This window comes from Carcharhinus amblyrhynchos, chromosome 13, assembly GCF_965287045.1.
Source record: "Carcharhinus amblyrhynchos chromosome 13, sCarAmb.v2.hapA, whole genome shotgun sequence".
In the NCBI taxonomy this organism is placed as follows: domain Eukaryota; kingdom Metazoa; phylum Chordata; class Chondrichthyes; order Carcharhiniformes; family Carcharhinidae; genus Carcharhinus; species Carcharhinus amblyrhynchos.
Genome location: NC_137336.1, coordinates 21,818,984 through 21,961,513, shown reverse-complemented (window position 1 = coordinate 21,961,513; position 142,530 = coordinate 21,818,984). Strand labels below are relative to the sequence as shown.

General features: G+C 43.1%; 5 protein-coding genes across 8 annotated transcripts; 4 read left to right on the top strand and 1 right to left on the bottom strand.

The window, feature by feature from the left end:
• The first annotated feature begins 14,240 nt into the window (after nt 1–14,240).
• Nucleotides 14,241–16,513, top strand: sowahaa (sosondowah ankyrin repeat domain family member Aa). The gene has a single exon (XM_080201376.1). The coding sequence runs from the start codon at nt 14,406–14,408 to the stop codon at nt 16,164–16,166; it is 1,761 nt and encodes a 586-aa protein (XP_080057502.1). The 5' UTR covers nt 14,241–14,405; the 3' UTR covers nt 16,167–16,513.
• An 11,118-nt stretch (nt 16,514–27,631) lies between these two features.
• shroom1 (shroom family member 1) lies at nt 27,632–75,939 on the bottom strand. 2 transcript variants are annotated; one of them, XM_080201372.1, is made up of 8 exons: nt 75,838–75,939; nt 49,797–52,457; nt 48,001–48,068; nt 44,870–45,610; nt 42,935–43,438; nt 38,756–38,888; nt 35,593–35,865; nt 27,632–30,892 (listed from the first exon to the last, which is right to left on the bottom strand). In XM_080201372.1, the coding sequence occupies exons 2-8, from the start codon at nt 52,368–52,370 to the stop codon at nt 30,644–30,646; spliced, it is 4,542 nt and encodes a 1,513-aa protein (XP_080057498.1). In that variant the 5' UTR covers nt 52,371–52,457; nt 75,838–75,939; the 3' UTR covers nt 27,632–30,643. The 2 variants fall into 2 exon arrangements, with proteins under 2 accessions (XP_080057498.1, XP_080057497.1); XM_080201371.1 differs by lacking the exon at nt 75,838–75,939 and adding an exon at nt 75,718–75,827.
• Nucleotides 75,940–76,215: 276 nt separating this feature from the next.
• On the top strand, nt 76,216–118,877 carry gdf9 (growth differentiation factor 9). 3 transcript variants are annotated; one of them, XM_080201373.1, is made up of 3 exons: nt 76,223–76,304; nt 114,083–114,268; nt 117,285–118,877. In XM_080201373.1, the coding sequence occupies exons 2-3, from the start codon at nt 114,088–114,090 to the stop codon at nt 118,124–118,126; spliced, it is 1,023 nt and encodes a 340-aa protein (XP_080057499.1). In that variant the 5' UTR covers nt 76,223–76,304; nt 114,083–114,087; the 3' UTR covers nt 118,127–118,877. The 3 variants fall into 3 exon arrangements, with proteins under 3 accessions (XP_080057501.1, XP_080057499.1, XP_080057500.1); XM_080201375.1 differs by lacking the exon at nt 114,083–114,268 and having other exon boundaries at nt 76,216–76,304; XM_080201374.1 differs by lacking the exon at nt 76,223–76,304 and having other exon boundaries at nt 114,041–114,268.
• A 4,154-nt stretch (nt 118,878–123,031) lies between these two features.
• uqcrq (ubiquinol-cytochrome c reductase, complex III subunit VII) lies at nt 123,032–128,516 on the top strand. The gene is made up of 3 exons (XM_080201065.1): nt 123,032–123,119; nt 127,169–127,346; nt 128,302–128,516. The coding sequence occupies exons 2-3, from the start codon at nt 127,193–127,195 to the stop codon at nt 128,394–128,396; spliced, it is 249 nt and encodes an 82-aa protein (XP_080057191.1). The 5' UTR covers nt 123,032–123,119; nt 127,169–127,192; the 3' UTR covers nt 128,397–128,516.
• Nucleotides 128,517–137,656: 9,140 nt separating this feature from the next.
• LOC145351471 (liver-expressed antimicrobial peptide 2-like) lies at nt 137,657–139,886 on the top strand. The gene is made up of 3 exons (XM_080201064.1): nt 137,657–137,752; nt 138,853–138,992; nt 139,584–139,886. Exons 1-3 carry the CDS (start codon nt 137,687–137,689, stop codon nt 139,618–139,620), a joined length of 243 nt encoding a protein of 80 aa, XP_080057190.1. The 5' UTR covers nt 137,657–137,686; the 3' UTR covers nt 139,621–139,886.
• Nucleotides 139,887–142,530: the final 2,644 nt, after the last annotated feature.

The window sequence follows — 142,530 nt, the reverse complement described above, 5'->3', positions numbered from 1 at the left end:
CAGGTCCCTCTGCAGAGCAGCATGCTGCAATTTTTTACCATTTAAATAATAGTCTATTTTGCTGTTATTCCTACCAAAATGGATGACCTCACATTTACCAACATTGTACTCCATCTTCTAGACCCTCGCTCACTCACTTAGATTATCTATATCCCTTTGCAGACTTTCAGCGTCCTCTGCACACTTTGCCCTTCCACCCATCTGAGTGACATCTGCAAATTTTGACATTCTACACTTGGTCCCCAATTCCAAATCATCTATGTAAATCGTAAATTGCTGTCCCAACACTGATCCCTGAGGCACACCAAAGTGTTTCACTCCAGGTATGATTCAAGACACCTACTAGGAAGGTTTTATCAAAACAAACTTTATTTAAGAATACAGTTAAAATATATCAAAAAGAATTAACTCAACCTTTTGGCTAAGATCAAGTGTGGTTTTGCAGTGCTGCACTTGGTTGAAGTTGTGAGGTTATACTGAGGTTTCATTTGCAGCAATTTTTTAAAGCAGCATCTTTTGGCTAAGATGCAAATAGATCATGTAGATAAAGTCCAAGGCAGGACGTGGTGAGCCTGTCTTGTCAGCTTGGATCTGGAATCTCACTCGCTGAGACTTTGAATTGGACTTTGATTGGATTGAATTGGATACAGACAAAACAAAAAGAATTAGCATAACTTTTACCAATGAAAGTACTTAAACATGACAAATTATAATTTTTAACATCTTGTTACCCCTATTGTTCCAATTTAGTATTATCCCAACATAGACATAAATCCCTTCTTTAGAACCAATTAGCACAGAAACCAAAGCTGCTTTTGTGGGTACTAGATTTTTGGCCTTTTAACCCCTCTGGAGAGCGACCCAGGCAGATACTTGCCTTCTAATTCTCATGCAACAACATCCAGATATGGTACGATTCCATGAGAATGACATTAATTACCCCTTCATGCCAGAGGATTAGCAGCATAAATATGTGGGGTTACAGGGATAGGGCCTGGGTGGGATTTGTGGTCAGGGCAGACACGATGGGCCGAATGGCCTCCTCCTGTACTGTAGGGATTCTATGATTCTGTGACTGTCAGACAGCTCTCCCAACTTTGGCACAAGCCCCTAAACATTAGCAAAGAGAACCTGGCAGTTCGATAGGGCTGAGTTTACTGTTGTTGTTTCCAGTGGCTGCATCCCTGTGATCCATCCAGTTTCAATCCTTATTAATTTTTCTGTAGCAATTTTGTATAATCGAGTGGCTTGCTCAGCCATTTCAGAGGGAGTTTAAGATTCAATCACGTTGTTGTGGGTCTGGAGTCTCATGTAGACCAGACCAGGTAAGAACAGTACATTTCTTCAGTGAACCAAATGGGTTTTTACAACAATCGACAATGGTTTCATAGTCACCATTACTGAGAATAACTTAATTCCAGATGTATTAATTGATTGAATTTAAAATTCACCAGATGCCATAGTGGGGTTTAAATCTATGCCCCCAGAGCATTCATCTGGGCCTCTGGATTACCACTATGAAACCGCCCCGCCTTACTGAGTTTAGGTCCTGAATAGACACCTTTAGTGGACACTTTTTGCACCTTACTCAGCCTTCCTCATCATCATTTACATTTCCTTTGTCCAAATACTGCTCCCCCCAACCACTCTCATAGTATTAATCTTGTCTGATTTTCGTTGCTCTTAGCTCTGATGAAGGGTCATCCAAACTCGAAACTTTGGCTCTATTTGCTCTCCACAGATACTGTCAGACCTGTTGACATTTTCCAGCAAAATTTTCTGTTTTTGTTTCAGATTCCACCATCCGCAGTATTTTTGCCTTTATCTGCTCTTAGGTCCTGTTTGGCATTGTGATGCAGATATACCACACAGAAAAAGTCAATTTTCACTGGAGGGGGATGGAGTTTGATGGAGAGCAGGCCCACCTTGAGGGCAAGCAGGTCAAGGGTGTCTGGGGGCAAGTGTGGGCAAGCCAAGGGTTACTATGGGCAGTTCAAGGATGAGGGTGGGAGATTCCAGAATGATACCAAGCAGATCGAGTGTGAAGGGGAACAGTCAAGACTATGTGATGGAAGGTTGATGATAGGTGATAGTGACTGTTTAGGGGATGATTGAGGGAAGATGTAGCTGGAAATTTCAAGGGTGATGGGTGGATGTTTGAGGGTTACAGATGGAGGGCGGAGATGGATGGCTGGCAGTTACAGGGCCACATTAGAAGCACTGAGGGCGGCAAAGGCACAGAATGTTGTGTCCATAGAAATCATTGCTAACATCCATTGAGTTGGCAGGAAACCAGGTTCTTGTGGGAGGAGGCTGATGTGGGTTGGGAGGAGTCTTGGGCTGAATGGTGGTGCAGATCTGAAGGGCCGAATGGACTACTCCTGCACGCATTGTCTATGTTTCTATATTTCTATTTTCAGAACTTGCACCAGCTATCTTCAAATGCCAAAAAGGCAATGCAGAGATGGGTGACACTATCATGGGAGATTGACCAATGTGCGTTCTTTCAGCAAGACCTGCAGCCCATCAATGTGGAGAGAACCCCATGGTACTTACACTCAAAGTGGCTGAGGCACAGGATGTGAACAGCCAACTGTATTGACATCCTTAATGTTCAACTAGTCTATGACCACCAAAAATGTATTCAGCAGTAAGTGCTCATTTCCCAAGGAACCCCCCCATGGCCTTACATCACTCCTAGCTCCTATTTGAGGCCCCAGTCCAAAGGCTAAGTTAGATCTTGGCTGACAAGGACTGTCCCCTCAGAACATGGCTCATAGCACCAGTGTGTTATCCTTCCTGGAAGATATGGCAATACGCACAGCTGACACATACATAAGGAATTTGGATGTTGGCTGGGAAAGGTTGCAGACATTTGGAGTGAATGATGGCTTGAGCCTCATCTGTGCTAGTAAACATCTAAAATTAGATCATTTTCTATTGATAATATTAGTTTTAGCGGAAAATATGTAATTGGATACTACATCACACGGTTGCTAGCTGGCCACTTAGTTCTCATGGATTCATCAGGCCATTAGAAATAAATGCACAGTCGCCTGTTACATTACAAAAACAGATCTGCTGTGGTGTACATTCCCTTTATTAAAGAATGCACTGCATTAAAGCTCAGGAGCATGTAGCACACAGTGTACTTATTGTTCTGTTAAATTGCAGCTGCATGTAACTAAACTACAAGGTGTAATTGTGCCTCCCGAGTGAATTAACATTTAGAGATTAATTATTAATTCATCCTTCAGATGAGAATGAAACCAGGGTCCTGAACTGGTGTTCTGGTAGCTCAGATTAGTTCCCGGGATGTGGGCAATGCTAACAGAGTAGTAATTATAATCAATCTCTCATTACTCTAAGGGCATTAAGAGCTAATTACATGGTTTGAGACTGGAGTCACATGTAGGCTAAACCGGACAGCAGCAACAGGTTCCCTTGCCTATAGGACATTATTAGATCAGGTGGGTCTTTATTACAAAGTTAAAACTCTCATGGTCATTTATTGCACATCCACAAGTTATCAGGTACACTGACTATTATTTTAACAGTACCATTTCATAAGCTGAGTCATCTACACCTTTCACTGAATAGAAGTGCTGGAAATGGTGTATGAATGGACAGGCTAGGCTTGTGTCTACTGGAGATTTGAAGAGTAATAGGTGACTCAATTGAAACATATAAGACCCGAGAGTTCTTGACAGGGTGAATGTGGAGAGAATATTTCTTCTTCTGAGAGAATCTAGAGCTAGGGGGCACTGTTTAGAAAAAAGGGATCCCTTACTTAAGATGGAGATGGGGTGAACTTTTTTCTTTCAGAGGGTCGTGAGTCTTTGGAATTCTCTTCCTGTAAAGGTGGTGAAGCAGAGTCTTTGGACTTAAGGCAGATGTGGATAGATTCTTGGTAAGTGAGGGGGTGATAATGTTATCAGGGATGGCAGGATGCAGATTTGTGGTTACTATCATATCACATGATCTTATTAAATGGCGGAGAAGGCTGGAGGGGTCAACTGGCCTACACGTCCCCTTTTTTGGATGTTTGCATGAATACGCGCTAAGTTTAACTTAGATATAGTCGCATTTTAGTATACATCACACTATTTGTGTAGACGAGTAATCAGAATTATCAGAATAAAAGCAAATTTTCTAGCTAGCTACCATAAATTGCACGGAAATGCATTAGGGGTAATCTTTGAAGAGAAACACAAACTCAGAAGAGTTTGTAAATAGTTTAATGATCCTGAGGTATTCGCCCACCCCCCAAAGGGCAGTCACAATTGCATACAATTGTTTAACTGAAGGACAGTTTGCACCCAAGTCTCTGGCATAACCCTGGTTTGAACCAGATGGTAGCAGATGGGTGCATCTGCCCAAATTGTTGATTTCATTCCCCTTAATCTGTGGAAAAGCTGTCTACTGCTCCTTGCTGTCTACAGCCTTTCCCTTGATGTTATGAGCTTATTGTTATCAAACAGTGGCAATGAACTTGTATTCTGCCTTTCCATTTATACAGCGGAAAGTGAGAAGAATTTTTTTTATGCAGAGAGTGGGAGTAATCCAGAACTTGCTGCCTAAAAAGATGGTGGAAACGCGGATGTTCAATGATTTCAAAGGGAAATTAGACTGGCACCGAGGGAAATAAACTGGCAAGGTTACAGGGACAAACTAGGGTAAAAGCTCTGACCAAACTGCTCCTCAGAGAGCTGACATAGACTCAATGAGCTGGATGGCCTTCTTAGAACATAGAACACAGAACATAGAAAGACTACAGCACAAACAGGCCCTTTGGCCCACAAGTTGCGCCAATTGCATTGCTACCCACTAGGCTTACCTATAACCCTCAATTCTATTAAGTCCCACCTACTCATCCAGAAGTCTCTTAAAAGACCCTATCGAATTTGCCTCCACCACCACCGATGGCAGCTGATTCCACTCACCCACTACCCTCTGAGTGAAAAACTTACCACTGACATCTCCTAGTGCCAGAATGACACCATTCCCCTATATAGTCTAATTCAGAATTTGTAACCTCCAGATTAGGAACTCAGGCCCACAAATAATAGTCCACTGTATCCAGATTACATAAAATATTATATAGCACTAGTTGTAGAAGATCAAGCAGTTCTACTCTTGGACATCTTCTTCTCATCCTGGACATTATTCCTTCTTCAGCTACCACTACCAACAGAAGCCGATTGTCTGGCCATTCAATTCATTTGTTATTTTGGACCATTACCATTTATCAATTGGCTGTTACATTTGCTTACATAACCATGTCAAAAGTGATTCATTGAATCTGAAGCACATAGCTGAAGAAGAAGGAGTAATGTTCAGGATGAGAAGAAGATGACCAAGAGTGGAACTCCCTGATGTTCTAATATCAATTAGACGTCATATGCTTTTGTTCTCTTTCTTCAAGTATCTACTTTATTGAATTCAAATTTCACCACCTGCTGTGGTGCATTCGAATCCCAGGTCTCCGAGAGCATTATACTGGGTCCCTGGATCTACTAATCCAGCGACAATACCACTACACCATTGCTTCTGCTGGAGGCTGCCAGCAGAGTATTGGAACACCTGAGTCTGAAGGTGACAATGGCAACAGATGCAAATTTCAACAGCAGATAAGCTAAGGCAGCAAGTTAAAAGGGAACTTTTACTTCCTCTCTTTTCATGCAGGCATTGGCCCTTTAATTCCTTTCACTATGCCATTGTGCACTATGACCTCCAAATCTTGTAGTTTCAATACAGCTAATTATAATGAGCTGCTAAAGTATAACAAGCTGCTTATTATTACTGACCTTGGATATACTATATCTCCAGGAATTAATCTCATTCTAAATGTATTTCCAGCCACTCAGAGCCAATAGCAAAGTAACAAAAGTATCACACTGTAAAACTACAAATACTCTATGTAGCAAATGGAACATTACTGGTGACATCACTTTCATTAGTTTATAAGCACGGTCAACAGATAATATTCCAAATATTATTGAGTTTAATGGTTGATTGCACAAAGAAAGAGCAATGTCACATCTTACAAAACTTTTTTTATATTAGCTGGCTTAAAACAGGAGCAGCTAAATCAATTACAATCAGTGTAAACCAACACTGTAGCAAATGGGTTGTTGTGGCTGATGAAATTATAAAGTTATAGGGAGACTGTGGTAGCTTGGCCCCTTTTAGGGGGCGTTCCCTGAGGGCCACATGGTCGGGCTGGATCTTATGGGGTGTCATAGCAGGAAGCTGAGCCAATGGAATGTGAGGGTGTGTATCCTGGGTCGGGATGAAATGACAGTGCAAGCCAGGGAGAAGTTGTGTGCAATCGCATAGTTATTCTGTCTCACCTCATTTTTATATATTGTCATTTGTTGCTTTAGCAATAAAGCCTTCGTGTTCTGAAGCCTCATCAAGTCACCCTCGATTTATTACAGAGACATCAGATAAAGCTTAGGAGTGGGTTAAAGATATGGCCCAATAGCCACAGGAAAACAAATGAAGACTAATCTTGCGTTAAACATGCTGCGTTTGAGCGTCCCAGGCAACAAATCTGCCAGTGTGTGAAATCTATCTGCTGGTATTCAATACGAAGAAAAATATAATTTGCATTTACAGCAGCTTTAAATAGAAAAATGTCCCAAACCATTTCACTGAGATTCAATAACACAAAAATTAACACGAGTGGGAGAATAAAATGATATGAAGAGTGGTAATAAAAAGTTTGGTCCAAAGAAATTTAAAGTTTATTTATTTAGTATTACAAGTAGGCTTACATTAACACTGTAATGACGTTACTGTGAAAATCCCCTAGTAGCCACACTCCAGCACCTGTTCTTTTACACTGCAGGAGAATTTAGCATGGTCAATGCAGCTAACCAGCACATCTTTCAGACTGTGGGAGGAAATGAGAGCATCCGGAGGAAACCCATGCAGAGATGGGGAGAATGTGCAGATTCCACACAGACAGTGACTCAAGCTGGGAATCGAACTCGGGTCCCTGGTGCTGTGAGGCAATAGGGCTAATCACTGTGCCCCCGTGAGAAATAGTCAGCGAGATAAGAGTTCGTGGTAGGGGTTGAGAGTCTGCAAGAGATTACAGTGACAGGAGGGCCAGAACCAGGAATGCAAACTGTGAACCAAGGTAGGTTAGCAAGGATTGGAGTGGCACATGAATAGGATGATGTAAGACAAGAAATAGGGTTCAGAGCTTTGGATGAGTTGAAACTTACAGAGGTTGGAAAATGAGAGCCAGTGAGCAGATCATTGCAATGATTGAGTCTGGAGGTGACAAAGGTATTTATGGAGGTTTCAGCAAAGGATAGATTCAAGTTAAGGCAAAGGTTACAAAGATGGAAGTAAGTGGTTTTAGTTAATGGATTCAGAAGTTCAATTCAGGGTCAAATAGGCTGAGATTCCAACAGTCTGGTCCATAATGAGATGGTAGTTGTGGGAAAGGTGGGAGGGTGGATACGATTGATGAAGAGGCTGTGGAATTTATGGGGAAGGCCAAGGACAATTTTCTGTGGTCTTCCTAGTGTTCAATGGGAGGAAATTGCAGCTCTGCCACAAGTCAGACAAGCATTTTGAAAACACAGGGCAGTGAATGTGTTGAGGGAGTTTTGCGATGGAATGGTCAAACTGAGTGAGAGTGCTTTGGCTTCTATTGGAGTGAAGCCAAGTGAGGGAGAAGATAAGTTCAGGTCGATTAGCATTATTTCCCAGCAATTGCAAGGACAGAAACCAGATTCAAAATGCATTTGTAAACAAGATGAATACGAATTTAGGAGACGACAATACACTTGAGAACTTGGAAAGGAAAAGGGAGTTTGGTTATAGAGTCATGGAGGTTTACAGCACGAAAACAGGCCCTTCAGCCCAACTTGTCCATGCCGCCCAGTTTTTACCACTAAGCTAGTCCCAATTGCCCACATTTGGCCTATATCTCTTTATACCTATCTTACTTGTCTAAATGCTTTTTAAAAGACAGAATTGTACCCTCCTCTACTACTACCTCTGGCAGCTTGATCCAGACACTCACCAACCACTGAGTGAATATACTGCCCCTCTGGACCCTATTGTATCTCTCCCCTCTCACCTTAAACATATACCTTAGAGTTTTAGACTCCCCTACCTTTGGGAAAAGATGTTGACCATCTACCTCTCATTATTTTATGGACCTCTATAAAATCACCCCTCAGTCTCCTACACTCTAGGGGTAAAAAGTCCCAGTCAATCCAGCCTCTCCTTAAAATGCAAAATCCCGGTAGCATCCTAGGAAATTTAGTAAAATTAAAAGGGTAGTAGTTTGTAAGGATCAAGAATTTTTAATGTTTCTTTCGAGGAGGTGAATCCTGATGCAAGTTTTGAAAGAAGGACCATTGACCATCAATGAGCACGGGGGCGAGGAAAGGAATTTTGCTGGTCAACTATTCCCTGGGAATTCAGTTAGGAGAATGGAAGATGGATCACATGGAGAAAATGAACTGTGAGGTAGTATGGGGGAAGTTCCCCGAATAATGGAGGAAGATATGGGGGAGTAGGGGCTGGATTTTTCAGGATCCATTCAAAGTTTTTTAAAGAAGTTTATTAGTCACAAATAAAGCTTACATTAACACAACAATAAAGTTACTGTGAAATTCCCCTAGTCACCATATTCCAGAGCCCATTCGTGTCAATGCATCTGACCAGCATGTCTTTTCAGAATGTGGGAGTGTGTGAGAAGTAGGAGGTACCCAACCCGAGGCCAGTCAGTTTGTATGGATTACACCCGAGCAACTGACTCAATCCTTGGGGGGTAACTCGATCGGCTTAGTTGTCACCGTTAGGTTTCAACCGTCGAGCCCATCCAAAGAGACACCTCTGGGGACACCGATCCCACTTCCCTTTCCCCCCCTTGCTTTTGAAATCAAAGACACGGCGGAGTCATTCTACGTCAGTTTATTCAATCTTGCAAGAAAGGGTGCAGTCCCGCAGGTACACACACACTCACAATACATGATTATGCCTTATATGCCTATGCAGTTTATCATACATCTCTCTTCCCTTGTTAATTGGTTCCCGCGCTTCCTTATCGTGAACTGATTCCTCCCCTGCCCTTGAACTGCTCAGTTCGTTCCACTCGCCTACATCTTCAGCGCCTATTTCTCCTTTTATGGTTTGTAGTAGCCGTTTCTTTATCATACCCGACCCATGACTACTGGTACTGTGATCGCAAGCAACTGATTTCATACTTGTTTTTTTAAGCACCTGCCCCTGCAAAGCGTTTATACAGTATATTTTACTTCTCGATTTTCCCGCTCTGTCAGCCTGTTTTCTCAAAAATTGCATCGGCTTCCCCTTACAGGAGGAAACTGGAGCACCTTGAGGAAATCCACACAAACAAAGGGAGAATGTGCAAACTCCACACAGACAGTGATCCATGCCAGGAATCGAACCTGCGTCCCTGGCGCTGTGAGGCGCAATGCTAACCACTGTGCTACCATGCCACCCCTTCTACCCTGCTTCACCTGCGCCACAAATCCCATTATGGCCACAAACGCTCACAAGAGGGCTATAATGGACAAACACTCACGAGAAGGCCTATCAGGGGATTTGTGTGGGGGAGATCTCAGAATCAGATCTTCCCCACCCCACCGCTGGTGACATAATCAGTAAACCTGATTACTATTAATTTAAATAGATTTAAATATTCTTAAATAGCTTAACGCTGTTACTTCTGGGTCCATCAGATGTTCCTGCCCGTCAGTGCAGTGCCACTCCAGCAGGAATCAACACTACTCCCTAACAATCAAGGTGACCATGCCAAGTGTGCAAAGGCCAATGTTGCCCTGGGGTGATCAGGGACATGACACTTCGAGGGCGGCATTGCCAGGTGACACCGTAAAAGGTGAGGCAAGGGGACAAGGTCTCTCGGAACCCAAGTGGGGCTTTCCATTATGTTGGGGAGCAGCAATAGTGGGAGGTGGAAGGGGTTGTGCCTACATTGCAGTAAAGGGGTGAGGGAAGGTATTGCACTGGTGGTGGGGGGAGGAGGGGGCGATGGTCGGGCTCTGATGCCCAAATGCTACCAATGATAATGGTGTGGGTTGCCTGGTCACTCTGATGCCTAATTTAAGCCTAATGTGGTGTAAGGCATTACAAAGGTTGAGGGGGTGAGGGAGTTAAGGCCATGGGCAAAATTATAAAGGCGCATGATGATTTTGAATCTGTTGTTCTGGGTTTCAGAAGGCAATGAAGATTGATAGGGATTTGGGTGAGAGGTAAGCAGGTTTTAGTGCAGGACAGAATCCAGGCAGCAGGGCTTTGGATGGGAAGGGCATTATACAGGGCGAAACTCAGTTGATTGGTGAAGCTGGTGTTGAGGTTGAATGGAAAGGTAATAAAAATGTGAATAAGGGTTGCAACAATGTTGGGCATGGCATTATGGTGTAAATGAGTAATGCTCTTTTGGATATGACTAGGATCATAAATAGATTATAACATTCATCTCAACAATTCACCCTCCTAGTTTATAAATGGTAGAGTGATTTGGAAACCACATTCCCATGGTGACAACAACCCACCACAGATTCAAGTATTGCTGGTTTGAACATTGAACTGAATCACACAGTTAAAATATTTTAGATTTCAGTTACTTTTAAAATGAAAATTGAGCACTATTTTGCTTCTTGTGGACACTATCTGATTATACTGTTACAATTTCCATAATGAGTACACAGCTTGCACATTTAACAACATTTTATTGAATTATATAAAAATCACAGCACAGAAACAGGCCATTCAGCCCATCAAGTCTCTGCTGACATTTATTCTCCACACAAATCTCCTCCTACCCTATGTAACAAACTGCATCAACATGTCTCTTCATTCCTTTTTTCCTCATTCAGTGGCACAGTGGTTAGCACTGCTGCCTCACAGCTCCAGGGATATGGGTCCGATTCCCGGTTTGGGTCACTGTCTGTATGGAGTCTGTACATTCTTCCCTTGTCTGCGTGGGTTTTCTCCGGGTGCTCCAATTTCCTCCCACACTCCAAAGATGTCCAGGTTAGATAGATTGGCCATGCTAAATTGCCCTTAGTGTCAGGGGGACTAGTTAGGGTAAATACATGGTGTTATGGGGATAGGGCCTGGGTGGGTTTGTGGTTGGTGCAGACTCGATGGGCCAAATGGCCTCCTTCTGCACTGTAGGGATTCTATGATTATATGCACTTATCCAGTTTCCTAATAAATGCTTTTTTGTGATTGACTTCAATGACTCTAATGTGGCAGCATGTTACACATTCTAACCATTCCATGTACAAGTTTCTCCTCAATTCTTTATTGAATTTATTAGCGATTATCTTATGTTCATAACCACTCGCTCTGACCTCCTGTATCATTGGAAACTTTTCCAGTGTCCCCCATCAAACAACTTCATCATTGAGAGGTGACCTCCCAAATGTCTCTGTCCTGGAGAAAAAAAGCCTCTGATTCTCCTTCAGTCATGTCAGCGTGGCAAACTATTATCACTTGGGTGGTGCTCGCCAAACTAGGCAGGAGCTGCTAAGATGGTATACCTGATGATGAGAACTTTCAAATGGAAACAATCTAAAAATGGGTCTTAGAGATTTCATGTGATGGGGCTGCAACTATTTCTTTGGACAATCCGTTCCACTGTGGTATTGCCCTTGAAAGGAAAGATTGTTAATACACTATCTAGGAAATAAATGGCAGGGGGATTTCCATGGCCAGTTTGCCGCAGGTGCAGATCCCATTATGGCTGCAAACTCTTGCGAGAGAGACATAATGGAATTTGCGCTGGGAGGATCTCAAAATCAGATTATTGCTCCCACCTCCGCCGACCCCCCAAACCCCAGCAGCAACATCATCAGATTCACAGCCAGAGAGGGCATGAACTTGATTTCCAATTTAAATAGATTTAAATATTCTTAAACGGCTGAACGGCATTACTTCTGGAGGGGTCAGATGTTTCCCCACTGTCCCGTCTGATGTCATTCCAATGGGAATCATTACTGCTCTCCGGTAGTCAATGAGCACACTGGGGGTGCGGAGGCCAGTGTTACCCTTGGGTGGTCAGAGATGTGGCTGAGCAGTGCCCTGGCACTGCCCCGAGACCTTGGCAGTGTTAACTTGGGTTTGGGGAGAGGACAGGGAACCTTATTGTGGGGAGGGGGCAAGGAGAATTTCCTAATATGGGGGGGTGGTGGGTAACAATGCCAGTAAGGATAGATGGGGAGGTGGGGGAGGAATTATGCCAGTGAGGATGGATGAGGGAGTCCCAATGTCTATGGAGGATGGAGAGGATCAGGAGAAGAGGAGCCTGTGTCTTTATTTTGAGATGGGGTGCTCTCTGTGGAGACAGCTTTGCTGGTTGTATCAGGCCCTGCTCCATAAGAATTATGCCGCAAAATACACTTCCATGTGTGACAAAGCATCAGAAGATTTGGAGTGGGATTTTCCAGCTATGCTTGCCCTAAAACTGGAAAATTCATCTGAGGTCAGTAGTCCTTTGTATTGTCCCTCCCCACCCCCCTCCACCACCTGCTATGGTTCCATTTAGGGCAGGATGGGAAAACTCCCCCCTTGGAATGAAAATCTGACTGTGATTCTGGGGAGAAACATGTCAGTTTTTAGGTCGAACCTGATATTTCTTTTGGAAATTCTGCCCATGGTCTTTGCAGTTTGAGTGAATGACTACCTCGTATTTTGTTATTGTTGGAGGACACCAGATTCTCGTTTCTGCCCAGTCTCACCAGTTCATGTCAATATTTTGTAAGACATGGTCAGTCTATTTTTCACCTTCCTTTGCTGTAATGATTCCCATCCCAAAACTTCAATCAAGGATTGTGCTCTGGTCTATTTCCGATACTCTTTGATGCAGAATCATGCAGCACATCTTTGGATCACTTCAGTCTTATTTACATCTCTCCAACAGAGAACCTGCATACTCGCACTTCGGATGAACAAATATTTGGTAACTCTGATATTTTTGTTGCAATACCTAAGATCCCTCCTCAGAAATCCAACAGCCCTGTTTGATTTGGATGATAACTGCTGAATGTGGAATCCACATACGACCACAAGATATAGGAGCAAAATTAGGCCATTCAGCCTATTGAGTTTGCTCCACCATTCAATCATGGCTGATATTTTTCTCATCCCCATTCTCCTGCCTTTTCCCCATAATCCCTGATCCCCTTATTAGTCAAGAACAATCTATCTCTGTCTTAAAGACACACAATGACCTCATTTCCACAGACTTCTGTGGCAAAGCATTCTACAGATTCACCACTCTCTGGCTGAAGAAATTCTTCCTCATCTCTGTTTTAAAAGATCGTCCCTTTAGCCTGAGGTTGTGCCCTCTGGTTCCAGTTTTTCCTACTAGTGGAAACATCCTCTCCACATCCACTCTAGCCTTGCAATATCCTGTAAGTTTCAATAAGATCCGTCTCACCCTTCTAATCTCCAACAGGTACAGACCCAGAGTCCTCAACCATTCCTCATACGACAAGTACTTCTTTCCAAGTACGGTTATATCGAGAGATATAGAGATATAAGGCACGGAAACAGGGCCTTCGACCCAATTTGTCCATGCTGACCAGCTTTCCTAAGCTGAACTAGTCCCATTTGCCTGCGTTTGAACCATATTCCTCTAAACCTTTCCTATCCGTATACCTGTCCAAATGCCTTGTAATATTGTAATTGTACCTACCTCTACCACCTCCTCCAGCTTCCGCCTATATTTATCTACCCATTGACAAATTCACTTGCAAAACTCTTGGTGACGCAGTAGGTGGCATTTTCTGGCTGTGCTCGCCTGGTCCTTTGCATGGTCCTGTTCTGCCTGCTACAATTCCCATGGCGGGCAGGACAGGAGAATTCTGCCCCACATTTTTTGCCATTGAAAACCATTTTCCATCGTGGTGTTGCCAATTTTGCAATTCCAAGAATCTTGCAGCGAGCTGACCTGACCTGGAGTTTTCCTTGATGGGGTAAACTGCACAGTCATCTGCAAATGGCCCAACCCTTCTGGTGAAATTCCTTGCCACAACCTGTTCAGTTTTCTTTCCCCCTGACAACCATGAATAAAAGTGGGGTGCAATGGTCACACGCGTTTAATTAAACTTTGCAGGACTACAAATCCCAAGAGCCCTGCTCCAAAGCAGTCTCCTCCCTTTGGTTTTCACTCGCACGTAATATGTGATAATCTCCCTCTAGTCCTGTTCCGGAAATAACAGGTATTGCAGGAAAGACAAGGGGAGGGAAGAAGGGGAGAGTGGTTGGGCTTAGTCTCATGACAGCTTTGCTCGGCGGGGCAGGGCAATTCCTTTACCTTAGAGAGAAGTGGGGAGCACTCGAGTGAGTGGAGTTTAATTTTATTTCCCCTTAGCCCAGGTGAAATGGAGCCAGCTCTGAGCCAAGAGGGGGTCATTAAGTTCCTAGTGGAAGCTGGGGGCAAAGTCAAGAACTCGGAACTGCTGCACAATTTCAGGAACGAGTTGGCATCCGACGATGCCCAGCGAAAGCGAGAAGCCCGGGAGCTCTTCAAAAGGTTCATTAATAACGTGGCGGTGGTGCGCGAAGAGGAAGGAGTCAAGTTTGTGGTCTTGAAGAAAAAAATGCAGCACCTGGTGAGCGCTCGGCAGACTTTCTCCCCGGCCGCAGGGAGGCAGAGAGAGCGGGGCAAGGTGCTGGACAAGGGGGAGAGTTTGGGGAACTTGCTGGAGGCTGCTGAAGCCAAGGGGGGCTTCCATCAACCGGGGGTTCGGAGAAATTCCGCCCCTTCTGCGCTGTCACCCACTCAGGTTAGAGCCCTGGGCGGCTTGGCAGCTCCCCTGGAGGGACACAGAAACGCCGAGGCTGCCACCAAGCTTCAGGATCTGGGGGCTCAGGGGTGGGAGGTCCACAGTCTGCACCTTACCAAGAGCCATAGCCTTGAAGAGGTGATGGACAATCCCCCCTGGCAGTCACAAGCTCCTGTTGAGGGTGGATTTGGGGAGGGTGCTTCAATCTCTGCACCTTCTGACTCATCTGAACAAGTTGCAGGCGGGGTTAAAGCTGCGCTTGCCACTGACATTGTCTCTGAACCTGAGCACTCGGACCCCCCTTCCCCCACCGATTGCAGCAATTTAAGTTTCGAGCAAAAGCTGGGAAACTATGAAGCTAATTCCAATGAGGGGGAAGCTCCAAAAGTTCCAAAGGCTATATCGACCCAAAAACCCAAGCCGCATATGCACCCCCTCCGCCTGCCTCCAGACTCCAGTAGGTATACCGATTGTCAGAGCCGCTATCAACACACAGAGGAGAAGGGTTTGGAAGATCCAATTAAGAATGAGCACACAGCAGTTCCGGACGACCAAGATGCCCCAGGGGCATCCAACATGAAAAGGAGCCAACTGAAAGAGATGGGTTCAAGCTCGCCTCAGCTGAAGAGATTGTCTAGGTTGGCCGAAGATGCCCGTTTCTCTGATCAGATTCCGCTGGATCCCATCGAGCATGAATGGATTGTGAAAACCGCCTTGGGCCACTGGACCCAAGTGTCGGGGCTGCTGCTGAGAGACAGCTATTTGGCCGAGAAGAAGAACTTCATGTCTGGCTTCACCGCTATCCACTGGGCAGCCAAATCTGGCAACAGTGAGATCATGTGCTGGATCGTTGACACAGCTGAGGACAATGGCATTGCAATGGACATCAACGCCAAAGCATATGGTGGTTACACTCCCTTGCACATCGCTGCTATACATGGCAAAGAGAATATTATTGTTGAGCTGGTAGTAAAATATGGAGCAAAAACAACTCTAAGGGACTATAGTGGCAAGAGGCCATACCATTACCTAACCAAGGATAATTCCTTCAAAGTGAGGCAGTTGTTGGGGGACCCGGAGGCTTGGACCACTGAATCTGTCCCTCATAGAAAGGGTTCAAAGGGGGCATCTTCCATCCTGAGCAGCACAAACACTCTGCTGGGCGCATTCGTTGATGACATGACCTTCCAGGAGTTTTCCAAATCGTTGAAGAAGTCAAGCAAGTTCTTTACTGCTCCGAGTGGGCACAAGAAAAGGCCTAAAATGCGCATGAACTTTGCTTCACTGAACGAGGAGGAAGAAGAGCAAGAAGAGATTGTTCTGAAACGTCGACCTGTGACTGACGTGTTCTTCTGAACACTTTAGTCATTTTTAAAGTGAACGGAATGGATTAGTGAAGCTGCTGCTTCTGGTGTTGTGTTAATAGGTGATTTTTGGGTGATTGGGTCAAAATGTAATCTTATACACTAATCAAAAGTTTATAAATGTTTACGGCGCTGTGGTTTACGTACAGCACCGTCTTGTAATAAACACGTTTTGTTTCTAGAATTTTCTTATGGTCAGTTGATTGTTAAGTGAAAATATTAAAGCAGAGGTTACCGCATGTGTGGGACATGGGTCAGAATTCTGGTGTTACCGCAGAGAGATTACATTATAGCCCCACACACTGCAGCAGACTACCAGTGTGGCCATGGTTTGGGCGGGCAGGAGGGAGGGGGAGGGGGGGAGCTTCATATCTGGCATGCCTCCCAGATTGCCCATTAGCCCAGGAAGAACGTTTTAATGAGCTTTGTCGTGGGCTCTCTGAAGTTCATAAATTTTGTCAGGACTTAGTGATTTAACTGCTGACCTGTCATTCCTTGTGGGGATTTGTGTTTTGTTCACATTCATATGTTTAGTTGAATAATGACCTGGACTTCCTGCCTCAAAATCATTTGCAGCAGCACTGATGTGATGTGTCCAAGGTGCTTTGGTCAGAATCTTTTAAATGATTACGTCCCTGCAGTTTTTGGTTAGGAGGCCACGATGGTGACTCCTGTGCCCTCACTCTTCTCCCCTCACCCCAGCCCACTGCGTCTTCTCCACTCTGAGGCGTACTTAAGAATCTTCAGCTCAGGTTACAGAGAAATCCCACAGCAGATTCTTGTTTATTTGATTATGAACTGCATGCTCTTTATCGTGAGGGACTCAGCATATTTACACAAGTCCAGGAAGCTTTTGTGCATGTTGGTAATAGCTCAAGCTTATGATCCTAAGCACGTAGCTGTTGGTGTTTAACCCCTTTGCAACTGCACAAAGCAATTGTGGGCTTGTCGAGTGAGGACCAACCAACCCATTCGGTCATTGTTTTCGTGGTGATTCTGAGATGAGAGGGAATAAATCTGGCCCCTTTAATGAGTTACTGCCCTCAATCTGACTTGTGTTGAATCACTGAGTTCTCCAGTGGAGCATTGATTTAATTCAATTTTTTTATTGTAAGCTGTCATTTTGGAGACAACTTAATGCCCAAGTTGGATATCTATTAGGCAATTAGCGGTGGAAATTAAATATGGAGATCTAGCCCTTTTTAGTATGTTCTGCTGTTGTGTCATACCACATACAATTTTGAATAATTCCCACTGTTTGCAAGTTGAACAGTTCAACCCAGCTTACTGTGGTCATGTTATTTCTCATGCCTTCAAAGTTTGCATTGGTTTGTGATCCTGGTTTGTGACCATTGCTTCTCACTCTCAAACCTAGTGTCAAATTTGACATATTACCATCACTATTTGAAAGAGTATCCGTTACTTGTCAAATTATTCATGGATGTTAGTTCATCATTTTCTGCTGAAGCCAATATGTTCCCTTGTCATTTATAAAACTTTCAGAAATTGAAGAAAAACTAGAGGACTAATTTCAGAAGCTTTGTTCAAATAAAGTTGACCTGTAATTTTTTAAACTTATTTCCTGTCATGTGAGGAAGAGAGCTATGGTGAGAAATCTTCACACATCTTAAAGCTGTGACAGCTTTATTTGAATCCACTGATAAAAGTGAAATTGTGCTTTCATTTATTAATGTTATTTCAGTACAAACAAGCCAATACATTTGAATAAGTTTTAAACTTAAAATTACAACTACATTTTTAAATGAAACTTTTTTTAACTTCAGAAAATGTGTGAAGCTGAGAAACATAGTGAGCACCTACAGTAACATAAGGCAAAGCATAGACTTAATCATATTGTAAAGTGTATGGAGGATCAATAAATCAATATTTTTAATGTACAGAATTTAAGGGGAAATGCCTTTTATATGTGAGCAAATGGGGTGACACAGTGGCACAGTTGTTAGTACTGCTACCTCACAGCACCGGGGACCCAGGTTCGAATCCCGGCTTTGGTCACTGTCTATGCGGAGTCTGCATGTTCTCCCCGTGTCTGCGTGGGTTTCCTCTGAGTGCTCCAGTTTCCTCCTACAGTCCACAGATGTGCTAGTTAGATGCATGGGCCATGCTAAATTCTCCCTCAGTGTACCCGAACAGGCACCGGAGTGTGGCAACTTGGGGATTTTCACAGTACCTACATTGCAGTGTTAATATAAGCTTACTTGTGACACTAATAAATAAACTTTAAAACTAATAAAGTAAGAAATCTCAAATTTGTGTAATTAATGGTAAGAATCCAATACCGTGAGGAATCCAGCCTGAGCTCTCTATGCCACTGAACCATAATGTTGAACTAGTCAATCTCCCTTGGCATTATAGACGAGAGTTAAGATCAAGTATGGTGAAGAAGGATAACTGTATCAGCATGAGCAAATATAATTGATTCCCATTAAAAGTCATGAATTTCTTAATTAAACAAAAGGTACAGAGCAGCAAGTGTCAGAAACTAAAGTAATGACATTCCATCACTTCAGTTGACTGGCATGGATGCATCAAGAAAATTAAGCTCAACAAAATATGTAGGCGACATAACAACGATCAACTCACCAAGTTACAGCTCTAGACAAAATATAATAATCAAATCCAGGCTTTCAAGAAAAAAACCTAATAAAGCAACTCAAATACATGAAAGAAAATTTAATGGCTGAATTTAATCAGTTTATATAAATCTTTGTGTGTAATTTACTGAACTTTTGGGTTAAACTTTCACATTAAAAATTATGTTTCTAATTACTTCAGCAACTTATGGGGAATCAGTGGTCCGATTGTGCAAATGCAATGATATACTCATGATAAAGTAAGGGACGTTACATGGCACGTGATGTGACACTTTTGACATTGAAAAGACCCTTTGTGCAAATAGGTTTTTGATTATATTCCAGTGAAACAGTGTGGGATTTTGTTTTCTGCATTAAAGGTGCTATTTAAGAGGCAGTAGTTGTAAAAGGCACTGCAGGTTATTGATATTTTCAGCGAAATGCCAGCCTTTCTATCTATAGTGTAATAAATGGCCGAATATTGGTTTAACTTGTCACATATTTCAGAATCAAGGATCCCTTTGTTAAACACATTAATGAAACTGATCTTAACATGAAGGAAAGGAATGTCACAGAACTTGCTTTTGGTTTCATATTGCTGGGTGTTTTCACATCGCTGCCTGTACAAACAAGCAGCAAAATGCATGACTGTAACCTGGAGACCCTTTATTTATCCTCTTTAGATCTTTGTACTTAGAATCCTTACAGTGCAGAAGGAGACCCTTCAGTCCATCAAGTCTGCACCAACCCTCCAACAGAGCATTTTACCCAGGCCCCATCCCTATATTCCCATGCATTTACCCTGCTAATTCCCACAATTTACGCATCCTTAGACAGTAATTTTGCATGGCCGATCTACCTAACCCAAACACCTTTGGACTGTGAGAGGAAACCGGAGCATCCGGACTAAAAGAAATTCACCTGATTGGCTTAGCTAGTTTCCTAAAATTGCACTTCTTGCATCAAAGATTCTGACCCTGACCAATGGAGCACTCTCGATTTTGACAAATGCTGAATGTGCCATGACCTTTTATTAATTAACCAATGCGTAGTTCAGTGATATCAGAAAACAGAGAAGGTCGCAGTCGGTCATCAGGCTCAGAGAAACTCAGAGCTGTGATGCCAACAGAAGAAATAGTGACTTGATGTCGTTTTCTTTTCTGGTCTCTCTTCATAATAGCTCCACTTAAGCATCCCCTCCTCAAAGTGGCTACTCAGGCTGGGGCACCATTCCATTAACTGCCCTTAGGCCAATATTTCTGTTTGAGACTTCGTGGTACTTGAGCCTACTCTTCTCTGGAGGGCAGGAGAACACAGTTAGAGCTGAGGAATGAAAAGCAAGACCAATTTAACCCTCCCAGACACTGATGCCTGGGTGCAGATTAGCTAATGCTGTCTGTGTGGCGTTTGCACATTCTCCCTGTGTCTGCATGGGTTTCCTCCGGGTGCTCCAGTTTCGTCCCTCAGTCCAAATATATGCAGGTCAGGTGGATTGGCCATGCTAAATTGCACCTCAGTGTCAGGGCTGAATGGCCTCCTTCTGCACTGTAGGGATTCTATGCATACAGTTTGGCTAGGGTATAAAATGAGTCTTCAACAGTGTAGCTCAGTGTCATATGATGCAATGCCTTTGCCTACTGAGAAATTGGAAACCTGACCACAATTTGGGTGAGGGTTTTGTTGAATACGACCACAAACGCTTCCAGCAAATGATGATAACATCAAGCAAGAATTTTTGGATAAAGTGAAAGCTGGTAGAGGTAGCTTGATTCTAAATTAAGTTGTGATCTGACTGGTCACTATGCTCATTGACTTCTGTTCAGGTGAAATAGCAGCCCAGTTCCCATATTATATTTCCTTATAACTGGTGCATCACTCATGGACAGAATTATTGGATCAATTAGGCTATGATCAACAAAGTATTGGGGCTGGATTCTGAACTATGGCCTTATCCCAACTCTCATAAGGAAATTTCCTTTCCCAATTTTGCATGCTTCAGTGCCATCACTCTCTTGTGGGGATGGCTTTAATTTGCAAAGCTTGATGATGAGACAGAGTACAGGAAAGAGATAGCGAATCTGGTGGAATGGTACGATGAAAATATTCTCTCCCTTAATGTCAAAATGAAGGAGATAGTCATCAACTTCAGGAAGTGTGGTGGAGGATATGCACCTACCTACATCAATGGGGACAAAGTGGAAATGGCCGAGAGCTTCAAGTTTTTAGGTGTCCAGATCACCAACAACCTGCGCTGGCTCCTCCATGCTGACGTTATGGTTAAGAAAGCCCAACAACGCCTTTACTTTCTCAGGGGCTAAGGAAATTTGCCATGTCCACTATGACTCTCACCAACTTTTACAGATGCACAATATAAATCATTCTTTCTGGCTGTACCACAGCTTGGTATGGCTCCTGCTCTGTCCAAGACCACAAAAAAACTGCAAAGCATCATGAACAAAGTCCAGTCCATCATGCAAATTAGCCTCCCATCCATTGATTCTGTCCACATTTCCTGCTGCCTCAGAAAAGCAGCCAGCATAATCAAGACCTCACACACTCTCTTCCACCTGCTTCCATCAGGTAAAAGATACAAAAGCCTGATGACACCAACTGACTCAAGAACAGCTTTTTCCCTGCTGCCATAGACTTTTGAATGGACCTACCTTGCATTAAGCTGATCTTTCTCTACACCCTAGGTATGACTGTAACACTACATTCTGTACTCTCTCCTTCTCTACAAACAGTATGCTTTGTCTGTTTAGCGCACAAGAAGCAATACCTTTCACTGTATACTAATGCATGTGACAATAATAAATCAAAACCTTGTAAAGGCTAAAAATAATCTTCAGTTGTAGAAATAAAGTCTTAAAATACTTAAAACATTATTATAACATACACAAGATTCACCTATTTAAAGAACTTTTAGACATAGTGATCTGTATAGAAAGTAAGGAGTTAAGATATTCACCAGTCAGCACAACAATATTCATATTGTTAAAACCTAAACATGCAGCTGCACTACAATAATGTGCTGGCCTTCAAGTGATATCTTTGGATGTTGTTTTCCAAATGTGTGTTTATACCAAGTCTCACGTAAAGTTGTTTGGGTCACACTGTAAAAGGGATGCTTCGACCCGGGTACATTGGACTTCACCTCAGACTGGTATCGCGAATGGTGCTAGGACCTCGCGAACTCCAGACCAGCCAGCGTTACCGGGGTCCATGGCTGGCAGAAGGGCATGACTCTCATTGCTTGTATTTCCTTCATATTGCTTACTCTGTCATAATAAATTATTATAATAGTTTAAAGATTATAATTCTAGCCTGTCTCTTATTTAACATTCTCCAGAGTCATTAAAACAATAAAGCAGAACATGATCGAAGCCTGTTCACATCTGTGCACTAATCACATCCCCAGGTTTGCAGGGAATTATAAGTAAGACTATGAGGTGAATTAACACATGAATTGTTCTCTTGCACAGGCATATCTGCGATCCATTATGTTCAAAGCAAACCTCCTAGTATACAGCCATTTTAAAATGACAGCACATTTCTGAAAAATCGCACATACACCATATATTTATCTCATTATTGTATATTTCCTATCAAATTAAATAAAAAGTTTATAACATTTGCTTATAAATAGATAAAAGTTTTACATTAGAATTTATTTGTTCCTTTCACTGGTAAGGTGAACCTAGATTTTTGTTTTCAGTCAGCTTTATTTGATCTTTTTTTTCAGTTTCTTTGCTTTTTTAAAAAACTGTTTTAAATTGTGATTTGGCTACCTAATGTCCATACAGGAAGCAAAGGATTGTTTTGGAACCAGAAATAGCTCTTTATTAGCCTCACAACACCTCACCTGATGAAGTAGCAGCGGTCCGAAAGCTTGTGACTCCAAATAAACCTGTTGGACTTCAACCTGGTGTTGTGAGACTCCTTACTGCGTCCACCCCAGTCCAACACCAGCATCTCCACATCACCTTTATTAGCAGCAACTACCTCAGGCTGTACAGTTTTTACTGGCCCTCCAAAGGAAGGGTTGGATGCAATTGTTCCAAAGCATAGTCGAGAGAAACAACTCAACATTTTAGCAAAAGGGTTGGGGTTTGGGAAGAGGCATCGGTGTGAGGGAGAAAGGGACAAAATGTGGAGAAAGGATAGACAGAACAAAAACAAAATTTTGTAAACAAAATTTAAAATTAGATTAGCAGGAAAAACAACAGAAAAGACAAACATGTTCTTAAATGTTAATGCAGTGCTGACAGCTGGAGTATTGGTTCAGCTTTTTACAGGGATGCCAGTGGAAACATATTCACTCACAGTTAATTGCTGTAAAGTTAGGGAAGCTGAGGCTCCACAATGGAAGTGAAATGGAGACTTTCTTGCTAACCTCCTTGTTCTAGCTTAGCCTTCAATAAATAATTTGACCTGCTTATTTTTAGCTGTTTTGAATGAATAAAATATAAACGATGGTGTGGCTTTAGCTTCTAAAGCTTACTCACTAGGGCAAGGCTTTTCCCCAAATAGCTTTGACAGGGTGACCATTCTTTCCATTGTAAGGTCACCTCTTCCAGGTAATTACCAATAAATTAGTTGTTCCCGTATGCATGTGGCTTACTATAGTAGCTATATTATCATAATTGCTGAGGCGATGAAATGTAACTCAACTCAACTGACACAGTGCACTCCCAGCTCAACTCCTTAAGAATTGAAAAAGTCAGTAAAATCTTTGAGTTAAATTATTTTTGAGCGTCTGCTTCCTTTTTCTCCCTCTTCACATTCTCCCGATAAAGCACAGCAGCTGTTGAACAGAAAAGTGATCCCCAAGAGCCTAACAATGCTGCTTCAAATGCCACATAGGATGACGGTCTCTCTTTAATTTACTGTCTCCAAGGATTCGTCATAAGTACTGAATGTGCTTGCACAGGTGTGTTTGTGCAAATGTGCTTCATGTTGTTCTGGCTTGTTCACAGCATGTACCCATCTGTGGAGACAGAGGGTGGGAAGGCTTGGGGATGAGTCCATACCATCATTCTGTAACAAAGGCCTTGAGGACAAACTTTTTAATTATCAACATCATCTCCAAAACAAGTGGAAACATGATCACATTCCACAGGCTTTCCCGACATGATTTTCATTTGCATTTAAACATCAACACTTCTTGATCCCATAGCCTTAGGGGCCATTGAATAAAATAGCAATCATTTTGTCACATCAGTTCTATGGCCTTCATTTTATGTTAAAACAGAAATATACTTATACTAAATAACACATCATCGGTCAGCGGGGGAAAATAGCCTAGTAAATTCCCTTTCTATCAGTCTAGCGATTACATTGATGTACTTCAAATATAGATTGTTTTTTAACACAGAAAAATACCAACTCATATACTATCTATCCCAAAGTTTTATTTTCCTCTGCACAATTTAAAATAAAATTCTCCTTTCTCTGCCTCCTCTGAAGGCTGTCATTGCTAGATAATAGTTCTAGAATAGTTCCAAGGTCAGCACAGAGGCCCAGTGGTTAGCACTGCTGCCTCACAGCACTAGGGACCCAGGTTCAATTCTGGCCTTGGGTTACTATCTGTGCAGAGTTTGAATTTTCTCCCTGTGTCAGTGTGGGTGCTCCGGTTTCCGGCCACAGTCCAATTTGTGTGGGTTAGGTTGATTGGCTATGCTAAATTGACCCTATTGGCAAGGGGATTATCAGGGTAAATGTGTGGGGGTTATGGGAATAGGGGCTGGGTGGGATTGTGGTTGGTACAGACTTGATGGGCTGAATGGCCTCCTTCTATACGTAGGGATTCTATGATCCTATGGGAGGTGGTGGGACGACATTGCTGCCGAACGTGACCTTGTCCTCACTTGACATCTCCACACACAAGTGAGGGCTATTTTGACTTTGTGCGATAGTGTGCAACAGGTGATGACAAACACCAGCCAATTTGCTACCACCCGTTTTACATAATCGCACAAAGTCAGAATTATCTGCAAGCATTTTCAGCAGGGCTTGCTGGACAGCAGATAGGAGTGGAAACTCTTACTCATTTTACTTCCTGTAATTTTTATTTTATTCATTCATGGGACAAGGGTGTCACTGGCTGGCCAGCATTTACTACTCATCCTTTGTTGCCTGAGGGCAGTTGAGAGTCAACCACATTGGCTGTGATTCTGAGTCACATATAGGCTAGACCAGGTAAAGAAAGCAGATTTCCTTCCCTTAAGGACATTACTGAACCAGATGGGTTTTTTTCCACAATCAACAATGGTTTCAGGGTCATCGTAGGTTCTTAATTCCAGATTTTTAAATTGAATTCAAATTCCACCATCCGCCGTGGTGGGATTTGAACCCAGCACCTCAGAACATTAGCTGAGTTTCTGGGTCAATAGCCTACACAAGGCCATCACCTTTCCAAATTGTGGATTTAAGGCTTTCATTATTACCACAGCTGGAAGTATGTAACTTGGGGATTGAACATTAAGCAGAATTTTCCATAATTTACCACCAGAATGGTCTTCTGCACCCTCGCCACCCCAAATAATTCCCTGGCAGTGGGTTGAGCAAGCCACGAAAAGTGCCACACGTATTGGCAGAACCGGAAGATCCCACCGGCGGCTAATGGTGAATCACTTCAGCTGTTAGAAAAACAGCTGCAGTGGGTGGGGGTTGGAAGGAGGATGAGTGGAAAATCCCACCTATTATCTCTGTGGATCAACTGCTCAGTGAATAAACTCAGTGAGACACTAGGGGAAATCCTCAGCATTCATTTCAAGCTTAGTAGCGCCCAATTGTACAATTTCCGGTTGGGAGTTTTGTGCGGGAATGGTATCATGCAGCCAAGGAAGATTGCAGGCCTGATCGCCAGCCGCTGTTTATTTCTCTCAGTTACAGTAACTGACTTTGGCACACGTGAGTGAGGGAACAGAAAAAGCTCACTCTCAATTTTCACCCCGGGTGTCCTGGGACAAACATTGTTGCCTTGCTGCAGAATAAAGCCAACCCCAGTGAGGGAAATATAAAGCAGTTTTCATCACTTGTCCGTGAGAATCCACAGGCAACGCGGAGCCAGAAATACTAAACTTTAATGTGTATATATTTTTTTTAAAAACTGCTTACAATGACTATTTTGTACAGCTTAATTGCAGTTTCTTCACATTTGTAGGGAGTGCCCATTCAGTTGAGGTGCTAGAGCATGACCAGTGCTTGTGAAACTAAACCCCAGTGCCTTCAGGACAGAGTAGAACAACAGGTGGAGGGAAGCAAGAATGAAAATAATACAATGTTATTGTAAGGAGATTTTGGCTGGGATCCTCCCATATGCTGCGTTGCTTGTGCTCGGCTGATTTTGAGTCTCCCAGGCTATGTTTTTAGACATAATCAGCCCCACACTGAAAAATGGTGCGCGGCTGATTACCATACAGAGATTGACATTTCACCAGATCCACTAGTGTCTCCCTCCACCGGGACAGGTTCCCACCAGCGGGGTCTACAACTGGGGCCCATCAACAAGGACAAGGCATGCTTACCTCAGTGGTAGGGGCAGAAGCCATTGAGGGCTCCCCAGGAGGTCAGGGACAGGGGGGTGAAGACTAGCACCCTCACACCAGGCACCGGGCACTGGCAGAGCCAGATGGGGTAGGGCCTACTGCAGTAGGGCCTACTGTGGGCCAATCAGTGGTGGTGGAGGGAGGAGGCGATTGGGGCTGCACATTGCCGGGTGGGAGGAAATCGGGGCTGGTTATGGGGGCGGAAGGCTGAGACCGGGCTGGGTCCAGCGATTGGGGCGGGGGGGGGGGATCAGGTCGGCCAGCAATGGTGGGGGGAGGGGGCGGAAGGAGTTGGCAAACAATTGGTAGGCCAGTTGCTTTAGAATCAGTTAGCTGTTATCGCACCAACCCACCCCTCCCCCCCTACCGCCCCACCTACCACGCATCGCCCTTCCATGTCAGATGGGACTTTGGCAGCCCCTGTCCTGACCATTGCAGCTGATGGTGTGGCAGGGGCAAAGGAGCTGCCAGCCAATTAGATCCTAGGTTGAGGGGCAGAAATCCAGCCTGCAGCCAATTACCCGCTTGTTGGAGTATAAAATTGCTATGAGGCAGACAGTGTTGGCGGGGATGTGCTCACTGCCAACTCTTCAGACAGAAGCAACGAGAAACTGTGCCACACTGAAAACCTTGCCCAGAGTCTGTTTGAACTCAGCATGAATTTCAATCAGCCCTGCTGTCTTCAGGTTTCCCACCTGTGTGAGTCACACATCCCCTTCCCCCCGATAGCAAAAAGGGAAACTGTCAGAAGTGGAGATGGGACTCGAGCAGTCAGGTCCAACCTGCCATTTTGGAAGGTCTCCAGAGTTGGCTTGACTTCCCAAGGACTGGTCCATTGCCTTTGAAATAAACCTTCCACTATCTGACAAACAGAGCCATGTTTATTAAATGGGCACAGCCTTCTTCAAATAATAAGTGCCTTTTCTTTTAGTTGCTTGCACAGGAAAGAATAATTGGCTTTATGTCAGGAACAAAGAACAAACAAAGAACAAAGAACATCACAGCACAGGAACAGGCCCTGCAGTCCTACAAGCCCGCGCCGCCCATTTTATCACTCAGTGACTGCCTTATTCAAGTCCTTCTTCTACCTACGACTTTTGTGTACATCTAGTGGACTCCACAATAAAGGTGTGCAAATTTAGGGAATTATATGTGCGCCAGATTAAGGGAGATCTAATTTAAGGACAATTTCTTGACACCAACAGCCAAAAAGCACTTTTTACATAATAAGGAAGTATTACAGCTTGAAAAATATCACTCTCACTTGCTGCAAATGGTGAATGTTTTTTCATTCATGTTGCTGACCATGAGTGAAAAGAAAACTTTTAAGAAGACATCACTTAAAGCTGAAACATATGGATGCAAAATGCACTTTTACATAGATACTGCAGTGTACAAAATTTTATTTATGACAGTATGATCATTCAGTATTAGGAGACAATGCAAGAAAAATAATTACTATGTACAACTTTTTTTTACATCGATGGAAAGAATAATAGATATTCAGAAGTAATTACAAGTCAATAAACTGACTGATGAGAGCAAAACCAAAACAGTTTATAACCTTTGAAATGATATTACAGTTTTAAAATCTCTGAAATGATATTACGGTTTTAAAATCAAGTTTTTAAGTTTTAAAATCAAGTTTTTTTTTGTACTCGGAACTTTGTGAAGATGTTTGATATGTCCTTTAAATTAAAACATTTGGATTTAAGTGTACACAGCACACTTACAAAATTTGTTTCTGGTATGAAACTTGGAGTGTAATAAAGACTGAGGAAGATAGCAATTAACTTCAAGAGAAGCTGCTGGAACAAGCGGACACACAGAACTGAAAGGCAGCACAGGACAGCTGATGTGATACGCTTTGTTAGAAAGAATGAGGATACCAGAAATGATGGATTGAAATTATCCAGACACACCAGAAGCTAGGGATATTGACCGGAATTTTACGGTCCTGGCTGCCACAGGAATCGGAGCGGGCGAAGGGCAGATTATGGAAAGGTCTGTTGACTACGGGTAGGATTTTACGGCTTTGGGATGAGTGAGGCCGTAAAATCTCACCCATTGTCCTGAGAACAGGCAAGGTTAAGAAGAGATATGGTATAGGTGTTCAAATAATAAAATATTTAAGTAGATTTGGCAAATGAATCAGTGGTGTCATGAGAGTCTTGTGTAGGTAGTAATTAGTTGGGATTTGGAATTCAATGTCTGGTAATGTGGTGGAGATTGATTAAATAGCATCTCTCAAAGGGATAAATAATTGAAGGAGAAAAACATTTGCGATATGGAAAAAGTGGGGTAAAATGGGATTAACAGAATTGCTGTTTAATAGGGTTGACAGAGGCTTGATTGGCAAAATATACTCCATCTGTGCCGTACTATTCTGTGGAGTAAATTTTCCGGTCCCAGCCATCTCAAGGTCTGTTGACTTCGGGTGGGAATAATGTTCACACGAGGTTCCACTGCCACAGCAACAAATAATATAGAGATGTTGAGGAGTGTAAGGCTTTGAAAGTTCAGATACACAAATGAGAAAATGCTTATAATGCTGAAAAATCCTATGAGATATGCGTTATTAATAGGCACATACAAGTAGAAACTGTCATCATAATTTTCAAATCATAAATAGTAGCAAAAAAGGATGACTTTTGGAGAGTAACATCATTGATCTGATTGGTGGTGCTGTATTGGTAAATGGAAGTTTGTAGGCATTCTGTACAACCACCAAAAACAGACATTCGACAACTTACTTGCACAAGTCACTGAAATGAGGCCAGCAGGTAAATTTTGGGCCAGTTTGGGGCAGCCTAGATGGCAGATGTGCTGCCAATGCAGCCCCGTTTCTGGTCTCGAAAAGAGAGCCAGCCAAATTTTTACTGCATAGAATACAAAAGCAAAGAGATTAATGCTCTATTGTGACCCATTTTGGAGGCCTTACTTTTGTAAAGATGTCAAGGCTGGCTATGAAGAGTGTGTCAAAGAGATTCACTGAGACGATAATGGGGATGAAAGACTTCAGTTCTAAGGGCAGATGAGAGATACAGCAGCTCTTTTCATTAAAAGAAAGGTTAAAGGGAGGTGCTGGCAAAATCATAAAGGGTTTTGATACGATACGTTGTGACAAAATGTGGAATTCATTTTCCAGCAGAACCAGTCTCAGGCACAGTGTGCGTGTGTGAATTGCAAACCAGCATTTCAAGTCTGTGTAATTTCAATTCTCAAGTCTCATTTAAAATGATCACTCCACTTCCAAAGAGGGTGCAGAACAATTGCCAGAAGGGGAAGTGATGGGTAGGGAAGGTCTTGGAAAGGGTCCTTCAGGCAGCAAAGGGTGAGTTCAGGGAAGGGAGGTCAAGGTTTTCCTTGCGACAATGTACCCATTCTGCCTTGAGACTCAAAAAGAAACTAAGCTAATTTAGATATTACAGCACAATGAACTGTGGGATTCAATTGGTTCAAAGGTGAAAAGGGAGTAAGTGAAGGGATGGGGCAGAATGGTAGTTGAACATGTGCCCACTCCTGATATTAGTTAGACCAGTCGAGATGTACAGGAGCAAAGATGGTAATGGTCCGATGGATGGAACAATGGCAAAAGAGAAACAGTAGAAGGTTAATCACCAGTGTAGCACTTTCAGACTGGTTGTAAAACAGACTGGGTTGAGTGAATGCTAAAGGTGGAATCATTCAACTTTTTTACTATATTGTATAAAAAGACAAATAAGAAAGTAAGCATCAGTTGGTGAAAAATTCAGAGAAATTCTAGGTTTGGAAACATTTTATAGACTGACAATAAAGCCTATTAACATTTAATGGAAGAAATTGTTTATTAAAAGGGGAACTGCTGCCACTTTGAGCAGCAACTCAACTAAAAGAGTCAGGCACCAAGATCAAGTCATGCATGAGCATTGCAGAAGTATCTTGTAATGTACTTTATGTCTTTTTTGCAATGGAAACAGTATCATCCAATTATGAGTGATATTGACCCAGATTCTGCAGTGCCAATGGTGGTCATTGTCATTACTCCTCTGAAATGGACAGCAACATCTGGAGTTTGCACAGTTAAATAGAGATGCCAGTAAGTTAACCAGGAGCAGCAGTGTGCCATTAGTTGATTCTATTGCTATAGCATAGCCCCAATTCATTTTATTTAATTATCTAGTTATTACATGTAAAAACAAATGTGCAGCTAAAATTTGCTAGTTTTGGAATGATTGTTTTAACCTACTTTGTGAACTGGATTACTCAACCTATTTTTGACTTTAGTGGGTTTTTGTGAGGGGGGGAACAATGATCAGTTTAGTTTTGAGAAAGTGAAATCATATCTAAGGAGTGCTTTCGAGAAATTCAAGTCGCTCCTCAATTAGTCGGAGATTCTCTTCAAGCTCTTTTTGCTTGATTAACAAAGCCTTTTTCATCTGGATAAAGTGCTGACAGTGCTGAAGCTGCTTCTCAGTGAGGTAGTTTGTTAAGATACTGAAGATCACCCGTTCTCGGTGGTCTTGATGTTCCTTCAGTCCTCTGGCATCTTCATGCTGGCGGGAGAGCATCTGGTGTCTTTCTTTCAATGACTTCTAAACAAAAAACAACCTGTATTAGAACTAGCAAATCTTTCTCACTGGCTGCAGTAAGTCTGAGAATGTACTATTTTATAAGGGCAAGAACATTATACTACATTTAACAACAAATATTTTTCTAGCTTTATAGAAGAGTTGTCTTAAAGTTTCATGTCTCACCTAAGAGAAGGCACTGCTGACAATGCAGCACTCCTGCAGTGCTGCAGTGATTCTGATAATTCACCATATTGTTGTCAGATGTTTGATAATGGTTAACTGGCATTTCTGAAAATTATGGGGACTCCATGGATTTATTTGTTAAATAAAGTTAATTGATTAGTCACCAGTGAGGCTTACATTAACACTACAATGAAGTTATTGTGAAATTCCCCGAGTCGCCACACTCCGGCGCCCGTTCGGGTCAATGCACCTAAATGGCACATTTTTCAGACTGTGGGAGGAAACTGGAGCACAAAGAGGAAACCCATGCAGACGCGGGGAGAACATGCAAGCTCCACACAGACAGTGACCAAAGCCGGGAATCGAACCCAGCTCCCTGGCATTGTGAGGCAGCAATACTAACTACTGTGCCACTGTGCCGCCCTTCGTAACACTGTGGAGGGGAATCTAAGGCTTGACAATGTGGAGTTCAGTTTATGATCGAGTTTTCTGTGTCTGGAAGCATCTGGTCAAATACTGGATGTGATAACGCTAGGTCAGATATGAGTGTATAACGACAGCAGGTAATGAATCATTGGACTTTTCCATTGTGCAATGATTACTTAGGCTGTAGCAAACTTTTTTATTTGTTTATGGGATATAGGCTGGGCCAGCATTTATTGTCCATCCCTGAGGTCATTTGAGAATCAACCATATTGTTGTGGATCCAAAGTCACAAATAGGCCAAACCAGGTAAGGGCAGTAGATACTTTTTTCCCTCAAGGACAGAACCATATGGGTTTTTAATAGTTTTATGGCCATCATTAGGCTTTCGATTGCAGGTGTTAATTGAATTCAAATTCCACCTTCTGGTGAGATTTGAACCAGGGTTCCCAGAGCATTTCCCTGAGTCTCTGGATTACTAGTCCAGCAACAATACCATTGTGCCACTGCCTCCCCATTGAGAAGGGGCATCCCAGATTCTTAGACATCTAGACAAGGCCAAGCAGTGGGGAGGAGTTCTCAAGGTTTGGCATCACAGAGACTTCCATTCTCTTTAAAAACTAAATGCAATGGCATCACTTATATCCACCTGAACAGGTAGACGTTCTAATGGCTTATTCAAAAGAAAATGTTATCTCTGACTTGAATATTTTGAATATATACCAATATCAATAATGCTGTAATTTTAACACCAAGGTCAGTCAAGGATATTCTGAGATCTTCAAGTCTCCAATATAGTTTCTTCCTTACACATTATCATTAAACAATTCCAGATTCCTTCAACTAAATCCTTCGTCACATTTCTGGTGAATCTGAGACAGGCCAGAAGGACAGTGATTGAATTTGAATTCGCTTTGCTGTGCTGCTCATTTAACCTTGTCATTAGATTTTACAACAACCTGCAAAATAAATTTATCATGAAAAGGTTGAATAAAGGACTCATATCTTCCTCAAGCAGCATTTCCAAATGAGGAATGAGGCTCTGATATGCATGAATCAAATCAGCTGATGTGCTCTGAGTATCTCAAGAATGTGCTACTTTAAAGTGACCTTTTTTCGTACATTATTGTGCTGGAATGTTAATCCCTTCTTGAAGCAGTTGCTGCAACTTGTTTGAGCTTTTTTCTCCACTAAGATTGAATGTGCGAGCTTACATGCAGTAGCAAGACTAATTACTTAATACTTTAACAACTGAGGGTGGCACGGTGGCACAGTGGTTAGCACTGCTGCCTCAAAGTGCCAGAGAACTGGGTTTGAATCCTGGCTTGAGTCACTGTGTGGGGTCTGCATGTTCTCCCCATGTCTGCGTGGGTTTTCTCCTGGTCTCCAGTTTCCTCCCACAGTCTGAAAGGCATGTTGGCTAGATAAATAAAAGCAAATTACTGCGGATCTTGGAATCTGAAACCAAAAGAGAAAATGCTGGAAAATCTGGCAGCATCTGTAAGGAGAGAAAAGAGCTGATGTTTTGAGTCCAGTTGACCCTTTATCATGCTGGTTAAATGCAATGGTCATCTAAATTCTTCCTCAGTGTAGCAGAACAGGTGCCGGAATAGGATGACTAGGGGATTTTCACAGTAATTTCATTGCAGTGTTGATGTAAGCCTACTAATAAATAAACTGAGATTCTTCATCTTTGTGCCTGATTGCAACCACAATTGATTTATCTAGGTTTTGTGCCACATGATATTTAATTTATTAACTGCTTTTACACCCTTATCGAAACATTTTATGGTAATAATTGAAATTATATCACACTACTGAAATAATTCTTATCAAAATTACAAATGACATCCTGTGTGACTGTGACAAAGGAAAATAATCCCTTGTTGTCCTTCTTGACGCTGTCTGCAGCTTTTGACATAGTTAATCACGCCACCCTTCTCCCTCCATGGCCTCACCCCTCCTGATCTCTATAATCTTCTCCAATCCAAGACATCTGCACTTGTCTAATTCTGGCTCCTTGAGCAGCGCTGATTGTATTCACTTCACCGATGGTTATGCCTTCAGCTGCCTATGGGTTAAGCTCTGAAATTCCTTCATTACACTGCCCCACCTTTCTACCTGGCTTTTCTTCTTTTTGCTACACTTTAAACCCATCATTTTGACTAAGCTTTTAGTCGCCTGACCTCATCTCTCCCTTCGAGGCTTGGCGGCATTTTGTTAAATAACGCTCATGTGCTGTGCTTTGGGACATTTTATTATGTTTAAAGCAATACATGGAACTAAGCTCTTGTTGATCTATCTGCAATTTCTTTTAACAGGCTAAGTGCTGTTATCAATTGTGATTTGCATGCATGAAACAATGGAAGCCCTACACTTCCCATATCTGCCACATGCTCATCTGCATCATTCTACTGTTTGCTCACATTATTTGAGAGTCTAGAACATTGAGTCTGAAATTATCCCTAATTTAGATACAGCAACAGTCAATAAGCAACAAAAATCCCCTTGAAAACTCCCTTTGGGGCAGCACGATGGCACAGTGGTCAGCACTGCTGCTTCACAGCACCAGGGACCCAGGTTCAATTCCGGCCTCGGGTCCCTGTCTGTGTGGAGTTAGTACATTCTCCCCCTGTCTGCTCCGGTTTCCCCAAAAATGTGCGGGTTAGGTTGATTGACCATGCTAAATTGCTCCTTGTGTCGGGGGGCGGGGGGGTGGGGGGGCGGGGGGGGGTGGCGGCGTGGAAGCAGGGTAAATATGAGGGAATAGGGGAATGGAACCTGGGTGGGATTGTTGTTGGTGCAAACTCAATGGGCTGAATTGCCTTCATCTGCACTGTAGGGATTCTATGATAATTCTTTGAAAAATTTGAAAAGTTCTTTGTCCTCCGCAATAATCATTTCTGTTTTCCTTTATTCTCGAACTATCAGTGAAAACATACATTTCAGTTATTTGCTATGTGGTCACAAAGCCAAGGGAAGATTGTTGCAAAACTAGTTAACAGAGTGTGGATCCAATGTCTGCTGTAAATGATTAGTCAAATTCACTTCAGGCAAAGGCAAACGAAGATGAAAGTTCAGAGTTATAATAAACACAGATTCCTGTAAATCCTCTGCATCCATGCCACCCATCAAATCTTGCAGTTAATACACAGCCAATATAATGTGTAGGTGATTGTCATGAAACCAGCACTTTTTGTATTATGTCCCCTCCCCACAACAGATAAGGTAAAGTGCTTTTCACAGAAATACAAGATAATTACAGATGAGGAAAACCATTTGGGTCACTTTAATTCATCCACCAGGAAATCTTCCCATTGAAACATCTAATTGTTTCTTAAATACCTAGTTTCCACAAGTCCATCTGGAAATCTATTCCATTTATTCATCACTCTTTTGTGTGAAGAGAATTGTGATACCAATTCTAAATATATCTTTTGTTAGTTTGTCCTGTTCGCACTCCAGAATTTGTATTTTTCTGATGGTTCTGGATATTTGGCCCCTGGGTGGCAGGAATGGAAGGGAGGGCAGGGGAGAGGGCAACAGTAACATTGCACAGAGGAGGGTTGGGACAGCTGCCTGATGCAGTTCCAGTGAAGGCCTGGGTGCAGAGAGTCTGTCTGCTCGTTGGATTATTAATGCCCCTAACCTCTCAATATTAGCCTCAGTTGTGTGTTCAAGTAAATCACTGAGAGGTGATCTTACTGGCTGTTCACACCACACTCCCACTGCAGTGAAGTCAGGAATTTGGCTCCCAGCAAAATTTCTCTACACTGCAGTGAGATGGGAAAATCCTACCGGCGGTAACATTCCAGCCATTCTTGGTAACATGCCATTTTATACCGTATTTCTAGGAAGAAGGAATGTTTCCACATCTAAATGTTTTTTTTTTAAGTGCACAATCATTAGAATGTTCTTTCCTTAAAATGTGATGCAAGTGATTTTGCTTTGTGCTTAGATTAGCACTAGAAGGGAACCCCAAATTCCACAAGAATCAATAGCTAAAATCACTGGGAATATCCAGGTAGCAACAAATAGAATATTTTTCTGGTTCTTTTGGTAATGTCTGCTCTGGTAAAATGCCAAACCAAATGCAACTGGATTATCGTACAAACCTTCTCTCCCAAGTCAGTGGTCTCATTCACTTTACTCAGGGCACTTTCTACTCGCACCAGGCGACTCGATAGACACAGCAGCAAGTTCATCACTTTGTCCAAGTCCTCAATGAAGGTCTTGTACTTCTGGATTTCATTCGGTGTGCAGACATCGTTGACCCAGGCCTCAATATCCCCACCTAGCGTGCTATTCATTTTGACATCTTCATTTAAGCTCGCTTTAGCTTCCTGAAGCTTTTGAAGTTTACATTTAATTGCGTTAATTAACTCCTTCTGGAAATCAAAGCAGAACAATTTTTAGCATGCACATTCTCTTTAAACACATTAACAACTTTACATCCACTCAAGAGACAGCAGGCCTGGTTTCAAACTGGGGCATAACAGCAACAAGTAGGGGCTAACATGATTGATAACAATATTTGATTCCAGCAATGTGAAGTCTGGGAGATTTTAATAGTAGCTTCTGCCTGACCCTGGTGGTTAAAATGACTGCAATAAATAGCGTAGCCCTTAAATCGGGGGTGAGGTGTGGGGAAGGGGGTATGTCCGAAAGCCAGATGATCAGTGAGTGATCACATGAAAGCCACAAATAAATAAAACTTTACCCTGTTCCATCTCATTTCTCTCTTTGAAAAATGGAAAAAGAAATGATAAACCAAGCATCCTATTTCTTTCTGGGATTGACTTACTTTGTTTTTCTTTCTAGATAAATATCAACTCCCAAACCCAACTTCCTAAATTGTTGGTTTTGTAGCTCAAGGCCTAGAATATGCTGGGAGTCTGATGTTCAAACCCAAACTACTTCCAGCTGTAGGTTTCCTTTCAATGTCTGTTAATTCTGACCCCCAAGAGCAGAAGGTTGTCGTCTTTGGCATTTTCTTCATCCAGGGATTCATGGAATCATAGGATCCCTACAGGAGAAGAGATTCGGCCTATCACAACCACAATCCTACCCAGTCTCTATCCCTTTACCCCAATGTATTTAGCGTGCTAGTCCCCCTGATGATTGGCAATTCAGTATGGCCAATCAACCACACTCGCACATCTTTGGACTGTGGGAGGAAACCCAGGCAGACATGGGGAGAAGGTGCAAACTCCGCAATGTCCCAAGCTGGGAATCGAATCCAGGCCCGTGACGCTGTGAGGCAGCAGTGCTAACCATTATGCCACCATGCCTCCTCATGCTGATTCATCGCCCAGAGGTATATGCTCCACAGTCACATCAAGCCTGAGCCAAGAAACGGAATTGTTGCCCACAAAGGTGGGAATACTTGTTAACCATCCGGGATGAGATGACTAATTATTCCCAGTCATCTCAGTTAATGGGATCTGGGAGAAGACATTAAATAAATCTTGTATGAAATTGAAATACATTCTAAGTTGTGACTGTTCCCATATTGGGTCATCTGGTTTTAATGCATATAGTCAATGCCCACACCTGTGGCATTCCTTCTTATAGTGTATGGTTGAAAATACAACACTAAAAGCACAGTTTGGGCAGCATGGTGGCACAGTGGTTAGTACTGCTATTTTATAGCTGCAGGAACTCGGTTCAACTCCAGCTTTGGGTGACTGCCTGGGGAGTTTGCACATTCTCCCTGAGTCTGCGTGGGTTTCCTCCGGGTGCTCTGGTTTCCTCCCACGGTCCAAAGGTGTGAAGGTTAGGTGGATTGGCCATGCTAAATTGCCCCTTAGTGTCCAAAGACTTGTAGATTAGATGGATTAGCCATGTTAAATGGGTGGAGTTACAGGAATAGGGTGGGGGAGAGGGCTTGAATAAAATAATCTATCAGAGAGTTGGTGCAGGGCCGATGGGCCAAATGGTCTCTTCTGCACTACAGGGATTCTATGATTGATCCCAAAACCTTCCGCAAGAGAAAGAAAATCAAAAACTACTAAATGTGAAAATATCACATCCCTGCAAATTAGTAACAATATGAGGATATCCTCGTTGCAACAAAATTATTTATAAAGAATACATTAATGATGGCGACCAAAACTGTGTGCAGTTTTGGTCGCCGCACTTAAGCAAGGATATTTTGGCCTTGGAGGGGGTGCAGAGGAGGTTCACTAGGCTGATACCGGAGTTGAGGGGGTTGAGCTATGAGGAGAGGCTGAATAAACTAGGCTTGTACTCGTTAGAGTTTAGAAGGATGAGGGGAGATCTCATTGAGACGTACAAGATGATGAATGGGATGGATAGGGTAGAGGTGGAGAGGCTCTTCCCGCTCAGAAAGGACAGTAGGACTAGAGGGCACTGCCTCAAGATAAGGGGGGGAGCAGTTTAGAACGGAGTTGAGGAGGAACTTCTTCACTCAAAGGGTGGTGAATCTCTGGAATTCTCTGCCCGTTGAAGTGGTGGAGGCTGCCTCGCTAAATATATTTAAGACGTGGGTAGATAGGTTTTTGATAGGCAAGGGGATTAAGGGTTATGGGGAGAAGGTAGGAAAGTGGAACTGAGCCACTTCAGGTCAGCCATGATCTTATTGAATGGCGGGGCAGGCTTGAAGGGCTAGATGGCCTACTCCTGCTCCTATTTCTTATGTTCTTATGTTGTTGCAGAAAAGAAATCTCTTGTTATACATTGTTGCAAGAGGCAATAATGCTGTTGCCTGGAAGAGGGCAGCAATATTGTATACATTAGAATGTAGCAGGGTACCTTCCACTATTAGATCACTAGCCATGAATCAGGCTATTGCAGATTATCACCTGTGAAAGGGCATTGGGAAGCGGTGAAAATTCTTCTTAAGCAAAGAGGTGATTAACACAAAAGATAGCACGTCATGAATCATAGAACCCTACAGTGCAGAAAGAGGCCCTTTTGCCCATCGAGCCTGCACTGACCACAATCCCACCCAGGCCCCACCCCCATATTTTACCCGCAAATCCCTCTAACCTACGCATCTCAGCACACAAAGGGGCAATTTTAGCATGGCCAATCAACCTAACCTGCACATCTTTGGACTGTGGGAGGAAACTGGAGCACCCGGAGGAAACCCATGTTGTGTTGCTATTGTGAAAAAGTGCATTGTATTGAGAGTATAAGCTACAGGAATGCAGCGCAGAAAATGGGTTAGCTGGTGCATGTAGAAGCTTAGTATTATCCTCAAAATTGGCTTCAGAGGAACAAAGGTGTACTGGGATCTCATCATGAAACACTCACCTTCTTCTCTGTAGTACCAGTTGGGCACTCCATTTCACACGTAGCCCTCTCTTTTTCCTGATTAACGTTGATTGGTATTTCAGATTCAGAATCTTCTTTTATAGAAAATGGGAATTGATTATCTTTCTCATCTCTAATAAAAAGAATTGGATAACAGTGTGGGGGTTATGGTCTGCATTAACACTACAGAGTATCAAGCATCAACATGACCAGCATGATTCCACTTACCCTTACTGTAGCTTTACCTATAACAAACTATCATTGTGAGACATATTCAGAAAGTAAGAGATTGGAGTGATGCAGTGAACTAATATAGTTTCAATTCTTCGATGTGGGTTCAAATCCTTCTCAAACTTATCTCTTAGTCGGGGAGGGGGCACAAGAGTCTTAGTTTAAATAAGCTTGAGTGAGATCCAAGTGAGTGTTTAACAAGTGTGTAAGAACCCAGAGCATAAAACTGTTGGTGAGAATTCTCAATTGAAAAATTCTCTGCCTCCCTCCAATAGAGAATAGCAATAGATTAGGTGTACAGTCTTGGTCTCCTTAATTGAGGGGTGTAATTGCATTGGAGGTAATTCGGAGGATGTTCACTGGATCGATTCCCGAGATGAGGGATTTGTCTTGCAAAGAGAGATTGGGCAGTGTAGGTCTTTACTTCCTGAAGTTTAGAAGAATGACAGGAGATCTCATTGAAGAGTTCAAGATGATAAAGGGGATTGACAAAGTAGATGTGGAGAGGATGTTTCCTCTTATGGTGCAATCTAGAACAAGAGGTCATAGTTTTAGGATAAGGGGTAGCAGATTTAAAACAGAGATGAGAAGAAATTACTTCTCTCTAAAGGTCATGAGTCTGTGAAATTCACAACCCCAGAACGTGGTGGATGTCGGAACTTTGAGTGAATTTAAAGAAGAGGTGGGCCGATTTTTATTTAGTCAGGGATTGAAAGACTATGGTAATCGGGCAGGAATGTGGAGTTGAGGCTGGGATGAGATCACCCATGATCATATTAAGTAGTGGAGCAGGCTCGAGGGATTCCTACTCCTGCCCAAAACTTGTAGCTGGCAAGATTAGAGTGGGAAAGGATTGGTTCAATCTGATGTTAATTGGCTCCAACCAACCCTACCATGGATTCACCTCTATGATCCCACTTAAGATTGTGCAGGATTATGGTGTAAAAAGGGACAAAAATCGGATAAGCACGCCTGCATCCTGAACTCCATTTTCTTGCAAGCTGTCCTGATGAGTGCAAAATGAAAAACTTTAATAGCATGTACCTTTTCTCAGCAATGCTTCCATATTAATTCATGCTATAAGTGTAGGGTTGTACGCTATTGATAGATGGAAATTTCTGTTAACCAGCATTTTTGATTGACTGGCACCACCTATTGCCAGATTGTAATAACCTCAATGAGGCCCATGAAGTTGGCCTCTTGGAGTATGAGCTCCCTGATTGAGGCAATGATTGCCTGTCCAATCAGGGAGTCTCACCTGTATGTATTAACGCTCCAGATTCCGACTTTGTACCTGAAGCGCACTTAGGTTTGGAATCGAGTATGTAAATAAAGGGAATCTGGTAAAGGGACACCAGCCTTAGAGATCTTATTTCACAGATAATAAAGATTTTACTGCATTTAAATGGTAAACAGGATGAAAAAGATAGATCCAGACCATCAACTATTGAGCAGTAATAGGGCAAAGGGTTCAAGAGCAAGTTAGGAAAAGGCAAAGTTAGGTCTAATAATGGGGAGGCGATGGCCTAGTAGTATTATTATTATCCTAATAATCCAGAAACTCAGCTAATGTTCTGGGGACCTGGGTTCGAATCCCGCCACTGCAGATGGTGGAACTTGAATATAATTTTTAAAAATCCAGAATTAAGAATTTACTGATGACCATGAAACCACTGTTGATTGTCAGAAAAAAAACTATCTGATTCACTAATGTCCTTTAGGGAAGGAAATCTGCCATCCTTACCTGGTCTGGCCTGCATATGACTCCAGAGCCATAATAATGTGGTTGGCCCTGAACTGCCCTCTGAACAAGGGCAGCTAGGGATGGGCAATAAATGCAGGCCAGGCAGCGATGCCCATGTCTCACAAATGAATGAAAAGAAAGGAACCTCTTGTTCAGGTGAGGCTCAATCAATGAACAAAGATGATACTTCCACATGGAACAATACTTCCAGAATCATTTATCAAACAAATGTCACAATGGGGACAAGAGGCATGTTATTTCCGTATGGATGATATTAGAGCATTAAATGCCCTTCCTCATGTCAGTATCCACCCTGTGCATAGCATAAAACACCCCAACAATGATTTATTTAGGGTAAATTTACCCAACAGTGGTGTTGAGCAGAGTGCAGCTGTATGGCTTTGCACATTTGTTGTAATCCTTTCCTAGGCTGTGTGAGAGACCGTGTGATACAGTTAAACATGTCAATGTCACATCAGTCACTCCATTTACAATGGAGAAAATCATAGGAACACAGGGAATTACTGATGGATCCAAAAATCAATGATATCTGACAGTTTTATATTAAACTCTAAATGCTAAATAAATTGGAATGCTAGTTATTGCTCTTTGCTGTGCACCATTGTGTGAATAGTTTTTGTTATATCTTTCCACAACAGGATGCCATATGATCAGTAACACATTATGTCGCTGCTGGACCCTCATCTCCGCTCACCTCCAGCACTGGCTCAGCCTGTTGCAGCAGATGGCACTGAGTTTGGGCACATCTTGTGCAATTGTTCTCAGTACATATTTCAGTGGCACTGCCATGTACTCGGGAAGGGTGAGAGTGAGTGAGGTTTTCTGTATGGCTTGGGTTGCGGATGACCCTGGAGCTAATCAACAATCATTTTACATTTGAACCATTTCAATAGCATTTATAACACTGGAGAAAGAGAATATTGTCAGTGTCACAGCAGAATACTTTTGCCCAGTATTTACCCATTTCCATAACACACAAAGAGCTAAAGTGTTGCTATTAAATTTAGTTGACTTCCCGACTAGTGTTTCTCAACCACTCTTGCTCTGAACCCATTTTCTGGTGCATTAATTTATATCCCACTATGCCACTAAACTCCATGTATAATTCCCCTCTGACCCTGCTGCCAATCTTGAGAAGGGAGACAGTGCCGCAATGGTATTGTCACTGGATGAGTAATCCAGAGACCTAAGTTAATATTCTAGGGACCGGTGTTCAAATCCCACCACAGTAGATAATAAAATTTGAATTTAATGAAAATCTGGAATTAAAAAAATCCAATGATGATCATGAATTGATTGCTGTAAAAACTCATCTGGTTCCCAAATCTCCTTTAGGGAAGGAAGTCTGTCATTCTTACTCGGTCTGGCATACAAGTGACTTCAGATCCACAGCAATGTGTTTGATGCTTAAATGCTGACTAAAATGGCCTAGCACTCAATTCAAGAGCAATTAGGAATGGGCAATCAATGCTGGCTCACCCAGCAATGCTCACATCCCCCAAATGAATAAATAAAAAAGTGAAAATGTACTGGTGACACCTGACAAATAATCTGCTGGGAGGAAGTGAAGCAATTGGAAAGAGAAGCATTCTAGTTCATTCTTGCACAATGCAATACAACATAAGCGGAGGTCAAAGAATAGAATTAATAGCTAAAATCACTTTTCAGATTACATTAAGCATGATGGCAGCTGTTGCAAAATCATTATTGACAGATTTTAAGACATTAAAGATATCACTTTGCTCACTCAGTTTCCCGTAACCCTTTCACACTATAATTTATTGGCAGAGTATGCACAAAATATACATCACTGGGGAGGTGATGGACTAATGGTATTATCACTAGACTGTTAATCCAGAAACTCAGCTAATGTTCTGGCGACCTGGGTTCGAATCCCACCACGGCAGGTGGTTGAATTTGAATTCAATAAAAAATATTTGGAATTAAGCAGTTACTGATGACCATTGTCAATTGTTGGAAAAACCCATCTGCTTCTCCATTATCCTTTAGGAAGGGAAACCTGTCATCCTTACCTGGTCTGGCTACATGTGACTCCAGAGCCAGAGCAATGCGGTTGGACTCTCAACTGCCCTCCAAGGGCAACTAGGTATGGACAATAAATGCTGACCAGCTTGTGACACCCATATCCCACAATGAATAAAAAAAATGCTTAAACTACTTACTTATTCTTGGTATCTTTCTCCATTGTCTGATTATACATTTGCTTCCTCTGACAAGCCTCAAGCACTAAGATATCCTTTTGAAACAACTCTTCCACAAGGTCCATTATCGTTTTCCTTCTGGGATTGGGATCAAGGACATCTGCTAGTGAACGGTCCTCATCTATAATTTCCTTCATAAGCTCCTCTATTCTCAAGTCTTCGGGGGACTTTGTCTTCACCCTCAGATGGACAGAGGTGGTACCTGAACCTGTTGAAAGTTGTTGAGTTGGTTCTTCCCCATTTTCTTGATCGTTTTCTACCGGCAACAAGCTACTGTCTTCACTTTCACCCTCAACAGATGTTGCAACTTGTGTCACTGAGGTTGGCATGACCCTTTCGAAACTGGTGCTTGGATAGTTTGGCAAAGATCCCAATTCCGATGGCATGTACCTGTAACGCTGTTCCTTGCCACTTCTTCCGGGATTTATTTGAACAGATTCCTTGGTTGGCAGTGAATTCTTTCTACTGGGAGAGAAAACACGGAGTCAGGTCAAAAAGCTAGGGTTAAGATGACATTTGACAAGCATCTCAGATTCACAATAAATAATTTTTTAGTTTGTTTAAGGAGGTTCCTCCTCATTACCAACCGCACCCACTACAACTGTCTGTATTGCATTTAAGGCCAATAACCATTTTATCAGAGAAAGAAAAGAAAGTGAAAATGTGCTGGGAAAGGTATTTTCCAACACAGTTCTTGTATTTCCCTGCTGAGACAATAAAGGTTGTGATGAGAATTATTAATAGAGCCCTGAGCTAATAGACTTTTAGTTAATAGACTCCAAGCAGGATAGTTTGACAGAAAATAACATCAGAACATTTAATATATCTTTAGCCTCATACAAAAAGGTTTATTTTATTTTAAAATTATTTTCTTGCATCAGCTCAAACAGCACAAACTTTCCTCATGATTGCAGCTCAGATGAGAAGCAGCTCCCACTATGATCACAGTTGAGATTAATTCCTGGTTTATATAAAGGAAGATACTTGTTCACTTACTGGTTGAACCACATTCAGGGTTCCTGAGGCTATGGGCAATGACATTGAAGGTCAGGCCTCCACAGAGCAATAACCCTCCACATCTCCCCCCTACTCTACGACTAATTAATATTTTCAGCAGCGACAGGTTTGATATTCAACAAATTGGCAACTTGAGGTGTAGTAATTTTGATGCCAAGCTCACCCTTATGCTGTCTTTGTTATCTGGCACTTTCAAAGGTGAAGCATGAAACATGGGCAGCGAGGGAGACACTGACTACACTCAATGGGGTGGCCTTGTCTGTAATACTGAGTTTTATATTCACAGCACTCTGGGCATACCTATACCTCAGCGGCTGCTACAGTTCAAGGAAGCAGCTCACCACCACCTTCTCAAGGGCAACTCGGGGTGAGCAATGAATACTGGTCTCACCAATGACCATCCATAAAAGAAATTTTTAAAAAAGGCTGAAGCTTTGGAATACATTAGACCATAAGACATAGGATAGAATTCGGCCACTCGGCCCATCAAGTCTGCTCTGCCATTCAATCATGGCTGATATTTTTCTCAGCCCCATTCCCCTGCCTTTTCCCCATAACCATTGATCCCCCTATTAATCAATAACCTATCTATCCCTGTCTTAAAGACATTCAATGACTTGGCCTCCACAGCTTTCTGCAGCAAAGAACTCCACCAGTTCATCACTCTCTGGCTGAAGAAATTCATCCTCATCTCTGTTTTAAGGGATCGTCCCTTTGGCTTGAGGTTGTGCCCTCTGATTCTACTTTTAGCACAATAACTCTGCTACTCTTGAGTCCAAGCTCATCGAGACTCTTAACCTTTTACTACTGGTTAAATAAATGTCGGAGTATTTAAAAATTGCCATGGAGGAAAAATAAAAGCCCTCACTGTCGCCTTACCTGGTCAATTGTGTCATGATTTTGGTTTCTTTACTTGTTGATATTTCCGTGGGAGTAATTGCGAATGGTTTTGAGAGTTGCTGTTGTGTGAGGTTCGGTTGAACAGAAATGTTTTCAGAAGCCAAGCGAGGATCTGTCGCATCATTCTCTGACATGGTAGAGGAATCCTCAGCAAACACTTCATCCTCCCAGCATGACGGGGAGGAAGGAGAGTTCGGCTGATCTCCCGCGTTCCTGATTGGTGACGGCAGGCTGTGTTGTGGAGATGGGGTTCCAGGGGAAGCAGGTTCGACACCGAGAGAAGCTGTGTGAACCTTGGCCACGCTGGGACCTCTCTCCAAAGCAGTGGTGACTGCAACCTGGTTGGTTCCTAACTTCATGTCTTCCCTCTGCGATTTAGTCCAGTTTTGTTTGGAAAAGGGCAGTCTCGATGGGGGCGTGGGCGCCCTTTTCAATGTCTGTGCTACGTTATTCCATTTAGCTTGAGCTCCGCTCTTTCTTCCAAGAGATCCCAAATTTCCCGTTTTGAATCCTGGCTCACTGTCAGTCGCCAAGCAGTGGAGCTGGTCAGAGCTTTGACTCAGGAACTGGGGAGTACTGGCTCCTGACGATGCCAACTCATCCAGGGACTTTCCTCTTGTTCTTAGCAGAATGCTGGGTGCCATCCTTTCGCGCTCGCCTTCGTTACATTTTGAATAGGAAATCGCTTCCCTTCCAGAATTGATTTTCACTGTAACGGGCCTGAGAGGGAACATTACAAATCGACAAGATTTGGACTGTGAGTTTAGAACATGGAGCGCAAACGTCTCAAAATTAACAAGTTTCATGCAAAGCTGACATTAGAATATTTTCTCACCCTGACTCCCACATATAGAATAAAGCTCCAGCTAAAATGGGTGGCACGGTGGCACAGTGGTTAGCACTGCTGCCTTACAGTGCCAGGGACCTGGGTTCGATTCCCGGCTTCCTTCTGTGTGGAGTTTGCACGTTCTCCCCGTGTCTACATAGGTTTCCTTTGGGTGCTCTCCGGTTTCCTCCCACAGTCCAAAGATGTGTGGGTTGGCCATGCTAAATTGTCCCTTAGTGTCAGGGGGACTAACTAGGGTAAATGCATGGGGTTATGGGGGATAAGGCCTGGGTGGGATTGTGGTTAGTGCCGACTCGATGGGCCGAATGGCCTCCGCCTGCACTGTAAAAATCTATGATTCTATTTCCAAAAGGCGCTGGAAAAATAATCTGCTGAGGGCAGAATCGTGATAGATTAAAATAATCACAGGTAAATAGAGTCCAGAAAGATGATGATCCAAAATGACGTCATGCATTCTTTTCCTAACAGGGCTGTGTTAGGCAGAGTTGACTGCACCCTCTGCTGGTGAATGAGTGAAATTCTCTAGATGCTGCAATTATTGACTGACTGGCATCGTACAAAACAGTTACAGCACAGAAAGGGGCCATTCGGCCTGTCGTTTTCATGCCGGCTCTCTGCAAGAGCAATTCAGCCAATCCCACACCCCTGTCTTTTCCCCAAAGCTGTACATTTTTTGTTTTTTTTTCCCTCTCTTTCTATGTTTTTCAATCAGGTTCACTCCCATGAGCTGATTTCCATTCATTTCAATAAAGTTGAATCAGACTAAAGATCCCCCCTCGCCAGATCTTCACCCTCCTCACGAGGTCTTCAAACCACGCCACCACCATCTGAGTGGAACCCGTTCCCAGCTCTGAGACACCCTACCTCGCCAGAGCGACAATGCAAACCACAACCATTCTTTTTGTTTGGGAGGGAGAGGGGCAAGAAACGGAGAGAAAAGCTGGCCAGTGAAGCTGGAGATTTCCATGTCAGTTTTCTCACGGGAACTGGTGCTCTGACAGATTCTTGTAAGATTCTGCCCCACGCCACTGAGTGGAACCCATTCCCACCTCTGAGAGACCTCACCTCGCCAGGGTGATGATGCAAACCACAACCATTCTTTTTATTTTGCTTCTTTTCCGATCCTTTGTCGCAGGGAAGGAAGACAAATTAGATTTTCCAAGCGGAAAGATTGTGGGCGCAATTCTCTCAGCCCGCTGGGCCGGGAGGTAGACCGTTTAGCGGGTTCACCACTGGGCGTAACGGCTTCCGTGCGTCTCGGGCGCCAGATTTCCGGCGTCGTCAGTTCCATCCCCGAAATCAGCACAGAGCTGATTTAAATTTTAAAATCTTCATGACCATCCCATTCGCGGGCCCAGGACTGAAATCTGCAGGCCTGTCAGCCTCTCCCCCTTCTGCCAGGAGGGTTTCACTCCAGCAGGGTTTACAATCGCCCCCATTAAGGGGGAACTGGCGGCCTGACCCTGCTGGAGTGAAGGGGTCCCATGGGCATTGGCACCCTGGCAGCGCCAGTCCGACCCCCCTGGAACTGGCCAAGGGGCAAAGTGGCGATGCTCCTTAGCACTGCCTACAGGGCTGCTACCCTATCTAAGCATTTACCATTCAACTCCTGTGTCTCCCCAGCACTGGGATAGGATTTCCCCCCGAGATTTTATCATTGGATCTCGAACAGACAGAGACAGAAAGCAACTTGAGGATGAGCTTCATAATCTGACTGCCCACCTTCTGCCTTCTGTGGTTTGGTTGCAACAGTAAAAGTTGGGGTTGTTCATGAGACATGCAGATGTGGCAAACACGGGTCCTACATTAATTCTTGACATTTGCGTTGCAATGATGGATAAGGGAGACACATTCTTAGAAGTCGCCAAAGGAAGGAATGGGACAGGACTGCATGAAGGGCTTATGTAAGTAATTTCAGAGTGTTGCCATATACGGGTGCCAGGAGAACCTTTTTCAATTTAAAAAGATTAAAATAGCACTTTCATCAGGAGATGTCTTTAAACTATCTTTCCTTGCTGTTGTGGCAGGGTCTGTGAGCAGGAGACATGCCTGTCCATGGCTCCATCCCAAAATGGACACAACTCTCTGACTGAGGCCACAGATCTGTGTTCCAAGTGGAATGATCTCCCCACTGGAAAACAGGGTCAGGAACGTATCATCAGGACAGGGAGAAGAGCTCCTTCACCTCAATTCTGCCTGTGCAGCATTTCAGCTTAAAGCACAGGACATGCCCTTTTCAAAAGTTAGATATCTTGTCACCCACCTGGAACAGTTGTTGCTGCTACCAATTTGCCTCAAGGTTTCAGAGTATTGACCAGGAACAGGATCCTTCTGCACCAGGGAAAAAAAAGACTTAATAAAAACATCTGTCATTCACTTTATTTGATTTAAATTCAATACATTTTAAAAGACACATGTTAAACTTGCATGGGATCCTCGTTAGGCAACATTAGTCAGCCAATACATTGGAAATTTCTGGTATTCATACAATAAAAAGAACATTGAAACAGTGGAGTAAATGCAGAAAGGGTTTACTAGGAAGGTACCAAAACAGAGCTACTAAATTACAGGAAAAATTGAAGAGACTGAGATTTTAGAACTCAGACATAGGACAGAATTAGGCCATTCGGCCCATCGCGTCTGCCCCGCCAATCGATCATGGCTATGTTTCTCAACCCCATTCTCCTGCCTTTTCTCTATAACCTTTGATCCCCTGACCAATCAAGAACCTATCTTTTGAATTTTGAATAGATTGGACCTGATAAATATGGAGAAAATGTTTCCACTTACGGAAACTCAAGCCATCAACGTATCTTAGTCACCAATAAAATTAACAGGGAAATAAGGAGAACTTTCTTAACTTGGAGAGTGGCGTTAGAAAGTGGAACTTGCGACCACAGAAAATGGTCAAGTAGCAAGTAGCTCAGGTGCTTTCAAAAGGAAATTAAGTGAGTACTTGAGAGACTAGCACGGACTAGTTGGGCTGTTTCTGTGCTCTGCTTTCTATGTAATTCTACATCATGTTGTAGAACACGGTAAAAGTGTCACCATGTTTGTATGCAAAAGGATTGTAACAACATTTCCAACTTTTGACAAACCATCCAACTAACTCATATGCTATTAATTCTTTTCAAACTCAGATTTCATTGTGGTTAAATGTGAAAATGCAAAACAAATTTTGCAAGAGGAACAGCATTAGCCAGAGTTCCCCTGGGGTTAATCTGGCGATTTGTAACCGGAACTTTTGAACTAAAAGATTAGAATCATAGAACCCTACAGTGCAGACGGAGGCCATTCAGCCCACTGACCACAATCCCACCCAGGCCCTAACCCCATAACCCCATGCATTTACCCTAGCTTGTCCTCCTGACACTACGGGGCACGACCAATCCACCTAACCCGCACATCTTTGGAGTGTGGGAGGAAGCCGAAGCAGCCGGAAGAAACCCACACAGACATGAGGAGAATGTGCAAACTGCACACAGACAGTGACCCAAGCCGGGAATTGAACCCGGCTCCTTGGCGCTGTGAGGTAGCAGTGCTAACCACTGTGCCACCATGCCGCCCACACCTGATTGTTTTAGTTCCAGAAATTTCCAAAATCTCAAATTCTACATTCAAATTATTTTGCAACTTTTATAAAAAGCCCTCACAATTCCCATTCTCTGTTTCTTGTCTCCAGTCACCTCTCATAGGACCATAATGCAGTTAAAAACTATCAGGTCTGGACCCAGCACTCAGAGGGCCCAGTCCATGCTTCCTCTGTCAACAGCACTGCAGGTCAGTCACCTTTCACATCAGCCATCACTTTTTGGGTTTGGTAGGTAGGTTTACCCAGATCCCCTTCCTGCCACTAACATTCCCCATTTATCCATACTGGGGACCTAGCATTGCTGGATTCTGCTGTGGCTGACAAGACCTTGAGTGGGACTCGAACCCAGGCTTTTCCAGCTCAGAAGCAGGAGCTCTGCCCATTGCGCCTCTCAGGGGGCCAGTCCCCAGCCAGGCAAAAATGCAGAATGACTCAACCACATTTGGACACTGAATTTGGATACCGACCTGTGAAGACAATGGAGATGACTTTGATCTTGGCCGCTGGACGGGTTTTGGTTGGTCCAGCAAATTCTCCTCTGAGACGCACATTCCGGAAGTAGCGACGCCAAATTGTTGCTTTTGGAAGTGTTGGCTGTCGCAGAAGGGAGATGCGTCACTGCAGACAGTAGGGGTCGCTGACGTGGTATCCCGTGGTTCGCATAGCATCTCTACAGACTTGTGTCGAGGCATGTTCTGTCCTTTTGCAGGGCTGAAGTTGGAACAGGGATTGTGACTCCACTCTGAGAACCTCCGATGCTGCAACTTTACCGTTTGCCTTTGGTCACCAATGGATTCTGTGCTACTCGGTCTCTGACTTCTCTTGCGATCCACATACTCAGCTAGAGCCTTGTGCTGGATCTGCCTTAACCCTACAGCCGATGCGCTAGATGCCGAGGAAGTCGTTTCAAACAGTTGCCGCCTTGAGGCAACGAAACTCCTTTCCCCGTGCCTGTGTGGGGAGTTGACGGTCTTTTCCTGTTCCCATGTAGGGGTGCCTTTTCTTGAAATGCTCGGCACACCCAACTGATTTATTTTTTCGGGTTCCGAATGATACATTTTCTTCTCTTGCAAGGTTAGTCTTTTCCTGCCCCCTATACGGGCAGTCTGGTGCTGGGACGACAGAGCTCTGGCTCCCAGATCCTCCTGTAATAATTGTGATAACTGGGTGATGGTTTTCGAATCATCGGGGACGTCGCACGGGTCTGTCAAAGAACCTGAACGCAAATGTGCAATGCTGGGCCTCTCGGTGGGCTTCTGCTTAACTCGGTTTGGCCAACTGAGCTGGAGATCTCTGCGTTTGAAAGAGGTCTCCCTCAGTACCTTAGTCTGTGCATGCTTTACTTGGTTTCTATAAGTAATTTTAGAAGAATCAGTTAGTGAGCCTGAGGCATCTGAAGATCCTTCATTCAGTTCGTTGAGTTCAGTAGATTCATCTAAGAGTTGGGAAGAACTCTTGCACTTTCGAAGCTGTGCTATTTTCTTCTGGATCCCCCTGGGTGGGTCTTGGTTTCCTTCCCTCTGTTTGTATTCCTCCTTTGGCCCCTCAGTGAGTGGCCTTTGCAGTTTTGCATTCAGCGCTGCATTTTTAGCCGTATTCCTGCTTTCGAAGGTAAGTCGGTGCAACATTGGTGTATTTTCAGCAGTGATCACTCCATCAGTACATAACTCTCCTATCGGTCTCGCTGAGCGGTTCTCTGGAACACTGAAGCTACTTCTAACATCTGAATGTGGAATCATTCGTTGTCCTGCACTGTCAAAGTTATGTCTCATTTGCCTTTGGCTTGTATACTTGCTCTGCATTGCTGACTCAGGCACCGTAGGATGTGGCTTAGGGGTGTGAGGGTTTTCCCTGGGTCCGCAGTAGAAGATCTGGCTGCTGCTGGTGTTATGTCCCCTGAGCCCAAATTCCTCACATGTAGGTTGCAAGTCCAGACCAGGTGACTGAAGTACTAAATGTCTGGCATTCCCCTCATTCAAAGACTCCAGTCTCTCTTTCCGACCTCTCGCCACATGAAACTTAGAATCAACCTCAGGTTTTTGGGGTTCCGTCATCTTCTCTGGACCCGTAACCACGATAGGGCCTGAAAAGCCTTCTGTTTGCCTGGGCTCCCGAGCAGATGCATGGGTGTATGTGCTAGCCATGTAGCAATATGGTGCCACTTTCTGATTGCTTTCACTGGCTCTACTAGGAGTTTCTACAGTTGGTAGTTCAAGGTGCTGCTGGCTAATGGGAAGTGGCTTAATTCCATGTGCCAATGGTACGCAGTAGATTTGTTGCTGTGATTCTGTACAGTCAGGTGAGACGCCAGAGCTGGGATGGATAAAAGAAGGAGGTGAGCCAGTTGGGTTGCTCTGAGATTTCTTCTCAGCCTGTTTGGAAGCAAAATTGTCTGCGCCTTCAAGTGAATGGTGGCTTTTTCCCACAAAACCAGTCATGTTTGAAGTAGGTCTGCACCATGGAGCCTGGGAATAGCCTTGTCCATGATCAGAAGGAAGTCTATCAAGGGGTAGGTTCATTGTCTCCCGAGATTGCTGACTATTTTCAATAGTCACCTCCAGTGCCTGGCTCTCAATTGGTGATCTCTTTGTCACATCTTGTGGGCGTGGCCCATCATAACTGTAATAACTACCAAGACCATCGTGCTGCCTGGCAACTAGGAAACTTTCACGCCGCGTGGGTGGAGGAGGTGGGTTTGACCAACTATATTTCCTATCATGGCCATTATAATTGGAGTTTGCCATTGATAGGAACACAGGTCTCTCTTCAGTGCCAGCATCACAGTTGACTGATGTCAGTCTTGTGTCAGTTTGTTGCAGCGCCAGTGAATCAGGAGCCTGTTGGAATACATTCCCTGACTGCCCGGGACTCTCCCTGCAATGAGCTAGAGACAGGTACTCTGGAGCATTGAAAGATGCTGAGAAGGAACTATAACCAGAGTCCCCTTTGCCACAATGATGGTTGACCTGGTCTATGTGACCAGTGAGCCTGTCCGGAGAGAAGTGACTGTTGTTGGCTGCTTTTTGGTCCAACCTGTCCATACTTCAGCTGTTGTTCTTTAATTCGATCTTCATCATTGCTAAGGGAGGCCGCAAAGATTCATTTATCCTCCTTTGGTGAGATGGCTTCTGAAAGGAGATTAAGTTCAGTTAAAGACTTGCTACGGAGTAAAGAAAGAACATTCTTAAACTTATCATAATTTTAGGGCATCCCAAAGTGCTTCTAATCATGTAGAAAAATGGAACAGCCAATTTCACATACAGCAACATGCAACAGACAGAAAATGAGACTAATCAGCATTTTGTGGGTATTACTGGTTCAGGGAGGAATGTTGACCTGGAAAATGTCTTGTGCTTTGAATAGGATCATTTATCTTTCATGTCAACCTCAACAGATAGATGGCTCCATTTTAACATGTAATTTGAAGTAAGTCACACCTCGCAATCAAACGATACCTTAGTCTTGCACAATAATATACTCAAGTCATTAAGTGGACTTGAATGCATAATTTTGTAATCAGAGGCAAGAATGCTGCCAACTTGTAGTGTCAATAACTGTAATGTATTTAAAGGCATGTTGTACGTTTAGAAACTTAACTCACTGCACACATTGCCAGGGCCTTAGCTGAGGTTCCCAACACATGAGGTTTCAGAAATCAGCTGATCCACTGAGGGGTGGTATTCAGCAAAGTCCAGGTATTTCCCAACAGCGAGGGAGGAAAAGAGGAGGAAGGAGTGATAATGGGGTGTGTGACACGTGCTGCAGGGAGTTCAGACTCTCAAGTCTGTAATATAGGCCAATAACTTGGGTCTCCTCTGGGCGGTCAGGTTTCCTCACACAAGTCCAAAAGACGTGCTGATTAGGTGCATTGGCTATGCTAAATTCTCTCTCAGTGTACCCAAATAGGCGCCGCAATGTGGCAACTGGGCGATTTTCACCGTAACTTCATTACGGTATTAATGTAAGCCTACTTGTGACACTAATAAATAAACTTTAAAACTTCAAACTTTAATAATTCCTTAGCTGAAGGAGCAGGTGAGCTGCCGGCTTAGTGTCACTCAGAAGCCATGTGGAATAAATGAAGGAAAATATAAAATGAACTGAGACTTCTTCAAAATTCATCCATGGGATATGTTGCATTTACTGCCCACTCCTAATTGCCCTCGAGAAGGTTATGGTGAGTTGCCTTCTGGAACCACTGCAGTCCATGTGATTTGGCAAAAGTGGACTGAAGGCAAATCACAATAGGAGCAGTGAGGGGCTGTCAAGGATGGGCCAAAGAAGGTTCAGATCAAATATGATCTCGCGAAGCAGAAGTGTGGGACTCACAAATCCCTGGATGTCAAAGAGCAGGAAGAGTAAGAAGAGGCAAAAAAAGAAAGTGCAATACTTCAGAAATCTTAAACAAGTTTAGAAAGGTATGCCTGCTACTGTCCACAGCCAAGACAATGATATGAATGTACTTAATGACTCAAAATAACTATGGACACCTAATCAAAGTCTGATGTCAATTCTGACTGAAACTCTCTGAAGTGTTAATGGGGAAACCAGGGAACTGGAGGAACAACTACATTTATGCACCTTCCCTTCCCTCAAAATGAAGAAAATTTGGACAATCTAAAACTTAGGTGGGATTTTAAATCAGGAAAACACTGGCAATGGATGGTGATTGGGATTTGTATCTCAGTTACCATGGGAGATTGACTCCCACGTTGCTGTAAATACATTACATTGTTAGTTGGAATCTTAGATTTGTTTAAGGAAGGCCAGCTTTACAATGTGACACTAGCGAAATGCCTACTTTTATCTTCTTGTAAAACGTGATCAGAGCAGTGGTTACACCTGGAAATGGGATATATGATCTATATATGATTTATGTGCATTATAGGAATAGACTTGCAATGGAGGATAAAACATACACTGTGTGCTGCATGTGACAACATTGTAAACTTGTTTGTGAAGAACATGATTTCACTATGCTATACATAAAGCACAAAGCTAAATCTTCTCCCTCATTGGTCCTCTCAGTGACTAGTCAATAGGGGAAAGAAGCTATTTGGTGAAGTAACAGTGTATGACTCAATTAGTGTGAGAACATTGGTGAGACTCATTTATTTCCTATTTTCTATTATTGTTAATATTGTAGGTCCTGGTGTGTTTTTTTTAAGCATAACTGTCCATTCCACAATCTAACAGTGAAGGTTAAGATGAATTTCCCAAAGACTTTCGGTATTATCTAGTAATTTGATAGGATGAATAAGGAAAGGCGTTTTTCCTCAGTTTGGGGAATCAATAACGAAGGGTCATCAACTTTACATGATCACTGAGAGAGAGAGGATAAAGGGGGAGAGAAATTCATTTCTGCAGAAGATTGACAGAGTATGGAATGTTTTTCCACAAGGGTCAACTGAGCCACAGAACCTCATACCTTTTAAAGAAATTATGGAAAAGTATCTGAAATGGAGGAAGATACAGGATCATAGGGAAAGCACGGGGCATTGGGATTCATTATTTATTGTTTCAACAACCCTCACAGACACAGGGGACGATTCTCCCAAAAAAAATTCTATGTGTTGAATTTGTGTAAAAACTGGAGTAATTCACACTGTTTTTTTCTAATGGGAGTTTCAAAATGAAAAACAGCACTGCTGAGTGAATCAGTCTAAAAATCAGAGTGTGGGGCCTAATTCCGCTGGAGAGGCTCGCAGTCATTGCCGAGATCGTCACATGCACAGTAGCTCCTGTCTGCCGACCTCTCAATCACTGGCCAACCCTGTGACCCCTGCAAAGTCGGCTGCCTAACCTCCCACGGCCCGACCGCTGGCCCCTGAACATGCCTGAGCCAGCACCGATCAACCCCCGCATCCCCGCAGCGCCGACCCCCCTGTCCAGCTCCAAATCCCCAGCAGGCTGCCCCACCCCCCACCATCCTCACAGTTAGCCCCAATCACTGGCCTCACTCTTTGTCACTCAGCCCAAAATGCAGAGTGGCAGCAGGGCACTCCACCCACACCGACTGTGCCCCAACAGATCCTACCAGCCCCCATTAAGTCCACTCCCATGGCACTGTCCTTTGCTCTGTTCTTTGCTGGGCAGCTCCAGAGGAACAGGCTGGTACTGCCAAAGTGGCAATGCCCAGGGGATGCTCCACCCGGCAACCAACCCTCTAGGGCACCTCCATTGTCGTCTCCTTCACCCCAGCGGCTTTAGGCTGCCAGCTCCCCGCATGTGGTAAGCGATACTAAAGCCTGCTGGAGTGAATCAGTCCTGCCAGTGGGGGAAGATGCTAGGGGGCCCAGAGACTTCACGGTGGCACAGTGGTCAGCATTGCTGCCTCACAGCGCCAGGGACCCTGGTTTGATTCCCGGCTTGGGTCACTGTCTGTGTGGAGTTTGCATGTCCTCCCCATGTCTGTGTGGGTTTCCTCCGGGTGCTCCAGTTTCCTCTCACAGTCTGAATGACATGTGCTGCTTAGGTGCACCGACCCAAACAGGCGCCAGAGTGTGGCGACTAGGGGAATTTCACAGCAACTTCACTGCAGTATTAATATAAACCTTACTCGCGACTAATAAATAAACTTTACTTTTACTTTAATGATATTCAAATGCATTAAATCCTTATTTGAATAATTTATTCAGCTGCATGCCGATTTCCAGCATGGAGCTAATGCTGGCAGAAACACGGCTGCTGTAAATACGCAGAGGTCATGGCGCCCAGCAAGGAACTTGCAAAAAAGGTCTCCTCTAGAGTCTCCCTGCCTGCTGTGCTACAGAAGCAACACAGCGGGCTGGGAGAAATATGGAGTTGAGGAGGAACTTCTTCACGCAACGGGTGGTGGCTCTCTGGAATTCTCTGCCCATTGAAGTGGTGGAGGCTACCTCGTTGAATATATTTAAGTCACGGGTAGATAGGTTTCTGATAAGACAAGGGAATTAAGGGTTATGGGGAGAAAGCAGGAAAGTGGAGCTGATCCACCTCAGATCTGCCATGATCTTATTGAATGGCGGGGCAGACTCAAAGGGCTAGATGGCCTACTCCTGCTCCTATTTCTTATTTTCTTATGAGAATCGCCCCACAATACTAGGCTCAATTTTAACTCAGTGTAATGGAGGTTTTGAATGGGTAAAAATGGGATAAAAATAGGTCAGTTGGCCACTCCCTGTGCAGTAAGCATCTATGGTTTCCAATTCCTGCTTTTGTATGGTGAGATCAGTATACAGGTTGACTATTGGTGACAGGCCATTAAATGGTACAATAACTCTGTGCCTCTGATTAACAGAACAATGTAGGCGTCAATGAAAAGTTGACACTATTGTTGCTTTGAACCTCCACAAGCTTCCTTTAAGATGTTCAATTGGCAGAAGGTTTTAAGCAGAACAGTAGTCAATCAATCAACCAGTTGGGCATAAAGGGACAGAGAGTTATATAGATTTATTAGTGTTCATGAGGAAACAGATTCACAGAAACAGGATGATAAGAAAGGTTAGGGGAAAGGTAGGCAGTTGGAAGACACCTCACAAACAGATAATAATTTTAGACTAGGACAATATTACATTCATAAATACAATCAACAGAAGAATGATTCCTATGGGGATTGAAACATAATGACTAGGATTCTCCCAAAAAATTTCTAAGTGCTGGATTTGCATGAAAACTGGAGTTTTCATGCAAATCCACTTACTAACTGACATTTTCTATCGAAGCATCACACTCCTAACACTTACGGCCTCACCTTACACACACAACTAGCAGCACTGCAAAACCCATACCCAGCTCTCACAGTCTGTACAATCAACTACAACAGGCACATCTTGCAGACATAATGCACCACACTTTCCAACACGTCCTGTCTTGTGCAGGACAGTGTGGCAATTTATGAGACACTCCCTCGAGTGCCTTGTCCGAGTCTTTACATCGCTCGTTGACGTATGCCACGCATTTCGGAATGGAATCTGACTGTCTCCCACCAGATAGACTACAGCCGGGTGGACTGTTGGCAGAAGCGGGTGTTGATCTCAATAATGGTTTGCAGCCAAGCGGAATGTCACAGCACCAAGAATGGAGCCAGATTAGGTTAGTTCCCGCTCGTATATCCGGAGACATTTACCCATAAAATCATCATCTGATCATGATCATAGAGTCATAGAAACCCTACTGTGCAGAAAGAGGCCATTCAGCCAATCGAGTCTGCACTGACAACAATCCCACCCAGGCCCTGCCCCCCGCAACCACACATATTTACCCCACTAATCCCTCTAACCTACACATCCTAGGACACTAAGGGGCAATTTAGCATGGCCAATCAACCTAACCTGCACATCTTTGGATTGTGGGAGGAAAGTGGAGCACCTGGAGAAAACCCATGCAAACACGGGGAGAATGTACAAACTCCACACAGACAGTGACCCAAAGCGGGGATCAAACCCAGGTCCCTGGCCTTGTGAGGCAGCAGTGCTAATTACTGTGCCACCGTGCTGCCCCCATGATGCTTTATTAGTAAAACCACAACAGTACAAATAGCAACACAACAACTCCAACAATATTCAAAGCTACGTTCGACACCCTACTCGCACAACACGTATATAGTACCGCTCGCCATCTGACCTTGCCCTACGCTTCAAGGCATTAGTCTCTAGGTTCCGTGAACTTCTTCTTGTCCTCACCTCTGGTTTCGTGATCTTCACGAAGAAGACAGTGGCAGTGAAATTTGAGTTGGATTAATAAATCTAGCATATAAAGCTGGACTCAGTATTGATGACCATGACAACTTTTGTTGTAAAACCCATTTGGTTCACGACTGTCCTTTATGGAAGGAAATTAGCCACTGGCCTCTTAAATGCCCTCCTGAAATGGCTTCACAGGCCATTCACTTCAAGTGGAATTATCTATGGGCGACAAATGCCCACCTTGCCAGCGATGCCCACATTCCACCAAAGAATAAGGAAAATAAAGCACTGAATCCATGTGTTCCACATTAAACTCGTCCACTCAGTTCCTCTGCCACTTTCTGCCAAGACTGTTTGGGCTGATGGGCCTTCTCCTGTTGATTGCTGGGTAAAGAATGTAATGGGGTTCTGACACCGCCTCCAAGTAAACATTAAAACCACATCAGTTTGGGTGTCTCTCATTCTGGTGAGCTGCTCACTGTTCTTCTACTTCCTTCATCCTCCACTAAATCAGGAACCAAAATAAAGGCAGCCAGCAAGTAGGTTTATATTAACACTGCAATGAAGTTACTGTGAAAATCCCCTAGTTACCACAGTCTGGCGCCTGTTCATGTGGAAGAATTTAGCATGGCCAATGCACCTAACCAGCATGTCTTTCAGACTGTGGGAGGAAACTGGAGCACCTGGAGGAAACCCACGCAGACACGGGGAGTATGTGCAGACTCCGCACAGACAATGACCCAAGTCAGGATTCGAACCCAGGTCCCTGGCGCTGTGAGGCAGCAATGCTAACCACTGAGTTACAGTGTTGCCCCTTGCCTCCTTTCGGGCAGTGAGGGCCTCCCCGGTGAATTGGCTGGCCCATTTAAAATCACGTCCAAAAATTCTTTCTCATTATTTTGGGTCCCACTTTTCCTAAAATTTTAGGTGTAATTATATGCCTACTCAGAATGGATGGGCAAGGAGCAAACTTCTATTATCTGGGTATCTTAGCTCTGGAATGAAAATTCCCAAAAGCCTAACCAAACTGGAATCACACATCATTTGTACGATCAAGATTTTATATAGTGGTTCCTTCAATTGCAGTCAGGTTTTTGTATTAGTAGTGTATTAATAAGAGTAATTTTAATTCTGTTATGAAACTTGGTCATTGACTTTGAGCCTCATTTATGTCTACTTGAATTGAAATTCTGAGGCTACTGATCTAGCTGTAGTTTAAATAGTTTAATGTCGATTAGGGCCAACTTTAAGCAGTTTGTGCTGTGAAATTCTCCCAAGAACTGTGTTATAAGTTTATGAGTATTTGAACACAGGAACTAATAAACCATTCATGAGGGATGTGATTGCCATTGCATCAGTGTGCATAGATACACTGATCTACACTGAACACACATCCCGAGAAACCAAATTCCAACTAACTACTATCTATCTAATCAGGTGCAAAAGTCTGAGGTCACGTACCAACTGACTCAAGAACAGCTTCTTCCCTGCTGCTGTCAGACTTCTGAATGGACCTACCATGCATTAAGTTGACCTTTCTCTACTCCAGCTATGACTGTAACACTACATTCTACATTCTCTAGTTTCCCTCCCTATGAATCGTTTGCTTTATCTGTATAGTGAGCAAGAAATAATACTTTTCACTGTATGCTAATACATGTGACAATAAATCAAATCGTGGGACATGGGGTTTTGGCTGGCCAGCATTTATCGCCCATGGCAGTTGAGAGTCAACCACATTGCTGATATAGAGTCACATGTGGGCCAAACCAAGTGAGGACAGAAGATTCCCTTCCCTAAAGAACATGAGTGAATCGTATGGGTTTTTCCAATAATCGACAATGGTTTCATAGTCATCAGTAGATTCTTAATTCCGAACTTTTTTTTACTGAAATCAAATTCTACCATCTACTGTGGTGGGATTTGAACCCAGGTCCCCAGAACATTAAGTAAGTTTCTGGGTTAACAGTCTAGCAATAATGCCACTAGGCTATTGCCTCCCCTGATCAACATTCATCCCTCAGCTAAGTCCATCAAAACAGACTGACTGATCATTTATTCCATATATTGTTCACAGCACCTTTGCCGTGTGCAACTGATTGGTGTTTTTGCCTACATAACAATAGTGACCATTTAAAAAAAAATACTAATTGCCTGGGAAATATTTTGTCACGCCCTGAAGACTTGAAAGGCGCCAAGTGAATTTTTTTTTCATTTCTTCTCTCTTTCCCTGGCAGGATAGAAGAGGGCATACCTTCTAATTCTACCTTTTATCTCATTCTATGCTTCCAAAACTTTATTCTAGCTCTTTTAAACTCTCTAACAATGCTCTTTCTCTGCACCCTAGCTATAACTGTAACACTAAAAAGCACACTCTGCTTTCCTTCTCTATGTATGCTATGCTTTCCCTGTATAGCATGCAAGAAACAATACTTATCACTTTATATTAACACATGTGACAATAATGAATCAAATCAAAGCAACTCAAAAGAACTGACACAACTGGCAGAACAATCCGAAATATACAGCCATTGCATGATTAGGATTATTTATTTAGCAAGGTGGTACAAGAAGAATATCACCACTGAGGTGATGGAGTAATCTTGAACCTGTGCTTTTTTTCCTTATGTATAAATATTTTAAAGTTTTAAATTATAATGCATTGACAGCACGATGGAATCAGCAGGGTGACAGTCTCTCATCACTGGTCATTTTGTTGTGCTCTGCTTGGAAGTATAAACACGGTAAAATTCCTCGCGAGCTATTACCATGACAACACTGACCTTTAAAAATAAATTAACTGCAGCGAGTGGCTCCTTGTTAGTTTTGTTCAGAATCGGCTCATCTTCGCGCGCGGATCAACGTGTATTTTTTTTTAATAAAAGGTCAGATTTCCGAACACAGTCCCTTCAAACAACTCCCATATGTGCAAGTTCAACGTTCTTCACAGTGTAGAAATGCAAGCGAGTATTTGCAAAGAGTATCATTTACCCTGATTTGAAAAGAGTTGTGCGAGTTGTTAAATGCACTTCAGAGCCGTGAGGGGATATTTTGGTATGAGAGGCTAGAGAATTGCAGAACTTTGTGTGCAGCCAATAACTGCATTCCAATCCACAAACTACATTCATTACTAGTGTAGAAAATTCTAATCACAGTAACTGAGCATTTAACACTGTACAGTAAAAAAAAGACACAAAACTCACCAGAGTCCTAGAGCTAAAGGACTGATACTGGTTAACAGTAGGTGCAATAGTGGCTCACAGAAAACCTCAATGACGTGAGCCTTTGAATATCCACAGAGAACTAGAATGACATATTTCTTTGCTGACATGCCTTATTTAACAAACAAAATAAAAAAAAAGAGCGACCCACATTCTTGCCTGACTTCAAAGAAGGACAGTCCTGGTACTGTTCGACTGCAACTGGGGTGAAGATGGAGAGCAGCCAAACAGCAGCAGCACGTCTGATTATAAACAGCATTCCATCAGCAGTGATCCACTACTCACACTGCTTTAAAGAATTCTCAAATAATCTGGGGAGTTTAGGCCTCCAGTAGGGAGCATGGTGTAAAGAATGAGATCACCTCTCCAAAGCAAGTTAAGAAGAGTTCCCTTCTTAATTATTTGAATGAATTAAAAGTTCTAAAAGCAGACTAAAAAGATGCTTTGATCTTAATCCTATTCTCCAACAAATCTCAGATACATTTTTGTATAATTGAATGGCCTGTTAATTGGTGCAATTGCAGGTTCAAGCTTATTCATATTTCTGTGCTGGCTCACTTTGCAACTCTCGGGGGCTGGCCCTGGAAGTAATCTCTAATGCTTCCATAAATAGCTCAATCCCCTTTGGTGGACTGATTTTTCCCTTTCTTCCCGGACATTGCGACTTCGTTTTCCTAAGTCCGTGGGGAAATTCACAAATCTGTGGGGAGGTTTCCTGCAGTGTGTGGCTTTCTTCAGCTTTGCCCTGTTATTCCCAGCCTCTCCATGACGATCCCTCCTTGCCCACCTTGCTTTCAGCTGAGGTGGCAGCCGGGGAATTGGAATTGACCTCAATGTTAGGAATGGGAAAACCAGCATGGGTTCCTGCTCTTAATCCAGAATCATAGAAAGTTAACATTACAGAAGGAGGCCACTTGGTCTGTGCTGGCCGATAAACAAGCCACCGAACTTCATCTCATTTTCCAGCATTTAGTCAGTAGCCCTGCAGGTTATGGCTCATCAGGTGCATATCCAGATACCTTTCAAAAAAATTGAGGGTTTCTGCTTCAACGACTCTTCAGGCCCTGAGTTCCAGATCTCCACGCATCCTCTGCGTGAAAACAAAATACCTCACTCCCATCTAATCTTCGACCAACAACTTGAAGTCTATGCCCCCTAGTCCCTGACCTCTCTGCCAAATAGGCCTTTTCCCATCCACTCCATCCAGGCCAGTCACAATTTTGTAGATGTTAATCAATCCTCCCCTCAGCCTCCTCTATTTCAAAGACAGCAAATCCAGTTAATCTAATCTTTCCTTCTTGCTGCAGTGCAGGCAACATCCTTGTAAATCTCCTCTATACCCTCTCTCATATAACTATATTAGGCAGAATCTTTCACAGTGTGTCAAGTCATGGGAGAAAAATGGTATGCAGCCCACCAGTGGTACTGCTGGCTTTTCCTGCCTTTTTTTTACACATTGCAAAGAGAAAATTTGGAGCGGCATGGTAGCACAGTGGTTAGCACTGCTGTTTCACAGCTCCAGGGACCTGAGTTCAATTCCCAGCTCAGGTCAGTGTCTGTGTGGAGTTTGCACGTTCTCCTTGCGTCTGCGTGGGTTTCCTCCGGGTGCTCCGGTTTCCTCCCACAATCCAAAGATGTGCAGGTTAGGTTGATTGGCCGCGATAAAATTGTCCCTTAGTGTCCTGAGATGCACAGGTTAGAGGGATTTGTGAGTAAAATATGTAGGGATATGGGGGTAGGGCCTGGGCGGGATTATGGTCGGTGCAGATTTGATGGGCCGAAGGGCCTCTTTCTGCACTACAGGGTTCTATGATTCTATGGCTCTATGAAAATCCTGGAACAGATCCCATGACATCACACTATTAGGATGGGCTCCTTTGCCCGTAACCTCGGCTCCTGGAAAAAAATAAAGTTCTCTAACTTGGCCTCTGGTATGTAGGAGGTCTTACTTTCTCATTCAATTGATTCGACCCACAGTTCATGTTCATCAGCTGAGGTGCCCTGAGACAGTTGTCATCCAAACATCATTCGTGTACAGAACCTCCTTAACTAGGTTCATGACAGTTTTGATGACAAAGGTTTCCCAGAGACTCCTTTATCGCACCCTTTTAATAAGCCTTGTTGAACCATCTGGTCAATTCTGGTAAAACTGAAGCATTGATAGTAAAATTGTCCAATTTGTAATCCCTGCTCTCACCTTATTTTTGTTTTCTGTTCTGTTCAACTATATTATACACATGCACGCAGCTCCTTGTAAATGTGCTCTTTCTGTTCTCCCCTAAGCTACAGTCCTCCTTTATCTGCAGTGTTGTATGTTATATATATCTCAGAACAGTACAGAGATGACACTGGTTTCTAAGTGTGTAACCAGTTTTATTCATTGTGCTTTACAGTGATATTCCATGCTTCTAATACTGCCTTCCAGCTCTTTCTTTGGCTTAGTTTACTTTTCTCCAAGTCCATATTTAGACTTAACTAACCAAACACAGTGAACATCAATAGAAAACAGTCACATAATGAAAGACAGAGCAACAAGCTTTCCTTTCAATCTGACCACAGGGCTTTTGCCTTAACTTCCTTCCTGTTCAGGTCAAGTGTCATATGAACCAGCATTTCTTTTGAAGCAAAAATGCTGCACAATTGATCCCATTAAATGGATGCAAACTCTCTTAAAAAGTTACAGATCCCACAGACATTTTAAAGAAATTACATATTCTTCGTACTATACTGCTTTTGGGTCAAAGGTCATCACATTTTCCAATGAGAAAGAATGTCTTCAGGAGAGGAGGAAGCCGAAGGGGAGAGAATATTACCAAATAGTGACAAAAAAAATTGAGTTTAGGATGCTTTTGCATTGACACAAAAGAGCGATCATCAGATGAAACAGGAACAGGAGCTAATAGATGGGTCCTTGAGCCTGCTCCGTTATTGAATACAATCATAGTGGTCTTCGGCCCACTTTGCTGCCCATTCCTTGGATCCAACTGGAGCTCAAAATTCCATGGATCCCAGTTTTGAATCCTCAATATTAAGTCTCTGGGTTGGAGGATTCCAAAGATTCGCAGCCTTCTAAGTGAAGGAATTGTTCCTTTTTTAATTCATTCATTGGATATGGGTGTCACTGGTTGGCCAGCATTTATTGCCCATCCCTAGTTTGCCCAAGGATAATTGAGAGTCAGCCACATTGCTGTGGCTCTGGAGTCATATGTCAGCCAGAACAGATTTCCTGACCTAAAGGACACTGGTGAACCAGATGAGTTTTTCTGACAATCAACAACGGTTTTGCAGTCATTAGTTCGCAGTCACCAGTAGATTCTTAATTCCAGATATTTTGTATTGAATTCAAATTCCACCACTTGCCAGGGCAGGATTTGAACCCAGGTCCCCAAAACATTAGCTGAGTTTCTGGATTAACAGCCTAACAATAATACCACTAAGTCATTGCCTCCCCATCTCAGTCCTAAATGATCAGCCCTTTATCCCTCCCCCACCACCCGCCACCCGCCCCCCCCCCCCCCTCCCCAAACCCCACCACCCCCACCTCCCATGTTGTCCATTTCCCACTCAGGGGAAACAAACTCTCAGAGTCTATTCTGTCAAGCTCCTTCAGAATACTTTAAGTTTCAATTAGATCCCTGTCTTCTAAGCTTCAGAACGCGTGTGTCCAATGTATTCAGATCTCACCATTGGACAACCCTCTCAACCTAGCAGTCAACCTCATGAACCTTTCCTGCACTGTACCCAACACAGGTCGATCCTTCCTTAAATATGGAGACCAAAACTACTCACAGAACTCCATTGTGGTCTCACCAAAGCCTTATGCAATTGTAGTAAGAATTCCTTGTTCTTGTGCTCCAACCCTCTAGCATTAAAGGTTGCAGCCTAAGATGGCCATGATTTGAAGCTGTAGTTATGATCTGGAACATCAGAACATAAGAACATAAGAAATAGGAGCAGGAGTAGGCCATCTAGCCCTTCGAGCCTGCCCCGCCATTCAATAAGATCATGGCTGATCTGTCGTGGCTCAGTTCCACATTCCCGCCCTCTCCCCATAACCCTTAATCCCCTCGCTTATCAAAAACCCATCAACCTGCGTCTTAAAAATATTTAGCGAGGTAGCCTCCACCACTTCAACGGGCAGAGAATTCCAGAGATTCACCACCCTTTGAGTGAAAGTGCAGACAGATGTTCTATAAGAAGGCAAATATGAGTTCCTTCAATGGGAAGCTTGTCGGAGATGGAACAAAACTAAATATGAACATCTTTTTAGGGTGTGTGAAAAGATAATAATGCCAGCAGCTCTCAAACTCTCGCAGCTGAACGGGAAGCATGGCAAGCAAGACAAGAGGGGCATTTCATGTTAGGAGGGCTACATCAAGAACAGATGCTAACCACGAACTAAAACTAAGGGTATTTGTACTTATGAGCAACAGTCACCTTCACACTTTTAAACTTACAAAGAGTTAATTGAGAACCGGTCCTTTGGTATCCCAATTTGTTTGGTATTTTAATACTTCCAAATGTTTTTAACACTGGATGAACTCAGTAACATTTGTGCCAAGGGCAAGGGGCTATACTTCCATTCTGAGAGAGCCCAATCTCAGTAAAATGATGCCATTGTTTTACTAAAGCTGCTATCGGCTAAGTAGTTAGATGGAATGTTGTCTCTGGTATATAATAAATGACTTGGCAACCCTATAACACATGGATTCTGGGACAGTTTGAACATTCCAACAGTGCGGGCCACGTTGTCATTGCAATCCCTTTTGTTGCAATAGGGAAATAAATTAAAGTATAGCAAGGATTTGGGAAAGAGCTCCTCGCGACAGCAGAGAGAAATTGAGAGGGACTTACTATCTCTTCGTTCCTTTAATCCATTTACTCCTCAGTGAATTTTAAACATGAGGAAAGTATCATATTATCAGCTATACTTACTGGGTTTTATCAAAGTAATAGACACCTTGCCATGCCAACATTAGGGGATATATGCATCTGTCCTCAATGGAACACAGGTTGATCATAAAAGTGTGGCTGAAATATCAAGTAAGGGGATAAACTATGTTGTCCCTTTGTCATTGACTCCTTCATAGTCACTATTTTGTAAAACTCCACTTGACTGGGTCCTAAAACTTATTTATTTTTTATTCAATCGTGGGACTGGGTGTCGCTGGCTGGCCAGCATTTATTGTCCAACCCTAGTTGCCCTTGAACTGAGTGGCTTGCTAGGCCATTTCAGAAGGCAGTTGAGAGTCAATCATATTGCAGGGAATCTGGAGTCACATGTAGGCCAGACCAGGTAAGGAAGACAGATTTCCTTTCCTAAAGGACATTAATGAACCACATGGGTTTTTCTGACAATTGACAATGGTTTCACAGTCACCTGTGGATTCTTAATTTTGGATATTTTTTAATCAAATTTAAATTCCACAATCTGCCGTGACGGGATTTGAACACAGGTCCCCAGAACATTAGCTGACTTTCTGGTTTAATAGTCTAGTGATAATACCACTAGGCCATCACCTCCCCTTAATTAGAATAATCCAAATATTTCCAGATCAAGTCAATAACTCCAATAGACTTGTGGCTGGTTCCAAGTAATGGAAATTCACCTACACTTGAAACCTGCAAAACTAGCAGTGTTTAAAAAAAAGTATCCAGCCCCCTGAGTTTGTCCTATCTCGATCAATGATCAGCATCCAATCAGGTAAGATTCATTCCTCTCTCATGCTTTGGTGCTATCTTTTATCCCTCCATTCCACATTAAATCAAGGAATTGTCCACGTGTTTTAATTTATAGGTTGAGTGGTACTAGTCTATAACTACTCTGCTTGGTACTACCTACAACTTTAAAGGGGATACGTTATAAAGGCAATGTTAGGACTGTTTGATCTGTTTCAATTGCTGCTAAATCTGATTCCATTCATGTCCTTCTGAACAAAGAACAAAGAACAAAACAGCACGGGAAACAGGCCCTTTGGCCCTCCAAACCTGCGCCACTCATGTTTACAACTACACTATTCGTTTGTATCCCTCCATTCCCAGTTTGTTCATGTGGCTATCCAGATAAGTCGTAAACGATCCCAGCGTGTCCGCCTCTACCACCTGGCTAGGCAGTGCATTCCAGACCCACACCCCACTCTGTGTAAAATACATCCTTCTAACATCTGAGTTAAACCTTGCCCCTCTCACCTTGAACCTGTGACCCCTTCTAATTGATATCAGAGAATTACTTAGAATGGCTTCTCTTCCCTGCTCCCACACTGTTACCTCTGGCGTCCCCTTAAGATCTATTCTTTCCCCTCCTATTTCTCACATGAACAGTGTATCTTCACATTGACACCAAGTTGGGAGGCAAAGTAAATTGTGAGAATAGACTAAACAAATGAGCAGACTATAGTAGTGTGCAATGTGGAGAAGTGTGAAGCCATTCATTTTAAATCTGAGCATTACTCGCAAGAATAATTTCTCTATGATGAGACAAAGAGCTGTGGAGAAGTAAAAGGATATAGGTACCCATATACATATATCACTAAAATCTAATGTTTAAGTACAAAAGGTAACCAAAAAGGCTAATGGAATTGTGCTTATTCACTCTTGGGAAAGGCCAGCAATTATTTTTCATTTTTAATTGTCCTAGAGTACCTGATGGTGAGCCACCAACACAGGAGTGGCTTGCTGAGCCATTTCAGAGGACCACAAGAATCAACCACATTGCCGTGAGTCAGAGGTCACATGTAGGCCAGACTGGGTTAGGATGCTAGAGGTCATTAGTGACCCAGATAGGCTTTTTCACAAAAATCAGTGGTTTTAAGATAATTGTTAACAAGATCAGCATTTTATTCCAGATTGTTAAGTCACTGAGTTTAAATTCCTTCGGCTGCTTTGACCGGATTGGAATTCATGTTTCTGCAGTGTTAGTCCAGCCCTAGTCTGGCAACATTTACCACGATGCTACCATCCCCTCATCTTGTCATTTATCTCAATAGAGTTGCAATTCAGCAGTGTGAAAGTGATGCTTCCCTGTACACGATTCCTGCTGCAGTATTGCATTCAATTGCTGTAGAGCATGGAGGAAAGTTACCTTGACATTGGGTGGGCTATTGTACTGATTCACCAGAATGATAATGGGGCTTAAAGGGTTAAAGGTGGACAGTTTGTATAAAATTGATCTACTCCCTCGAGTTTAGCAAGCCGTAAGGGGATTTAATTGGGGTATTTAAGATGATTAAAGATCAGTAATGGTGAAACTACCTCCTCTCTAGGGTGGGGGGGGGTGCGGTGTGGGTGGTGAGGGAGCAGTGGCAGGGAATCCAGATGAGGTCATGATCTTAAAATTAGAGATATCCATTTAAGAGTGAAAATGGGAAGTATTTTTCCATATAAAATGTAGTGGAAATCTACAACCATTCACCCAAAAAATCTGTGAATCCTGAACTGATTGAAATTTTCAAGGGTGAATTGAATGCTATTCATAGCATTCAACAGTGCAGAAGGAGGCCAGTTGGCCCATTGAGTCCGCATCCCACAATCCCACCCAGGCCCTATCCCCATAATCCCATGTATTTACCCTGGCTAGTCCCACTGATACTGAGGGGCAACTTAGCATGGCCAAACCACTTAACCCGCACATCTTTGTGACAGTGGGACGAAACTGGAGCACCCAGGGGAAACCCACGCAGACACGGGGAGAATGTGCAAACTCCATAGAGACAGTGACCCAAGCTGGGAATCGAACCCTGGTATCTGGTGCTGTGAGGCAGCAGTGCTAACCAATATGCCACTTTGTCACCTGATGGATTTGTGGACAAGAGCATCAGGGGATCAGGCAAATGGAGTTCAGATACAGATCAGCCATCACCTAACTGAACGTGGAAGCATCTTCGAGGACCTGAATTCTATGGTTCTATGGTGCAAAGTCAAATGCCTCTCAGTTGTCAAGTAGTTACTCCGTAAGTGAGATTTTGTTCAATATTTTCTTAACTTTTAATCATGTCTCCTGGTTCTATCGTGATAACTTCTCTATCGAACTCACTGATTAGCTTCATGGTTTTGAAGCATATGTTTAGTTTTAATTCCCCCAAAAGAACAAATCCATGCTGCAACGAAAACAGAAAATGCTGGAGGAACTCAGCAGGTCTGACAGCATCTCTGGAGAGAGAGAATAGAGCCAACATTTCCAGTCTGGATGATCCATCGTCAAGCTCTGTACATGGATTGTCAATAAAAGTTTTGACAAAATGTTGTTTATTGCAGGAGCTGATGATAAAATTAAAGCATATGATTTTGAAGGGATTGTGGAAACTTGGATAAAAGTCAGATAAAAGCCTGAACACAGGGAACAGATGCTAATAAAAGCTGTTTTTGGTTTGTGGAGGAAAATGAACTGCTAAGTTCCCGGGACTGAATTTCATCAGCAACAATTTAGTTAAAAGCAAAAGGATACAGATACTGGAAATCTGAAATAATGATGGAAAATGCCAGAAATACCCAAAGGCTCAGGCAAAATCCATGGAGAGAAACAGACTGTATAACATATATCCTAGGCAGTCCCTCAGGATTGAGGGTGACTTGCTTTCACTCTGGTTGGCTGGGTTCTCAGGTGGTTGCAGACTCTGTCACATGTGGGGCCAGTTGTGCTTGAAGGTTTGGTTTGATGGGTTGTTTGGAGGTTTGCAAACTCCCTCCCTGACTTCGCCTCTGCACATTCCTGGTAAAGTGTATTGATATGTTTGGTGAATGAGCCTTCTCCATTTTGGTCGATCACAGTAGGCAGGTGATGGTTCATTGGACTAGTAATCCAGAGATCCAGGGTAACGCCGTTGGTTCAAATCCCACCAGAGCAGATGGCGAAATTTGAATCAATAAAAATCTGGATTTAAAAGACCGTGAAACTATTATCGATTGTTGTAAAAACTCATCTGGTTCACTGATGTCCTTCGGGGAAGGAAATCCACCATCCTTACTCAGTCTGGCCTACATGTGACTCCAGACCCATGTCAATGCGGTTGACTCTTAAATGCCCTCAGAGATGGGCAATAAATGCTGTCTCAACCAACAATGCGCACATCACACTGAACAATAAAATAAAAGCCAAAAACTCCCATGAGGCTGCAGGGATGTTTGGCCTCTTCAGGAATGATTTGAGAACATCCCAAAAGTACTTTTGCTGGGAGTCTCCTGCCATGATGGAGTTATGAGTAAAGCAGCAGATTCAGGAGTCTGGTGCTTATTTGACCCATACATCTTGTACTAGCTCTCTGAAATGAGCATCTACTTGTTTTAGTGAAATACCCTTTTCCCATGCTTTCTTACATTTTTGTTACAAAGTTCATATAACAAATCTGGTGCCCAGTATATGAATGATGTGTCGCGCCCAGTGAAGCTGATTTTGAGGGAGTTATGCCAGAATTCTGGGCAAGTTGGTCTGGGAGAGGATGCGGCTTGTTCGACCCCCTTTCCTGCACCAGATTCGGAGGCTTATGTGAAGGCACGGTTCGTGGTACTTCTCCAGTGCTTTGAAGAGCTTGCTGAGGTCTGTCCAAGTCTCTGAAGCATGTGGGAATGCTGGGATTACTGCTGCCTGGCAAATCATGACCATGATACGCTATAAATTTATTTCATAAATGATCAGGTCTTCAGGATAGTGACCTATATATCAAAATTTGTATAGGACAGTAAGCCAACACAAATATGAATCGATTGATTGATTGATTCATTCATTATTATCTAAGAGGCATAAGAAAAGGGCATTCACTGAAACGAATAGATGGTCATTCCAGAGAGCTAGCGCAAGTCTTTTAGGCCAAACAATCTCCAACTGTGCTGCTAAATTGTCTAAATCTATATAATGGAAAAACAAAATTAACATTCCAAAAATGAACACATAACAGAAAAAATGATATTTCTCACTGATTAGGAAGACAGGCTTCCAGTAAAACAGTTAACATTACATGGATTAATCGCTTTAAATGAACTTGCAACAATAAGATTAAAAGGATATTGTTAATATACATGTCAGACTTGGCTCAGTTCTCTCGCCGCTGAGTCATAAGGTTGTGTGTTGAAATCCCACTCCAGAAACCTGAGCACATAATCTTGGCTGGCAACTTAGCACAGTATTCAGGGAATGCTCCACTTGGATGAAGGAATGTGGAACCATATATCCAACAATTGATGACAACAAGTCAGTTGGCACCGAAAATAGGATAGATGGCAGCCGAAATTTGCAAAGCAGCATTGGCAGATGAAGGGAGCAGGCAAAACTGCTGTCGGCGGAAGTCAATGTGGGAAAACATGAGAACATTCATTTTGGATGTCAGAAAGCTAGAGTGGCACAGTGGCAGCGATTATCGCTGCTGCCTCACAGCTCCAGGGACCCAGGTTCAATTTCAGTATTGGGTGACTGTCTATGTGGAGTTTGCACATTCTCCCCATGTCTGCATGGGTTTCCTCTGGGTGCTCTAGTTTCCTCCCACGCTCCAAAGATGTGCCGGTTAGGTGGATTGGTCGTGCTAAAATTGCCCCTTAGTGTCCCAAGATATGTAGGTCAGGTGGATTGGTCATGGCAAATGTGTGGGGTTGCAGGGATAGGGCGGGGGAGAGGGCCTGGGTAAGAGACTCTGTCAGAGAGCTGATGCAGACTCGGTGGACTGAATTGCCTCTTCTATACTATAGGGATCTATGATAGGCTAGATCGGAATATTTACTAAATGGTTAGATGGTGGTAACAGTGGAGAAGTAGAGAGATGTAGGCGTTTAGGTTCAGAAATCAGTAAAAGTTAATGGATAGATTCAAAAGAAAAATTCTAAAATTTCAAGGAATGTTGACCTTTATTTCAGCGAGGTTGGAATACAAAAGGGTGAAAGTTGTATTTAGTTATGCAAAGTTCTGGTTGGACTCCATTTAGAATACTGGGTACAATGCCCAGAATTGAACTCAGAAAGAATTTACTGGTCTTTGAGGAGGTGCTTGTGAATTCACCAGAATGATACAGTTACGAAGGTAAGCTACATAGACTTGTATTCCTGTGAATACTGAAAACTAAGAGATGAGCTAATAGAGATGAAAAAAAAAGTAAAAGTTTATTTATCAGTCACAAGTAGGCTTACATTCACACTGCAATGAAGCTACTCTGAAAATCCCTTAGTCGCCACACTCCGGTGCCTGTTTGGGTACCATTTGCCAGATCTTTGCCCAATCACTTAACCAAACTATATCCCTTTGTAGCCTCCTGTGTTCTCTTCATAACTTACTTTCCTACCTATCTTTGTGTAATCAGTAAATTTCACAACTTTACCTTTGGTCCATTCATCCAAGTCATTTATGTAAATTGTAAAAAGTTGAGCCTCCAGTACTGCTGCCTGTGGCACACCATTCCTAACATCTTGCCATCCAGAAAATAACTCATTTATGCCTACTCTCTGTCTCCTATTAAGCTGCCCAATCTTTAGCCCACGCCAATAGGTTGCCCCTTACACCATGAGCTTTTATTTTCACAGTAATCTTTGATATGGCACTTTATCAAATGCCTTCTGGAAATTTAAGTACAGTACATCCACCAGTTCTCTTTCATTCACAGCACATGTGACTTCAATAAATTAGTTAAACATTATCTCCCATGCACAAAGCCAAGCTGACTCTGTGTAATTACCTTGAATTTTTTAATTGCCCACGGGCAGATGTTATGTACTTTCTCTCTCTCTCTCTTTTAGAATAAAAGGAATTACATTTATCATTTTCCAATGTAATGGAACCTTCCCCAAATTTAAACCAAACGCATCAACTATTTCACTGGTCACTTCCTTTAAGATCCTAGAATGAAATCCATCAGGACCTGGGGACTTGTCAGCCTGCAGTTCCAACAATTTGTTAACTTTTCTTATTTAAATGCCTATAGAAACTCTTACTTTTTGTCATTATATTTCTAGCTCTCTTTCTCCTGTGCTCTATTTTTTCCCTTCTCATTAATCTTTGAGTCATTCTTTGTTGTTTGTATTCTTTCCAATCTTCTGGCCTGTCACCAATCTTTGTGCATTATATGCTTTTTCTTTAAGTTTGATACTCTAAACTTTTTAGTTAATCAAGAATGGTGGGTTCTTTCTTTGGAATTGTTCTTTCTCTTTGGAATGTACCTATTCAGTGTATCCTGAAAAATCCCCTTAAATGTTTGCTCCTCTATTGATCTATTCCTTAATCTAATTTGCCAGTTCACCTTAGCTAGTTCTACTTTCATGCCCTCATAAGTGCCCTGATTTAAGTTTAAAATATTAGTCTTAGACCCACTCATCTCTCCCTCAAACTGAATGCGAAACTCAATTATAATATGATCACTGCCACCATGTTGTCATTAATTAATCCTATCCTGTTGCACAATCGAGCTTGCCTTTGTCATGTCTCATGGCTGAGTTATGCCATGTGGCACTTTCATTTTATTTCTCTAATTAAAGATTTTTGTGATATAATTTGCTGGGACAATGAAGAGCCAACCAGATCACAGTGGGGTAGGAGTCACATTTTAGCCAACTATGTTTGAGGACGGTAGATTTCCTGTCCGAAAGGACATCAATGAACCAAATGGGTTTTTACAAAAAATCATTAGTTTCATGGTCACCATCGCCATTGCTAGCTTTTTACTCCAGCTTTTGTTTAATTGACTGAATTGAAACTTCCTGGCAGACTGGTGGAATTTGAATTCATATCATTAGATAGTTTAAAATGAGATTACTTTAATTAAAAAATGGAAAATGCTGGAAATATTAAGCAAGTAAGGTTGAGAGTTAATGTTTCAGATCAATGATATTTCATCAGAACCTCTAGATTGCAGTCATTGACTGTAAAAGGACATCCTGAGGTTACAGAAGGCACTACATTAACGCAAATTCTTCAATGACCAAATAAGATACCAAGCAAGTTTGTTCTAGTCCTTATGTGGCTATGGAAATAACGCTAATGGAAGACAAGCAGTAAAAGTTCAAAAATCTTAATTCCAATTAGATTAATATAAAAACTCCGTTTTTTCCTCAATCACTTTTGTAGCAGAGCCAGAGTAGAATAGACCTTCACAGCCAAACAAACTGAGTCAGAGAACAGATTCAGTGTCAAAGACTCACGTTTATACAAATTTGCAAAGTCATATACTCACTGTCACAGACACAACATCACAGTCACTATCACAGTCACAAATACAGAGTCACAGATATAGAATCACAGACACAATGTCATAGAGTCACAGTGTCACAGACACAGATACACAAAGAGTGTCACAGACACAGGGTCATGGACACAGAGTCACGGAGTCACAGACACAGAGTCGCAGACACAGAGTCGCAGACACAGAATCACAGACACAGAATCACAATCACTGCCACGAGTCGCAGACACAGGGTCACATTCATCATGTCACAGACACAGTGTCACAGACACAGTCACGGACACAGAGTCACGGACACAGAGTCACGGAGTCACAGACACAGTGTCACAGTCACTGCAACAGAGTCGCAGACACAGAGTCACAGACACGGAGTCACAATCGCGACCACAAGTCGCAGACACAGGGTCACATTCATCATGTCACAGACACAGTGTCACAGACAGAGTCACGAACACAGAGTCACGGACACAAAATCACAGAATTACAGACATAGTGTCACAAACACAGAGTAACAGAGTCAAAGACACAGAATCACACGCATACAGTTAGTCACAGTATCACAGACACATTGTCACAGAATCGCAGACACAGAATCACAGACACAGTCACAGACATAGTGTCACAAACGTACTCACACAGTATCACAGAGTCACAGAGTCAGAGAATCATAGATACAATGTCATAGACACAGAGTCACAGACACAAAGTCACAGTGTCACAAAGTCACAGAGTCATAGACACAAAGTCACAGACACAGAGACATAGAATGACATAGTTACAGTGTCATTTAGAGTCAGATTCACAGTCTCAAAGTCAGAGACTCACAGTTACGTACTCAGTCATATAAATAGAAACCTTGCACTGCTATGGACTCTCTCAGAACCAATGACACAGACACATACAGGATCATACGCAAATTCTGCTGTGGCCCAGTTATTTGCATTCTTGCCCTGGGGGGCACAAGGTTCTGGGTTCACCACCGAACACAGAAATCTGCAGGCCAGCCCTCCAGGGCAATATAGAAGCAGCAATGTCAGTGACACAGTGCTGCCTTATCATTGAGATGGATATCCCATCTGCCTGTTCAGGTGGGCGTAGAAGATCCCACATTGGAATAGTTATACCCTGACCAGTATCTGCCCCTCACTCAAAAATCACCAAAAAAAAACAGGCTGATGTGGCCATTCCCTCATCGCAGCCTCATCTCACATTGGGAACGTACGGATATTGGTCAGTCTGTGTGATACCAACACAATCTCAAGTAGAGGACTCACACCCGAGAGTCTGGCAATGAACACACACAACAGTTCATTTTACTGCAGCTTCCGTTGGTTTGAAACTAAAACGAACCAGAAACATCGCAAAGCGCTGATGGTTCCGCATTCCGGGCTGGTCGAGCGAATTACACGGAATGTTTGGGAGTGTGAAAAGGTAAAACCCCGGGACAGGCGACAAGAGCCAGAACCTCACCGGGACAAGATGTGAAGTTGCCACTTTGCATGGTTTACAGAGACTCGGGCTTTACTTACGGCTACCAGCGACTCATGAATTCCCGATGGGAATGGAGTTAAGGAGATCGCTGGGGCAGCGGGAGCGGAAGGGATCCCAGGTTCATTCGGCAGCGAGTCCGGTTAATGATTCACCGGGAAGGGAAATGAAAACAACGCCTTCAAATCGGAGTGTGTCTGTTGCAACACTTGAGTGTTTCCCCTTTGTGTCTGCCCAAACACTCTTATAGAACTAACAATACACAACTCAAGCTTTGTTTTAAACTCTCAGACCCCGACTCGAATAAACAAGGACGAAGATACCTTTTTTGGAGCGGGAGCAAACTTCCTCCGAAATAGGTGGTTTCCAGACATAAATAACTCGAGGAACTTTGCTGAGTTTACTGCGGATAGCTTGTTGTCTCACCATTACAGGTGTCCAGTGCAAAGGTAACTTGATAAGTCTTTCCGTGACGCCTGTGTGTCGGAGGTTATAAAGAATTTGATGAACAAATATTTCCTCTCAGGGTACTCGAACAAACTCCAAATCCACTGCTTTAGTGTGAACACAATCACCAAGAATAAGACAGTCCCCTGAAGAGGTACAAGCAAGATAGACCATGCTCTCCATCCTGTTAGTCAATGAAATCATGGCAGATCTTCCACAGATCCCCAACTATTTCCATATCCCTTCATTCCGTTACTGTTGAAGACTCTATTCATCTCAGTCTTGGATAGATTCATCCACTGAGACAGCCCTCAGGGGTAGAGAATTGCAATGGTTCTCAATTCTCTCAGAGAAGACATTCTTCCTAATTCCAGTCCCAAACAGGCAATCCCTTATGCTAAGAGCCTGAGTTCAGGATTCTTTTGCCAAGGTAAAACCGCTTCTCTGGAACGAGCCTCTTAAGCACACAAAACGTATTATACAAATTTTAACTGTCCTTGTAAGTGGCAAAGTGATTCACTGGCAGGGTGGCATAGTGGTTAGCACTGCTGCCTCACCGCACCAGGGACCCAGATTCGATTCTGGCCTTGGGTGACTGTGTGGTGTTTGCACATTCTCCTTATGTCCACATGGGTTTCCTTCGGGTGTTCTGGTTTCATCCCACTCTCCAAAGTTATGCAGGTTAGGTGGTCTGGCCATGCTAATCCTTAATGTCCCAAGGTGTGTAGATTAGTGGGAGAAATAAGTGGGATTATAAGGATAGGGCCTGGGTAAGATGGTCTGTTGGAGAGTTGGTACAGACTCGATGGGCTGAATGGCCTCCTTCTGCACTGTTGGGATTCTATGAAATCCCTGACCTAGTGATCTTTGGGGGAGGGGTAGCAGAATCAGATTTTCCCTTTCACAGTTTTTAGAATGTTTCCTTCACCCACTTTAGAACACCTTCACCAAAAGTCCCCATCTTCATTCACAGCTGGGATCTTTCCCTGTCGCTGAAAGTGAACAGAGTTTTGGCTGGAATGCCAAATTCAATGTTCTCACTCACAGCGGCATGGCCACGGATGAGACCGGATGAATCCCAGCCCTGATGTCACGTAGAGCTGGACATGTATTCTACATGTCAACACTACATAAAAATAAATGGAAGGAAGTAACAGATTAGTAATACCAATTTACTGAAGCCCACACAAGGAGTAAGCAACAGCCCCAATGTTAACATTGCATTGTGTTTGTTTTTGGGTGTGCAAACTTGGTGAAGTTGGGCATGAGGCTAGCAGCGCGATCTGCGTCCACCTCCGCACCAGTTCTCCCTTTACCAAGGCCTGAAAATGGCCATGATCGGGGCTGCGCCCAAAATGGGTGCGACATCTATTCAAATGAATTTGCATTTGCTCCATATAAGTCCGATGTGCAAATGCACATGCTCCATATAAGTCCGAATCAGGCACTCCATCAGTGAGAGTTGGTGAGAAGCTAAGTGCCAAGTGTCTGACAGCTCTCTGCTTGAGATCAGTGGGGGTGAAATATGGGTCTGCTGCCATTCTGCCTGAGATCAGTGAGGGGGAAGGGAGATCCGCTGCCACTCTGCCTATAATCAATGGGGTTGGGGGAGCAGGAGGAGGGGCAGAAGGAGGGTTCACTGCCACTCTGCCTCAGATCAGTGGAGGTGAAGGGGAGGGGTCTGCTGCCACTCTGCCTGAGATCAATGAAGGTGAAAGGGGGTTCACTCTCCTCTGCCTGTGATCAGTGAGGAGGGAGGAAAAGGATCCGCTGCCACTCTGTTTGAGATCAGTGAGGTGGAAGGGGGGATCTGCTGCCACTCTGCCTGAGATCAGTGGGAGGGGGGGTTAAGGGGAGGGTCTGCTGCCACTCTGCCTGAGATCTGAGGGCTATAATTAGTCTGGGTGGCAGGGGTGGGAGGATAAGTGGGTCAGTAATGTTGTGGGGGTTGGGCAATGTCTGTAGGGGCTAGGGGGAGGCATTATCCTGTCCAGGAGGGGAGCAGCATTCGATCACTTTTTTTCTGCGCATGAGCAATTGGTGGCATTGATTGGAGCTGCAGGATTTTGAGCATGTTGAACCCCGTCCACAGGCTTGTGCAGCGTGGGTCAGAGTCACTGATATTTTTTGCAGGCAGAGTGTGTATGGGGTCGCTTGAGAACGGGTCTAAAAATCAGATCTTTGAAACACTCCCAGTTTCAAGTCTGCCCAGCACTTAGAATCAAAATGGTAAAATAGAGTGTAACACTATTTGCACTGCGTATAACACAATAACATGGGTGAGCACATAATGATATTCCAAACGATTTTGAACCCAAATGAATCTAATACCATGAAAATCATAACAAAGGACGAGTAATGCAGAACAGTACAAACCAAGACTCAATATTTATTTAAAAATCGTGTTTTTGTATATGGGTAATTCCTTCATGAGGATCAATTCATGTGATGGATACTTTGAAGAAGAAATGATTTGCATTTATACGGCATATTTCATGACCTTGAAACACCCCCAAGCACTTTACCACCTGTTAAGTTTTTGAGTATTGCCCCTCTTGGAAATACAGCAGATTAAGTTGCACACAGAGTGCCCTGGCAAAGCAGCATAGTTATGGTCAGGTGGTTTTAGTGGTGTCGATCATGGGAGTAATATTGACCAGAATACCTGGGTAACTCACTTGCTCATCTTCAAGTAATGGCATAGGATCTTTTATATCCACCTCAGAGTGTGGACAGAGCTTTGCTTTAACAGCTCATCATTTCCAACAGCACTGCTTCAATAAACCAGAGTGTCAGTGTCAGTCTAGATCATTGATGGGCAACTTAGGCTGGCGTGTGAGCCACATGAGTGGACCTCCTTCCTCTGGGTGGGCTAAAAGATTGAAATCAGGCTTGTTCACTAACCACAAATAAGATTAAAATATTTAATACATGCTGAATATTCCAGAATGAGTTCGAGAAAATGTTTAATCATTCAAATATTAATAAAACTGTCAACTTCAAATGGAAAAAACAAAAAAATTACAAATTGACTGTGAGAGCTCTGCATATATTCGATGCTGCTCCTCCTGCACCTCACCTCATCTGCCCTTGCTTTATGTGCATATCATTTTAGTCATACTGTTAGGGGAAAAAAAACTGCACAAATGGAAATCAGCAGAGTTTGACAATAAAATGTCTTATGGGCCACACTCAGAACTCTGACAGGCTGCGCATGGCTGCAGGTTGCCCACTATTGGTCCAGACTGTGCTCAAGTCTCCAATACTCAAGGCCATATCATAGAATCCCGACAGTGCAGAACGAGGCCATTCGACCCATCGAGTCTGCACTGACCACAATCCCACCCAGGCCCTATTCCCATAACCCCAAATATTTACCCTGCTAATCCCTCTGACACCAGCTTGGTTACTCAACCTAACCTCTACACCTTTGGGAGGAAACCAGAGCACCTGGAGGAAACCCATGCAGACACGGGGAGCAAGGGGAGAGGGCTGTGATTTGTCTGGGTGACAGGGGGTGTGGGGATAAGGGGGTCAGTAATGTTGTGGGCATTGGGCAATGTCAGTGGGGGCCAGGGAAAGGCATTATCCTGCCCAGGAGAGATGTGGCAGGGGAACAACATTCTATCTTTCTTTTGCGCATATGCAGTTGGAGGCGCCGATTGGAGCTGCAGGGTTTCGGATGCGTTAAGCCCTGCCCACAGGCTTGTGCAGTGTGACTCAGACTCGCTGATATTTTTGCAGGCAGAGTGTGTATGGGGGCACCTCAGAACAGGTCTAAAAGTCAGATCTGAAACACTCACAATTTCAAGTCCACTCAGCACTTAGAATCAAAATGGTAAAATAAGACGCAACATCTTAGAAACTTTGCACTACGTATAACACAATAACATGGGTGAACACATAATGATATTTCAAACTATTCTCAACCCAAATGAATCTAATACCAAGAAAATTATAACAAGGGACAAGCAATGCAGAACAGTACAAACTAAGAGTCAATAGTTATTTAAAAATCATGTTTCTTGTATATGGGTAATTCCTTCGTGAGGATCACTTCATGTGATGGTTACTTTAAAACGTCTTATGGGCCACACTCAGAACCCTGATAGGCTGCATATGGCTGAGGATTCTCCACTATTGGTCTAGAATGTACTCAGGTCTCTAATATGCAAGGCCATTCTTTATACACATCTGTTATTTATGTTATTATTCTATAATCGCATGGCTAAGATCAGGAAATTACCTTTGGATAGGGAAAGAATGTCTCTCAGGTTAAGGAGAATCTATTTTGTACTGAGGTAAGGAGAAATCTCTTGACTGTTGTGATTCTGTGGTGCTCTCTACCATGGGGTGGGGTTTCAAAATGCTCAGTCTTTGAGTATTTTCAAGGCAGCGAAGTTTGGACTTTGAGGCAACCAAGGGACATGGAAATTGGGCAGCAATCAAGGCAAGGGATTGTAGTTGAACACCAGCCATGATCTTTTTAAATGGTGAAGCAAGTTTGGGAGGAGACACATGGCCTATTACATCCCATCTCTTAGTGTCCAAAGAGAATAAATATCTTATTCGCAATTCTGCATGTAAAGAAATTTCTTTCCCTATTCGGGAAGTAATGAGCATAAATAATGGGCCTCCATTGTCTGTGGCATGCCATGCTACAAACACTAGGGATAGTATTTTCTGGAAGTATAAGGTTACTAAAGAACTTATATATTTATTTATGTGGTCATTATGGGAGTAGAAAGAACAATTGTTTGTAAGGAAGTTTAGTTTGCATCAAATAAAAGATCTAAAATGTTATATATTTTTTTGGGAATATGGGGAAAGTTAACCAGAATCAAAGGGCTAAATACTTAACTCCTAACCGAAACAACTTAAAAAGATACCTTTTCTTGATAACAGTAGGCCGATCAAACTACAGCTTGGAATGACTAATATCTCTGCTGCACAGGTAAGTTTTGTAATCCTATCCAGCTTCATGTGAAACCAGAGAGATCAAACCCAGTACTTCTGTTTCTCTGTTGTTAAAGGGATAATTTTCCGACTGAAAAACACTAGTCTTTTATGTCGAAAAGTTTACTTCAGTGTTTGGCTGTATATGTTGACAGGTTTGTCATCTAACCTTCCTCACAGTACCGTGGTATTACTGCTTTGGGCTATGAAGCCTGTCATTTTTTTAGTGACAGATTATCCAGGTACAGCCAGTGACATGGGGTAATGGTGCACATGTGTCCTGTATCTGAAAGCAAAACTTTAATCCAGACAAATGCGAGGCAGTGCATTTTAGAGGATTAAATTTAGGTGTGATTTAAATTGTAAATGGTAAAACCCTTAGGAATATTAACATACAGAGGGATCTGGGCATGTACGTCTACAGTACCTTAAAAGTGGCAGCACAGGTGGCCAAGCTGATTAAGAAGGCATGCTTTCCTTCATTGGCTGGGGCAGAGTACAAGAATTGGTCAATCATGTTGCAGTTATATAAAAGCTTGGCTAGGCCGCATTTGGAGTATTGCGTGTAATTCTGCCGCCACACTACCAGAAGGATATGGAGGCTTTTGAGAGCGTGCAAAGAAGGTTCACCAGGATGTTGCCTGGTCTCGAGGGCATCGGCTATGAAGAGAGGTTGGATAAACTAGGATTGTTTTCACTGGAAAGACGAAGGCTGAGGGGAGACCTGATCGATGTCTACAAAATTATGAAAGGCATAGACAGCATGGATAGTCAGAGGCTTTTTCCCAGGATGGAAATATCAATTACAAAGGGGCATAGGTTGAAGGTGAGAGGGGGAAAATTTAAGGGAGATGCATGGGGGATGATGCTGTTGAGAGTGTCAGGGGAGGTGGTGGAAGCAAGCACATTAGCAACGTTTATGAGGCATATGGATGGATACATAGGGAGGGAATAGAGGAATACGGTCCGAGTATGGGTAGAAGGTTTTTTTTAGTTTAGTTAGGACATTATGATCGTCACGGGCTTGGAGGGTCGAAGAACCTGTTCTTGTGCTGTACTTTTATTTGTTCAGAAGAAATTCTTGTCCTTCCTCCCCTTGTTTCCCTGACAACCTCCTGCCCTGTGTAGACTGAGCTCCAGATCCCATCTCAACCATCTGAAAAAAGTACAGAGAGAGAGTGTGGTGTTGACAGGCTTGCCACAGTGAAATAGGTTGAAGATGAGGACCAGCATTTCCTGCATGATGATTTCTCTCTTTGGTTTTATTAATGAAGCAGAAACTTCTTCATGGGAGGGCTGTCAAAAAAATTGAAAGAAAGCTACCAAGAAACCGTTCTCATGCTTACCCTAACACCTGGGTCTAGAATGGCAGAGATGCTGTGTGGGGAGTTTAATCCTGAGAAGGTGAGGGGGCTTCTGAGCAGGTGGTAATTTACAACAGCAGAGATAAAAATGTACTTTATTCATAAAATGTCTGCAAGAACATTACACACATTCTAAACCTGCCATCACACAAAGTACAATAATATTCAGGTTCTATTCATACATTAAGTAACACTCTGAGATGCTTCAATACAGTCAAGGAAACATTACAGACATTTTACAATGGTCCTTAAAAATGGTGCAAAGGTATTTAAAAAAGTTGTCTACTTAGAACAAATTGCATTCTAAGGCTCTTCAGCACAATTGAGAAACGTGTAATATTCACTGTATACATTCAGTGAATCTTTCAGCCTGAGGGGGTCCTGCTCACTATGGTTAAAAGGTCTTAGACAGTAACCTCCCCCATTGTACCTCTGAGGCTGCTGTTCCAAACTTTATCGTGTCCCACAGCACGTAGCCCTGGGCTTTGGACTGTACCAGTCTGCAACACTCAGTTGGGGATGACTCATTGTACTAGAAGACCAATAAGTTTTGAGCGGACTGAAGAGTGTCTTTTAATGAGTTGATGATCCTCCAGCAACATCTGATGTTTGTCACAGAGGGCATCCCTGCAAACAGCCCACAGAGCACAGAGTCCTGTGTCACAGAGCTGCTTGGCCTGAACCTCAAAAGACAACACCTCATCTCCAAACCTTCCTTGCAAAGGTACATTCCACAAGGAGGTGAACAATGATCTCTTGCCCACCACAGTCACTTCAAGGGCAATGTGCATAAGACCATAAGATACAGGAGCAGAATTAGGCTATCGAGTTCGCTCTGCCTTTCAATCAGGGCAGTTTTTTTTCTCATCCTCATTTTCCTGCCTTTTCCCCATAACCCTGACCTCCTTATCAATCAAGAACCTATCTCTGTCTTAAAGACACTCAATGACCTGGACTCCATAGCCTTCTGCAGCAAAGAGTTCCATAGATTCACCACTATCTGGCTGAAGAAATTCCTCCTCATCTCTATTTTAAAGGATTGTCCTTTCAGCCTGAGGTTGTGTCCTCTGGTTCTAGTTTTTCCTACTAGTGGAAACATCCTCTCCACGTCCACCTTATCCAGGTCTTGCAGCATTCTGTGAGTTTCAATAAGATCTCTCCTCATCCTTCTAAACTCCAATGAGTACAGACCCAGAGTCCTCAACCATTCCTCATCTGACAGGCTGTTCATTCCAGGGATCATTCCTGTGAACCTCCTCTGGAACCTTTCCAAGGCCTGCACATTCTTCCTTAGATATGGGGCCCAAAACTGGTTACAATAATCTAAATGACGAGAGCCTTATACAGCCTCAGAAATACATCCCTGCTCTTGTATTCTAGCCCCCTCGACATGAATGCTAACATTGCATTTGCCTTCCTAACTGCCGACTGAACCTGCACGTCAACCTTAAGAGAATCTTGAATATGAGTCCCAAGTCCTTTTGTGTCGCTGATTTTCTAAGCATCTTCCCATTTGGGAAATAGTCTCTGCCTCTATTCCTGCTTCCAAAGTGCATAATGTCACACTTTTCCACTTTGTATTCTATCTGCCACTTCTTTGCCCACTCTCCTAACCTGTCCAAGTCCTTCTGCAGCCCCCTGCTTCCTCAATACTACCTGTCCCTCTACATATCTTCGTATCATTTGCAAACTTAGCAACAGTGCCTTCAGTTCCTTCCTCCAAATTGTTAACGTATGTTGTGAAATATTGTGGTCCCAGCACTGACCCCTGAGACACACCACCAGTCACCATCTGCCATCCTGAGAAAGATCCCTTTATCCCCATTCTCAGCCTTCTGCCAGTCAGCCAATCCTCTATCCATGCCAGGATCTTGCCCTGACACCATGGACATTTAACTTATTTAACAGTCTCCTGTGTGCCACCTTGTCAAAGGCCTTCTGGAAATCTAAATAAATCACATCCACTTGTTCTCCTTTATCTAACTTCCTTGTTATCTCCTCAAATAACTCTAACAGATTTGTCAGACATGACCTTCTCTTGACAAAGCCATATTAACTCAGTCCTACTTCATCATGCACTTCCATGTACTCTGCGATCTCATTTTTAATAATGGACTCTAAAATCTTGCCAATGACCGAAGTCAGACTAACCGGCCTATGATTTCCCGTCTGCTGCCCCCCTCCCTTCTTAAACAGTAGTGTTACATTCGCTACTTTTCAGTCCTCTGGTACTCCCTGCCTCCAGTGATTCTTTAAAAATCACTGCCAATGCCTCCACAATTTCCTCAGCTATCTCTTTTAGAACCTTGGGGTGTAGTCTATCTGGTCCAGGTGATTTATCTACCTACAGACCTTTCAGTTTCCCCAAAACCTTCTCCTTAGTGATGGCCACTACACCTACCTGTGCCCCAGACTCTCCTGGAGCTCTGGCATCCCACTGATGTCTTTCACTGTGAAGACTGATGCAAAGTAACCATTCAGTTCCTCTGCTATCGCTTTGTTTCCCATCATTACTTCCCAGACTCATTTTCCAATGGTTCAATGGCTATTTTTGCCTCTCTCTTACCTTTTATATATTGGAAAAACTCTTCCTATCTTCTTTTATATTACCAGCTAGCTTACATTCATATTTCATCTTCTCCCCCCTTATTTCTTTTTTACTTGTCCTCTGATTGCTAATCCACCTAACCCGCACATCTTTGGACTGTGGGAGGAAACCCATGCAGACACGGGGAGAAGGTGCAAACTCTGCACAGACAGTGACCCAAGGCCAGAATTGAACCCGGGTCTTTGGCGCTGTGAGGCAGCAGTGCTAACCACTGTGCTATGGAGATCTGGCATTAGCTTCCTTGTCCAAATGAAAAACTTGCTCACAGAACTTTGTGTCACAGATCTCCTCCTATCCATGTGGATCAGACTCTACCTATCCTTCTACCCCACAGCATCATCATCCTCAGGGATGTATTACTGAGTAAAAAGTCTGACAACACCAGGTTTTAGTCCAACCTATTGTCAGACTTTTTACTGTGTTTACACCAGTCCAACGCCGGCATACCCACATCATGTATTACTGAGCCATGGTGTTGCCTTGCTACATTGAATCTCAATTCCTGCAGATTTTTTCTCTATCTACAAATCTCTACTATTCTTCAACTCTGACCCTCACAGCATCCTTTTAGATAGAGGAGTTTCAACAGTCTGATAAGAAATCGTTACTCTAATTCACACCATTTGGTTGAGATAGCTGCATGTAAACCCAGTGGCTGAATACAATGATAAAATCATATCAAATGGCAAGGCTTCTGAGACAATCCATTAAGTAATCAAACATGAAGCAGTTCTAAAGGTCTCAGATGATATATCTTGGTTCACAGTTCATAAGAAATAAAAGTTTGGACTAAACTTTCCTCCCAGGGCATTGATACTCAGGGTGAGGTTGTTTCAGTCTGCTGAAAAGAAAAGGAAATATTAAGATTTTTAACTAAGTAACAAAGATAAACTTGAAGGGTGTCAACTAGGCAGATTTTTGACAGCTGGACAGCTCTTTTGTAGCATGACAGATCCTGAAAATGCATGATTATGAACACTTTTAATAATCCTCAAAGGCTGCCTTCCCGCTTGCAAAGGATGCCTTACCTCTCCCACAGGTGAACCAGGACCCTATTCAAAGGGTACGTTACACCTACAAAAGGGGTACCCTAGCTACCCAAATGAATCCACCAAGTTTAGACACCCTCTTACCCGTTTTAATCTCCACACTCCATTCTTTCCAAAATCCCACTTCAGTGGAGGCAACTAATTGTTTAAATGGTCAGCTGACTCCACAAATTGCGCATGTGCAAAACTTAGCCCAACTTCACGCTGGCTCCAGCGAAGATGAAAAATGCTGAGTTCAAGGGAGCGGCTTAGAATTTTTAGCAATTTTTGAGATTTGTACCACAACGGAGAGCTTCTCTAGTGTGGAAAAAAATCCAAGCTTTTTGTGTGCATGTGTGTGCATGCATGTGGCTGAATATGCAATGTTGCAAAAAAGAATGAGAGCATAACCTTTATTTTAAACTCACAAAAATTTGCTGCTGAATTATTTAATTGGAATGCGCAACCCAAAAGCAAGAAAAGACAGCTCTTTCCACACAAAACTTACTCAATACTGGCAGTAAGGGAGCAAATACATTCTGTCAGTGACACTCCACAATATTACAAAACACCAGTTGAAACGGATTTCTCCTTTATGTGGCAGAGAAGCAATATTTTCTTTAAAGTTCATTTATTATTGTCACAAGCAGGCTGACATTAACACAGCAATGAAGTCGCCATAGTCCAGCGCCTGTTTGAGTACACTGAGGGAGAATTTAGGATGGCCAATGTGCCTAACCAGTGCGTTTTTTGGACTGTGGGAGGAAACCGCAGCACTCAGAGAAACCCACGCAAAAATGGGGAAAACATGCAGACTCCGCACAGACAGTGACCCAAGCTGTGAATCGAACCCGGTCCCTGGCGCTGTAAGGCAGCAGTGCTTAACTGCTGTGGCACCATGCCATCCTTTTGGAGAAAGAGCTGCAGTTACCAGAAGAGTAACATAAAACAGGGCTCACTTTTATGGAGAAGGACACATTCTCAATATGGTTATGATTTCCAGTGGCTGAATCTTTTTTGTATTTCTTCTACCTTTTAAGCATGGGGACATTTATATGATTATAAATATAACTCAATAACTTCCTTTAATAATGTACTTCAGTAGGGGAAGATTTATATTTTAAACAAGGGCAGGTGTTCATTACCCCTTGCATTCCTATTACAGTGATGGTGTTGAGAGAGCCTGGTATCCTTTCAATTTAATGAGACACCTGCAAGCAGCTTGGATTCAGTTCAGCTCCACTAACTCCTTTCAAATGCCACGCTGATGTCACCTCAGTGTCCACAGAGCAGGCAGAGGCCCCCTGCCAGGGAATAATGCAATGAAATATTCAACATGGTAACCTTAAAGCTCTACTTAGGAAAATTACCGCCTACCACGACCTCCCAGACTCTTGGCCTATTTTTAAACTAACACTCAAATAATGGAACCATTCAGTCTTACAATTTTTTTTCCCCCCTGTCGCAATTGCATTAGCACAGGTCTTACGTGGTATAAAAGCAGATAATCACATGGGTTTGAATAAAGTATCTTAAGGATGACAATGCATTAGGTTACAAACGCTTACATTGTGATCATCATTATTTGAAGGAATCCGCGTGCGAGAACATGTATTATACTTTTGCTGATAGTATCAGAATAAAACGGCAGCAGGTCAGAATGGAAGCATTACAAAAGCTGTGAAACCAGCCAACGGGAAATTGTCAATGAGAAGCTACTACAGACGTAAAGTTCTGAATGACCAATCAGGGGAACCTGGCTAAAATAGAAAGGCGGGTATTACAATCGCTTCACAAAACAAAGAAAATGGAGGAGTGGGGAAGGTGCCAAATGCTGATGTACCCATCATAAGCAAGTCTCATTAAAGCCCAGATTTCTTCTAAACTATATGAAAAAGAACATGGTATCATATTATGGATTTATACTGGCTCGGTTTCTCCCTTCAGCAACCTTTGAAATGATAGCAAGCGAAGCCCTGTGTGTGCAAACAGAATAGCTCAGTAATTTTCTTTTATTTCCAGTTCTTATAATACAGTTTTAGTACATTGTTGTTGTTTAGAGATCTTACCTACATTTTTTGAGTTTTCATTTTTAAAGAAACGTTATAGAAAATGTTGATTTTTTTTTCCATCCCTAAAGGTAAAAAGTCAGTTTCCAAATGCAATATCTGTGGTTTAGCAAAAGGAGGATACTAACTAGATCAGCAAAATCCAGGCCAAATCTACAGACCTTGCCATAGTTACTAGCCAACACCTAAAAAGAATGGTTTCCCCTTCTGGGAAATGGGTAGGTGTAAACTACAGACTCTTATTTTTTCATAGCAAATATACTTATAGACAAATTGCAACATAGGGAAACTGTTACACTCAGCTGTTCTGCTTTATTGTTGACTGGCACTGCAATGTCAGCTGATCACAAGTCAAACTGGTGCCTGATTCAAGAGATAGCATGGCCTGCACTTTCACCTCTTGTAATTAACACAGTTGTCCCATGTTATTGCACTGCTGTATTTCCCAAAGTAGAAGAGGCCATTTTGGCAACTGTCTGCGCTGCTTGAATTGTTTACTGAGAGTCAGGAAGTGACGATGTTTGTGTTGCAGTGTTTTGACGAGTAAAACACTTAGAAGCTATGCAGTGTTCGGAAAACAAAGGTAGTTGTGAGACTTCATGCTGCGTTCACCCCAATCCAATGCCAGCATCATGGATTTTAACTGTTTAAATTAATTAGTTTTGAATGAGTTAAAATCAGGCACAAAACATTAAAAAATGGCTTTCTGGAATTCATTTCTCCTTCAGCTTGACTGAAAAATTTAAGTAGTTTCATAGTTTCAGGTTCCAGAAGTTTTTAAGTGTCTAAACCATAATGTGATGTACACTGTACTGGAACTCTGTGTGCACAATGCACTACATACTGGAAACACTACAACAAAACTTAAATTAGTTGACCTTTCATCTTCTTACTAGAACACCAATTGCTTTCAATATGTGCACATGGTACCTAATAAGCAGCAATTCTACTGCTACCACAGAGCTTGTGTTCTACAATGATGATGGAAAATATTCTTTGAAAATTCAGGTAATGGGTGGCACAGTGACATATCATATTGAGAATTCAGCAGACAGCACCATGTCAATGTACAAAGGTTAAAGGCTTGGCCATGCAATGTAAAGTTAAATGAGAGGCGATATACGTATAAGTCAGTGTTGAAAGAGTACAAGCGATGAGTACAATTGGAGTAGATTATATAAGTAAAATAGGGTAAGGTCCATTGAGGGATTTGCAAACAAGGCCAAACCTTTGCATCAATAAATCTATTTTAATTTTATTCGCCAAGCAGAAACCACACAGGTAGACAAGAAAGTTACCAAGTTTATTCATTCATTCGTTCACTAAACTGCCCAGAATCTGCTGATAAAGTTTTTAAAACACAGGTTTCTGAATGTGTGAGGTCTAGCTTTAAATATGGAAATAACAAGGCGGTATCATAGCATCAATTTTGATTTGATTTGATTTATTATTGTCACATGAATTAACATACAGTGAAAAGTATTGTTTCTTCCGCATTATACAGACAAACATACCATTCATAAAGAAGGAAACGAGAGAATGCTGAATGTAGCGTTACAGTCATAGCTGGGGTGTAGAGAAAGATCAACTTAGTGCAAGGTAAGTTCATTCAAAAGTCTGACAGCAGCAGGGAAGAAGCTGTTCTTGAGTCGGTTGGTACGTGATCTCAGACTTTTGCATCTTTTTCCCGAAGGAAGAACATAAGAACATAAGAAATAGGAGCAGGAGTAGGCCATCTAGCCCTTCGAGCCTGCCCCGCCATTCAATAAGATCATGGCTGATCTGTCGTGGCTGAGTTCCACATTCCCGCCCTCTCCCCATAACCTTTAATCCCCTCTCTTATCAAAAACCCATCAACCCGCGTCTTAAAAATATTTAGCGAGGTAGCCTCCACCACTTCAACAGGCATAGAATTCCAGAGATTCACCACCCTTTGAGTGAAGAAGTTCCTCCTCAACTCCGTTCTAAACCGACCCCCCTTTATCTTGAGGCTGTGCCCCCTAGTCCTACTGTCCTTTCTGGGCGGGAAGAGTCTCTCCACCTCTATCCTGAGAGAATGTGCATGGGGTCCTTTATTATGCTGGTTGCTCTGCCAAGGCAGTGGGAAGTGTAGACAAAGTCAATGAATGGGAGGCTGGTTTGCGTGATGGATTGGGCTACATTCACGATCTTTTGTAGTTCCTTGCGGTCTTAGGCAGAGCAGGAGCCATACCAAGCTGTGATACGATCAGAAAGAATGCTTTCTATGGTGCATCTGTAAAAGTTGGTGAGAGTCGTAGTTGACATGCCAAATTTCCTTAGTCTTCTGAGAAAGTAGAGGCGTTGGTGGGCTTTTGTCAACTTTAGTGTCAGCATGGGGGGACTAGGACAGGTTGTTGATGATCTGGACACTTAAAAACTTGAAGCTCTTGACCCTTTCTACTTCAACCCCCTTGATGCAGACAGGGACATGTGCTCCTTCACGCTGGGGGATGGGGTACAATATCTGCAGGAGGAGATCACTTTATAACTGAAGTGATTAGTCTCTATTTGGTGACAAAGAAACCATGAGCTCTTCATACTTACTATTGAAATGAGGATGGTTGGAGCACAGAGAGGATCAAAGGAAGGTATGTGGGTGGAGTGGAGGTTTGGGGACTCTGGAATGATTTTGTGTAGAAGAGACCAAGCCAACTCTGATGGTATCCAACCAGGTTAATCTCAAATCATGTGCTCAGTCCGACTGCGGATTTAACAATGACAAAATGAGAGTTTTATAAAAACGAAGCGTCGGGGCGTGGATTCATTTGAGATGGAATCTCTTTGCAGAAAGAAAGGAGATATTAAGCAGCATGAGAAAAGAAGATGGAAGGTATTATTATTCATTTTCGGGAGGTGGGCGTTGCTGGCTAGGCCAGCATTTAATGCCAATTCCTAACTGCCCTTCAGAAGGCAATGGAGCTGCCATCTTCAACTGCTGCAGTCTCCTGTGGTGCAGGTACACCCACGGTGCTGTTATGGAGAGGAGTTCCAGGGTTTTTACACAGCAACAGTGAAGGAACGGCAATATATTTTTAAGTCAGGATGGTGAGCGACTTGGAGGGGAACTACCAGGTGGTGGTGTTCCCATGTGTCTGCTGACCTTATCCTTCCAGATGGTAGCCATCATGGATTTGGATGGAGCTGCCTAGGAATTAGGCTCCCATGACAGAACCAGAGTAGTGAGCTGGGAGGGGGGGGGGAAGTGGAGTTATTTTCCAGCACAACGATTCTCAGGGCAGGATTTTCCACATGCCAGGTTGCCTACGCTGTCTGTTCATTTTCTAGTCCCACCATTGTCAACAGGGTTTCCTGATGTTCAAACCCTCCTCCACCAGATAACCCACAGAAAACAGGGGGTGAGGGTGTAGGGGGTTGGTGTCAGTGGGGCTGGAAGAACCCACATACAGGCACAGCCAGATAAATCTCAGCCTCAGGACTCTTTTTAAAGATGGCCAGTACAAGAATATGTTAAAATTCTGATTTCAGACATGCTCTGTACAAGGATGGAAGAAATCTGTCCCTTTATAATCAAAAAACCTTCAGGATGCATCCAAGTACATTAGTTTTGTTGACAATTGCAACAAGAAGTTGCATTTAAATATTATCTTTAATAAGACATCGTAGGTGATTTCACAAGATGGGCACGGGGAAAGCAGATGCTGGAAGGGAAACATTAGAAAAGGTGACAAAAGCTTAGTTATATAGAAACATAATAACATAGAAAATAGATGCAGAAGTAGGCCATTTGGCCCATCGAGCCTGCTCCACCATTCATTATGATCATGGCTGATCATCGAATTCAATGTCCTGATTCCCCCCTTCCTCCCATATCCCTTGATCCCTTTAGCCCCGAGAGCTGTATCTAATTTCTTCGCACAATGTTTTGGCCTCAGCAACTTTCTGTGATAGTGAATTCCATACATTCAGCACCCTCTGGATGAATAAATTGCTCCTCACCTCCGTCCTAAAGGGTTTACCCTTATCCTCAAACTATGACCCCTAGGGAAGGGGATATTAAGCAGAGATTTATGGAGTTGGGGTGGAAACTAAAGGCCAAGTCAGAGAGAGTGGTTATCTCCGGACTCCTGCCTGTGCCATGGGATAGTGTACAGAGGAATAGAGAGAGGGAAAGTTTGAACTCGTGGCTGAGGGGATGGTGCAGGAGGGAGGGGTTCAGGTACTTGAGCAATTGGGGCTCATTCTGGGGAAGGTGGGACCTCTATAAGAGTGATGGTCTACACCTGAATCAGAGGGGAACAAATATCCTGGGGGGTAAATTTGCAAAGGCTATGCAGGAAGGTTTAAACTGACTCAGAGGGGGGGGTGGGATCCTGAGTAGAGAGGGTGAAAGTGAGGGGGGCATAGATGGGGACTGCAGTGCACGGCATCGTGGGGGTGGGGCAGAGCAGGGTTTGAAATGCGTATACTTTAATGCGAGGAGTATTCGCAATAAAGTGGATGAACTTGCAGCGTGGATCAGTACCTGGGACTTTGATGTTGTGGCCATTTCAGAGACATGGATAGAGCGGGGTCAGGAATGGTTGTTGCAGGTCCCGGGGTTCAAATGCTTTAGTCGGAGTAGAGAAGGAGGTAGAAGGGGGGGAGGGGTAGCATTATTGATCAAGGACTGTATCACAGTGTCAGAGAGGAAGTTTGATGAGGACTTGTCTGTTGAGGTAGTATGGGCGGAGATTAGAAATAGGAGAGGAGAGGTCACCCTGTTGGGAGTCTTTTATAGACCTCCTAAAAGTTCTAGAGAGGTTGAGGAAAGGATTGCGGAGACGATCCTGGATAGGAGTGAAAGTAATAGGGTAATTGTTATGGGGGACTTTAACTTTACTAATATTGATTGGAATTGCTATAGCTCTAGCTCGTTAGAGGGGTCAGTTTTTGTACAAAGCATGCAGGAAGGTTTTTTGACTCAGTATGTAGATAGGCCAACTAGAGGTGAGGCTATATTGGATTTGGTGCTGGGAAATGAGCCAGACCAGGTGCTAGACTTGGAAGTTGGTGTGCATTTTGGTGATAGTGACCACAATTCGGTTACGTTCACCTTAGTGATGGAAAGGGATAGGCATGAATCTTGGGTCAGTAGTTTTAGCTGGGGGAAGGGTAATTATGAGGCTATTAGGAGAGAATTAGGAAGCATAGGTTGAACTAGGAGATTACAGGGACTGGGAACGTCCGAAATGTGGAGTTTTTTCAAGGAGCAGCTACTGCGAGTCCGTGATAGGTATGTCCCTGTCAGGCAAGGAGGATTTGGTAGGGCTAGGGAACCGTGGTGCACTAAAAAAGTTGATTCGTTGGTTAAAAAGAAAAAGGAGGCTTATGTTCGGATGAAGCTTGAGGGCTCAGGTAGTGCATTAGAAAGCTTTAGATTGGTTAGGAGAGAGATGAAGAATGAGTTAAGAAGGGCTAAAAGAGGACATGAGAAGACTTTGGCTGATAGGATTAAGGAGAATCCTAAGGCGTTCTATAGGTATGTCAAGAACAGAAGGTTGGTTAGGGCAAGATTAGGGCCAGTTACAGACAGTAGAGGGAAGTTGTGTGCGGAACCGGAAGAGATTGGTGAGGCATTGAACCAATATTTCTCTTCGGTGTTCACGCAGGGGGACATGAATATAGCTGAGGAGGACACTGGGTTGCAGGGGTGTAAAATAAACAGTATTGCAGTTGATAAGGGGGATGTGCTGGATATTCTAGAGGGTTTGAAAATAGATAAGTCCCCTGGTCCGGATGGGATTTACCCTAGGATTCTCTGGGAGGCAAGAGAGGTGATTGCAGAGCCTCTGGCTCTGATCTTCAGGTCATCGTTGGTCTCTGATATAGTACCGGAAGATTGGAGGATAGCGAATATTGTCCCATTGTTTAAGAAGGGGAACAGAGACTTCCCAAGGAATTATAGACCGGTGAGTCTTACTTCTGTTGTGGGCAAGGTTTTAGAAAAAATTATTAGGGATAGGATTTATAGTTATTTGGAGAGTAATGAATTGATTGGAGATAGTCAGCATGGTTTTGTAGCGGGTAGGTCGTGCCTTACTAACCTTATTGAGTTTTTTGAGAAAGTGACCAAAGAGGTGGATGGGGGTAAGGCAGCTGACGTGGTATATATGGATTTTAGTAAGGCGTTTGATAAGGTTCACCATGGTAGGCTTCTGCAGAAAATGCAGATGTATGGGATTGAGGGTAGTCTAGGAAATTGGATCAGGAATTGGCTAGCAGATAGGAGACAGAGGGTGGTGGTTGATGGTAAATATTCGTCATGGAGTTCGGTTACGAGTGGTGTGCCTCAGGGATCTGTTTTGGGGCCACTGCTGTTTGTAATTTTTATTAATGATCTGGATGAGGGTATAGCTGGGTGGATTAGTAAATTTGCTGATGACACCAAAGTCGGAGGTGTGGTAGATTGTGAGGAAGGGTGTCATAGTTTGCAGGGAGACTTAGACAGGTTGCAGAGCTGGGCCGAGAGGTGGCGGATGGAGTTTAATGCGGAGAAGTGTGAGGTGATTCACTTTGGTAGGAATAACAGATGTGTTGAGGATAGGGCTAACGGGAGGACTTTGAATAGTGTGGATGAACAGAGGGATCTAGGTGTATGTGTACATAGATCCCTGAAAGTTGGGAATCAAGTAGATAAGATTGTTAAGAAGGCATACGGTGTCTTGGCGTTTATTGGTAGGGGGATTGAATTTAGGAGTCGCAGCGTCATGTTGCAACTGTACACAACTCTGGTGCGGCCGCACTTGGAGTATTGTGTGCAGTTCTGGTCCCCACATTACAGGAAGGATGTGGAGGCTTTGGAGAGGGTGCAGAGGAGGTTTACCAGGATGTTGCCTGGTATGGAGGGGAGGTCCTATGAGGAGAGACTGAGGGATTTGGGGTTGTTTTCGCTAGAAAGAAGGCGGCTAAGAGGGGATCTTATTGAAACATATAAGATGATTAGAGGTTTAGATAGGGTGGATAGTGATAGCCTTTTTCCTCGGATTGAGAAAGCTAGCACGAGGGGGCATGGCTTTAAATTAAGGGGGGGTAGTTATAGGACGGATGTCAGGGGTAGGTTCTTTACCCAGAGGGTGGTGAGGGATTGGAATGCCCTGCCTGCTGCAGTTGTAAATGCGCCTAGTTTGGGGGCGTTTAAGAGATCCGTGGATAGGTTTATGGACGAAAAGGGATTGGTTTAGGTTAGTGGGTCATTGTTTTTTGTTAACTGGTCGGCGCAACATCGTGGGCCGAAGGGCCTATTCTGCGTTGTAATGTTCTATGTTCTATGTTCTAGTTCTGGACTTCCCCACCATTGGGAATATTCTTTCTGAATCTACCCTATCTAATCCTATTAGAATTTTATATGAGATCCCCTCTCACTCTTCTAAACGCCATTGAACATAATCCTTACTGACTTAAGTCTCTCCTCATATGGAAGACTTTCATTCTCTTAACTGAAGAGGTGGTCTTTTTTAAGAAAGTTTTTGAAGAGGAGGAGAGGTGGTTTAGGGCAGGAATTGCAAAGCTAGCTGAAGGCTGTGAATAGTGAGTAATGATATTTTCCTTTTGCAATTTTGCCAATGGACACTTCATTCATTACGTGCACATCTTTTTTAGAATTGAATCCCAAATATTGAATGGACCAAACACTTTTCTAACGTTCTTTATAAATTCCCTGAATTAATATTTAAGCCTTGTGAAAGCACAGTCTCGTGCAACGCCAGTTATGTATTTCACAGGATTTGCCCGTATCAGTTCATGTTGCTTCCAAACATCATTAATCACCTGTCAAGAAGTATGACGCAGCGTTTCAAAATGCTCTCTTAATGCTTTTTCACCAGATTTTTAACACAAAAATCAGAAATAATTTGGGACAGGCTATTTTATTCATCTTTACTGAATTGAAAATTTCATTTCCAGTACCAAAACTAGATCAAAAAGGCATTTTGTTTCACTTTACCATAACTGGATATTTACAGAAACCAATCATTTTGAAACCAAAATGGAAGTTTCAAATCCAAACTTTAAAAAAAACCCATCATTGTTCGAACTTGTAAAGTTACCATCCCTTTAAAGGGTTTGAATAGTATCAATGCACTCCCATCCCCACCCCAGAATGTTCAAACAGAAACTAATGGATTAGGCAGAGCAGCACATACCTGGAGTATCAGGTGAGCGTACTGCCCATTCATCAAGGAATCTAATTGACGTGTGTTCCAGAAAGGTTTATTCAGCAGCCTGAATGGAAATAGTCTTGTTTGGATGTATAATTACTTCAAGAAACATTGTAAATGGGAAAGGTGTGACAATCGACTTTGGATTGGGAAACATTTCTGAGCTTTCCTTGGGCACTGGTCCAGATGATGAGAAAGGCTGAAATTTGTGCCCTACCCAAATTGGCATGGGTGCAGCTTACAACCTGATATTTAAACACAGGCTTGGCATCCAACAGGATATGCAAAAGTTATGCTGAATGTGAATAAATTTAAATAGTTTACCAATTCATAATAAAGTGAAAAACTAGAAATCTACAATCTAAAATTGACAAACAGAGTAGATTTGACAGGCAGTTCAATGAAATGTCTCCACATGAAACTTGCAATAGAAACTAATAGTGCGTGAGCCCTGCAGTGAAGTAAACCTAGAATTAAATTCTAAACACAGACACTAGCAATTCTGTAGATGCTTTGTTAAAAAAAACCTGTTTGGAAACCAATCTTGAATATGCTCAAAGGTAGTGTTGTTTACAGACAAAACTGTTATCAAACATCAGAGTTTTTAGGAGAAATCCACTGGGTGGGTGGGGCAATTGCTCATGTGTAACCAATAGAAGGAAAAAAACATATTACATACATTCACCAACCTGTCCTCCCTACAAATATGTCTGGCTACTGGGAACACAAGATATCTGCCAGCAATTTTGAATGGGCGGACGGGTGCAAATGCACATGAAAACATGCAAAAAGATGTGAGCATGCATCCGGACATCATCTCACACACTATTTCAGGTAGTGATGCGTGTGAAAAATCAGAAGAGTGCTCACCGACAATCAAGCAGGAAATTTAAGGAGAAAATGCTGGAAGATCTCAGCAGAGCCTGGTGGCTGAGATACAGATGCAGCCAGATCTGCTGAGAATTTCCAGCATTTTCCCTTTTGGTTTCAGATTCCAACATTTGCAGTAATTTGCTTTTATTTAAGCAAGAAATTCAGGGGCCAACTGGGTGCAATTTTACGTGGCCTATCTGCGTTAGTGGTTGGCAGACGGGCTGACTAGCCAGGCAGCCTTTACATTTTAGTTTTAAGGGCAGAATGAACTGCCCAGGCAGGAATACAATTTAAAACAGTCTCTGGGGACCGAGATTCATGTTTGAATGTACTACATCATTGAATCATAGAATCCCTATAGTGCGGAAGGAGACCATTCGGCTCACTGACTCTGCACCAACCACAATCCCACCCAGCCCCTACATCTAACCCCACATATTTACCCTGCTAGTCTCCTTGACACTAAGGGACAATTCAGCATGGCCAATCCACCTAACCCGCACATCTTTGAACTGTGGGAAGAAATCGGAGCGCCCGGGGAAAACCCACACTGACATAGGGAGAACGTGCAAACTCCACACAGACAGTGACCTGAGGCCAGAATTGAATCCGGGTCGCTGGTGCTGTGAGGCAGCAGTGCTAACCACTGAGCCCACTTTGCTGCCATAGACAAGCTTTGTACAGTTTTCCCCACTGCAATGTAATTATTTATTTTTATGGATCTGCAGCTCCCTGAGACAGCTCCGCAGTAGCTTTCCCCAATGGAGCACGTTACAAATGCCACCTCACACCCTCCCTTTTCTCAGCGCACCCCTCTTCCCTTACCCAGCGCACATTTCACGCTGGTTGGCACTGAACTAACCAGTGTGAAATCACACTCCAGGGCAGACTGCGACCAGAAGTGCGTTTTGCACCCACTTTCAGGCCTGCTGAGTGTACCTGCTTGACTAACGAAGAATTCAGGCCTTAGTCTGAAGGGAGAGGATAACTTTGCCAAATAAAAGTTTGACTACAAACTGCTTCCTTGGATATATTTATATATTTACGACTGTCAGGAAGGAGAGCGATCATCCCGTGATCACAAAGTATCTTCTTAGTGTTGGGAGTTGCACTCTCTAACCTTATTGAAAGCTACCCACCGTATATTTCTTAAGGTTAACTCCATTAAAAAAAATTCAAGGGTCATTTTAACTTAAAGTCCCCAAAGAATTTTTGTAGAATAAATTTCTATTTGTTTTCTAGGGTCTGTTCACATAACATTCCCTAACTAGCCAATCAAGACAATGGAGATTGTCTACATGTATGTTTATTTACAATTAGACATTAATTATGAAGGACAAACTCTGATAATCCATAATGTGTTAAGTGCCTGCTTTCTAGCACAATAATTTGCTATCTCATGAAAATTCTGATCCCAACATACTGTATCGCTGAAACTGACGGTGGGATTTTCCGGCCACGCTCACCCCAAGACCGAAAAACCTCTCACAAGGTCAATGGGCTTTTGCGTGGTCCATGTCCCGCCCGCTACGATTCCCGTGGCGAGTGGGACAGGAAAATTCCACCCAAGAATACGTTGATCTTTTTGTCTTTCAACACTAGAATGTTGAGAACTCCAAACATATTTCAAATTCTTAGCACTCAAAGTCCATAGGGTAGGTGTGGAGCGGATGTCGTCCCTTTTTGTGCATTCCAGAACAAGAGGTCATAGTTTTAGACTAAGAAGTGACAGATCTAAAACAGAAATGAGGAGAATTTATTTCATTCAAAGGGTCATGAATCTGTGGAATTCTGTACCCCAGAGTGCAGTGGATGCCAGAACATTGAATAATTCAAGGAGATTGACAGGTTTTTAATTAGTAAGGAGGATGAAGGATTATGGGGCAAGAAGGTGGAGATGAGGCCAAGATGAGATCAGCCAAGATCATACTGAATGGCAGGGCAGGCTTGAGGGGCTGAATTGCCCACTCTTGCTCCTAGATTTTATGTTATGTCCTAGTGGGCTTCACTAGCTTTTTTCACTTATTGCAGGATGACCAATTATCCTGTATTTTTATGGGATTGGCTTGTTATTTCACTTTTTGTCTCCTGCTCCATTCTTTGGCTCACTGCACTGCCATTGTTTTGCCCAGAGGCTGTTGGGGAGTTTCCTCTTGCCACTGCCCGTGTCTTAGCTAGAGGAAACATACACTGTGCACATTCTGCCATTGGCCCAAATCTGCCAGGGCTGGAGACACAACAAGATTGGGGGGAAGAGATTGGAATCTGAAAAGTAGCATTTCACTTTTAAAAAGAACAATTCTCCTGGAGTTCTGTACAATTCCACATCTTAAAAAGAAATCTTCCTCCTGCATACATTTACTTTCCATTCTGCCAAACCACAGCTTTCCTGTACACCACACCAGAAAGCCTAGACTTGAAGCTTCCCCATTTTGTCTCTGTCTCCCAACCCACAGCTATGACTGCAAAACCACCCCTATCTCACCATAAAGTCCAGGCCAGCTTCAAACCTCCCTCTACCCACTGCTCCTTTACTGGGCTACAGCAGATCTTCAAACAAATTTAATCCCTTCTCCACCTGCTTTTCTCCCTCATCTTAGCCTCATAACCATATGACATTCTGGTTTAACCCCCCAAAATGCAGAACTTTTGCTACGTATGATTATTACGTTAAACCTGTGCAGCACAGTGATTGTTACTGATGCCTCAGCACCAGGGACCTGGGTTCAGTTCTGGCCTTGGGTGATTGCCTGTGTGGAGTTTGCACGTTCTCCCCGTGTCTGCATGGGTATCCGCTGGGTGCTCCGGTCTCCTCCCACAGTCCAAAGACGTGCAGGTTAGGTGGATTGGCCATGTTAAATTGATCCTGTCCAAAGATGTGCCAGTTAGATGGATTAGCCATGGGAAATGTGAGGGGTTACAGGGATAAAGCAAGGGAGGGGGCTTGGGTAAGATACTGTGTCAGAGAATTGGTGCAGATTCAATGGATCGAATGGCCTCGTTTTGCACTATATGGATTCTATGATTAAACACTTGTGGACCTAAATGGAACAGCACAAAGAATTATACAAAGCTGCTTGTGGAGCTACACCTACAATTGACATGTTCCAAACAAACAAGCCTAATTAGACAAGCGTGAACAAGATCTTCATCGAGGAATATCAGTTCTTTCGGTCACAGGAGGTTCCTGTTAATTAAAAATTGATTAATAAAAACAGTTCAAGGACACCGTTTGATCTTAAGTAAAACAACCAATTCACACTTCGCGCAGAAGGTAAGGAGGTTTCCGTGACGAGGGATGATGCCCTCATCCTTTGGGGTAATGAATCCTTAAAAAGCCCGAAAGAGAATGAAAAATATTGAAACGCTTAAAATACAAGGAGGATGGTTAGATGGGAATATTATCTGACAAGTAACTCTGTCAAGACTAAACCCACAAATCTGAAGAATGTTTTCCAGGAGGCCAGCTTTTCTTTAAATTAGGAAATTAATCATTGCGAATTATTGAATGGGATTATTTGGACATTTAACTGAAAAGGTGGGGGTGGAGGGGATGTTAGCATCCAGAAAAGTGAACCTCCTGTCTAGCTTTCACAGGCCTGGGTTTGGAGGGGAGCTGTCACATTTCCCTCCCATTTCCACCACCCCCCTCCCCACCTCCCCCCAGCACGAATGTGCTGGGCAAATTAATTAATATTTGATTAGGCAACTGATTCAGTCAGAGTAAAGGTTTCCCAGGCTGTACAGAACTCGACAGGGGGCCATTGCTCTTCGAAATCGACAGGCGTCAAACCAGTGATAGGTGACCTAGGTGAGGGAGTGGGCTGCACGAGTGCCCCTCCTTTATCTCAGTGAGCTGCAAGATTGTAATTAGGCTTGTTCACTAATCATAATGTGCAGATGCCGGCATTGGACTGGGGTAAATACAGTAAGAGGTCTCACAACACCAGGTTAAAGTCCAACAGGTTTATTTGGTAGCAAACGCTGGTGGCTTTTGCTACCAAATAAACCTGTTGGACTTTAACCTAGTGTTGTGAGACCTCTTACTGTACTAACCATAACCCCATGAATAAGACTGAATATATTTAATACATGCCAAATATTTCATAACGAGTTATAAAAAAGATCAGTCTTGGATCACTAAGACAATTCAAAATGGTAAAGACAAAATAAATGTTTACTGTTTTCAATGGATGCAGAGGAAGTGCATGACTCTCGGTCAATGTTATATGTGCACACATCTCAATTCACAATCCCTTGCTTTATGTCCATATCACTTTAGTTATATTGATAGGGGAAAAAAAAACTACATGTGGACAGGAACCAGACAAACGTGGTAATCTTGTACATGGGAAAGAGTCAACAAAATATCTCACAAACTACACGCAGAGACCTGATGGACCACATGCGGTGCTGGGGCTGGAGGTTGCCCACCATTGTTTCAAACAGTGAACCTGTGAGCTGTAGCTCTGCCTAGATGAGAGGCTGGTGCTCAAAGTACTTCTGAGGAGGTACTTTCACTGCTTGACAGATGAATTCCAGTTTCTTGAAAGTCATGTCTTCGGTCTTGAACTGGCCTTGATCTGCTCCTGCTGTCAGCCTTCACTGTGGCATTGTAGCAGCTTACACAGCTCTATCGCGTATATCTGACAAGAAACAAGAGGAACAGCAATAAGATTGCCAACAGCACCAGGAACAACACAAGCAGCAGCACCAGTTGCCTCCTTCTTAGTCACATGCCCCTCCACAGATCAGTGCGGATGAACACAGAGAGCCAGCTGGAAGGACACGAGATCCTCAACTTAGGGCCTGCAGGCAGAGAATAAGCTCTCTTGACATGTCTGAATGCCAAAGCCTCAAAGAGGCTCAGGCTTTCCAGGCTGATCGTTACTGATATCTGGAACAAGACCTCCTTCCTAGTGGACCAGCATCAGTGGCCATCAAGATGGCTAATTATGTTGAGGGTTTCCTCAACTATCCCATTTCTCTGCCTCTCCCTCTCTTCACCTCTGCAAGTGCAGAAAACAGAATTGAGAGGGAAGTACATTTGTGGACGGTACTGTGGGTGTGATGGCACAAACAGGAGTGTGAATTTCAGTGTTGGCAGTTCGGATGGAGATGTGAGGATGTGTCTCAAGATTGAAGAGCGAGTGGAGTTGCACTATGTAACAGTTTGTGGAATGTAATGCAGAAAAATGCTACAAAGGTCAGAGTGGGGCTTGGTACCTGAAGTGTCACTCACCTTTCCGGCCCTACCGAGGTTCTAGAATATCTCAGGACACCGTTTCCTGGCTTGAAACACCAGAATCCTACTTCCTCTATCACTTCTATCCATACCTACTGAGTTTGAGAGTTTGGCTTCTTCCTCCTGTCCTTGGAAAAACATGACAACTTCAGTCCCTTGGATCCCTGGGTGAGAGTTGGAGGCCCTGGGGTGGTGACCTTCCCAGCTTTCCTTTCCATTTCCATGGTTACTGAACTCTCAGCAATCAAAGCACAGTTCAGCCACCCTGATTCCTGCCAGTGTTCCTTTTATTAGAAACCCTTCCTTTGACAGACTCAATGGGTCAATCTGCCCACTCACTCTAATGGGGTGGTGGGAGAACCTGGAAGTGGAATGCTGATCACTGTGGCTGAGCTAAAGTGCCACAGCAAAGCCGGATTGAATTATAGACAGGTTCCTGGCCTGTGTCATGTCCCACTACGTTCAGACCTGTTTGGAAGAATTTCCACCCTTACTGCATGTTAATCATTGTTAATTTCTCCACCACTGGTTACAGCTCCTTCAAGTTGCTTAGGTCCCAAGTTCTGGAAAACCCTTCTTATCACTCTCCACCTTTCTTATCTTGCAGATCCTCCTTAAAACCTACTTCTTTGACCAAGCTTTTGGTCATTGACCCACTATTTCCTTAGGTGGCTCGGTATCGCACTGTTTTAAAATGTTCCTGTGAAGTGCCTCTTGGGACGTTTCAGGCAGTGCCACAAGTCGTTATTCATCACATTTCACACTTCAATATTTTAATAGAGGAGATAATCTTTGATTAACATCTTTGTTAGCATAGTGAACATCTCCAGTATGGGTACAATGGGCCAAATGGCCTTCTTCTGGTGTTATATCATAAGAACATAAGAAATAGGAGCAGAAGTAGGCCATCTAGCCCTTCGAGCCTGCCCCGCCATTCAATAAGATCATGGCTGATCTGTCGTGGCTCAGTTCCACTTTCCGGCCCTCTCCCCATAACCCTTAATCCCCTCTCTTATCAAAAACCCATCAACCCGCGTCTTAAAAATATTTAGCGAGGCAGCCTCCACCACTTCAACGGGCAGAGAATTCCAGAGATTCACCACCCTTTGAGTGAAGAAGTTCCTCCTCAACTCCGTTCTAAACCGCCCCCCCTTTATCTTGAGGCTGTGCCCCCTAGTCCTACTGTCTTTTTTGAGCGGGAAGAGTCTCTCCACCTCTATCCTATCCATCCCATTCATCATCTTATACGTCTCAATGAGATCTCCCCTCATTCTTCTAAACTCTAACGAGTACAAGCCCAGTTTATTCAGCCTCTCCTCATAGCTCAACCCCCTCAACTCCGGTATCAGCCTAGTAAACCTCCTCTGCACTCCCTCCAAGGCCAAAATATCTTTGCGCAGGTGCGGCGCCCAAAACTGCACACAGTACTCCAGCTGCGGCCTCACCAATGTCCTATACAGCTGCAGCAAGACCTCCCTACTTTTATATTCAATCCCCCTCGCTATGAAGGCCAGCATCCCATTCGCCTTCCTGACCACCTGCTGCACCTGCAAGCTGGGTTTTTGCGACTCATGCACAAGGACCCCGAGGTCCCTCTGCACCGTCGCCTGCTGCAGTTTTTCGCCCTGTAAGTAATAGTCCTTCCTACCATTCTTCCTACCAAAGTGGACCACCTCACACTTGCCAACATTAAATTCCATTTGCCATTTCCTGGCCCATTCGCCCAGCCTATCTAGATCCTTCTGCAGACTCTCCACACCCTCCGCACAATTTGCCGTTCCCCCAATCTTGGTGTCATCAGCAAATTTCGACACCCTACACTCGGTTCCCTCCTCCAGATCATCTATATAAATGGTAAAAAGCTGAGGCCCCAGCACCGACCCCTGGAGCACTCCACTAGTCACCATCCGCCAATCCGAATAGCACCCGTTGACCCCCACTCTCTGCCTCCTATTTGACAACCAATCCTCTAACTACGCTAACACCCTACCCCCAACTCCATGTCCCTCGACCTTCTGCAGTAACCTCTTGTGAGGTACTTTGTCAAACGCCTTCTGAAAATCTAGAAAGACCACATCCACCGGCTCTCCTCTATCCACCGCCCTAGACACATCCTCATAGAACTCCAGTAAATTTGTCAGACACGACTTCCCTTTAATGAAACCGTGCTGCGTCTGCTCTATCAAGCAATTCCCTTCAAGATGCCTCGCAATTTCCTCCTCAATGACAGATTCTAACATTTTACCTACCACAGACGTTAAACTAACCGGCCTATAATTCCCCGCCTTTTGCCTGGCACCCTTCTTAAACAACGGCGTAACATTAGCCGTTTTCCAATCATCCGACACTTCCCCGGAATCCAGTGACGTCTGGAAAATAACCACCAAGGCATCCACTATCACCTCCGCCATTTCTTTCAGAACCCTCGGATGCATTCCATCCGGTCCTGGGGACTTGTCCACAATCAGCCACTCCAGTCTGTCGAGCACCGCCTCTCTAGTAACAGTAATGTCATTAAGACCCTCCAGTCCTACCACCTTTCCATCGCTAACACCCGGCAAATTATTCACGTCCTCCTCCGTGAAGACGGAAACAAAAAAGTTATTCAATACCTTAGCCATATCCCCATCCCCTACCACTAGGTCCCCTTTCTCATCCTCTAAAGGACTAACATTCACCCTAGCCAGCCTCTTCCTTTTTATATATTTATAAAAACTCTTGCTATCCTTTTTTATATTAAGCGCTAGCCCAGCTTCATAGTTTCTCCTACCCTTCTTTATCAACTTCTTTGTCAATCTTTGTTGACATTTAAACCTCTCCCAATCCTCTTCTCACCCACTACTCTTAGCTACTCTAAATTCCTCCGCTTTTAATTTAACACTTTCCTTCACCTCCTTCGTTATCCACGGCTTATTACCTCTCCTCCTACAGTCCTTTTTGACCATCGGAATAGATTTCTGCTGAGCACCAAGAAAGATCTCCTTAAAGATCCTCCACTGCTCCTCAACAGACCCTCCCTCCAACGCGCTCCCCCAGTCCACATTCGCCAATTCTTCTCTCATCCTACCGTACTCCCCTCTATTCAAACAAAGGACGCGTGTCCGGGAACCCACTTTCTCCTCCTCCATCTGCACCAGAAACTCCACTATACAATGATCACTCTCCCCAAGAGGATCCTTCACCACAAGGTCCCTAATTCTACCCAACTCATTACATAGCACCAGATCCAAGATAGCTCGCTCCCTCGTCGGCTCCAACACACACTGTTCGAGGAAACTATCCCAGCAGCATTCCAAGAACTCTTCTTCGAGCCCCCCGCGTCCAACATGGGTCGACCAATCAATATGCAGATTGAAACCCCCCATAACTACGGCCGTCCCATTCCTGCACGCCGCACTTATTTGCGCGTTAACAGCCCGCCCCACCTCCAGATCATTATTCGGGGGCCTATAGACGACACCCACCAGCGTCTTCCTCCCTTTGCTGTTCCTAATCTCCACCCACAATGATTCCACCCTCTGCTCCTTGGCTCCAATATCATCCCTTGCTACCACCATGATGCTATCCTTAATCAGCAGAGCTACGCCCCCCCCTTTTCCCTCCTGCCTATCCTTCCTAAACACTTGATAGCCCTGTACATTCAGCTCCCAGTCCCCGTCACCCTGCAGCCACGTCTCTGTAATGGCCACCAGATCGTATCCATTTGTGTCGATCTGCGCCATCAGCTCATCCACTTTATTCCGAATGCTTCGTGCATTCAGATAAAGCGCTTTCATCCCAGCCTTCACCTGGACCCTATTTGCCGTAACGCCACCAACCATACTCACGCCCCCTACTCCCTCTATTATTGGGACATCCTCAGCCTCTTCCCTTACCTGTACCCTCTCCTTAACTTTAGACCTCGTAACATCACCTACCCTCGCACCCTCCCCCCGCCTAATTAGTTTAAAGCCCTGTCTACAGTCCTCTTTACTCAATTCGCCAGCACTCTGGTCCCAGCGTGGCTCAGACCAACCCCATCCCGCCCGAACAAGTCCCACCTACCCCAATACTGGTGCCAATGCCCCATAAATTCAAACCCATCATTCCATGGTTCACCAAATACATTAACTTCTGCATGTTCATACTACTAGCACCCATTCCTGGCAATAGGAATAGTTGGAAAGGAATCTCCGCATAGAACAAAACTTGCTCTTTAAACAATTGGCTGAATTATTCTAATTCTCCCTCCGTGCCGCGCCCCACCACCCTCACCCCTCTTCATCACCTTCCCTTATTTGTTAAAAAAACTTTGCATTTATAAAACCATTCCATTATCACGGATGTCCCAAATGCTTTACAGCAATAACAAACTTTTTAGCTAGGCCCAATCTTCAAGTGCTTCATCAATGACCTTCGCTCCATCATAAGGTCAGAAGTGGGGATATTCCCACCATTCTTGACTCCTCAGATACTGAATCAGTCCATGTTCAAATGCCACAAGATTTGGACAATATCCAGGCTTGGGGTGACAAGTGGCAAGTAGCATTCACACTACATAAATGCCAGGCAATGACCATCACCAATAAGAGACACTCTAACCACCATTCCTTGACATTGAATGGTGTAACCATCACTGAATCCCCCACTGTCCCTGGGGTTACAATTAGCCAGATACTCAACTGGACTCACCACATAAACACAGTGGCTACAAGGTCAGAGGCTAGGAACACTGTGGTGACTCACTCACCTCCTGACTCCCCAAAGCCTATCCACCATCTACAAGGCACAAGTCAGGAATGTGATGGAATGCTCCCCACTTGCCTGGATGGGTGCAGCTCCAACAACACTCAAGAAGCTTGACGCCACCCGGGACAAAGCAGCCTGCTTGATTGGCACCACATGTACAAACATTCAATCCCTCGACCACTGACACTCAGTAGCGGCACTGTGTATTATCTACAAGATGCACTGCAGCAATTCACCAAAGATCCTTAGACAGCACCTTCCAAATCCAGGACCACTTCCATCTAGAAGAACAAGGGCAGCAGATACACCACCACCTGCAAGTTCCCCCCAAGCCACTCACCATCCTGACTTGGAAATATATTGCCGTTCCTTCACAGGCGCTGGGTCAACCCACAGAACATGGACTGTGGTGATTCAAGGAAGCACCTTCTCAAGGGCAATGAGAGATGGGCAATAAAAGTTGGCCAACCAGCAACATCCAGGTCCCAAGAACAAAGAAAAGAAAAAAAACTTACCTAAAAGATGCATAGTTCTTGCTGCATTATTTCCTGAGGAAATTGGACAATGAGCTATTGTATGTGTCACCCCCAATTTTACAGTTCCCATTTTATTAGAACAAAATTCCTCAGAAATATTTGCAACTATCATGTTTCTTAAATAGCTTAGATACTTCAGTCACAAGGGCTTCTAGCAATACCGACTTGTCCTGGTGTAGAAATCATGACGCCATAATTTATAAACAGGCACGCAGATGCAATTACAGGTTGTTTCTCTTTCATTTACATGTGGCTATAAAGTCTTATCATTAACTGTACCAGGCTCTAATGGGCCCAAAGATTATTTGAAAGAAAAGGTCTGATCACATATTAAGGAGGAAGTTGAAAAGGAGCCAGGAAGGTAAAAATATTATCAGCAAGGTGAACAATGCTCACGAAAATAACTTTGCCAAACAGTTTGTAAGGGCAATGTGCTTGTTATGGTTTTGAGTCTTAACTCGAGTCTTTGCAGCTCAAACATCCTGTGCTTTGAAAGTGTCTTCAATAATCTACTGTCGCTAAAGGATATGTAATCTGCCCAGAATAAAAACCAGAAAATCCCACATAGTAATCATGGACAAGAATAGAATAGAATCCCTACACTGCAGAAGGAGGACATTCAGCCCATCAAGTCTGCAGTGACCACAATCCCAGGCCCTATTCCCATATATTTACCCTGCTAATCCCCTGACGCTAAGGTCAATTTAACATGGCCAGTCAACCTAATCTGCACATCTTTGGGCTGTAGGAGGAAACTGGAGCACCTGTAGGAAACCCACACAGACATGGGGAGGATGTGTAAACAGTCATCTGAAGTCGGAATTGATCCCAGGTGCTGTGAAACAGTAATTCTAACCACTGTGCCACCATGCCATCCTACAAATTACTGGAATTATCCACATCTCCGTGGGGTTTTGTGGAGGTTCAAGTTGATGGTTTGACTAGAAGCTGTGTGAGTGTGAACTTGATTGATTACCCTATAATTCTATTTCTATTTGTGCCGATTTATTTAAGGCTGATCCAAGCAGCTGTAAAGCTCAGTTTCCATCTACTGTTTGATTTGCTTCCAATTAATAGAAATCTAGGTATCTTACTAGGAGATAAAATGACTGCAGTTGCTATGCAAGAGAAAAATATGCTAAAACAATTAAACATAAAAGCTTTTCATTTACTTAAAACAGTTGAAAAATGTCCTGAGATGTTAATGGACTGTAATTACTTCATTACTATTCATAAGGGGAAACGTCAAGACATAGATCATTTTTGTTTGGATCTACGTAAAAATCTACAACTTTAGTATAAATGAGGCAAAATCTGTAGACAGCTGGAAAGCGTCAAAATAAAAAAAAGCCTCGGAGAGTGTTGAGAAAGACCAGTAGGTTTCTGAGTCACTGAATGGGAAAGTCAATCATGGACACAAGGAATGTGCTGGTTGGCAATAGACCAACAATGCCCATATCTAACAATGATGGCAAAACAAACATTGATAACAATGAAATCCACGATCAGGAGTAAATTTGAGGATTATCTGCTCAGAAATCTAGTAAACCAGCAGCCAGAAGATCCTGTCTGACAACCTCATCCACTTTGAGGAAGCGATATGACAAATGGAGAGCCCAACAACATGGCATATGTAAGACTTCCAACAAAAGTTATTCCCAGAAGACTTCTAAGTCAACCCAAAACTGCAGGGATTCACTATAAACTGACGAATGGATAAGCAATAGTGACTGCCCATTAGGAGGAATGATTGACTGGTCTCAGTGCTCAGTGTCAAGACCCCAACTGTTCTAATTTAGGTTGGATTAAGAAACAAAATGTTGAGTGATCAAATGTTCAAATGATGTAAAATTAGAAGGGATGTCGGAGATAGAACTTCCAAAATTACAGATAGAGTTAGTCAAAATACATATCTGGGCAAATAATGCCAGGTGAAGTTTATTGTGGACAAATGCAAATGTTTGCACATAGGAAGGCAATACACTCCATGAATCATCTTAAAATAGCCAAGGATAAAAACTTAAATAAGCGAGAAGTCTCACTGAATCAATACTAACCATGTCAATAACACACAACAATAATTAACAGTGAATAGAATTTTGAACAGCATAGCCAAGGCAATAGAATAAATTTCAGAAGAAGTTGCGACCAAATACACAGCAATAATTAACAGCGAATAGAATTTTGAACAGCATAGCCAAGGCAATAAAACAAATGTCAGAGGAAGTTGTGATCAATGTATAAAGTGCACTGGTCGGGTGAATTGAGTAATGTGTGCAGCTCTGGTCACCGAGTGTAACAGAGACATTGAAGCAATGAAGAGAAGAGGCACAAGGAACACCTCTACTAAAAGTCTGACTTATGAAGAAAACCATATGCTCTTCATTCCAGAAAGTAAACATCTGAGAGTTGATCCTTTATGGCTATTTAAAGTTGGGGAATTGAAAAAGTAAATCCAAAATATCACATATCAAAATTAAACAAGGAGACAAAAATATTTTTTAAACAAATAACAGGAGATTCAATTCCAAATAAAAAGTGACTGTTAATCATATAGTTTCGAATTTCGGGTAGAATAGGAAATATTTATGAGAGATTTGGACTCTGTAATGAGGGGCCTTCTGAATGGGTGGATTTCAACAGATAGAATACTATCCCCACCATAACAACCTTGTGATTATCTGATTGTGGTCCTTAAAATCTTTATGTGGAGCAACACAAGGCAGAAAGGAATGAATCTACAGTGTAGTCGATAACTCGTTGGTTTGCTGCCCTCTATAGGAGTGACATAATTAGCTCAGATCTTCCAGTCTGTATCTTCGTTTTATTTATCCAACAAAATATTTTAATCTCAAGGTTTGAAAACGTCAATTTAACAGCACTTTTAAGGAGTGCGATCCAAATTTCCACTACCCTTTGAGAGAAAAGTGCTTCAGGATTTCTTATGAAGCTACAGTTAAAGATTGCTCCCCTTGTTCAGGATTCCCCTACCGTACATGCTCCCTGTAACACATCAAAACCTTTCAAACTCAAACCAAGTTCATGCAACTGGTCAATTTAACCCTTTAAAAAGGTGTCACATTCAGGTGATTCTGCACTATTAACTCTTCCAAAGCAAAGTAATATTTCTCTGGAGACGTGATGCTCAAAATAAAATTTCCATATTTCAGTTGAGGTCCGACAGGCAGTACTGAGGCATCACCTCCTCACTTTTGCAGGTCAACCTCTTTGACGCATAGGGCAACCTTCCATTAATATTTTTGATTTTAAAACAATAATGCAGCATTATGAACATTTAAAAGCATTGCATTATGAACGTTTAAAACCAGAGTATTATATCACTATCTAAAAAGCAGAACAGGTTACAATCTGTAAGCAATTAAAAACAGAACCAAACACAGACTTCTGAAAATAGAAATACCAGATAAAAACCCTGGGGAACATCACTAAAAACCTTCCTCCAGCCTGAAAAATATCCACTGACCATTACTCTCTGCTTCCTATTATTCAGCCATTTTGTGCCCATTTTGCCACTGTGCCTTATATTCGATCAGTTAAGGCTTTTCTCAAGCTTGTCGTTTGGCACTGTATTGAATGCCTTCTGAAAGTCCATGTCCACCACATCAATAGCATTACTCTCATCAACCCTGTATATCTTCTCAGCAAGTTAGTTAAACATGGTTTCCCATTTAGAAATCCATGCTGATTCTTACTAATCAATCCAAATTTTTTCGTATAACTAATAATTCTATCCCAAATACCTGTTTCTGGAAGCTTGCACATTACTGATGTTGAACTGACTGGCCTATAATTACTGGGGCTATCCTTACAACATTTTCAAATAAGCAATTCGCTTGTCATGGCACCTCTCCAGAATCTAAAAACTATAAGATCATGACCAGGCCTCTGCAATTTCCATTCTCCCTTCAATATCCTTGGATGCATCTCAACTGGTTCCAGTGCCTTATCAGCTTTCAGGACTGACAGTATATTCCACACCTCCTCATCATCAATTTTGAACCCTTTTGGGTGATAGAGTTTCCTCATCTGTTGCGTTGGCCTGGATAGCATCTACCTCCTTGGTAAAGACAGATGCAAAGTAATTATTTAAATGTCAACTATTCCCCCTGCCTTCACATGTAAATTCAATTTTATGTCCCTAACTCAGCCTTATCTTTTGCTATTGATGTGACTAAATTTTGAAATTAGTGAATGGTTCCTAACTTGCCAACAAAAACAGAAAATGCTGGAAAATTCAACAGGCCTGACAGCATTAGTGGAGAGAGAACAGAGCCAATGCTTTGAGTCTGGATGTACTTTTGTCAGAGCTAAAAGCAAAGAAAATCAGAAAAGATTTATACTCGTGAGGGTGGGGGTGCTGTAATAGGACAAATGGAATGTAAATAAGATAAAGATGGCTGAGAGAGATGCTAAAAGTGCCCATTAAGTGATCAGAAAGTGGCAGAACCAAGATACAGATGGTTGTGTTAGCTGGGGGGGGGGGGGTGGTGGGCAAAAAGGAGAGTGGGAATGGAGAATTGCAAAATATAGGCCAGACCAGGTAAGGATGACAGATTTCCTTCCCGAAAGAACATTAGTGAACCAAATGGGTTTTCCACAACAATCAGCAATGGATTCCAGATTTTTTTAAAAATTCAAATTCCACCATCTGCTGTGGTGGGATTTGAACCCAGAACATTAGTTGAGTTTCTGGGTTAATATTCTAGAAACAATACCTCGAAGCCTTTACCTCCCCACCACAAGCACTACCTTCTGAAATCCAGTTAAGCATAGGGAATAAATGCTGGCCTTGCCAGTGACATCCACATCCTGCAGAATAAGAAGGAAAACAAACATATTTTTGCATTATGGTTTTGCAAAATTTTTTGGAAAACATAAATAAAAGCAGAAAATGATGGAAATACTCAGCAGGCCTGGCAGTGATTGCAGAGAGAAAACATAGTAAAAGTTTCAGAACAGCCATTGAGAGAACTCATTAACCACCTATTTTGAACTAAAACAATCATGAAGTGGATAATTGATCATGGTATATTCCAGTTGGGGTATTGGCATAGTGGCATTGCAGTTAGCACTACTGCCTCACTGTGCCAGAAACCTAGGTTCAATCCCCAGCTTGGATCATTGCCTGTGCAGACTCTGTATAATTTCCCGGTGTCTGTGTGGGTCTGCTCCCACAGTCTGAAAGAACACACTAGTTAGGTGCATTGGCTGTACTAAATTCTCCCTCGGCATACCCGAACAGGCACCGGAGTGTAATGACTCAGGGATTTTCACAGTAACTTCACGTAAACCTACTTGTGACACTAGCAAATAAACGTTGAAGTTAAAAATGAAACTTGACCAAAAAAAAAGCAGTATGTTCCTATTAAACAAATACCATCAAATAACTCATGGGGACCATCAATAACTATGCAGGGGTTGTAGCAGCTGGTAAGGATTAACTAGGGAGTGGAAACAAGAGTATGGAGCATTAGTGGGGTTAACAGGGGCCCAGAATCAATGAAGGAAACTACAGGCTGTAAGACTGCAATAGGGCATTTGGAAGCACTAAAAGCTCGAACATATCAATGGTGGGGTGGGTGTCAGCATTCATTAAGTTCCCTTCTAAAGCCATAACAAATAATTACAATGTCCCACTATTATAGCCTTGACATGCTAAGTACATCATGAGTCGCTTCTCAAACTTATTTCTGATTGGTGCTAAAAGACTGTAAGACACATCCCACCCTGATTATATGAATTCTGTTAACCCTCTAAAATCCTCTTCCATCAAAGTGCTAATACAATTTCATCGTTCTTGCGTGTCCTATTATGGACATCTTTTGGTGCGTATCCCATTATGGAGGAGCTGGAGCTGTGCGGATTATTAAATGACGCCTCTTAATGACCCAAATAAAATGGGTACACCTGAATCCCCTCAGAGTCTGTTTATAGGCGCCGGAGACCATGGGTCTTCACTTCTATTGAGCTATGTAACTTTATCGAGTGGGTTCAGAAGCTATAACATTCCCCACAAGAACGATGTGCCTCGTGAAAGGTGTTATTATGTGTCTTCACAGTAGTGTTTGGCTGGTGTTGTTAAGTAGCTATGTCTCTCCCACCACTCTGATCAGCTCCGCCGGTCGAAGGGGAACCCAAAATCCCGAAGATTATGTTGCGGTTCCTCTTTTCAAAGTGTTAATGAAGAAAACCGCCTGGCAGCGTCAGATTCCCACGAGACCCGATGCGAAATATCTAAAATATATGAAAAGATTGTATACCAAATCCGCTACACAGGACGGAATACCCAAGAGACCAGCAGACCGTCGCTATAATACCGTGAGACTACTAACCCCGCGGATTGAATCCCGTGATAGGGAAGGTAAGGTCCAATTTGGATGGAGAAACTTGTGCTTCAAGGGGTTTTACTTACAAGGTTCTGGTCTCAAGTAAAATATTAGTTGTGGCTCTGTGATTCGCACATTAATTGGGATTATAACATCTATTCGCTAATGTTTTTTTTGGTGTAGATTCACTTTACGATGTCATTTGAGGGGAGATTGTAACCAAACTGATTTCACTTAAGTGGGAGGTCACTAATATTAAACGTGAATTCCAAAATGAATTTGGAGCACCTTTTTTAGTTCCTAGTTTTTACAGCAGAAGGCAAATATGGGCCTGTCCGCCCTAATTCCTACAGTACGTGGTGTGTGGCCTTGTCTGCTATGGCATTTCAAGTGTTTATCTAAAAGCAACTTCAATATTGAGGGTTCCTGCTTTTACCACCCTTTAAGTAGTGCTGCAGATCCCCAGCACCCTCAAAGTTTTGGTTTAAATCTGTTTGATTATTGATCCCTGCCCCCTAGAGTGGAAAGGGGCTAGTGTTATAATTTAAATCAAACTCCAATATGTCATGAAGCCTGCCTGGATCATAAGTTTTACTCTTGAATTTGGCTGGGATAAGCATATGTTTCACTTCAGGTATGATTTGAATAACCCACTAGGGAGCTTTTATCAAACAAAGCTTATTTATGATATCGTTAACTTGTATGGAAAAAAAATTGGCAATAACTTTTTATAAATAAAAGCTGTAATGTAGAAACAATTAACAAATATATCAAATGTTCCAATCAAGCAAACTTCCCATAGACAAATCCTTTTCACAAGTTTATCAGCAAAGTCTAATGATCCTGTGAAGCTGGAACAATCCTTTGGTTGGGGAATTGAAAATCACTGACACCACAGCCTTGCAACTTTTGGCAACCCTCTGGATACAAAGAACACAGCATGGGAAATAGGCCCAATGACCCCACGCTGCCATTTTAACATTGAGTTCCCTATTCCACCTGTGACCCTTGTCTATGCTTATGGCACTCCACATTGGAAACCAGATTGAAGGGAGACTAATTTAGGGACAATTTGTTACACCAATAATCCTAAGAGCACATCTTTGGGGTGTGGGAGGAAACAGGAGCACCCAGGGAAGAGAATACTTTGCAGCTTGATGGCCCTTCTAAAAATTAAACTGCAGTCAGCCAAAACAAAACCTTAAATTCACTGAGAAAACTATCCAAAATGTGATTTCCTCCTAATGCAGTAACATAAGATGCCAGAGTAAGAACACCCATTCAATAGCAAAACTCAGCAGCAAAGAGCTGCAGAGAACACTTAAAATCTTGTGGTATGCTAATATCACATTAGTTCATTTGGTGATGCAGAGCAAAGCCAACAGTGGGTTCAGTTCTTGTACTGGCTTGAGGTTTTTCATAGAGACCTTGTCCCTTTGGCAGTATGGTGATCCTGGGGTTAAAATCACTACCAGCCTCTGAGGGGAGAACATGTCAGTGTTGGGACTGGAACTTTTCACTATATTAATGACCTGGAAGATGGAACTGAAGGCATGGTTGGTAAACTTGCAACTGGTGTAGAGGGACAGGTAGTGTTGAAGTGGGGAGGCTGTGGAATGGCTTGGAGAGTGGGCAAAGAAATGGCAGATGGAATACAATGTGGGGAAAGTGAGGTTTTGCACTTTGGAAGAATTTTGGGGGGCCGCCCCTCTTAATTTGTCCCTAAGTTAATTTGAGTTAGTTTTGCTCGTTTGGCCAACAATACAGAGGCATAAATTATTTCCTAATTGGGGAAAGGCTTCAGAAATCTGAACGCAGAGGGACTTGAGAGTCCTGGTTCAGGCCACTTAACGTGCAAGTTTAGTTAAGGCAAATTCAATGTTGGCACTCTTCTAGAGGGCTATAATACAAGAACAGGGATGTATTGCTGTGGTCAGATTCCATTTGAAATACTGTAAGCAGTTTTGGGCTCCATACCCAAGAGAGGATATGCTGGTTTTGGAGGGCCTGTAGATGAGGTTTGCAGACTTTGATCCCAGGAATGAAGGGTTCTATCTTGATGGTTTTGAGGGATGTGTGGTGGGAGGGGAGGGGTCCTAATTGAAACTTAAAATACTGAGGCCTAGATAGTGCATTGGAGAGGACATCACCACTAGTGGGGATGACTAGAACTCAAGGGCACAACTTCAGTGAAGGGATGTTATGGGGATGAGAATCATATCAGCCATAATTGATTTGGTTCAATGGGCCAAATGGCCTAATTCTGCTCCTATATCTTGTGGTCATGGAGGATAGTACAGTGGTTAGCACTGCTACCTCAGTGTCAGGGACTTGGGTTCAATTCCCTGCTCAGGTTACTGTTCTGTGTATGTATGGGTCCCCTCCAGGTGCATCAGTTCTCCCCCCCCCCCCCCCCCCCCCCCAACAACATTAAAGACATGCTGGTTAGGTGGACTGGCCATGCTAATTTCTCCCTCAGCCTACCTGAACAGGTACTGGAGTGTGGCAACTAGAGGATTTTCACAGTAAGTTCATTGAAGTATTAATGTAAGCCTACTTGTGACTATAAATAAACTTAGTCTATGGTTGCCTGAAACTAATGGCCATTTGGCTAAGATCAAGCCCAAGGTGAGGTGCAATGCCACATCTTGTCAACTTGGATTTCCCCCCACTGCCCCCCCCCCCCCCCCCCCCCCCCATGGGGATCATGAATTGGATTCGATTGTAATCGGTTTGGCAAGACTTGAAAGACCCTGAGCAATAGCTTTTTAACTTGGTTTTGAAAATAGTGTCTTCCTATGTGCGTCTCTTAGTGGGCCAACCCATAGGACATGACTGCAGCGAGTCAAGGTGACTCACCAGCACCTAGGGGAGCAACTAGGGATGGGCAATAAATGTTGACCCGCCACCGTCACGTCATACGAATTCGTCTCATTGACAAAGAATGCACCAGGCACATTTATAATGTTGACTCTCTAACCTGGTATTGTGACACTTCTGACAATATTGACATTTGCAAACCTGTTGACATTTTTGATTTTTTATTTTTAGAAATGTTCGAGCAGGATGTATTTTATGGTCTGGATCCTGTGACTGCTGGAGAGGAATTGCTGCGATCAGTGCTGCTATACTCAGTGGATAATAAATCTTCCTTTCCTCTGCTGTGTAGCTGTAACCTAACAGTGCAGGAGCCCAGCCCACTCTCCGGCCAGACTTGCTCTAGCCCCCTCCGCTCGCACAGCTTCGGCCTCCGCCTGGAAGGTCGGAAGAGGCAGAAGTGGGTGGAGGTGGAGCTGGCCTCTTTCCTGTCGCCCTTCCTGGGGCCGCGGCGGGGGGCTCTGCATATCGTCTTCACCTACCGCTGCGTGAGGGGCGCCCCGCGGCGGGGAGGGAACTGGAGCCGTGTGCTCCGAGCCCCTTCCCTGCTCCTCTTCCTCAACGACACCCGCGAACAGGTCGGCCAGAGCTGGCTGCCTTCCCAGCCTGGGGTCCGGCTGCCGCGGAGGAAGGGCAGGGCGGCACGCCAGCGGCGGGGTCCACAACAGGAGCTGCCCCAGCTCCGCTTCCCGGACCCCGACCACGAGTGCCAGCTGCACGATTTCCGCCTCTCCTTCAGCCAGCTGAGCTGGGACCGCTGGATCATCGCTCCGCACCAGTACAACCCGCACTACTGCAAGGGGGGCTGCCCTCGGGCGCTCAGCCACCGCTACGGCTCCCCCGTCCACACCCTCATCCAGAACATCCTCTACGAGAAGATAGACTCCTCCGTCCCTCGCCCGTCCTGTGTTCCCTCCAAGTACAACCCCCTCAGCGTTCTCACCCTGGAGAACGATGGCTCCATTGTCTACAAAGAATATGAAGACATGGTCGCCACCACTTGTACCTGCCGCTAGTCCCATAATGAGAACCACCACTTGCTTGGAGAAGCCAAGAAAATCGCCATGTGTTAACTTTAGACGTTTAAAAACTTCTTCCTTTTTATTTCTTTAATTTATTATTTCTTTGCTGTTTAATTCTCTGGTTTGTAAATACAGAATGTTGTGCCAGTGTGACTGACTACAAACTTTTTTAACAAACCATTTGTTTAGGCCAAAAGTGTTGTGTCTGACAGTAACTAATCTTGTTTTTAAATGTTTTTGACTGTGTAGAGGCGATTTGTCCGAAATGACATTTTTCTTGGCCATGCAGGCATGGAAAGTTGGGTGCACCCAAGATTTGCCGGTGCTGCCTTCACCTGCCCCATTCCCCTTCCTTTATTAAATAACTTTGTCCCTATTTCCCCCCTCCCTTAACTTTTTTATACAAAGTATCGGTGATGTAGCAATTTTATTTCGGTGTTACCAGTATTTATTGAGTGGATTAATTAATACAATTCTAATGAACTTGAGTCTTTTCACAAAAAAAAACGTGCATAACCAACAGTGAAACGAGTATTTCCTTTTTGGGCTGAAATTCACTGACATTGTGGCTTACTATTGCTGCTGATGGTGGTAAAATTAAAAGATGTAACTTTTTTAAAACCATATTTTTAAAAATACATGAGTGAGAATGGACTTTTTGCACAATGTGGTACAAAAACCTGGTGGTACCTGGTGAAGTTTATACTAATGTTACAAACCCTTTTGAACAAGCAGGTGCAGGTTCTGTTTGGCAGACCGAGAGAAATAAATAACAATTGCAAATAATTGGAGTCTCTGCTTTTGTTGCCTTTGAGGAATTGGGTGGAAAGTTTTCATGTCTCAATGTGACTTGGGCAACATAGGAGCAGGAGGCCATCCTGCCCTTTGAGCCTGCTCCACCATTCACCATGATCATGCGTGATCCTACTTCTGTCTTCCCTGTCTTTTGACACCCCCTTCACAACATGCTGTTGCTGCCTAAAAATCTACAATGTTTTGGCCTCTGCTACTTTGTGGTGGTGAATGCCACAGGTTGACCACTCTGGGTGAAGAAATTTTTCTTATGAATAGACTATCCTGTATCCTTGAACTGAGTTCTGGTTCTCTACCCTATTCTAGTTCTGTTGGAATTAAATTCCTCCCCCCACCAAACTAACTCCAGCACATACAATCCTAACTGACTCTCCTTAAACCTTGTCAGAACACCCTGGGATAAAGATGCACAATTCCAGGTGTGGCCTCCTAAGACATATAATTGCAGCAAGACATTTTTAATCCTTCCAACATACCAATTGCCTTTTTAAACTGTATGCTTCCTGTCAGACTAGTGTACATGGACACTAGATCTTGTTGCACATACCCCTCCTAATTTATGGCCATTCAGATAGTAATCTCCCCTCCATTTACTACTAAAATAGATAACCTCACATTCAAATTTATGCTGCATCTACCATTTTGTCTAAACCACACTGAAGACACTATCCTCCTCACAGTTCACCTTCCTGCCCAGCTTTGTTAGCTGGTGATATTTTATCCTTCATATAAATCTAGCTAGAGAATGGCTGGGGTCCTAGTACTGATCAGTGCAGTAGCCTGTACCTACCATTTTGGAAAACTTGTTCATACTTACTGTTAGTGTTGTCTTGCAAAATGTGGTAGTCAACACCAACCCTATGGTCATAGTGGTGCTTAAGCTGGAGGCTCTAATAGCTGAAGAATGCTGGGGTTCATTAGCTGTCAGGTGGACTTGCCTTGACTCTATTTTGTACACAGTGTGATTTGATCTGAGACCAACCCTGAAGTTGAAATTGTCAAGTTAGCTGACAAACCACCCCCTGCCCCCAATCTCCTACATCAATCAATACTGATGACCTCCAGAAATGTCTGATACTTGGATATCAGAGGGATGTAAATGCTATTAGATTTGTGTATCATGATTCATTTCCATAAGGACAGAACATCTGAGTAGCTTGTAAATTAACCCTTGGTGTTGAAGGAAATGCAAGAAACCTGAATATAGATTTTTGATTTTTTTATGTCCATCCTTGATGGCTGAGTAATTTGACTGAGGGATATCATTAAGCATAAATGTCCTTGCTATTTCAAAGGAATTTGCATTTATATTGTGTTTAAACATAATTAAACATGCCAAGAACATTGTCATACAAAGTTCAACCACATCAAATATTAGGATAAATGTTTATGCCTGGTTTAGAAAAACAAGTTTAAGGACTATCTTAAATAGTCAGAAATAACTTTGCTCAGTATCTGGCCAGATGGAAGCACAGCCAACAATGCTGGAGTGATCGTGCTTAAAGCAGCACAAGGGTTGTGGAGGTGATTACAGAAATTGGGAGGAGGGGAGATGAGGATGAAAAATGTAAACACTGGCTAAGAGCATAGATGACGATTCAACTACAGGGCTGTTCTGTAAGTCAAAATAAAGTTGTCTGTTCTGAAGAATAATATTCAACTCAGTTTCACGCTACAGAAATGCTGCCAGACCTGTTGAATTTTTTCCAGCACACTTTGTATGGAGCCTAACTGTATTCTTCATCAATGATGAAGAACATTAATGCCAACAGAGCAAGAGGGTAAAACAAATAACTTCAAGCTGAGCAGCTCCAACACCTCCACTTTCTCAGGGGGCTAAGGAAATTCAGCATATCCACTATGCGTCCCTTTTTTTTTACAGACAGCATACTTTTCAGCTGTATGACAGCTTGGTCTGGCCTGTGCTCTGACCAAGATCTCAAGAAACTACCAAGGGCTGTATAGGGCATTGGTGAGGCCGCAGCTGGAGTACTGTGTGCAGTTTTGGGCGCCGCACCTGCGCAAGGATATTTTGGCCCTGGAGGGAGTGCAGAGGAGGTTTACTAGGCTGATACCAGAGTTGAGGGGATTGAGCTATGAGGAGAGGCTGAATAAACTAGGCTTGTACTCGTTAGAGTTTAGAAGAATGAGGGGAGATCTCATTGAGACGTATAAGATGATGAATGGGATGGATAGGATAGAGGTGGAGAGACTCTTCCCGCTCAAAAAAGACACTAGGACTAGGGGGCACAGCCTCAAGATAAAGGGGAGGCGGTTTAGAACGGAGTTGAGGAGGAACTTCTTCACTCAAAGGGTGGTGAATCTCTGGAATTCTCTGCCCGTTGAAGTGGTGGAGGCTGCCTCGCTAAATATTTTTAAGAAGCGGGTTGATGGGTTCTTGATAAGAGAGGGGATTAAGGGTTATGGGGAGAGGGCAGGAAAGTGGAACTGAGCCACAACAGATCAGCCATGATCTTATTGAATGGCGGGGCAGGCTCGAAGGGCTAGATGGCCTACTCCTGCTCCTATTTCTTATGTTCTTATGTTGTGAATGTAGCCCAGTCTATCACACAAACCAGCCTCCCATCTATTGACTGTAGATATTTTCTGCTGCCTTGGAAAAGCAGCCAGCATAATTAAAGACCCCACACATACACTTTTTCACCTTCTTCCATCAGGAAAAAGATATAGTGTCTGAAATCATGTACCATCTGGCTCAAGAACAGTTTTTTCCCTACTGCTGTCAGACTTTTAAATAGGCCTACCTCAAAGCTGATGTTTCTCTACACCCCAGCTATGACTGTAACACTATATTTTGTACTCTATCCTTTCCTTCTCTTATGTACTCTATGAATGGTATATTTTGCTGTATAGCCAGGAAGAAACAATACTTTTCACCTTATCCCACAATATCAGCAAAACAAAGGAGATTGTCATTGACTTCAGGAAGCATAAAGGAGAACATGCCCCTGTCTACATCAATGGGAATGAAGTAGAAAGGGTTAACAGCTTCAAGTTTTTAGGTGTCCAAATCACCAACAACCTGTCCTGGTCTCCCCCACCCCATCCCCACACTATAGAAAGCCAACCAATGCCTCTACTTTCTCAGAAGATTAAGGAAATTTGGCATGTCAGCTACAATTCTCTCCAACTTTTACAGATGTACCATGGAAAGCATTCTTTCTGGTTGTATCACAGCTTGACATTGCTCCTACTCTGCCTAAGATCACAAGAAACTACAAAAGGTCATGAATATAGCCCAATCCAGACAAACCAATCTCCCATCCGTGACTCTGCCTATACTTCCCACTGCCTCTGCAAAGCAGTCAGCATAACTGGGCATCTCAGACATTCTCTCTTCTGCCTGCTTTGTTTGGGAAAAAGACATGAAAGTCTGAGGTCATGTAACAACCGATTCAAGAATAGCTTCTTCCCTGCTGCTGTCAGACTTTTGAAGTGGACTTACCTTGCATTAAGTTGATATTTCTCTACACCCCAACTATGACTGTAACACTACATTCTGCACAGTCATTTCCTTCTCCATGAATGGTATGCTTTGTCTGTATAGCACACAAAATAATATTTTCACTTAATATGTGACAATAATAAATCAAATAGGATCTAAATTGGTGCAATGTCTTACACACGGACATTAGAAATCATAGAAACCTTACAAAAAGAGGCCATTCAGCCCATCAAGTCTGCAACAACCACAATCCCACCCATAGCACCTCCCCCATATTCCCTGCATATTTTAACCACTAATCCACACATCTCACGACAGTAAGGGGCAATTTTAGCATTGCCAATCAGCCTAATCCACACATCTTTGGAAGAAACCCACACAGACACAAGGAGAACGTGCAAACTCCACACAGTGACCCAAGCTAGGAATCAAACCGAGGTCCTTAGAACTGTGACGCAGCACTGCTAAGCACCGTGCCACCCATATAGAAGCTACGTGTTTGCAACATTGAAGTTTGTCCGCATTCTCAGGATCCCCTAACAGGCACGTGCGCTTTGCTGCACGTGACTGTTTCTCCCGCGCCGTTCGGATACGTCAGGCGTAGCGTGCGGATGACGTACGTGCGTTCGGCGCGGGGGCGGGGCCAGCCTGTGGGAGAGGCGGTACCGCTAGCGCCGCCATTAGAGCCACAGTCAAGGAGACGGCAAGGTGAGACCAGGGCGGGAGAGGAATCAGGTTATCAGCCGAATTTGGGAACTGGGATTGAAAAGGGAAGCGGCTGCCGACACAGGCTCCGGGGTGAGGAGGGGAGTAACGTTCGGAGCGAGAGTTTAATGGGTGCGGGTGGAGAATAGGGAGAGTAATGGCGGTGGGATAGACTCGGAATGACGGGCCGCACCGCGTCATTGACTGCTCGCCCGGGACGGGCTTCGGGTTTCAACAGGGAGAAACCTGCACATTTTCCCAGGCCCCTCATGCAGAAACACCGCTGAGAATGCACACGAAACAGCAATGTTAAATGGTTAAAATTTATTTATTAGCATCACAAGTAAGTCTTACATTAACACTGATGTGAAGTTACTGTGAAATTCCCCTAGTTGCCACAGTCCGACGCCTGTTGGGGTCAATGCATCTAACCAGTCCATCTTTCAGAATGTGGGTGGAAATATTGAATTCAACATTGGGTTTTAGTTCCACCCTTCATTGTGTTCCTACATTCCTAATGCAGTTTATAACCTTCCATCTGATGCTCCCCCTATCTCCATATATTCTCCACCTGACTTCAGTTTTGTCCTTAGAGGGTGATTTGATTGTATGACATTACTGCAATTTACTCCTTCCCCTTAGAGGGCAGACAGTGCACAAGTTAGTGTGTTTGCTTCGGTAGAATGCGAGAGTGAAAATGGCCAAGTGCGTGATACCACCAAGTCAATATTTTTAAGAAAAATGTTGGAAAAGTCCTGTCAGTTGTTTTCCTCAGGAAGGCTGATATGTTTAAACCCAAGCTATTTTGATTCTTATCACCCCGTAGTGTGTTGCAAGTGATAGCAAGACTAAAGTAACAAAAATAAATCCGATCTGACACAGTACTGATTTTTAAGGCTTGTAGAATGTCAAACTGTGAAAATGAACTGCAAGTACAAAGCAAATTGGTCATTGTCTAGACTTTAGCATACACAGTAGGCCAAGGGGCATCTTTCTGTGATTCTCAAGGTTAAATTATAAAGTATTTTTTTAAAGAGTTCCCATCAGATCTGATTAACACAAACTAATATTTGAAGCTGGGTTCCTCCAGGACTTTATAATGTATCTAAGGCCACTAAGCCAGATGGTGTATTCAGCTACTAATTTGTCAGGGAAACTTTGGACCTTAAGGCTGACTATATCCAGGGATATCACTGAACATATTAACAATTGTGTGGAAAATATTAGCACCTGGAGATTAACGTATTGTTTAATCTGATCTTGTAAAATGAAAACACTTAACCTATCTAAAACCCCAAATTAATTTATGGCCCTGTGATCACCCTGTGTTCTTCAATAGGGTCACTTCATTAAGGTTTTGGCCATCTTGTGATTTTTTTTTAAAAAATGCCACATGGCAAGGACAGTGATCCATCTGGCATCATTTGAAGTATAAATTTCACCAGGATTGTTTAAAATACAAAATGTATTTCTTCCCTAAGACCACAAAACCTGAAGCCCCTTTGCCATCCAAAAAAAGCCTCAATATTTTTCTTGTCAGCATCCAGTACAGAAATCCCAGTGGGAGGAGGAAAGCAGAACACTGTCTCAAATGCAGCTCCTCACACCCTCATTATGGGGTAGATGGAGATGTTTTAATGGAAGAGTTCAGGACAAGGTGACTTCTAAATGTCCAAGCACGGTGGTGGAGGTGGACACGCTGGGATAGTTTAAGACTTATCTGGATAGTCACATGAGCAGACTGGGAATGGAGGGATACAGAAGAATGGTCTAGTTGGACCAATGAGCAGTGCAGGCTTGGAAGGCCGAAGGGCCTGTTTCCTGTGCTGTATTGTTCTTTGTTCAGAAAGAATGTCTTGATGTAAATGTAGTGAAAATCTGGAATACTCGTCCAAAAAGTTGTTGAGGTGAGGTTAATTGATAGATCTTTGTTAGGTATCCATGTTCAGGATTCTGGAGCCAGCAGGTAAACTGAGTTTAGGAACATATTAGTCATGATCAGCATTGTGGCACTATCACCATTATATATATATTGTGGTTATTATCATGATAAATGGGGTAGATTCAGCTGGAATCCATGAGCTCAAAACTGGGCAGCCATAAGGCATGTGGACCAGCAGCTGAATTATATTCAATCACTGTCTGTAATTTCATGCCCTACATATTCCTCAATTAACAATTACCATAATTCCAGGGGCCAACTCTGGTTTAATGAGAATTGTGCGTGCTTTATAGAACCTGCAGCTGCACTTGGAATATAATGTTCAATTCTGGTCGCCACACAAGGATGTAGAGGCTTTAGAAAGGGTATAGAAAAGATTTACCAGGATGTTGCCTGGTTTGGAGGGCATTAGCTATGAGGAGAGGTTGGAGAAACTTGGTTTTGTTCATATTGGAATGATGGCGGTTGAGGGCGACCTGATAGAAGTCTACAAGATTGAGGAGCATGGACTGAGTGGATAGTCAGAAGCTTTTCCCAGGGTGGGAGAGTCAGTTACTAGGGGCATAGGTTTAAGGGGCAAGGTTTAAAGCAGATGTACAAGGCAAGTTTTTTACATAGAGGGTGGTGGGTGCCTGGAACACTCTGCCAGGGGAGATAGGAGAAACAGATATGATAGTGATGCTAAAGGGCTTCTTGACAAATACGTGAATAGGATGGGAATAGAGGAATATGGTCCCTGGACGAGCAAGGGGTTAGTTCAGTTGAGCAGCATGGTTTATGCAGGCTTGGAGGGCCTGTTTCTGTGCTATAACTTTCTTTGTTCTAATATGTTGAGTGCAGCATTTCTAGGTATATCTAGAAATAAGGTGCCAGCCTGGTGAAGCTACAACACCTACTAAATAGTGGAAGCAACGAGCTATGAATAACGCTATGTAATCCCACCAGCAACAGATCAGATTAAAACTTTGCAGTCCTGTTTCATTCAGTCTTGGATGGTGGTGGACAATTAAATAGCAAACTGAAGGAAGTGGCTCTGTGATCACCACATTTTCAGGGATGGCAGAGTTCACCAAGTCAGTGCAAAATACAAGGCTGATATGCTTGCAATCAACTTCAGCCAGAAGCATCAAGTGAATCATTCACTCCATGTACTATCAAGCTGAGCACACTAGGTATATCAAAGGCATATTGGCTGTAGCTCCAAAAACTTGTGCCCCAGAACCAGCCACATGTCTAGTACAAAAACAGAAAATGCTGGAAATACGCAGATGATCAGGCAGTATCTGTGGAGAGAGAAAATGTTTCAGTTCTCGGTCTGTTTTCCAGCTGTACTTTAGCCACCTCTACCCAAGCTGTTCCAACACTGGACCTAATTTGTCTATACTAGCCACGTAAACAACTACATGGACAGGCCAGAGTGGGCATTGTTTAGCAAGTGACTCATCTCATCCCCAAGTCTTTCCACCACATACCAGGTGTGTGACGAATGATTATAGCTTCTGCAACACTTAAGAAACTCAACACCTTCTGAGACAAAGTTGCCTGCTTGTTTGGCATCAAATCCACCACCTTAGACATTTGTTTCCTTACCACTGACACAGTGTCAGCAGTGTACATCATCTACAAGATGCACTGCAGCAACTTGCCCAAACTTCTTAGCACCTTCTAAACCCATAACCTGTACTGTCTTAAGACAATGTGGACAGAAAGTGCACTGACTGCAAGTTACCCTTCAAGGCAAGCAGTTTGTAGCACTTTTTTCAAAGAAAATTAATTTTGCTATCTTTCTCCTTTTTTCAAAAGTTTCTTAAAAGCTTACTTCTCACTCAGCATTTTTTGCCCCTCCCATATTGTCAGACTTTCAACTATCCAGCAAAGTTCTCTTGAGACCTTTTCCTAAGCAGCTGTTTTTGAAGGAATCAGTATAGCTTATGTGAATGGGACCCTTTTATTGACTAGGAGCTGGTGATAGTAGGTTAACATGTGCGTTGGCTAGTGCAGAAAATACAGCATTTGTGGATTTCAAAATTAATTGATTTTGTGTGTGATTTGCAGTTGCAGTCTACATGCCTGAATGATGCTTGACATTTTGTACTTCTGTTTTCCATAGAACTTTGGATTTAGTGGCTGCAAAATGGGTCGCCACTTTGGAAACTTGACCAGGTTACGGCACATTGTCACCTACACCATCTCTCCCTTTGAACAGAAGGCATTTGCAAATTATTTCTCCAAAGGCATTCCCAATACGTGGAGGCGATTCAGGGGTCAAGTGCTCCGGGTTGTTCCTCGTATGTATAATCGTTTTTCCAAAAGCAATACAAGCATTTTCAGTACTGAAATGAATATAAAACCTTGGGTTTTAGTCTGCAAGTGAAGTGTAGGTTACATTTCTGCTGCCACACTATTAAAGATTCCTATTTGTATGGGTCTAGCTTGATTTTGTGTTTATTTTGAACAGATACGTACATAGGATTAAGGTGTGATGAATTGGCGTGGCTATGACAGTAATAGCACATTAACCATTTGTACCGATTCGGATAAAGGCACAGTACTGCGGATGCTGGAATCTGAAACAAAAACAATGCTGGAAAAACTCAGCAGGTCTGACAGCATCTGTGGAGAGAAAATAGAGCCAACATTTTGAGTTTGGGTGACCTTTTGTTAGAGCTTTGACGAAGCTCTGACAGAGGGTTATCCAGACTGGAAATGTTGGCTCTTTTTCTCCACAGTTGCTGTCAGACCTGCGGTTTTCCAGCATTTTTTTGTTTCTGTACCAAGTTAGTCTTGTGTACTCTCACAATACAGGTAATCATAAGTTAATACAAATGAAATAACACCTACCACCATTCAGGAAGTTAAGCATTTAAAAAAAAATCATATAATTTGCTATTCATCTTGCCAATTTATCAACAAAGGCACGAAGCTTCATGTACCAGTGCATATGCCATGTGAATATGGGTATTGAGATCACAAACTCCATTTAATGCAGGAATCTGGTACATTGCTTCTACTTTGATTTAGGCAAGAAACATTAATTGTGCTGGTCTAAGGACGGAGTGTTGCATTGCATTAGAATAAACTTTCATTTTTAGGACCACTCCAAGTAGAGCCGAGATAGTTACACCTCGTGTGCTGGACCTGAACTGTTTCATGCTCAGAATGGATTTGTCAGTATGATTTTTTAAAAAAACTATTCTTATGTGTCTGATTTAGAATTTGAACTGTTGCATTTTTCCTTTCCAGCCTTTGTGTTATCGTATCTTATTTATACCTGGGCCAACCATGAACATGAATTGTCACTGAGGAAAAACCCGGCTGACTACGTGAACGATAAATGAACGGTGGTATATGAAGAGTATAATTTCTGATGTACCAAGGGTATTCCTGGTCAACTGTTCACTTTCAGCAAAAACATTGTCTCTTTCTCTGTTCAAAAATAAACTATTTATAGTGTACAACCTCTGCAGTCTCTTCAATTCTACATCTAATAGTAAAGAATTGTGAGCTGAAGTACTATGTCAGATTGGGAGCAAGAATTTGAATAGTTCACTTGTCTCTACTCATCTTTTAACACTTAGAAGCCTAAACAGTGTGATTGACTGTTGGTTTCCTATCCCTCATTTGTGTCCACTTGAACCACAGGTTGAAGGTTTAAAAGAAGCTCCAGCTTTAATGTAGGTAAAACTGAATTTTATATATCAAAAAACAAACAGAATTTGTTCTTAATTTTTGCTCCCTTCTTAAAATTACAAAGCCAATGATCGCAGTAGACCAGGTTGACACACATCCATCCAAAAATTCAAATTGAACCCAATTCAATTGCAGAGGCACAATTGAAATGTGGAGCTTGTTCAAGGAACAGCTACTGCGTGTCCTTGATAAGTATGTACCTAAGAGACAGGGAGGAAGTGGTCGAGCAAGGGAACCATGGTTTACTAAAGAAATTGAATCGTTGTGAAGAGGAAGGAGGAGACATGTCAAGATGAGACGTGAAGGCTCAGGGCACTTGAGAGTTACAAGTTAGCCAGGGAGGATCTAAAGAGAGCAAAGAAGAGCCAGGTGTGGACATGAGAAGTCTTTGGCAGGTTGGATCAAGGCAAACCCTACAGGTATGTCAGGAATAAAAGAATGACTAGGGTAAGACAAGGACAGTAGTGGCAAGTTGTGTGTGGAATCTGAAGAGGTAGGAGATACGCTAAATGAATATTTTCCATCAGTGTTCACAGAGAAAACAAATTTGTCGAGGTGAATACAGAGATACAGGCTATTAGACTAGACAGGATTGAGGCTCATAAGGAGAAGATGTTAGCAATTCTGGAAAGTATGAAAATAGATAAGTCTCCTGGGCTGGATGGGATTTATCCTAGGATTCTCAGGGAGGCTAGGGAGGAGATTGCAGAGCCTTTGGCTTTGATCTTCAGGTTGTCATTGTCTACAGGAATAGTGCCAGAAGATTGGAGGATAGCAAATATCCCCTTGTTCAAGCAGGGGAGTAGAGACAACCCTGGTAATTGTAGACCAGTGAGCCTTCTGTTGTGGGCAAAGTTTTGGAAAGGATTATAAGAGGTAGGATTTATAATCATCTAGAAAGGAATAATTTGATTGGGGATAGTCAACACAGTTTTGTGAAGGGTAGGTCATGCTTCGCAAACCTTATTGAGTTCTTTGAGAAGGTGACCAAAGAGGTGGAGGAAGGTAAAGCAATTGATGTGGTGTCTGTGGATTTCAGTAAAGTGTTTGATAAGGTTCCCTACGGTAAACTATTGCAGAAGATATGGAGAGTGGGATTGAGTGTGATTTAGCAGTTTGGATCAGAAATTGGCTAGCTATAAGAAGACATAGGGTGGTGGTTAATGGAAATGTTCATCCTGGAGTTCAGTTACTAGTGGTGTACTGCAAGGATGTGTTGGGGCCACTGCTGTTTGTCATTTTTATAAATGACCTGGATGAGGGTGTAGAAGGGTGGGTAAGTAAATTTGTGGATGACACTAAAGTTGGTGGAGTTGTGGACAGTGTGCAAGGATGTTCCAGGTTACAGAGGGACATAGATAAGCTGCAGAGCAGGGCTGAAAAGAGGCACATGGAGATCGCCTTCTTGACTGTTGGACCTTCCATTGGCCTTGTCAGTTCAATCCGCCAGAGTCTGTCTTCATATGCTGGGATAGACATCTTCATATCTCACTGAGGGTTGAGACTCATCGGCTACCCTCACCTGGTTTAGCCAGCTTGTCAAAGCCGTTGCGTGGGGTGTGGCCGCTGCCGCATGCAAATAGTTACAAGGAGCCACAGGTGAGAGCTGAGTGCCAAGTGGGGACACCAAAGGTGGACAAACCGCACTGAAAAGAACGCAACATGTTCCCCCACCAGAGATACTACCCCTCCCTGACACCCCATACACCCCAGATGGTATTGGAATAGTATAGGTTAGATGGGCTTTAGATTGGTTTCACAGGTCGACGCAACATCGAGGCCCAAAAGACCTGTACTGTGCTATAATGTTCTGTGTTCTACGCTCTAATTCATGGTCCCCACAATAAAGACAAACAAGATCCAAGCTGACAAGATTTGATCTTAGCCAAAAGGCCGAGACGTGGTAAATGCTTGAAGAGCATTCCCATCTCTGCTGAGTTGTGCATTGCTTCCATCCTAGATCTGAGATAATCTGCCGGCTACCCAGTCTCATCCTTCAAATGTGAAATTTACCAAGTGTGTTGTACTTCACCGTGACAGTAACTCTTATTGCACAATTGCTCAAGCTGTTTTAGAATAAGTGTGATGCTATTTCAGGAATCCTGGTCTGCAGTTGATTTTTTTTAACGTGCAAGTTATGAGTGAGTCTCAGTATCTACCTAATGATCAATTCTGGAAAACACTTTGTAGTTGCATGGCTTGTGCAATTTGGGATCAAGAGTTAATACAGGACTTTGGAATTTTAAAGCATCAGTATGTCCTTGGCAGAATTTGATAACAGTGGAATTAATAATATGGTGTCAAGTTGTCTTACTTGGCTAAATGCATCAAATAACATCAATTAGCTGTCAGGTTAGGGAAGTCCCCATTTCCAAATAGTTTAATAATCTCAGTTCTAGCATTGCGGGCAGAGGTGAAGTGTTTTCTTGCCTGTTTTATCTTGCACCAATTAGAAGGAAGACCCAGTTCCTTTCAGACCCAATAAGGCACTTTATGAAACCAAGAATGTGAATGGATGGAGACAGAATGGCAGCATGTAGTTAAGTGATAATAGCTACTTGTTGACTTCAGAGACATGAAGAATTCAGACTCATATTGCCTGCAGCCATACCAGACTGAAAGCCTATGACCACACTAGCCTGAAAATGCCTGATCTCGAAGCTAAGCAGACTCAGGCTTGTGAAACATGGATGTGAAACTGCCTAGGAACACTAGGTGCAGTAGGGTTGGACGGCACAGTGGCTAGAACTGCTGCCTCACAGTGCCAGGGACCCAGGTTTGATTCCTGGCTTGGGTCACTGTGTGGAGTTTGCATGTTCCTTATGCCTGCGTGCGTTTCCTCACATAGTCCAAAGATATGGGGGTGAGGTGCGTTGCCCCTTAGTGTCCCAGGATGCCTAGGTTAGAGGGATTAGCAGGGTAAATATATGAGGTGATGGGGGATAGGGCGGGATTGTTTTTGGTGCAGACTTAATGGACTGAATAACCTTCTTCTGTGCTGTTTCTCTGTAATTGAAAGGATTAAGATTTTTGAATCTCCCTTTCGATGGCGTTGAGAGGATAAAGATATAACAAGTCAGCTCTCTCACATCAAGAGTGGAATTTGCACCTTCTGTCTCCGGCAAGCTGTATAATATGGGATTGATAAAATTCAACAAGCAGCCTACGTGCATATCCTCTGGGTTGGAGACTGGCAAGTGGAAGAGAAATCTAAAGGAAAATAAAGTAAAGTGGTGACTTGATAGAAAATTGAACAGGCAATACAAGAACAGGAAAATGAAAGCTGAATGCATCAAAGGAAGAAAAGCAGAGTAAAAGTAAAAATATTAACTGGATCAAAAAAAACCCAAAACAATGTTATGAAATCAAAGGTCTTTCCAGTGGCTGTTGGAGGACAAAAGTCATCGAGTGATGTCTCTGAATAAGGTTTAGTGTGATTAATATAAAACAATAGACAGGTGATCGGGCAAAGGTAACAAAAGATATTAAAGTCCAGCACTCAAGCAAAAATTGGCATTGCTATGGGGAAACATTAAAGTTATGATGCTGAGAGACACGTTGGAGCTCCAACAAGATGTGGCAGGGAGGGTGGGTTCTCACCTATTGCTGTTGACAGAGTTGGCACCATAAATGTGAGAAAAATAATTATTCACCAGACTCTTATAAGGAAATATGGTCAAAAATCATCCATAGATTACATTAGATTTAGGGTTGGTGTGATTTAAGGTTGGGATCGGAATCACAGATTAGCGTTAAATTTAACATTTGTTACAATCCTAGTAAAGACCGATGACTTTTAGAAAGACTTGAATTTCCCAGTGACCAAGGTGCCACATATTCAGACTTTTACTGTAATAAACTAAAATCAACATAGCTCAAACATTTTATAGAAAACTAATACATACTAAAGCAAAAGTAGATTCACACCAAATAAAATTTGTTCCAAAATTTACCACGAAATGGAGGGTCCTGAGCTTGGGGGCATATGGGAAATTCAAAATGTAATTGTAATAGGATTACAAGAATGCCATCTGTGAAATGTAGCTTGTCAAAATTGAATAATGTAGATTGTAAAATTTTCAGTCAATTGCAACAGTCAGGGATTACTCATAGAATCAGAATCATAGAATCCTATAGTGCAGAAGGAGGCCATTTGGCCCATTATGTCTGCACTGACCACAATCCCACTCAGGCACTATCCTCATAACCCATGCATTTACCCTAGCTTATCCCCCTGACACTAAGGGAAAAGGTAGCATGGCCAATCCACCTAACCCACACAACTTTGGGCTGTGAAGGAACCCGGAGCATCTGGAGGAAACCCACGCAGACACAGGGAGAACATGCAAATTCTATACAAGCAGTGACCCAAGCCGGGATTCGAGCCTGGGTCTCTGGCACTGTGAGGCAGCAGTGCTAACCACTATGCTATCACGGCCACCCTCAATGAAGAAATTTTAATTTTATCAGATCTACCTTTAGTTCTACACCTTGATGTTAATCTTTTGAACACTGTTGAATTATTTAAACTGTACCTAACTCCCTATGTTTCCTAAAAGGTAATTGATTGCTCAGGTCACTTGAAACTGCTAACTGTTGTATTTGGCTAATGAACACACACACTTTCTGGATCAATAATTTAGTGCACACATTGGCCTGAATTTCGCACAAGCTCGAGGGGGCCAGAAGTGCCGTAATTTTCACTTCTGGCCACGAATGTCAAAACAATGATTTCACGCTGGCTGGCCAGCTAAGGGTTGGCCAGCATGAAGCAGACCCCTGCATTGGAGAAGAGCTCTTGGGAGGGGCGAGGATGTGGTGGATGCTGAGTCCCTAGGGGTGGATTCAAATCAGCTGAGGCATCTCTCCGAAGAGTTTCCAGAGGTGGCACAGGGCGTTCATCAACTGTACGCTATACAGTTATGGCATCGGCAACTGCTCAACATGCCAGGTGGGAGATCAAATCAGGTGGCTATTCTACCTCACCCCTCTCACCCACCCCACCAAATAAAGAAGGCCTCGGCAGAGGTGGTAGCCTAAATCAGCAGGCACAATGTGGTACCTCATATCTGGATTTAGAGCTGAAGAAGGTTCAATAATCTCCTGTTCTTGGCAAGGTTGAATATCAATTTGACATGGTTCTACGTGGAGACATCTTGAATGGTGGCCATCCTTTGTGGCGCTCAGAAGTGTAAGATTCCGAGTAATAAAAGAAAGCAGATTACCATTTCCTGCTAAGGCTGGGAGAATAGGCTATTGGTATATATGGGTCGGGTGTGCAAATATGATGGACACTTTGGTTCCCAATACAGTGGTGGGGACGTAGCAGCGAGCCTGGTATGGTGTTGCAGGTAGACTGTGGACTGCTTTTGCCCATACAGGAAAAGAGAAGCCATAATGCTGGAGTGCACAAGAACATGTAATGCTAATCCTGAGCAAATGTGCAATGGACGTCCCAGAGCTCGAATGTCAGGGCTCTGACGAAGGGTCATCCAGACTCGAAACGTTGGCTCTATTCTCTCTCCACACATGCTGTCAGACCTGCTGAGATTCTCCAGCATCATCTGTGTTTCAGATTCGAGCGTTTGCAGTATTTTGCTTTCATCAAATCAGTTGAGTCTTCCTCTGAGGTATGTGAATGGCCTCGCTATCCTCATCTTCCAGTGGGTTCCCCTTTTGCTAGTGCCAGGCCGTGCAGAGTGCAGCAGACAATGACAATGAGTGACACAAGCTCTGGAAGATACCACAGTGCACCCTCTGATATCGCAGTGCACCCTCGCAAGGAACTACAAAAGATCGGGAATATAGCCCAATTCATCACGCAAGCCAGCCTCCCATCCATTGACTTTGTCTACACTTAGCGCTGCCTTGGCAAAGCAGCCGGCATAATTCAGGACTCCACACACCACGGACATTCTCTCTGACACCTCCTTCCTTCGGGACAAAGATACAAATGTCTGAGGTCATGTACCAACCAACTTGAACAGCTTCTTCCCTGCTGCTGTCAGACTTTTGAATGGACTTACCTTGCATTAAGTTGATCTTTCGCTACACCCTAGCTATGAATGTAATACTACATTCTGCACACTCTCGTTTCCTTCTCTATGAATGGTATGCTTTATCTGTAAGAAACAATGCTTTTCACTGTATGTTACTGCATGTGACAATAATAAATCAAATCAAATTGGTCCAGGCAGTGAAATCTTATCTTCAGCAGCTCAATGGTCCTCTCAACTGCCATTGTGGAGGCATGAGGTGATAGTGCAGTGGTACAATCATTGGAGTGGTAATTGAGGGGCCTAGGGTATTACTCCAGAGTCCCACCATGGCAGGTGGTGAAATGTGAATTCAATAAAAATTTGAAATTAAAAGTTTAACTCTCCCTGCAATGCTTCCTGTGGACACCTGACCTCCTCTTCCTTCTGCCCCTCTCTTCCTACCAGCTGAGTACACAATCCCAATCTGCTGAAATGCAGTAGGCACTACCCTGTGCACCAGAAGTGCTCCAAGGCAGTTGACAAAATGAAAGAATCCTCAAAACGTGACCATCAACCATTCTTGATTATTATAAAAACCCACCTGATTAGTTAATCTGCCAACCCTACCTGGTCTGGTCTCCAGGTCCACAGCAGTGTGTTTGATTTGTAAATGCCCTAGCCCACGCATTTCAAGGGCAATTAGGAATGGGCAATAAATGCCAGTCAGCAATGCCCACATCCCATGAATGAATTTTTAAAGCCTCTCTTTTGCCTCTGTCCTTCGGTGCTGGAGTGGCATCAAGAGAGCAATCTTTTCAAAGGCTATCCTTTGTCATGAAGCAGCCAACCACTCAACTGAACAGGAAACACAAACACCTGGGAGTGGCACGGAATGTGTGCCTCCTGGGACCTTGCATACAGTTGAAGATTCTGGGACTACTATCTGCATGTTCATTCACAAAAGCATCCAGCTGACCTGGTAGTGTGATGACGGCCACATGAATGCACCCTGGGGAAACCCAGTAGTAGCTGCAAAACCTCTGGCTTGTTCAGCCTGACTGGCATGCTCCATCTGGTAATGAAATGAGGAATGATCTGAACACAGCATCAATTATGAGCCTCAGAAGAAACAACAGGAAAAGGTATGAAATCTCTGCAATAAAGTAGCAGCAAACACTCCCCTCAACTCCTGATAACTCACACAACCAATGCACCGACCCCTTTTTTATCCCACCCTTGGATGACAAATATTTCTAATTGCCTTAAATGGCTGATTAATTGTCGGCAGGCACACTTCTGACTCCTGCGTGCACCTGCTGACCGTAATTTGGGTGACACAGTAGCACAGTGGTTTGCACTGCTGCCTCACAGAGGCAGGGACCCGGGTTCAATGACCCAGTCTTGGGTCATTGTTTGTGTGGAGTTTGCACGTTCTCCCCTTGTCTGCGTGGGTTTCCTCCCACAGTCCAAAGATGTGCAAGTTAGGAGGATTCGCTCTGGTAAATTGTCTGTTAATGTCAGGAGGATTAGCAGGGTAAATACATGGGATTACAGGGATGGGGCATGGGTGGAATTGTTGTCGGTGTAGATTCGATGGCCAAATGACCTCCTTCTGAATTGTAGGGATTCAATGATTCTATGAATATTGTATGAGTGCATGGCATCAGGACATGTGTCTGACATCTCGTGAGATTTTACCTTCTTCCAGATCAGATGCACACTCACTGTTACCATCTAAAAATCTCATCATTAGCTGGAGGGGGTATAGCTTTTAACAGTGAATACACATCAAAAGTATTTAATTGTCTGTAAAGGCTTTGGATTGTCCTGAGGACATGAAACATATTGTATTAATGCAAGTTCTTCCTTGAATTGTTCAGAATAAATTAAATATATATTATTAAAATTAAAACTGTAATTCTGGATGAGTAAAAGGAAGAAGAGAGATGGGAGCAAAAAAGATGAACAATAACAAGATTTTAATATTGCTGAATTAAAGTTGTTCAAAATGTCTCTTTATATGACATTAATATAATGATGATAAAGCTTCTCTTACAACTCAGTACCAATATTATAAAGTAAAGTTTATTAATTAGTCGCAAGTAAGCTTACATTAATACTGCAATGAAGTTACTGTGAAAATCCCCTAGTCGCCACATTCTGGTGCCTGTTCGGGTACACTGAGGGAGAATTTAGCATGGCTAATGCACCTAACCAGCACATCTTTGGACTGTGGGAGAAAACTGAAGCACCTGGAGGAAACTCACGCAGACACGGGGAGAATGTGCAAACTCCACACAGACAATGACCCAACCCAGGAATCAAACCTGGGTCCCTGGCGCTGTGAGGCAACAATGCTAACCACTATGCCACCATGCTGCCCTGATGTCACTAATTACCAATACTAAGACAGTTTGCAGTGTAGCCGTACAAAATAAATCTTTGAAAACTGGTCAGTGCAGGTGGCACGGAATTTTCTGGATGTGCTACCACATTAATGGTTACACTAAGTTGGCAGAGTCAAGGTCTATTAGAAGGGATAACTTTAATAAATGGTCGGTCTTTGTTCGAAACTTTTCTCAACATTTTCCGATCAAGGAATGGTGATTGGGAGTGTTGATGGAAATGCGAGGTTGCTCATTTTCAAAGTATACCCGCAGTGCGGGCTAACAGCATTAAGACTTTATATGTTATTAAAAGATGTGGCATCAGGAGGAACGTGAGTATTTCCTTCCCCCAACCATACTCAAGCTCTTGTTATCTATTTGCTTAGTCTGCACCTGTGAGATTGAATGCCACAGAGTTGATCTTTGCTTCTTGAGTCAGTCATACCACCGGTTTTACGTCAAGAATGTGAGCCTATGCCAAGTGGCTGCCTATAAAACAAGGTGCAGAGTATTGCACTATGCATTCTCTGTTCCCTACTGCAGTGTGCACAACTATCACAGAGTACTGCAAAAATGAACGCTCAGCTTATGAAAGTCTTTGCAGCTATTTGCATAGCTTCAATTCTTTTGAGCAGCCAGGTATGTAACATTTCGAATTACAATCTTGCCGGAGATCATGGTAATGAGGTTGTGAAATGAAACATGTGGCAGTTATTTGTATTACAGTTATTTTATTGAGACAAGTTTAAGAATCCTTGCTAAGTCTTGAAACCTGAGTTCATGCCTGAGGTCTCACGTGGAAGGATTCAAATCATCACTACGACATCAGGAGCAGTCAGATCGGTCAGGCAGGAAAAGTGGGAAAAGTGGAGGGCAGGTCATTCTGGTGTTGCCTCCTCATGGCAGCTGGAGAATGAGCTGAAACCTGGGAGCAAGTTGCCTTCCTCAGTTTCAGCTGGACTGCAATATACAGTGAATTTCAGCAGTGCAAGTTTCCTGAGTCAACAAAGGTGGTTTATCTTTGGAAAAGTAGGGCGGCAATAGTTTTGGCTTGCACTGCAAAGAGGTTGTGCATCCACTGCTCTCCTGCACTGCTCTCCTAAGCCATTATGGTAACCACATTTCAAGCTTTTATTACCTTCTTAACTAAAGCACATACGTATTGATTGTGTGTCTTCGTGCTTGAGTGGAAAAGGTGACAGAAGTTTGTGAATTATGGCAAATGATAGCTTGAAAGCCATTTACTAGAGAAAATATACCTCATAAAATGTTATTAACATCTATTAAGCTGCTGAGTCCATAGGGATTATTCTGCATATTGTGTCTGTGGCAGTTTTTTGCTCAATCAATCCAAATCTACTCTTGTTGCATTGTTGTCATTCATTTCACAGTTTCAGCTGGTATGCCTGTGCAGATTGTTGCTCACAGGCATTTTTCTATAGTCAGTTCCAGATCTCAGACCTATGCTTGGAATGAAGGAAAGTCCTCAGGTTATTCTCTCCAATCCAAAGACCTATCGGTAGAATGAGGAGGTTGAGAACCTGTACCAGTTAATGTGTGTGGGTGACCTAATCAGAAAAAAGTCAAAGAAAGAGAAGAGAGAAAGATAATTAAAAACACTTAACAGTCATTAATTAGTGACTTTTGAGTTACGCAGTAGAATTTAATATTATTGTATCTAAGCTACTGCATGATTTCCATGTCATTATTAATAATGCTATTCTGGGTTTCTCTCCTAGGCTGATTGCGCCTCTATAGGGCAAGTGAAGACTGTGCTGCAGAGAGTCCGAAGAATGACTCCTCTCTGGAGATGGATCACTTTCAGACCCCTGGGGTCCCCTTGCATGAGCAATAATGAATGCAGCTCCAAATACTGCAGGTAAACAAGGCAGATCCACAGAAGAATCCATAGTGCAGAAGGAGGCCCAAGGCCATTCAGCCCATCGAGTCTTTACGACTCTCTAAAAGGTCTTCTTACCCAGGCTTACCTCTCCTGCCCTATCCCCATACCCCATGCTAATCCACCTAACCTGCACATGTTGGGACACTAAGGGGCAATTTTGCATGACCCACATGTCTTTGAACTGTGGGAGGAAACTGGAGCACCCAGAGGGAGCCCACACAGCCCAAGGGGAATGTGTAAACTCCACGCAGACAGTCACCCAACGCTGGGTTTGAACCTGGGTCCCTGGCACTGTAAGGCAGCAGTACTAACCATTGTGCCACCGTGCCCAAATTGAAAATGTAGAAAACTAATAAAGTGTAAACTAAAAGAAGCAAAGGAAAATTCAAACAGCCAGCAAGTGTACAACTATTTCCCTTTTATAATTTAGAAATGATAGGAATTAAGATGATCACATATTTCTTTAAAATATTTTAAATAATCAAGGAAACACTGTATTGGATTTACATGCAAAACAATTTCTACTCTAGTTTAAACTCTCATCCAAGAATTGTCTTGTTTTTGCAGAAAGAAGCGCTGTTCCTTGATTGTCTATGAAGACTGATTATCGTCCAAAGTTTTTGTAAAGAATCACTCTCAAAAACAGTCATGTAAATGGACTTTGACCAATGCATTTTTGTAAATGATCTTTGGGCAATGTCCTTGTATAAATTACTTTCTAGTCAATGTTCTCTTGTAAATGAACTGTGTACAGTATTGATTGTAAATACATATTTATGTGTATATATATATGTCAAACTGAAGTTGTATAAAATGTCCAAATGTGTGAAGAACAGTAGAATAAACTGTTTTCATTTCCAGTACACTAAAATCCAAATATTGGTAACACCATCATGCATTAGGTGATTGTAATCAATACATATCACTGCTCCGTCTGTCACTTTTCCTTGTTCAAAAGGTGTGTTGCAACCTTCCTCAGCTGGTCACAACAAACACAGTTGGAACCAGGTTATTCTTTGAATAAAAAGTATATGCATATTTATATATCAAAAATATTTTCTCTTTGCATTGTATACTATCTGTATAATAAATGTGAGATTAATCCATGGACATTGCTTCTTCATTCCCGTGTAAAGTGCCTGGTTATACATTAGTGGTCCTATTGAAATCAGGAGGAGCCTCTCGAGAGGGGAGATGGTGGTGCAATGGTATTGTCACTGGACTAAAAATCCAAAGACCTGGGGACTTGGGTTCAAATCCCACCACGCAGATGTTGAAACTTCAATAAAAATCTGGAATTAGAAGTCTAAAGGTAACTCATTGTTGTTAAAAGCCCATCTGGTTCACTAATGCCCCTTTGGGGAAGGAAATCTGTCATCCTTACCTGGCCTGGCTTACATGTGACTCCAGACCCACAGCAATGTGCTTGACTCTTAACTGCCCCTTTGAAAGGGCCTAGCAAGCCATTCAATTCAAGGGCAATTAGGGATGGGCAATAAATGCTGGCCCAGTCAATGATGCCCAGATCCATGAAAGCAAATAAAAAGTAGTGGAGTTGCCCATCTGAGGAATTACTGGAAAAGAAGAATTCAACTCTCTAAAGGGTTGCAAGGTGGTGGTTGTTCACCAAACATTTGCCAAATTCAATGGCGTTTTGCAGTAAATAAACGTGTGCCTTCCAATTCCTCGTACCAGTGCATTATATACCCACCTCCTGTTTTTCTTTAATGTTCACCCTCCCTACAGAGACATGATTCAATATATTTAAAACAAAGATTTCAAGGGATCAGTGATGCTAGAGTGAAACCATATGAGCAGGAAGAATTCTGTAAAAATCAAAGGGAAATGACTCCAGTAAGATGGATTGAGTCACAAGGCTAAATAAACAGCACTATGGGCTGAATAATTTGCTATATTTCTGCATTGTGCTGCTAAAGAGGCCAGAGTGGCACTTTAAATTACAGGTCCTGACCTTAATCTGAGTCATGGCTGATAAGCTGCAACCTCAGATATCCTCTACTGTGCTGATTGGATTCTCTCAGTCGATGGCCCAGAAACTACCCAGCACTTGTAATTGGTCCAACTGCCACTTTATTGGTGTCGTTGGCAGTTTCGAGTCTGAAAGGCAGCCATTTTATTCAACCCTATATCTGTGAAGGGAGACAAGGTGCAATACTGCTGGATATGCAATAGTCTACTGTTTGAACGTTGATTTTTTTTAAAAAAGTCATAGCTAGGGTGTAGTGAAAGATCAACTTAAAGGTAGATCTATACAAAAGTCTGATGGCAGCAGGGAAGAAGCTATCTTGAGTCAATTGGTACTTAACCTCAGACTTTTGTATCTTTTTCCCCAACATAAGGAGGTGGAAGAACGTGTGGACGGTCTGCATGGGGTCCTTAATTATGCTGGCTGCTTTTCCAAGGCAGTGGGAAGTGTAGACAGAATCAACGGATGGGAGACTGGTTTGCATGATGGACTGGGCTTGGTTCATGACCCTTTGTAGTCTCTTGCAGTCTTAGACAGAGCAAGAGACATACCAAGCGGTGATACAACCAGAAATAATGCTTTCTATGATGCATCTGTAAAAGTCGGTGAGAGTCATAGCTGACATGCCAAATTTCCTTAGTCTTCTGAGAAAGTAGAGACGTTAGTGGGCTTTCTTAATTATAGTGTCGGCATGGAGTGGATGGAACCAGGAGTCAAAGGACTGCTAATTAGTTTTTAACAAGATAAAACAATTAAACAAGACAAGGTAATGACACAATGGCCCCCTAACTTCCATCCCAAATCCCAGCATATGCAGATCACACACATGCATTGACGCTACACCAACACATGAACATGTGTGCTAAAAATGCAACACGTTCAAAGATCTGGTTTGGTTTTTTTCTAAAATAGCTGTTGAAATTGAAGCACTGTGCTGAACCACCTCAATGAAAAGTGGCAGGACAGCACTAAGCTCACTTACTTATCCCAATGATAGGTCAGTATTTATGCTTTTTTTTTGCACACATTTTTATTATTTTAGCGAACACGTGGGAGGGATTCTTTTGGTGGGTTAATCTTTTTTGTAAATGTGTTTAAAAGATACTTAAAATATATGTAATTCACAGAAAGTGGAAGAAAGGCATTTTTAAAATTTGATTTACAACTTTGTCATGATATTCTGCTGTTTTGTGCAACAAAATGGCTTTGAAGTATCTGTAATAAGTTTCAGTTGGATTTTACCATGTATTTTAAGAAGTGTTGTTTATCCCAATTTGAAAAGTCTCCCAATGCAATGTTGATCCTTAGAAGCCTCTTTAGTGAGCTTGATGCACGATGAAATGCGTTCTGCATTTACAATGGGAAATGTGCAACTAGGTTATTTGAAATGCTTTAGGAAAGTATAATCTTTAATATGACATATGCAAGTCTCCTGTAAACTGATGTGAACACTCTTTCTGATACGTATTGCAGAATCCAGTGCAAATTGAAAAGTTGATCGCGATAACTTGGCTGCTGCTGCTGCTT

What these genes read in the sequence shown, in the direction of transcription:
- sowahaa (XM_080201376.1), top strand. Translation starts at nt 14,406, where the DNA reads ATGGAGCCAGCTCTGAGCCAAGAGGGGGTCATTAAGTTCCTAGTGGAA.
- shroom1 (XM_080201372.1), bottom strand. Translation starts at nt 52,370, where the DNA reads ATGGACAGGTTGGACCAAAAAGCAGCCAACAACAGTCACTTCTCTCCG. An exon ending in AGCAGCAACAACTGTTCCAG is followed by an intron (nt 45,611 to 48,000) that starts GTGGGTGACAAG and finishes GTTCCCTCTCAG; the next exon opens with GCCCGTTACAGTGAAAATCA. An exon ending in CTGGTACTACAGAGAAGAAG is followed by an intron (nt 35,866 to 38,755) that starts GTGAGTGTTTCA and finishes TTTGATTTCCAG; the next exon opens with AAGGAGTTAATTAACGCAAT.
- gdf9 (XM_080201373.1), top strand. Translation starts at nt 114,088, where the DNA reads ATGAAGAAAACCGCCTGGCAGCGTCAGATTCCCACGAGACCCGATGCG. An exon ending in TGAATCCCGTGATAGGGAAG is followed by an intron (nt 114,269 to 117,284) that starts GTAAGGTCCAAT and finishes TTTTATTTTTAG; the next exon opens with AAATGTTCGAGCAGGATGTA.
- uqcrq (XM_080201065.1), top strand. Translation starts at nt 127,193, where the DNA reads ATGGGTCGCCACTTTGGAAACTTGACCAGGTTACGGCACATTGTCACC. An exon ending in AGTGCTCCGGGTTGTTCCTC is followed by an intron (nt 127,347 to 128,301) that starts GTATGTATAATC and finishes TTTCCTTTCCAG; the next exon opens with CCTTTGTGTTATCGTATCTT.
- LOC145351471 (XM_080201064.1), top strand. Translation starts at nt 137,687, where the DNA reads ATGAACGCTCAGCTTATGAAAGTCTTTGCAGCTATTTGCATAGCTTCA. An exon ending in CAATTCTTTTGAGCAGCCAG is followed by an intron (nt 137,753 to 138,852) that starts GTATGTAACATT and finishes TTTCTCTCCTAG; the next exon opens with GCTGATTGCGCCTCTATAGG. An exon ending in TGCAGCTCCAAATACTGCAG is followed by an intron (nt 138,993 to 139,583) that starts GTAAACAAGGCA and finishes TTGTTTTTGCAG; the next exon opens with AAAGAAGCGCTGTTCCTTGA.